Source organism: Salvelinus alpinus, chromosome 27 (assembly GCF_045679555.1).
Source record: "Salvelinus alpinus chromosome 27, SLU_Salpinus.1, whole genome shotgun sequence".
Lineage (NCBI taxonomy): Eukaryota > Metazoa > Chordata > Actinopteri > Salmoniformes > Salmonidae > Salvelinus > Salvelinus alpinus.
The window spans coordinates 8,291,114-8,435,292 of record NC_092112.1 but is presented as its reverse complement, the minus strand read 5'-3'; the positions used below and the strand labels follow the sequence as shown (position 1 = coordinate 8,435,292).

General features: G+C 44.6%; 2 protein-coding genes across 3 annotated transcripts; both read right to left on the bottom strand.

Annotated features, from left to right (window-relative positions):
* Positions 1–32,341: 32,341 nt before the first annotated feature.
* LOC139556681 (L-threonine 3-dehydrogenase, mitochondrial-like) lies at positions 32,342–52,230 on the bottom strand. The gene is made up of 9 exons (XM_071370921.1): positions 52,086–52,230; positions 43,559–43,755; positions 42,626–42,668; positions 42,269–42,339; positions 37,463–37,612; positions 37,170–37,342; positions 36,833–36,923; positions 35,059–35,328; positions 32,342–34,253 (listed from the first exon to the last, which is right to left on the bottom strand). Exons 2-9 carry the CDS (start codon positions 43,740–43,742, stop codon positions 34,114–34,116), a joined length of 1,122 nt encoding a protein of 373 aa, XP_071227022.1. The 5' UTR covers positions 43,743–43,755; positions 52,086–52,230; the 3' UTR covers positions 32,342–34,113.
* A 25,001-nt stretch (positions 52,231–77,231) lies between these two features.
* mtmr9 (myotubularin related protein 9) lies at positions 77,232–131,272 on the bottom strand. Of its 2 annotated transcripts, none has more exons than XM_071369332.1 (11): positions 131,136–131,272; positions 129,574–129,780; positions 129,084–129,192; positions 128,150–128,275; positions 124,708–124,881; positions 120,153–120,370; positions 114,107–114,268; positions 113,863–114,004; positions 106,944–107,164; positions 97,323–97,474; positions 77,232–82,150 (listed from the first exon to the last, which is right to left on the bottom strand). In XM_071369332.1, exons 2-11 carry the CDS (start codon positions 129,753–129,755, stop codon positions 81,987–81,989), a joined length of 1,650 nt encoding a protein of 549 aa, XP_071225433.1. In that variant the 5' UTR covers positions 129,756–129,780; positions 131,136–131,272; the 3' UTR covers positions 77,232–81,986. The 2 variants fall into 2 exon arrangements, with proteins under 2 accessions (XP_071225433.1, XP_071225434.1); XM_071369333.1 differs by having other exon boundaries at positions 129,574–129,758; positions 131,136–131,270.
* Between the last annotated feature and the right edge of the window lie 12,907 nt (positions 131,273–144,179).

The following is a 144,179-nucleotide window of genomic DNA, read 5'->3' as shown; positions in this document are numbered from 1 at the left end:
AGCTCACCAACCATTCCACACCACTTTAATACAGGGACTAGACCTGGTAGGAGTGACCCCAGCTCACCAACCATTCCACACCACTTTAATACAGGACCCCAGCTCACCAACCATTCCACAAACCTGATCCTTGATTATTGACATCAGAGGAGAAACTACTATAACCATCGATTTAGCTAGCTTAGCAGGTAGTTCAGGAGGTAGTTTAGGGACGGACTATAAAACATTCAGGGACGTGAGGCTGTGAAGTTCAAAGCACACTATTTTGAACATTGTTTTGTGAAACCAAACTTTCTGCACTGTTGTTCAAATAATTGGTTATATTTAGTGTAGTATGAGCTTCTGTCTTGTATTCTAAATAATACCATAGATTCCATTATTATTTTTATTTTAAATAGTAAACTAGAAGGCATAAAAGTGAAGCATGATGCAAGATGCGAACCTGGGTGGTATTACAACTGATTAATGGCTCAAATTGCTCCTTTTGTAATGACCACCCAGAAACAGTGTTGCATCTTTTGTTGGCATTGTATTCATGTAAGGAAACTGTTGCAAGACATCAGTAGATTTATAATGGAACACATTTATGAAGATTTGACACTATTGTGGAGAGATGTACTGCTTGGATTCTTTACCTACGATAGAAATAAGTTGAAACAATTGTTACTAATTAATTTCATTATTCTTTTGTCCAAATTTCATATTCACAAATGTAAATTTACAAACAAAACACCACATTTTCTTACCTTACAAAAAGAAATGGAACTATATTTTAAGACAATTAAATACTCTAACAAAAATCTGTTAGAATTATAAATGTCTAGTTCCCTTCAGGGCCTTGTGTAATGTGATACTGTAGCCCCTAGCCCCGCCCCTAGCCCAATTGTCCTTTGTATATTATTTAGATATACTTGCGCTCCCCCATGTACTTTCTCTATTGGTTTGTTTTTAACAAAAACATGTTTTAAAAAAAAAGATGAATGGCTACTTAAGCCAACGATTTACCGCTACGCTACGAAATGTTAATGAAAACAGCGGAGAAAAAAAAGTCTCCGTGATAATGACAGGGTGCTATTTCTTCTTCTCTAGTTCAGATATGATTAATGTGCGCTGTGAACATATAAAGAAGATCCAATTAACCCTTTTTCCCCCGGTACAATTTGGTGAAAACGCCGAAGCCTGCACTAGAGCCCGTTTTAAAGAAACCCGTTGCACTACATCGACGTTGACTTGTTCAGACAGCACGACATAACACACACCATTATTTGCGTAATGTACGAACCACAAAATATTACTAAAAACATTCAAAGAAGCCCTCCCTTTCTGCAAGAACGGACATCCTTTGGTCTTTAAATACGTTGACGGAAGCCCGTGTGTGTGCCCTAAAAAGTGCCTGTATAAAATGTGACTTACGTTTCGTCAATTTCGCTAACTAGATGCACAAACCCTTGATTCCTTTCATTTTAATGTCATTGAGTTATCTATATAGCTAAAATCGATTATTATTCTCTCTTCTACTGACATATTTCTATGTTTCCTACCCGAGTGAGGTGTAGGTTATGTTTTTCAACACGAGGGGGAGACAATTCACCGTCAGACAAATAAAGATAGACGTCAAGTTTGTCAAGACAGTCATAAGGCGCTTGAGACTGGCATCGTTTTCTGTCTAAAATGTAACATAGACGACGGCAGCGAAAGCTACGGACAAGCGCACAATATATACATCACATTATACAAAATGTTCAGTGTCAGTATTGAACAACTGCCACATGTACCGTGAATCATTCAAGTCTCTGAAGTTTAAAGTACTGCTGCAAACGTTGTAGGTTATGAGGCCACATTCAAAATGGCTTCAACGGGTTGATTCAACCCACAACAATAGTTTACAGTGACTGGTTATAGGCTACTGCAATGTACGGGCTGCAGGATTGAGCGTTTAGCTCAGCGTGCCTTATGGGAAGCGACTATTGGCTACCATGTGAATGAATATGAATGTTATGTTAAGTGTGCCAGCAGATGTCATCAATCTACTATCGCATTTACCGCCAGTGCCCTTGAAGGCAGCTCAGCCAGGGGTGGGGAGTAATAGAATACATTGTAATCTCATTACAAAATAACTGTAATCACTTACATTACCAGCAAAAAATAGATATTGTAATCAGATTACTTTCAGTTACTTTTAGATTACTATCCCTATCTAAGAAGACAAAATGGAACCGTCAAAGGCATTTGGTGATTTAGTGGTCTCTGACATCATAGTGGTCTCTGACATCATAGCGGCCCTAGTTTGTAGTGTACAGCCCTAGTCTGTAGTATACAGCCCTAGTTTGTAGTGTGCAGCCCTAGTCTGTAGTGTGCAGCCCTAGTTTGTAGTGTACAGCCCTAGTCTGTAGTGTGCAGCCCTAGTCTGTAGTGTACAGCCCTAGTCTGTAGTGTGCAGCCCTAGTCTGTAGTGTGCAGCCCTAGTGTGTAGTGTACAGTTCCTCTCCGTCTATGGTCCAGCAGGAGAGAGTGTATTGAAGTTTCCCATAAGCCTTTTCCAGTGGTGAGTGATGGGGAAAGTTAGTGTGGAGGAAAGCTGGCAGGCAGCCTACGTGCTGGTTGATGCTCAGAACGCTGAACACTGAACAGTTGACCTTGGGCCAGGTATGGTCTTAATGCTGAACAATGAACAGTTGACCTTGGGCCAGGTATAGTCTTACGCAAGCTTTAGGAAAAGGAAAATGTGCCTGTAAACGAGATATCTGTATCGAAACAAAATGTGCCTGTAAACAGATATGATCTGTACCGTATTAAAACAAGGTGCCCTCTGTGCAGAGAAGGGACTGAACGTCTCTGTCTACTTCCGGCGCCGAAAAGAGATGGCTGCCTCGCTTCGTGTTCCTTGGAAAATATGCAGTATTTTGTTTTTTTACGTGTTATTTCTTACATCGGTACCCCGGGTAATCTTAGGTTTCATTACATACAGTCGGGAGGAACTACTGAACATACGATTAACGTCAACTCATCATCGTTCCTACCAGGAATATGACTTTCCCGAAACGGATCCAGTGTTTTGCCTTCCACACAATACAATGGATCTGATCCCAGCCGGCGACCCTGTGCGACGCCGAAAAAGGGGAAAACGTGGCGGTCTCGTGGTCAGGCTTCGGAGACGGGCACATCGCGCTCCACTCCCTAGCATACTACTCGCCAATGTCCAGTCTCTTGACAATAAGGTTGATGAAATCCGAGCACGGGTAGCATTCCAGAGAGACATCAGGGATTGCAACGTGCTCTGCTTCACGGAAACATGGCTAACTCAAGGGACGCTAACGGAGTCGGTGCAGCCAGCTGGTTTCTTCATGCATCGCGCCGACAGAAACAAACATCTTTCCGGTAAGAAGAGGGGCGGGGGGGTATGCCTTATGATTAACGAGAAGTGGTGTGATCATCATAACAACACACAAGAACTCAAGTCGTTCTGTTCACCTGATCTAGAACTCCTCACAATCAAATGTCGACCGCATTATCTACCAAGGGAATTCTCGTCAATCATAATCACAGCCGTATACATTCCCCCCCAAGCAGACACATCGATGGCCCTGAACGAACTTTATCTGACTCTTTGTAAACTGGAAACCACACACCCTGAGGCTGCATTCATCGTAGCTGGGGATTTTAACAAGGCTAATCTAAAAACAAAACTCCCTAAATTCTATCAGCATATCGATTGTGCTACCAGGGCTGGAAAAACACTAGACCATTGTTATACTAATTTCCGCGACGCTTATAAGGCCCTCCCCCGCCCCCCTTTCGGAAAAGCTGACCACGACTCCATTTTGTTGATTCCAGCCTACAAACAAAAACTCAAACAACAAGCTCCCGCGCTCAGGTCTGTTCAACGCTGGTCCGACCAATCTGAATCCACGCTTCAAGACTGCTTCGATCACGCGGATTGGAATATGTTCCGCATCGCGTCCAACAACAATGTTGACGAATATGCTGATTCGGTGAGCGAGTTCATTAGGAAGTGCATTGACGATGTCGTACCCACAGCAACGATAAAAACATTCCCAAACCAGAAACCGTGGATTGACGGCAGCATTCGCGTGAAACTGAAAGCGCGAACCACTGCTTTTAACCAGGGCAAGGTGACCGGAAGCATGACCGAATACAAACAGTGTAGCTATTCTCTCCGCAAGGCAATCAAACAGGCTAAGTCCCAGTACAGAGACAAAATCGAGTCGCAATTCAACAGCTCAGACACAAGAGGTATGTGGCAGGGTCTACAGTCAATCACGGATTACAAAAAGAAAACCAGCCCCGTCGAGGACCAGGATGTCTTGCTCCCAGACAGGCTAAACAACTTTTTTGCCCGCTTTGAGGACAATACAGTGCCACTGACACGGCCCCCTACCAAAACCTGCGGGCTCTCCTTCACTGCAGCCGAGGTGAGTAAAACATTTAAACGTGTTAACCCTCGCAAGGCTGCAGGCCCAGACGGCATTCCCAGCCGCGTCCTCAGAGCATGCGCAGACCAGCTGGCTGGTGTGTTTACGGACATATTCAATCAATCCTTATCCCAGTCTGCTGTTCCCACATGCTTCAAGAGGGCCACCATTGTTCCTGTTCCCAAGAAAGCTAAGGTAACTGAGCTAAACGACTACCGCCCCGTAGCACTCACTTCCGTCATCATGAAGTGCTTTGAGAGACTAGTCAAGGACCATATCACCTCCACCCTACCGGACACCCTAGACCCACTCCAATTTGCTTACCGACCCAATAGGTCCACAGACGACGCAATCGCAACCACACTGCACACTGCCCTAACCCATCTGGACAAGAGGAATACCCATGTGAGAATGCTGTTCATCGATTACAGCTCAGCATTTAACACCATAGTACCCTCCAAACTCGTCATCAAGCTCGAGACCCTGGGTCTCGACCCCGCCCTGTGCAACTGGGTCCTGGACTTCCTGACGGGCCGCCCCCAGGTGGTGAGGGTAGGTAACAACATCTCCACCCCGCTGATCCTCAACACTGGGGCCCCACAAGGGTGCGTTCTGAGCCCTCTCCTGTACTCCCTGTTCACCCACGACTGCGTGGCCATGCACGCCTCCAACTCAATCATCAAGTTTGCGGATGACACTACAGTGGTAGGCTTGATTACCAACAACGACGAGACGGCCTACAGGGAGGAGGTGAGGGCCCTCGGAGTGTGGTGTCAGGAAAATAACCTCATACTCAACGTCAACAAAACAAAGGAGATGATTGTGGACTTCAGGAAACAGCAGAGGGAGCACCCCCCTATCCACATCGACGGGTCAGTAGTGGAGAAGGTGGAAAGTTTTAAGTTCCTCGGTGTACACATCACGGACAAACTGAACTGGTCCACCCACACAGACAGCGTTGTGAAGAAGGCGCAGCAGCGCCTCTTCAACCTCAGGAGGCTGAAGAAATTCGGCTTGTCACCAAAAGCACTCACAAACTTCTACAGATGCACAATCGAGAGCATCCTGTCGGGCTGTAACACCGCCTGGTACGGCAACTGCTCCGCCCACAACCGTAAGGCTCTCCAGAGGGTAGTGAGGTCTGCAGAACGCATCACCAGGGGCAAACTACCTGCCCTCCAGGACACCTACACCACCCGATGTCACAGGAAGGCCATAAAGATCATCAAGGACAACAACCACCCAAGCCACTGCCTGTTCACCCCGCTATCATCCAGAAGGCGAGGTCAGTACAGGTGCATCAAAGCAGGGACCGAGAGACTGAAAAACAGCTTCTATCTCAAGGCCATCAGACTGTTAAACAGCCACCACTAACATTTAGCGGCCGCTGCCAACATACTGACCCAACTCCAGCCACTTTAAAAATGGGAATTGATGGAAATTATGTAAAAATGTACCACTAGCCACTTTAAGCAATGCCACTTAATACAATGTTTACATACCCTACATTACCCATCTCATATGTATATATACTGTACTCTATATCATCTACTGCATCTGCCATCTTTATGCAATACATGTACCACTAGCCACTTTAAACTATGCCACTTATGTTTACATACCCTACAGTACTCATCTCATATGTATATACCGTACTCTATACCATCTACTGCATCTGCCATGCCATTCTGTACCACCACTCATTCATATATCTTTATGTACATATTCTTTATCCCTTTACACTTGTGTGTGTGTGTAAGGTAGTAGTGTGGAATTGTTAGGTTAGATTACTGTTGGTTATTACTGCATTGTCGGAACTAGAAGCACAAGCATTTCGCTACACTCGCATTAACATCTGCTAACCATGTGTATGTGACTAATAAAATTTGATTTGATTTGATTTGATTTTTGTCAGCACACTAAACAGGACGCGGATCATACCTAGCTTTCAGTCACATTGGATGCTTCCGGAATGAATTGGCTCTGGTCCAAACGAGTGCACTATAGAGAGGATACCCACTGGGCACAGACGTCAATTCAACGTCTATTCCACGTTGGTTCAACGTAATTTCCTTGAAATGATGTGGAAACAACATTGAGTCAACCAGTGTGTGCCCAGTGGGCTGGGTTTAAAGGACCTTACCATTTCTATCACAGGGCACATTGTTTTGATACAGTAAGGGACCTTATCTATCTCACACTCACTGTTTACACTTCTCTTTCCGCCATGTGTGTTAAAGGAGTAGGTGTTTGCTTGCCTGGCCTGCCTGATACTAGTTATCTGAAGGCTGGAGCTCTTGAAAGATTGGGTCTTTATAAAACAAATCTGTCCCCTGGTCTGGCATGGCTGGTTAGGTAAGAAAACATGTGCCTCGGTCTCCAAGTTTATTGTGTTTTTAATCTCAGAGAGAGTTGGGATAATCTTCTTGGGAAATACAGTCTGACTCGGAGTAACCTTGACGAGTGCTACGTAACGTACACACTGTGGTTCGCCTTCCAACGTTGACAAATCAAGCTGCCTCTTGGGTTTCTGTGTTAGAGTGAAGGGAAACGTTTGGTGTGTGTCCCAAAGCATCTTGATTCTCTATAGAGTACAATACTTTTGATCCGGGTTCTGGTAGTGCACTATGGGTAATGGGTTTACATTGGACATGTTTCTGTTTCCAGACTCCAGTGAGAGAGGAGATTGAGTACCATGTCAATTCCTGTGTTCAGTAGGACAACAAATGTTGTTCTGAGAAAAGAAGTGACACAAGGACAAGAAACAATTCTTATAGTGGGGAACGGGTAGGGGTCGCAGGGGTCGCAGGGGTCGTAGGGGTAGCCTCGATCAGGGGTCGTAGGGGTAGCCTCGATCAGGGGTCGTAGGGGTAGCCTCGATCAGGGGTCGCAAGCTAGCCTCGATCAGGGGTCGTAGGGCTAGCCTCGATCAGGGGTCGTAGGGGTAGCCTCGATCAGGGGTCGTAGGGGTAGCCTCGTCAGGGGTCGTAGGGGTAGCCTCGATCAGGGGTCGCAAGCTAGCCTCGATCAGGGGTCGTAGGGGTAGCCTCGATCAGGGGTCGTAGGGGTAGCCTCGATCAGGGGTCGCAAGCTAGCCTCGATCAGGGGTCGCAAGCTAGCCTCGATCAGGGGTCGTAGGGCTAGCCTCGATCAGGGGTCGTAGGAGTAGCCTCGATCAGAGGTCGCAAGCTAGCCTCGATCAGGGGTCGCAAGCTAGCCTTGATCAGGGGTCGCAAGATACAGATTTTTTTTAAAGATTTCAAATGGGAACATTCTTCTCTTCTCCTCCACCCTGCAACTCTTTCCCAGGTCCTTAGTGTACAATAGTGGTGTTTTCTGTCAATATATCTGGTCAAATAATGGTTAATAAACACCTCGTAGAATCATTTTTTGTATTTTCCCGGAATTCTTTTTTCTCTGTTTTTTTTCTCCAGTTTTTTCTATAGTTCTTAAATGATTTACTATAATTTACTATTTACTATAATAATTCCATGTCCATTACTCCATGTCAATGGTTAAGTCACATCAGAAGACCATTTAATTCCAGTTGAATTCCCAATTTATAGAGAGAGGAATGTATCAGTCTAGTGACGTTTCTGTCAGGCCTACTGCTGCAGTACATTATTGGTTTATTCGGATCCCCCATTAGCTCTTGCCGAAGCAACATCTCTTCTTCCTGGGATCCACACAAAATTATAAAACACGACAATTAACCAAACACTGATACACAAGAACAGTCACACAAATAAAAACTACAATGATATACAAACAACACAACTAAAGAATAACGTGTGTGTAGATTGTGTGTGTCATTTTACAGTCCCTATTGTGCCATGAGATGTTGTTTTATCAATTTTTGAAAGTAATTTTGCTGTTTGCTGAGTAATTGGAGATGGAAGGGAATTCCGTGTGATCATGTCTCTGTGTAATACTGTGAAGGTAGTTCCATGTGATCATGGCTCTGTATAATACTGTGAAGGTAGTTCCGTGAGATCATGGCTCTGTATAATACTGTGAAGGTAGTTCCGTGTGATCATGGCTCTGTATAATACTGTGAAGGTAGTTCCGTGTGATCATGGCTCTGTATAATACTGTGAAGGTAGTTCCGTGTGATCATGGCTCTGTATAATACTGTGAAGGTAGTTCCGTGTGATCATGGCTCTATTTAATACTGTGAAGGTAGTTCCGTGTGATCATGGCTCTGTATAATACTGTGAAGGTAGTTCCGTGTGATCATGGCTCTATTTAATACTGTGAAGGTAGTTCTGTGTGATCATGGCTCTGTATAATACTGTGAAGGTAGTTCCATGTGATCATGGCTCTGTATAATACCGTGAAGGTAGTTCCGTGTGATCATGGCTCTGTATAATACTGTGAAGGTAGTTCCATGTGATCATGGCTCTGTATAATACTGTGAAGGTAGTTCCGTGTGGTCATGGCTCTGTATAATACTGTGAAGGTAGTTCCGTGTGATCATGGCTCTGTATAATACTGTGAAGGGAATTCCATGTGATCATGGCTCTGTAGAATACTGTCCACTGCCGTGAATTAGTTTTGGACTGTGAAGAGACCCCCGGTGACATGTCTTGTGGGGTATGTGTGGGTGTCTGAAGAGACCCCTGGTGACATGTCTTGTGGGGTATGTGTGGGTGTCTGAAGAGACCCCCAGTTACATATCTTGTGGGGTATGTGTGGGTATCTGAAGAGACCCCCGGTGACATGTCTTGTGGGTGTCTGAGATGTATGAATTTTTGTCACAATAATACTTCTCATAAAAACTAAAAGGCAAGCAGTTAATCTGTCGTCAACCCTCAACTAGGAAACACCATCATGCATGTTGATGTTAGTTATGTATGTGCAGTGAAGGGCAAGGCATGCTGCTCTGTGTTTGGGCCAGCTGCAGATTTGCTAGGTCTTTCTTTGCTGCACTTGACCATATTACTGGACAGTAATCAAGATGGGACAAGATCAGAGCCTGAACAACTAGTACAGTTGATCTTTGTGCCAAAAACACAGAAAACATTTTTTAAACAGACATACAGTGCCTTCGAAAGGTTTTCTGGCCCCTTGACTTTTTCCACATTTTGTTACTTGACAGCCTTATTCTAAAATGGATTAAATACGTGTTTGTTCTCAGCAATCTACACCCAATACCCCATAATGACATCACAATACCCCATAATGACATCACAATACCCCATATTGACATCACAATACCCCATAATGACAAAGCGAAAACAGATTTTTATTATTTTTTGCAAATGTATTAAATGTATTAAAATGTAAAACAGAAATACCTTATTTACATAAGTATTCAAACTATTTGTTATGAGACTCGAAATTGAGCTCAGGGGCATCCTGTTTCCATTGATCATCCTTGATGTTTCTACAACTTGATTGGAGTACACCTGTGGTAAATTAAATTGATTGGACATGATTTGGAAAGGCACACACCTGTCTATACAAGGTCCCACCGTTGACAGTGCATGTCAGAGCAAAAACTAAACCATGAGGTGAAAGGAATTGTCCGGAGAGCTCAGAGACAGGATTGTGTCGAGGCACAGATCTGGGGAAGGGTACCAAAATATTTCTCCCGCATTGAAGGTCCCCAAGAACACAGTAGCTTCCATTCTTAAATGGAAGAAGTTTGGAACCACCAAGACTTTTCCTAGAACTGGCCGCCCGGCCAAACCGAGCAATTGGGGGAGAAGGGTCTTGGTCAGGTAGGTGACCAAGAACCTGATGGTCACTCTGACAGAGCTCCGGAGTTCCTCTGTGGAGATGGGAGAACCTTCCAGAAGGACAACTATCTCTGCAGCACTCCACCAATCACGCCATTATGGTAGAGTGGCCAGACAGAAGCCACTCCTCAGTAAAAGGCACATGACAGGCCGCTTGGAGTTTGACAAAAAGCACCTAAAGGACTCTCAGGCCATGAGACACAAGATTCTCTGGTCTGATGAAACCAAGATTGAACTCTTTGGCCTGAATGCCAAGCGTCACGTCTGGAGGACACCTGGCACCATCCTTACAGTGAAGCATGGTGGTGACAGCATCATTCTGTGGGGATTCTTTTCAGCAGCAGGGACTGGGAGCCATGATTGAGGCAAAGATGAACAAAGCAAAGTGAAGAGAGCTCCTTGATGAAAACCTGTTCCAGAGCGCTCAGGACCTCAGACTGGGGTGAAGGTTCACCTTCCAACAGGACAATGACTCTAAGCACACACCCAAGACAGCGCAGGAGTGGCTTTCGGGACAAGTCTCTGAATGTCCTTGAGTGGCCCAGCCAGAGCCCGGACTTGAACCTGATAGAACATCTCTGGACAGCCCTGAAAATAGCTGTGCAACGACAATCCCCGATCCAACCTGACAGAGCTTGAGAGGATCTGCAGAGAAGAATGGGAGATACTCCCCAAATACAGGTGTGCCAAACTTATAGCATCATTCTCAAGAAGACTCGAGGCTGTAATCACTGCCAAAGGTACTTGAACAAAGTACTGAGTTAAGGGTCTGAATACTTATGTAAATGTGATATTTCATATTTTTTTATTTTATACATTTGCAAAAATGTCTAAACCTGTTTTTGCTTTGTCATTATGGGCTATTGTGTGTAGATTTATGAGGGGGGAAAAACGATTTAATACATTTTAGAATAAGGCTGTAACGTAACAAAATGTGGAAAATATCAAAGGGTCTGAATACTTTCTGAATGCACCGTTTCTCTCCCCATAAACAACTTTGTCAATGTGAATTTACCGTAACTGACCAGCCAATGTTATACCTGGGAGTTTAGCTTCATCAACATTCTCAATGGTCACACCCTTTATACACAACTCCAGCTGAGGTTGACGTCTTAGAGAACGTTTTGAACTAAAAATATGTTTTTAGATTTAGATGTATTTCAGACCAGTTTATGAATCACCTGTTCAGGTACTGATTGGAACTCGCTATTTAGAATTTCCGTGAGCTCACTGGCAGTAGTGTGTAATGATGTATAGGTCTAATTGCCTTGTTTAGAGTTTGTAGCTTTTCATGGTTCTATTTCCATATATCTCTTTCTTCCTAGAAAACACACATCCTGTTTTCTAGGTACCCAAAGTGAACCGGAGTGCGTTGCTGCGACAACAAAACCTCTTTTGCCCTGTTATCTTTTGGCTCTGTTCTTGCCAGACATCCCTGTGGTCCTTCACCCATCTCTGAGTCAGTACAAAGCCTTGATGACAGCTTTGAACACTCTTGGCATTCTCTCAACCAGCTTCATGAGGTAGTCACCTAGAATGCATTTCAATGAGCAGGTATGCCATGTTAAAAGTTAATTTGTGGAATTTTCTTTCCTAAAAATGTTTTATTAAATATAAACACAACATGTAAAGTGTTTCATGAGCTGAAATGAAATATCCCAGAAATGTCCATATGCACAAAAAGCTTATTTCTCTCAAATGTTGTGCACAAATTTGTTTACATCCCTGTTAGTGAGCATTTCTCTTTTGCCAAGATAATCCATCCACCTGGCAGGTGTGGCATATCAAGAAGCTGATTAAACAACATGATCATTACACAGGAGCACCTTGTGCTGGGGACAATAAAAGGCTACACTAAAATGTGCAGTTTTGTCACACAACACAATGCCACAGATGTCGCAAGTTCTCAGGTAACATGCAGAGAATGGAATGTTCGTTTCTCTACCATAAGTCGCCTTCAACGTAGTTTTAGAGAATTTGGCAGTACGTCCAACCGGCCTCACAACTGTAGACCAAGTGTAACCATACCAGTACAGGACCTCCACATCCGGCTTCTTCACCTGCGGGATCGTCTGAGGGGGGGCTCTTTTGTGGGGAAAAAAATATTTCTGATTGGCTGGGCCTGGCTCCGCAATGTGTGGACCTGACTCCCAAGTGGGTGGGCCTATGCCCTCCCAGGCCCACCCATGGCTGCGCCCCTGCCCAGTCCATAGTGAAATCCTAATTTATGTATTTCTATTGACTGATTTCCATATATGAACTGTAACTCAGTAAAATCTTAGATATTGTTGCATGTTGCGTTTATATTTTTGTTTAGTGTATATTTATGTATATATATTTGTTTAGTGTATATTTATGTATATATATTTGTATATATAGTGTATATTTCGATGATTTCAATAGGTTTCCTATGGAGGATTGACAGCGTCATTTAAAACAACAGATTTTCCCATTCAAGTCAACATTCTCAGATATAAGGACCTCCAACCATCTTTGTGGTACCATTTCAAAGTAGAAATTTCTATTTTATTCCCATTTTAGTCCATTTATCAGCCAAAACATGACACCCACCTTGTATTAAATAGTTTATGGGTTTTTAGATCATTGACAACCAAAACAATACATACAGTATATTAAATTGTTTGTAAGCTTTTAAATTATATCAAGCTCAACCGTTTATATTTTTCCAGTGATGAAGACATGGATATCTCATGGTATGGTGGGGTATGTTGACAATATGGGTCAACTCTGAGCACCTTTATCTCCTGAAATGTTTTGGCATTCAGATCCAAAAAGTCACTTTCTGACCACTTCATCCATGGGAAAACATCAAATCAAAAGGAGTGAGGTCAAAAAGTGATTAAAAAAATCATTCCATTCAAATGAAATGACCCTCAAGTAAGTCTGTATAAGTCTGAACTGGAGAACTGGGCCAGAAGAAAACGGGACAGTCACGAGGCAATGAGCTGGAGGACTGTGCCAGAGGAAAACGGGACAGTCACAAGGCAATGAGCTGGAGAACTGTGCCAGAGGAAAACGGGACAGTCACAAGGCAATGAGCTGGAGAACTGGGCCAGAGGAAAACGGGACAGTCACAAGGCAATGAGCTGGAGAACTGTGCCAGAGGAAAACGGGACAGTCACAAGGCAATGAGCTGGAGAACTGGGCCAGAGGAAAACGGGACAGTCACAAGGCAATGAGCTGGAGAACTGGGCCAGAGGAAAACGGGACAGTCACAAGGCAATGAGCTGGAGAACTGGGCCAGAAGAAAACGGGACAGTCACAAGGCAATGAGCTGGAGAACTGGGCCAGAAGAAAACGGGACAGTCACAAGGCAATGAGCTGGAGAACTGGGCCAGAAGAAAACGGGACAGTCACAAGGCAATGAGCTGGAGAACTGGGCCAGAGGAAAACGGGACAGTCACAAGGCAATGAGCTGGAGAACTGGGCCAGGTTCTAGATGGCATCTTTTTTTCTAAGAGTAGCCCCTCCTCTGTAGCCCCTCCTCTCTACCTAGCCCCTCCTCTGTAGCCCCTCCTCTCTACCTAGCCCCTCCTCTCTACCTAGCCACTCCTCTGTAGCCCCTCCTCTCTACCTAGCCCCTCCTCTGTAGCCCCTCCTCTCTACCTAGCCCCTCCTCTCTACCTAGCCACTCCTCTGTAGCCCCTCCTCTCTACCTAGCCCCTCCTCTGTAGCCCCTCTTCTCTACCTAGCCCCTCCTCTCTACCTAGCCACTCCTCTCTACCTAGCCACTCCTCTCTACCTAGCCCCTCCTCTGTAGCCCCTCCACTCTACCTAGCCCCTCCTCTGTAGCCCCTCCTCTCTACCTAGCCCCTCCGCTGTAGCCCCTCCTCTCTTCCTAGCCCCTCCTCTGTAGCCCCTCCTCTCTACCTAGCCCCTCCTCTGTAGCCCCTCCACTCTACCTAGCCCCTCCTCTCTACCTAGCCCCTCCTCTGTAGCCCCTCCTCTCTACCTAGCCCCTCCTCTGAAGCTCCTCCTCTCTACCTAGCCCCTCCTCTGTAGCCCCTCCACTCTACCTAGCCCCTCCTCTCTACCTAGCCCCTCCTCTGTAGCCCCTCCTCTCTACCTAGCCCCTCCTCTCTACCTAGCCCCTCCTCTGTAGCCCCTCCTCTGTATCCCCTCCTCTCTACCTAGCCCCTCCTCTTTACATAGCCCCTCCTCTCTACCTAGCCCCTCCACTCTACCTAGCCCCTCCTCTCTACCTAGCCCCTCCTCTTTACATAGCCCCTCCTCTCTAACTAGCCCCTCCTCTGTAGCCCCTCCTCTCTACCTAGCCCCTCCTCTGTAGCCCCTCCTCTCTACCTAGCCCCTCCTCTGTAGCCCCTCCTCTCTACCTAGCCCCTCCTCTGTAGCCCCTCATCTCTACCTAGCCCCTCCTCTGTAGCCCCTCCTCTCTACCTAGCCACTCCTCTCTACCTAGCCCCTCCTCTGTAGCCCCTCCTCTCTACCTAGCCCCTCCTCTGTAGCTCCTCATCTCTACCTAGCCCCTCCTCTGTAGCCCCTCCTCTCTACCTAGCCCCTCCTCTCTACCTAGCCCCTCCTCTGTAGCCCCTCCTCTCTACCTAGCCACTCCTCTCTACCTAGCCCCTCCTCTGTAGCCCCTCCTCTCTACCTAGCCCCTCCTCTGTAGCTCCTCATCTCTACCTAGCCCCTCCTCTGTAGCCCCTCCTCTCTACCTAGCCCCTCCTCTGTAGCCCTCTGCCTCCCTCTCCCTCTGCCCCCTTCTCCCTCTGCACCCCTCTCCCCCTGCCCCCTCTCCCTCTGCCCCCTCTCCCCCAGCCCCCCTCTGCCCCTGCCCCCCTCTCCCTCTGTCCCCCTCTCCCCTGCCTCCCTCTCCCGCTGTCCCCCTCTCCCTCTGTCCCCCTCTCCCCTGCCTCCCTCTCCCGCTGTCCCCCTCTCCCTCTGCCCCCCTCTCCCTCTGTCCCCCTCTCCCCTGCCTCCCTCTCCCCTGCCCCCCTCTCCCTCTGTCCCCCTCTCCCCTGCCTCCCTCTCCCGCTGTCCCCCTCTCCCTCTGTCCCCCTCTCCCGCTGTCCCCCTCTCCCTCTGCCCCCCTCTCCCTCTGTCCCCCTCTCCCCTGCCACCCTCTCCCCTGCCCCCCTCTCCCTCTGTCCCCCTCTCCCCTGCCTCCCTCTCCCGCTGTCCCCCTCTCCCTCTGTCCCCCTCTCCCCTGCCCCCTCTCCCTCTGTCCCCCTCTCCCCTGACCCCCTCTCCCTCTGTCCCCCTCTCCCCCTCTCCCCTGCCCCCCTCTCTCCTCTGCCCCCTCTGCCCCTGCCCCCCTCTCCCTCTGTCCCCCTCTCCCCTGACCCCCTCTCCCTCTGTCCCCCTCTCCCCTGCCTCCCCTGCCCCCCTCTCCCCTGCCCCCCTTCTCCCTCTGTCCCCCTCTCCCCTGCCCCCCTCTCTCCTCTGCCCCCTCTCCCCTGCCCCCCTCTCCCTCTGTCCCCCTCTCCCCCAGCCCCCCTCTGCCCCCCTCTGGCGTCACCACAAACGACTTCAACAATGGCCGTCTCACACTGAAGTACGTAGCGAACGAAAGAGCAGTGGAAGAATTCAGTTTGAGTCGGCAGGCAACGCCCTCATACCCCCTCCTTGACATCCATCTTGTTACCGGAAGAGAAGAAGGAACAAAAACAAGTTCCGGGGCTCTCAGGCCCTCCCATTGGTTCAGGCCCTCCCATTGGTTCAGGCCCTCCCATTGGTTCAGGCCCTCCCATTGGTTCAGGCCCTCCCATTGGTGCAGCCCAGTGCGCATGTGCATGTGAACGTGCACACTGAGAGACATTACAAAACCAAGCTCTGCTATCCAGGAAGACAAACACAGAGACATTACACAAAACCACCCCCCTCTACCCCAACCACCAACCCCCATCCCCCCTCTACCCCAACCACCAACCCCCATACTCCTCTACCCTCAACTCCCCAACCCTCACCCCCCTCTTTCAAGGCTTTGGCTCTAAGAAAAGAGCACCGACCGGCTCTCATGTCTACGCTACGGTGACACCAGCCACACACAGACGTGACAGTAATTTGACCCCCCCCCCCCCCGGATTCTTAGAACCAGTAGAGGTGTTCTAAGAATGGAGTGGAACCTGCTTGTATCTGCCTCTAGATGTAATCAGCACACATTTAGCTGACAGTGTGTTGGTCTAACATCACAAGGTATGTAGATTCTTCCCTTGGGGTTATGCGGAGGCATTTGGAACACGTTGTTTTAATAAGGTTCTCATTTGTTATGGACGTGTTAAAAATAGGCTGCATGTGTTGAATCTTTACGTGACGTGTGAGTGATGTTGACTATTCCACCGTTCTGTGTATTCCGCTTCCATCCTCAGATGTACAGCAACAGTGTTCAGCAGCAGTGTTCAGCAGCAGTGTTCAGAGACAGTGTTCAGCAGCAGTGTTCAGCAGCAGTGTTCAGCAACAGTGTTCAGAGACAGTGTTCAGCAACAGTGTTCAGCAGCAGTGTTCAGCAACAGTGTTCAGCAGCAGTGTTCTGCAGCAGTGTTCAGCAGCAGTGTTCAGCAGCAGTGTTCAGCAGCAGTGTTCAGCAACAGTGTTCAGCAGCAGTGTTCAGCAGCAGTGTTCAGCAGCAGTGTTCAGCAACAGTGTTCAGCAACAGTGTTCAGCAGCAGTGTTCAGCAACAGTGTTCAGAGACAGTGTTCAGCAACAGTGTTCAGCAGCAGTGTTCAGCAACAGTGTTCAGCAGCAGTGTTCAGCAGCAGTGTTCAGCAGCAGTGTTCAGCAGCAGTGTTCAGCAGCAGTGTTCAGCAGCAGTGTTCTGCAGCAGTGTTCAGCAGCAGTGTTCAGCAGCAGTGTACAGCAACAGTGTTCAGCAGCAGTGTTCAGCAACAGTGTTCAGCAGCAGTGTTCAGCAGCAGTGTTCAGCAGCAGTGTTCAGCAGCAGTGTTCAGCAGCAGTTATACGTTGTTGGTTGGTGAAATCTAACATAAAAACACTCATTTAAATCAGTTACCTGAAAAGGAGTACATCGCACCTTTATGACTTGAAGCTGGTAACCTCACTAAAAGTTAGAGACTGCAAGGAATGCAGAGGAGCTTCTTCAATCCGTGTATCGTAAAAAAAACTTCCTCCTTACAGGTGTCAAACATTTCAATAAGATGCAATCTTGTCGTTTTAGAAAGGACAAGCGAGGGAATATCTGTGTGAACTGAAACCGCTGCAGAGAGGAGAGAGAGAGAGGAGAGAGAGAGGAGAGAGAGGAGAGCGAGAGGAGAGAGAGACAGGAGAGAGAAAGGAGAGAGAGAGGAGAGAGATGAGAGAGAGGAGAGAGAGAGGAGAGAGACAGGAGAGAGACAGGAGAGAGAGAGAGAGAGAGAGAGGAGAGAGAGAGGAGAGCGAGAGGAGAGAGAGACATGAGAGAGAAAGGAGAGAGAAAGGAGAGAGAGAGGAGAGAGAGAGAGAGAGAGAGGAGAGAGAGAGGAGAGAGACAGGAGAGAAACAGGAGAGAGACAGGAGAGAGAGGAGAGAGAGAGGGGAGAGAGAGAGGAGAGAAACAGGAGAGATACAGGAGAGAGAGGAGAGAGAGAGGAGAGAGAGAGAGGAGAGAAACAGGAGAGAGACAGGAGAGACAGGAGAGAGACCGGAGAGAAACAGGAGAGAAACAGGAGAGAGACAGGAGAGAGACAGGAGAGAGACAGGAGAGAGGAGAGAGAGAGAAGAGAGAGAGAGCAGAGAGAGAGGAGAGAGACAGGAGAGAGAGAGCAGAGAGAGAGGAGAGAGAGAGGAGAGAGAGAGAGAGGAGAGAGAGAGGAGAGAGACAGAAGAGAGACAGGAGAGAAACAGGAGAGAGACAGGAGAGAGACAGGAGGGAGACAGGAGAGAGAGAGAAGAGAGAGAGCAGAAAGAGAGCAGAGAGACAGAGAGAAGAGAGAGAGAGAGAGAGAGAGAGAGAGAGAGAGAGAGACAGAGACAGAGACAGAGACAGAGATAGAGATAGAGATAGAGATAGAGATAGGCTCCCTGCCTCCCCTGTCCTCCCCCTCCGTCCCTCCCTCCCCCTCTGTCTAGCTCCTCTCACCCACTCCCGGTCCTCCCCCTCTCCATCCTTGACCTCTCCCTCCCTCCCCCCCTGTCTCCCGCCTCTCTCCCACCCCCTCTCTCCCGGTGTGCTTTAACCATTTGTACATTGTTACAACACTGTATATACAGTGGGGAGAACAAGTATTTGATACACTGTCAATTTTGCAGGTTTTCCTACTTACAAAGCATGTAGAGGTCTGTACTTTTTATCATAGGTACACTTCAACTGTGAGAGATGGAATCTAAAACAAAAATCCAGAAAATCACATTGTATGATTTTTAAGTAATTAATTTGCATTTTATTGCATGACATAAGTATTTGATCACCTACCAACCAGTAAGAATTCCGGCTCTCACAGACCTGTTAGTTTTTCTTTGAGAAGCCCTCCTGTTCTCCACTCATTACCTGTATTAACTCCACCTGTTTGAACTCGTTACCTGTATAAAAGACACCTGTCCACACACTCAATCAAACAGACTCCAACCTCTCCACAATGGCCAAGACCAGAGAGCTGTGTAAGGACATCAGGGATAAAATTGTAGACCTGCACAAGGCTGGGATGGGCTACAGGACAATAGAAAAACAGCTTGGTGAGAAGGCAACAACTGTTGGCGCAATTATTAGAAAATGGAAGACGTTCAAGATGACGGTCAATCACCCTCGGTCTGGGGCTCCATGCAAGATCTCACCTCGTGGGGCATCAATGATCATGAAGAAGGTGAGGGATCAGCCCAGAACTACACGGCAGGACCTGGTCAATGACCTGAAGAGAGCTGGGACCACAATCTCAAAGAAAACCATTAGTAACACACCACGCCGTCATGGATTAAAATCCTGCAGTGCACGCAAGGTCCCCCTGCTCAAGCCAGTGCATGTCCAGGCCCGTCTGAAGTTTAACAATGACCATCTGGATGATCCAGAGGAGGAATGGGAGAAGGTCATGTGGTCTGATGAGACAAAAATAGAGCTTTTTGGTCTAAACTCCACTCGCCGTGTTTGGAGGAAGAAGAAGGATGAGTACAACCCTAAGAACACCATCCCAACCGTGAAGCATGGAGGTGGAAACATCATTCTTTGGGGATGCTTTTCTGCAAAGGGGACAGGACGACTGCACTGTATTGAGGGAAGGATGGATTTGGCCATGTATCGCGAGATCTTGGCCAACAACCTCCTTCCCTCAGTAAGAGCATTGAAGATGGGTCGTGGCTGGGTCTTCCAGCATGACAACGACCCGAAACACACAGCCAGGGCAACTAAGGAGTGGCTCCGTAAGAAGCATTTCAAGGTCCTGGAGTGGCCTAGACAGTCTCCAGACCTGAACCCAATAGAAAATCTTTGGAGGGAGCTGAAAGTCCGTATTGCCCAGCGACAGCCCCGAAACCTGAAGGATCTGGAGAAGGTCTGTATGGAGGAGTGGGCCAAAATCCCTGCTGCAGTGTGTGCAAACCTGGTCAAGAACTACAGGAAACGTATGATCTCTGTAATTGCAAACAAAGGTTTCTGTACCAAATATTAAGTTCGGCTTTTCTGATGTATCAAATACTTATGTCATGCAATAAAATGCAAATTAATTACTTAAAAATCATACAATGTGATTTTCTGGATTTTTGTTTTAGATTCTGTCTCTCACAGTTGAAGTGTACCTATGATAAAAATGACAGACCTCTACATGCTTTGTAAGTAGGAAAACCTGCAAAATCGGCAGTGTATCAAATACTTGTTCTCCCCACTGTATATAATATGACATTTGTAATGTCTTTCTTGTTTTGAAACTTCTGTATGTGTAATGTTTACTGTTAATTTGTATTGTTTATTTCACTTTTGTGTATTATCTACCTCACTTGCTTTGGCAATGTTAACACATGTTTCCCATGCCAATAAAGCCCCTTGAATTGAATTGAATTGATAGGAGAGCTGGTAGTGAACAGTGTGTGATTATGCAGAGCAGGTTTCACTGCTATCACCCAAACAACACTCCCCCTCTCCCTGCCTCAGTCCCCCTCTCCCTGCCTCCCCTGTCCTCCCCCTCCGTCCCTCCCTCCCCCTCTGTCTAGCTCCTCTCACCCACTCCCGGTCCTCCCCCTCTCCATCCTTGACCTCTCCCTCCCTCCCCCCCTGTCTCCCGCCTCTCTCCCACCCCCTCTCTCCCGGTCCTCCCCCTCTCCCTCCCTCCCGGTCCTCCCCCTCTCCCCCCTCCCTCCCGGTCCTCCCCCTCTCCCTCCCTCCCTCCCGGCCCGCCCCCTCTCCATCCCTCCCGGTCCTCCCCCTCTCCCTCCCTCCCCCTCTCCCTCCACCTCACCCCCCTTCCTCCCCTACTCTGTCCTGCTCCTCTTCCTCCTTTGCAGCAGAACAAAACCCTCCAAGGTCACCCAGGCCAGTAGGACCATTATTACTGACGTGCTGAAATTGAAGAAAGGTGCCAGCATGTGGTGACATAACTGCTACTCTCCGGTTGGTTGTACAGTGTCAGTCAATCACTCAGAGAGAGAGAGAGACACACACACACACACAATCACATAAACACACAAACACAGAACCACATACACACACAAAACACAGAACACAGAGCCACAAACACTAGGAGACACAGACTGATAATCTTCCCATTATTTGCTCTATATTTTTGTTGCATCCTATTCTTCCCCTGAGCTAACAGTAGAATGCTATTGGTTTCTATTCATCCCCTGAGCTAACAGTAGAATGCTATTGGTTTCTATTCATCCCCTGAGCTAACAGTAGAATGCTATTGGTTTCTATTCATCCCCTGAGCTAACAGCAGAATGCTATTGGTTTCTATTCACCCCCTGAGCTAACAGTAGAATGCTATTGGTTTCTATTCATCCCCTGAGCTAACAGTAGAATGCTATTGGTTTCCTATTCTCCCCTGAGCTAACAGTAGAATGCTATTGGTTTCTATTCATCCCCTGAGCTAACAGCAGAATGCTATTGGTTTCTATTCACCCCCTGAGCTAACAGTAGAATGCTATTGGTTTCTATTCATCCCCTGAGCTAACAGTAGAATGCTATTGGTTTCTATTCATCCCCTGAGCTAACAGTAGAATGCTATTGGTTTCTATTCTCCCCCTGAGCTAACAGCAGAATGCTATTGGTTTCCTATTCACCCCCTGAGCTAACAGTAGAATGCTATTGGTTTACTATTCTCCCCCTGAGCTAACAGCAGAATGCTATTGGTTTCTATTCATCCCCTGAGCTAACAGCAGAATGCTATTGGTTTCTATTCATCCCCTGAGCTAACAGTAGAATGCTATTGGTTTACTATTCTCCCCCTGAGCTAACAGCAGAATGCTATTGGTTTCCTATTCACCCCCTGAGCTAACAGTAGAATGCTATTGGTTTCTATTCATCCCCTGAGCTAACAGTAGAATGCTATTGGTTTCCTATTCACCCCCTGAGCTAACAGCAGAATGCTATTGGTTTCTATTCATCCCCTGAGCTAACAGCAGAATGCTATTGGTTTCTATTCATCCCCTGAGCTAACAGTAGAATGCTATTGGTTTACTATTCTCCCCCTGAGCTAACAGCAGAATGCTATTGGTTTCCTATTCACCCCCTGAGCTAACAGCAGAATGCTATTGGTTTCTATTCATCCCCTGAGCTAACAGTAGAATGCTATTGGTTTCTATTCTCCCCTGAGCTAACAGCAGAATGCTATTGGTTTCCTATTCACCCCCTGAGCTAACAGTAGAATGCTATTGGTTTACTATTCATCCCCTGAGCTAACAGTAGAATGCTATTGGTTTCTATTCATCCCCTGAGCTAACAGCAGAATGCTATTGGTTTCTATTCATCCCCTGAGCTAACAGTAGAATGCTATTGGTTTACTATTCTCCCCCTGAGCTAACAGCAGAATGCTATTGGTTTCTATTCATCCCCTGAGCTAACAGTAGAATGCTATTGGTTTACTATTCTCCCCCTGAGCTAACAGCAGAATGCTATTGGTTTCCTATTCACCCCCTGAGCTAACAGTAGAATGCTATTGGTTTCTATTCATCCCCTGAGCTAACAGTAGAATGCTATTGGTTTACTATTCTCCCCCTGAGCTAACAGCAGAATGCTATTGGTTTCCTATTCACCCCCTGAGCTAACAGCAGAATGCTATTGGTTTCTATTCATCCCCTGAGCTAACAGTAGAATGCTATTGGTTTCTATTCTCCCCTGAGCTAACAGCAGAATGCTATTGGTTTCTATTCATCCCCTGAGCTAACAGTAGAATGCTATTGGTTTCTATTCTCCCCTGAGCTAACAGTAGAATGCTATTGGTTTACTATTCTCCCCCTGAGCTAACAGCAGAATGCTATTGGTTTTCTATTCACCCCCTGAGCTAACAGTAGAATGCTATTGGTTTACTATTCTCCCCCTGAGCTAACAGCAGAATGCTATTGGTTTCTATTCATCCCCTGAGCTAACAGTAGAATGCTATTGGTTTACTATTCACCCCCTGAGCTAACAGCAGAATGCTATTGGTTTCCTATTCTTCCCCTGAGCTAACAGCAGAATGCTATTGGTTTCTATTCATCCCCTGAGCTAACAGCAGAATGCTATTGGTTTCTATTCATCCCCTGAGCTAACAGTAGAATGCTATTGGTTTACTATTCTCCCCCTGAGCTAACAGCAGAATGCTATTGGTTTCCTATTCACCCCCTGAGCTAACAGTAGAATGCTATTGGTTTCTATTCATCCCCTGAGCTAACAGTAGAATGCTATTGGTTTCCTATTCACCCCCTGAGCTAACAGCAGAATGCTATTGGTTTCTATTCATCCCCTGAGCTAACAGCAGAATGCTATTGGTTTCTATTCATCCCCTGAGCTAACAGTAGAATGCTATTGGTTTACTATTCTCCCCCTGAGCTAACAGCAGAATGCTATTGGTTTCCTATTCACCCCCTGAGCTAACAGCAGAATGCTATTGGTTTCTATTCATCCCCTGAGCTAACAGTAGAATGCTATTGGTTTCTATTCTCCCCTGAGCTAACAGCAGAATGCTATTGGTTTCCTATTCACCCCCTGAGCTAACAGTAGAATGCTATTGGTTTACTATTCATCCCCTGAGCTAACAGTAGAATGCTATTGGTTTCTATTCATCCCCTGAGCTAACAGCAGAATGCTATTGGTTTCTATTCATCCCCTGAGCTAACAGTAGAATGCTATTGGTTTACTATTCTCCCCCTGAGCTAACAGCAGAATGCTATTGGTTTCTATTCATCCCCTGAGCTAACAGTAGAATGCTATTGGTTTACTATTCTCCCCCTGAGCTAACAGCAGAATGCTATTGGTTTCCTATTCACCCCCTGAGCTAACAGTAGAATGCTATTGGTTTCTATTCATCCCCTGAGCTAACAGTAGAATGCTATTGGTTTACTATTCTCCCCCTGAGCTAACAGCAGAATGCTATTGGTTTCCTATTCACCCCCTGAGCTAACAGCAGAATGCTATTGGTTTCTATTCATCCCCTGAGCTAACAGTAGAATGCTATTGGTTTCTATTCTCCCCTGAGCTAACAGCAGAATGCTATTGGTTTCTATTCCTCCCCTGAGCTCACAGTAGAATGCTATTGGTTTCTATTCTCCCCTGAGCTAACAGTAGAATGCTATTGGTTTACTATTCTCCCCCTGAGCTAACAGCAGAATGCTATTGGTTTTCTATTCACCCCCTGAGCTAACAGTAGAATGCTATTGGTTTACTATTCTCCCCCTGAGCTAACAGCAGAATGCTATTGGTTTCTATTCATCCCCTGAGCTAACAGTAGAATGCTATTGGTTTACTATTCACCCCCTGAGCTAACAGCAGAATGCTATTGGTTTCCTATTCTTCCCCTGAGCTAACAGTAGAATGCTATTGGTTTCTATTCACCCCCTGAGCTAACAGTAGAATGCTATTGGTTTCTATTCATCCCCTGAGCTAACAGCAGAATGCTATTGGTTTCTATTCATCCCCTGAGCTAACAGTAGAATGCTATTGGTTTCTATTCTCCCCTGAGCTAACAGCAGAATGCTATTGGTTTCCTATTCACCCCCTGAGCTAACAGTAGAATGCTATTGGTTTACTATTCTCCCCCTGAGCTAACAGCAGAATGCTATTGGTTTCCTATTCACCCCCTGAGCTAACAGTAGAATGCTATTGGTTTACTATTCTCCCCCTGAGCTAACAGCAGAATGCTATTGGTTTCCTATTCTCCCCTGAGCTAACAGTAGAATGCTATTGGTTTCCTATTCATCCCCTGAGCTAACAGTAGAATGCTATTGGTTTCCTATTCACCCCCTGAGCTAACAGTAGAATGCTATTGGTTTCCTATTCTTCCCCTGAGCTAACAGTAGAATGCTATTGGTTTACTATTCTCCCCCTGAGCTAACAGTAGAATGCTATTGGTTTTCTATTCATCCCCTGAGCTAACAGTAGAATGCTATTGGTTTCCTATTCACCCCCTGAGCTAACAGTAGAATGCTATTGGTTTACTATTCTCCCCCTGAGCTAACAGTAGAATGCTATTGGTTTCCTATTCACCCCCTGAGCTAACAGTAGAATGCTATTGGTTTACTATTCTCCCCCTGAGCTAACAGTAGAATGCTATTGGTTTCCTATTCATCCCCTGAGCTAACAGTAGAATGCTATTGGTTTCCTATTCACCCCCTGAGCTAACAGTAGAATGCTATTGGTTTCCTATTCATCCCCTGAGCTAACAGCAGAATGCTATTGGCCAAGACATGCATGTCACACTGAAATGGCACCCTATTCCCTGTTGGACCCTGGTCAAAACAAGTGGACTATATAGGGACTAGGTTTCCATTTGGGATGCCGCCGAGCAGCTGTCTGGGTCCGCCATGTAAAAGGTTGTGGCAGGTTGCGTTTGGCACAGCGGACCAATCAGCCATAGTTTCATGTAACTCCACATACCTCTCCGGAAGGTTATATGAGGTGGCTGATATTACTCTGGCTCTGAGAATTGAGACCTTCATACTGTAAGAACATATAGTATTAATGGTATCTTAACTTCTTGGCCAGTGTGTTCGTGTAGCTGTTTGCTTTAGTTCACACAAGACATCCAGACAGCCTCAACATGCCATGTGATGTTTGTGCTATGGTTCACTGATAGGCTGATAGAGACTGATGTTTGTGCTATGGTTCACTGATAGGCTGATAGAGACTGATGTTTGTGCTATGGGTTCACTGATAGGCTGATAGAGACTGATGTTTGTGCTATGGTTCACTGATAGGCTGATAGAGACTGATGTTTGTGCTATGGGTTCACTGATAGGCTGATAGAGATTGATGTTTGTGCTATGGTTCACTGATAGGCTGATAGAGACTGATGTTTGTGCTATGGGTTCACTGATAGGCTGATAGAGATTGATGTTTGTGCTATGGTTCACTGATAGGCTGATAGAGACTGATGTTTGTGCTATGGTTCACTAATAGGCTGATAGAGACTGTGTCCCAAATAGCAACATATTCCCATAGGCCCCTGGTAAAAAGTAGAGCACTATGTGAAGGTTAGTGTGTTTTGTCATGAATCATATCCTGGAGGCAGAGTGGTCACTTGCTGGCACTAGCCAAAAAGACAGAAAATCTGGTTATAACCTTAACCCAAACCTTAACCCAAACCTTAACCCAAACCTTAACCCAAACCTTAACCCTAACCTTAACCCAAACCTTAACCCTAACCTTAACCCAAACCTTAACCCTAACCTTAACCCAAACCTTAACCCAAACCTTAACCCAAACCTTAACCCTAACCTTAACCCTAACCTTAACCCTAACCTTAACCCAAACCTTAACCCTAACCTTAACCCAAACCTTAACCCTAACCTTAACCCAAACCTTAACCCTAACCTTAACCCTAACCTTAACCCTAACCTTAACCCAAACCTTAACCCAAACCTTAACCCTAACCTTAACCCTAACCTTAACCCAAACCTTAACCCTAACCTTAACCCTAACCTTAACCCTAACCTTAACCCTAACCTTAACCCAAACATTAACCCAAACCTTAACCCTAATCTTAACCCAAACCTTAACCCTAACCTTAACCCAAACCCTAACCTTAACCCTAACCTTAACCCTAACCTTAACCCTAACCTTAACCCAAACCTTAACCCAAACCTTAACCCAAACCTTAACCCAAACCTTAACCCTAACCTTAACCCTAACCTTAACCCAAACCTTAACCCTAACCTTAACCCTAACCTTAACCCTAACCTTAACCCTAACCTTAACCCAAACCTTAACCCAAACCTTAACCCTAATCTTAACCCAAACCTTAACCCTAACCTTAACCCTAACCTTAACCCTAACCTTAACCCTAACCTTAACCCAAACCTTAACCCTAACCTTAACCCTAACCTTAACCCTAACCTTAACCCTAACCTTAACCCTAACCTTAACCTTAACCTTAACCCAAACCTTAACCCAAACCTTAACCTTAACCTTAACCCAAACCTTAACCCAAACCTTAACCCAAACCTTAACCCAAACCTTAACCCTAACCTTAACCCAAACCTTAACCCTAACCTTAACCCTAACCTTAACCCTAACCTTAACCCTAACCTTAACCCAAACCTTAACCCTAACCTTAACCCTAACCTTAACCCTAACCTTAACCCTAACCTTAACCCTAACCTTAACCCTAACCTTCACCCCACTGCTAACCGTAAGCGATTTGTTTTACACTATAGCCAATTTTGACTTTGCGGCTGGTCTATCTAAGGGAAAATCTCTCAGTTCTGCCTCCATGACAAGTAACCATGACAATAAACATCAACCTGCTCAATATGTAGGGCATACAGGGGATCCAATTGAAGACTGGCTGATTTGGTTCTGGGTTTCGAGATTTGTAGGTGATAGTACTTTGAAATGCACACGACCAGTAAACAAACTATCACACCCTGACCTGTTTCACCTGTCCTTGTGCTTGTCTCCATCCCTCCAGGTCTTCCCCATTATCCCCTAGCTATTTAAACCTGTGTTTCCTGTCTCTCTGTGCCAGTTCGTCTTGTATGTTCCAAGTCAACCAGCGTGTTTTTCCCGTTCTCCTGCCTTTTCTATTCTCTTTTTTCTAGTCCTCCTGGTTTTGACCCTTGCCTGTTTTCTGGACTCTGTACCCGCCTGTCTGACCATTCTGCCTGCCTTGACCACGAGCCTGTCTGCCACTCTGTACCTCCTGGACTCTGATCTGGTTTTGACCTTTTTACCTGTCCACGACCATTCTCTTGCCTTCCCCTTTTGGATTATTAATAAATATCAGAGACTCAAACCATCTGCCTCCCGTGTCTGCATCTGGGTCTCGCCTTGTGCCGGTATACAAACTATATAGGGCTTGGCCTATATGGTCATTGGCAGGTGGGATTCAACCAAATATTTACGGTAGAGGTGTGGTTTAAACATCTGGGATGCACTCTTTTAATGCTATACGTGAGGTCAACTGCCAATGATCATAGAATTATAGTTTACCTAAAATATGATCAAATCATTATAAATACAGTTGATAAGGGTTTTATACACATTTTCTGTATAAATATCCTCTAAAATATATGTAAACAGACCATAAATGTCTCAGATCTTGTAGTCTTGGAAAGATGTGATTTGCTATTGTACGATACGATATCAGTACTTGTTGCACTTTCAACTTGTCGTATCGTCACTGATTTCCGCATGGCTGTGGATTGACTGCATTGTTTCAATGGAATGTTGACATACCCGTAGTTCGTTTGAAAAATGGATTCCTCTAAAACTGTCTGACTAAACAGCTAACAAATATACAGTGCAGATAAATTCTTCACATTCATTGTTTAACACTATCTTACAGGGGTGCAACTTTGTTTTTGATGTGGGACACACACACATATATATATATATATATATATACACTACCGGTCAAAAGTTTTAGGACACCTACTCATTCAAGGATTTTTTTACTATTTTCTACATTGTAGAATAATAGTGAAGACATCAAAATTATAAAATAACACATATGGATTCATGTAGTAACCAAAAAAGTGTTAAACAAATCAAAATATATTTGAGATTCTTCAAATAGCCACCCTTTGCATTGATGACAGCTTTGCACACTTGGCATTTTCTCAACCAGCTTCACCTGGAATGCTTTTACTAACAGTCTTGAAAAGAGTTGTTGGCTGCTTTTCCTTTACTCTGCGGTTCAACTCATGCCAAACCATCTCAATTGGGTTGAGTTCGGGTGAATGTGGAGGCCAGGTAATCTGATACAGCACTCCATCACTCTCCTTCTTGGTCAAATGGCCCTTACACAGTCTGGAGGTGTGTTTTGGGTCATTGTCCTGTTGTAAAACAAATGATAGTCGCACTATTCGCAAACCAGATTGGATGGCGTATCGCTGCAGAATGCTGTGGTAGCCATGCTGGTTAAGTGTGCCTTGAATTCTAAATAAATCACAGGCAGTGTCACCAGCAAAGCACCCCCACACCATTACACCTCCTCCTCCATGATTCACGGTGGGAACCACACATTCGGAGATCATCCATTCACCTACTCTGCATCTAATGGCAGTTGGAACAAAAAATCTCAAATTTGGACTTATCAGACCAAAGGACAGATTTCCACCGGTCTAATGTCTGTTGTTTCTTGGCCCAAGCAAGTCTCTTCTTATTATTGGTATCCTTTAGTAGTGGTTTCTTTGCAGCAATTGGCCTTGAAGGGCTGATTCACACAGTCTCCTCTGAACAGTTGATGTTGAGATGTCTGTTACTTGAACTCTGTGAAGCATTTATTTGAGCTGCAATCTGAGGTGCAGTTAACTCTAATGAACGTATCCTCTGCAGCAGAGGTAACTCTGGGTCTTCCTTTCCTGTGGCGGTCCTAATGAGAGCCAGTTTCATCATAGTGCTTGATGGTTTTTGCGACTGCACTTGAAGAAACTTTCAAAGTCCTTGACAATTTCCGGATTGACTGACCTTCATGTCTAAAAGTAATGATGGACTGTCACTCCTCTTTGCTTATTTGAGCTGATCTGTATCTTGCCATAATATGGACATGGTCTTTTAACAAGTAGGGGTATCTTCTGTATACCACCCCTACAACTGATTGGCTCAAACGCATTAAGAAGAAAATTCATTCCACAAATGAACTTTTAACAAGTCACAACTATTAATTGAAATGCATTCCAGGTGACTACCTCATGAATCTGGTTGAGGGAATGCCAAGAGTTTGCAAAGCTGTCATCAAGGCAAAGGATGGCTAGTTTGAATAATCTCAAATATATTTTGATTTGTTTAACACTTTTTGGTTACTACATGATTCCATATGTGTTGGTGGTTGAAAATATCCCTCTAGTGGTGTGGGGGCTGTGCTTTGGCAAAGTGGGTGGGGTTATATCCTTCCTGTTTGGCCCTGTCCGGGGGTATCATCGGATGGGGCCACAGTTTCTCCTGACCCCTCCTGTCTCAGCCTCCAGTGTTTATGCTGCAGTAGTTTATGTGTCGGGGGGGGCTAGGGTCAGTTTGTTATATCTGGAGTACTTCTCCTGTCTTATCCGGTGTCCTGTGTGAATTTAAGTATGCTCTCTCTAATTCTCTCTTTCTCTCTTTCTTTCTCTCTTTCGGAGGACCTGAGCCCTAGGACCATGCCTCAGGACTACCTGGCATGATGACTCCTTGCTGTCCCCAGTCCACCTGGCCGTGCTGCTGCTCCAGTTTCAACTGTTCTGCCTGCGGCTATGGAACCCTGACCTGTTCACCGGACGTGCTACCTGTCCCAGACCTGCTGTTTTCAACTCTCTAGAGACTGCAGGAGCGGTAGAGATACTCTTAATGATCGGCTATGAAAAGCCAACTGACATTTACTCCTGAGGTGCTGACTTGCTGCACCCTCGACAACTACTATGATTATATTTATTTGACCATGCATTTATGAACATTTGAACATCTTGGCCATGTTCTGTTATAATCTCCACCCAGCACAGCCAGAAGAGGACTGGCCACCCCTCATAGCCTGGTTCCTCTCTAGGTTTCTTCCTAGGTTTTGGCCTTTCTAGGGAGTTTTTCCTAGCCACCGTGCTTCTACACCTGCATTGCTTGCTGTTTGGGGTTTTAGGCTGGGTTTCTGTACAGCACTTTGAGATATCAGCTAATGTAAGAAGGGCTATATAAATACTTTTGATTTGATTGATTTGATGATCATTACACACCTTGTGCTGGGGACAATAAAAGGCCACTCTAAAATATGCAGTTTTGTCACACAACACAATGCCACAGATGTCTCAAGTTTATGACTGCATGAATGTTAATTTCTCTACCATAAGCAGCCTCCAACGTTGTTTTAGACAATTAGACTGTATGTCCAATCGGCCTCACACTGCAGACAACGTGTATGGCATTGTGTGGGCGAGAGGTTTGCCGATGTCAATGTTGTGAACAGAGTACCCCATAGTGGTGGTGTGGTTATGGTATGGACCACGAACAACGAACACGAACAATTGCCATTTCATCAATGGCAATTTGAATGCACAGAGACACCATGACGAGATCCATTGTCGTGCCATTCGTTCGCTGCCATCACCTCATCTTTCAGCATGATAATGCACAGCACCATGTTGCAAAGATCTGTACGCAATTTCTAGACGGTGAAAATGTCCCAGTTCTTCCATGGCCTGCACACTAACCAGACATGTCACCCATTGAGCATGTTTGGAATGCTCTGGATTGACATGTACGACAGTGTGTTCCAGTTCCCGCCAATATCCAGTAACTTCCAGTAACTTTTTCTTTAACCTTTATTTAACTAGGCAAGTCAGTTAAGAACAAATTCGTATTATCAATGACACCCTAGGAACAGTGCCTTGTTCAGGGGCAGAACGACAGATTTTCACATTTTCATCTTGGGGATTCGATGTTGCAACCTTTCGGTTACTAGTCCAACGCTCTAACCACTAGGCTACCTGCCGCCCCAACTGAAGAGGAGTGAGACAACATTCCACAGGCCACAATCAACAGCCTGATCAACTCTATGTGAAGGAGATGTGTGGCTCTGCATGAGGCAAATGGTGGGCACACCAGATACTGACTGGTTTTCTGACTAGGGCTTAATGAATGTATTTCAATTGACTGATTTCCTTATATGAACTGTAACTCAGTAAAATCTTTTAAATTGTTGCATGTTGCATTTATGTTTTTGTTCAGTGTAAGTTCTGTTAAGGTGTTCTAGAATGCATTCCATTCCATCTGAGGCAGTGTATTGTCAGTGTAGTGGTATAGTGCAGTAAAAGTCAGTCACGTGTCATTTTGCGTGTTTTGATTACAGGATGTTCCTACCTTATAGTATTTTACAGGACACCATTAACACCTTGGAACGGCTTATCATTCCTTGGCTCAGGCAGGAGCTGTCATGACTGTTACATTTACATTTAAATCATTTAGCAGACGCTCTTATCCAGAGCGACTTACAAATTGGAAAGTTCATACATATTCATCCTGGTCCCCCCGTGGGGAATGAACCCACAACCCTGGCGTTGCAAGCGCCATGCTCTACCAACTGAGCCACACGGCCAGAGTACAGGACTCAATGTATCTCACAGAGTATCACTGGTTCAACCCAACCCCTCCTTAAGCTTCAGGTTCACCGCAGTAACTACCCAGTCAGTGTTTTTTTCTCTCCAAATTGTCATTCAAATGTTAATCAAATAAATGCCTAGTGATGCAGTGAAGTAATGAATTCACAGACATTTTAATATGCATCAAACCTCAAGGCCAGAGGTGCGGCGGTCAAGAGGACATTTTGTACTGAACGCTTTATAACTTTTAAATATCCCACTAGTATTGTAAGACAAGTTGGCCTTCTTTTCCTATGGCTTTACTAGTACGGCCTAATACACAACAGTGAGGAGGAAAATTTAAGAAACCGTTTACATTGTAACAGCGAGGAGGAAAATTAAAGGAAGAGCCTGTTTACATTGTAACAGCGAGGAGGAAAACAGTGCTTTATACTGTAGGATTGTATGGATATTTTAATGTTGACTGTTTTCTGCCCAGAGACTACAGATGAAAATTAACTATCTATATAAAGATGGTGCAATGACATGTTGCACACGGTCCCTGACAAATACACGTCCTATTAAAAACATACAGAAAGAGATACTTTAATGACAAAGCAGATCGGTGATTGAAAGAACACACATTTCTTTCCCAGACTTACACACAGAAAGAATTAATTTACAACAAAAGCATCTGAAAAGAAAAAACATACAACTACCACAAAACTATTTCCCTTTTTTAATTAATAACAACCACATGGACCCCTTTGACGAACAGACGGAGTGAAAACGGACATCCCTGACAGGTCACTTACGAACTAACGGAAACTATGGTCCCTAGTTGACCAGTCAAAGGATGCATCTCAAATGGCACCCTATTCCCTTTTATAGTGTATAGGGAATATTTAAGGAATAGGGTGACACTATCTAGGGAATAGCATGCCATTTGAGACGCAGCCAAACGTTCCAGTGGAACATTTACACTTTACATACAAGCAATGCAAGAAGCACATCGAGTCAACATGATTCCCAGTCAATTATCACCAGCAGACAGAATACATAGAAGAATGAAATCAGTGGGGGAAAAAAAAACCAGCTGAAATAACATAAAATAATAGAAAAATGTGAGTTGGTACTCGATGTGTGCCTCCACACGTCGATATTAAAACACACACACGCAGAGTTACAACTGTTCAATGATTTTTTTAAAACATTTTAAAGAGTTGAAATCGTTCTCTCCTACTCTAAAATGCATCAAATTACAATGCTTATATATTAGTAAAACTCATAATCTAAAAACTTTAACTTAATGTGATTATGGCCGTACATTTAGGCCCTTTGATACCTGAATTCTCAGCTCTTAGCAAAAACAATTATACAATCGTTAACCCCTTTACAATAACCTTACATAGAGGTAACCCTTGAACATCAGCTCACCAAAGAGAGAAGAAGAGTTCAAGCACTTAAGATTGACCAATGCTACATTCTTTGTTTGTTTGCCTTGAAAATGTCACAATGGTACACAATGAAGTGAACAATTCATAGCCATGCAAGGCAACCTCTCTGAGATGTTTCATCTAAACATGTTCTCACAGACCCTGTGTTCTAACCCCTTTCCGGGAGGAGGGGAGTCAAACCGCTATTTCTCGCGCGACCAACCTTCACATTGTAGTAGCTTGTTTTGCCACACAGATGGAGACAGACGGAGAAATACAGAGACAGACAAAGACAAACAAAGACAAACAGACAGCCCTTCCAAATGACAAAGTGAGGAGAGAGAGAAAACAATGACTATTTCCAGACCACGTGTCTCCCTCCTCTCTAACAACAGTCTTCATAGACCACGTGTCTCCCTCCTCTCTAACAACAGTCTTCATAGACCCCGTGTCTCCCTCCTCTCTAACAACAGTCTTCATAGACCACGTGTCTGTCTCCTCTCTAACAACAGTCTTCATAGACCACGTGTCTCCCTCCTCTCTAACAACAGTCTTCATAGACCACGTGTCTCCCTCCTCTCTAACAACAGTCTTCATAGACCACGTGTCTCCCTCCTCTCTAACAACAGTCTTCATAGACAAGTGTCTGTCTCCTCTATAACAACAGTCTTCATAGACCACGTGTCTCCCTACTCTCTAACAACAGTTTTTACAGTATGTACAAAGAAACAACACTGCTCCAGCACGTCATCCAGCAGCACGCCACCCAGCAGCACGCCACCCAGCAGCACGTCACCCAGCAGCACGCCACCCAGCAGAACGCCACCCAGCAGAACGCCACCCAGCAGCACGCCACCCAGCAGCACGCCACCCAGCAGCACGCCACCCAGCAGCACGCCACCCAGCAGCACGCCACCGCTGGCCTCTCAGTTGGCCTGTGCGATGCGCGAGTCTGAGCCGATGTAGTTGAGCATGGTCTGGACGAGCTCCGGGAGGTCGTAGTCGTGTTTCCAGCCCCAGTCATTGCGCGCGTTAGAGTCGTCAAAATTCATTGGCCAGCTGTCAGCTGTAAAGGGAGAGAAGAGAAGAGGATCCGTTTTGTTGGGGGCGTGTTCATAATGTCGGGGGCGTGTCCATAATGTCGGGGGCGTGTCCATAATGTCGGGGGCGTGTTCATAATGTGAATCTCTATTACTGACACTGACTTCACTGACAGCTAGTTAATGAGGAAACGTTTGCTTTCTATATGTGGTTGTCCGTCTCACTTAGCTCCTTAAGAATACACTGACTGCTAGTCTCTCTGCATCAGAGCGTCTGCTAAATGACTCACTGACTGTAAGACTCTCTGGATAACAGGGTCTGCTAAATGACTCATTGACTAAGTCTCTCTGGGTAACAACGTCTGCTAGTCTCTCTGGGTAAGAGCGTCTGCTAGTCTCTCTGGGTAAGAGCGTCTGCTAGTCTCTCTGGGTAAGACCTTCTGCTAGTCTCTCTGGGTAAGAGCGTATGCTAATATAATGTCTTCTTAATCTAAAGGCTGTAAAAGAGTTAGTCAAATTGTCACATGAGACTTTTGTTGTTAGTTTCTACATTCAACTCAAATATTAATGCTTGGAAGTTTAAGAGAATCTCGAAAAGACCCTTCAGTGGTGCATTTAGACAGGTCTCCCTCGTTCATCCATCTTTGATCTCAATGGTATCACCCACCAGTATTTGGGTAACTTTTCCCAAACTTCCCAGAAATCCCAGTTGGATGATTGCCAGAATCAGGAGGGAATCCTTCAACTGGGTTTTCAGGAAAACCTAGGAATTTTGCAACCCACCCAACCAACCAGTCTGAATAAAGGATCAACTAAATGTTTTGATCTTACCGATGGCCTGTCTGACTTGATCGATGTCGTAGGTGACCTCTAGGTCCGGCAGCTGTTTCTGGACCTCCTGAGCCAGCTCTTCAGGGGTGAAGCTCATGGCGTTGATGTTATAGGTCCTCATGGACAGGGTGTCTGTGGGCGCTTCCATCATCTCCACGGTGGCACGGAGACAGTCGTCGATGTACATCATGGGGAGCCTCGTGTCTGGCTTCAGGTTACACTCAAACTTCCCCGTCTTTACGGCATCGTGAAAGATGGCTACCGCGTAGTCTGGAGAAAGGGAGGAGGGGAGGAGAGGTTTAGATAGGTTTGGTATGATCATAGTAATTGATGACTTTCAATCTATTTAGAGTATACACACTAAGGATAGGGCTGTTGCAGTGACCACATTACCACCACACCGACAATCACGAGTCAAATTCCACGTGACCGTTGAGTCACGGTAACTAGGTGTCTCCAAAACTGCCTGGTACTCAGGGCTCTATTGTCCCTCCATCAGATCCTAATGGCCTGGTACTCAGGGCTCTATTGTCCCTCCATCAGGTCCTAATGGTCTGGTACTCAGGGCTCTATTGTCTCTCCATCAGGTCCTAATGGTCTGGTACTCAGGGCTCTATTGTCTCTCCATCAGGTCCTAATGGTCTGGTACTCAGGGCTCTATTGTCCCTCCATCAGGTCCTAATGGTCTGGTACTCAGGGCTCTATTGTCCCTCCATCAGGTCCTAATGGCCTGGTACTCAGGGCTCTATTGTCCCTCCATCAGGTCCTAATGGTCTGGTACTCAGGGCTCTATTGTCCCTCCATCAGGGCCTAATGACCTGGTACTCGGGGCTCTATTGTCCCTCCATCAGGTCCTAATGGCCTGGTACTCAGGGCTCTATTGTCCCTCCATTAGGTCCTAATGACCTGGTACTCAGGGCTCTATTGTCCCTCCATCAGTTCCTAATAGTCTAGTCTATAGATCTATATGTTTTGATAAGGTTGGTATCACAGCATCATGTAGTCTAGTCCATAGAAGTCAGGAGGAAGATGTTCGTGAACATGTCCCTGTTAGATAACCCTCAACGACACGTTGAAGTCAGGAAGCAGACGTTCTAGAACATGTCCCTGTTAGATAACCCTGAACGACACGTTGAAGTCAGGAAGCAGACGTTCTAGAACATGTCCCTGTTAGATAACCCTGAACGACACGTTGAAGTCAGGAAGCAGACGTTCTAGAACATGTCCCTGTTAGATAACCCCCAACGACACGTTGAAGTCAGGAGGCAGACGTTCTATAACATGTCCCCGTTAGATAACCCTGAACGACACGTTGAAGTCAGGAGGCAGACGTTCTAGAACATGTTCCTGTTAGATAACCCCCAACGACACGTTGAAGTCAGGAGGCAGACGTTCTATAACATGTCCCCGTTAGATAACCCCCAACGACACGTTGAAGTCAGGAGGCAGACGTTCTATAACATGTCCCCGTTAGATAACCCCCAACGACACGTTGAAGTCAGGAGGCAGACGTTCTAGAACATGTCTCCGTTAGATAACCCCCAACGACACGTTGAAGTCAGGAGGGTGGACTCAAATAGAGTTATGACAGTCAGGAGCCTGGTGTTCCGCTTTGGTGTGTATGTGGGGAGGGGGTGTGTGTTTGGGGAGGGGGGGTGTGTGTGGGGAGGGGTTATGTGTTTGGGGAGGGGGGGTGTGTGTGGGGAGGGGGTGTGTGTGTGGGGAGGGGGTGTGTGTTTGGGGAGGGGGGGGGGGGGGGGTGTCTCTAACTCACCTGTCGTTCCTCCTCCAGGCTGTGAGTCAGCAGAGATGATTCCTGGGTAGCGCAGACAGCGGAAGTCAAGGCCATAGCGGTGGTGGTAGTACTGTTGGAGGGAAGACGGGCAATAAGGGTTAGGATGTTTCACTTATAGCAACGTTACAGACCAATGATTTCAGGTGATTGAAGGGGTCAAATTCACCAGATCTGATTTACAAGGTCAAATTCAACAGGTCAAATTCCTGGTACATGTAAATGGGGAATAAAGAGGATTCTGGTTCTGGGCTGAGGCTGAATGCTGATTGGTCATTTCTTCTGTATTCTGTATTGCTAGCATGTGTCTTTATCTCACCTCTCCCATGAGCTCTGCGTGGACCTTGGACACTCCATAGATGGTCCTGGGTCTCTGGACACAGAGGTCAGGGGTCGGGTTCCGGGGCGAGGTGGGCCCGAAGGCTCCGATGGTGCTGGGGACGAACAGACGCAGGCCGTGCTCCGCTGCAATGTCCAGGATGTTGTGGAGCCCTGAGGAACAGGAAGTTCACAGTTACTCTCTCTGGGCACCTCCCAGGCCAGGTTAAAAGGAAGCTTTGGTGTGGCAAGGATCTAGGCTGAGCCAAGATGACGAGTTTCTCCATTGCTCACCAGTGATGTTGACGTCGCGAGCCAGCGATACGTTGGCCTCTCCCACGGCGCTGAGCAGGGCGCTGTAATGGACCAACCACGTGATGCGGTTATTCACCACAATCTCACGCAGGTTCTTATAGTCCAGGATGTCAGAGTAGATGAAGGGGCCTGAGGAGAAACAGGAAGCACCATAGAAACAACAAGCATCAATATAAAAAAGTGGTCTCACTAAAAGCCCCAAGTATAATTGTAATGTCTTCTAGATTTTGGATGAGAATTACTAATAGTACTCTTGATAACGATTGGTTGAACAGTGCCCTGGACAATTCCTATAGACTTACTTAGTATTAGCTGGCCCTGCATCAGTCATTGTAGCAGACAGTTCATTACAGGTTATTGACTAACCAATCACCATTCATCAAGCATTGTAGTAGACAGTTTTGACCAGCCAATCATCATTCATCAGGCATTGTAGTTGACAGTTTTGATCAGCCAATCACCATTCATCGGGCATTGTAGCAGACAGTTTTGATCAGCCAATCACCATTCATCAGGCATTGTAGTTGACAGTTTTGACCAGCCAATCATCATTCATGAACTGTTCAAAATACATTCACTTCCTGGTGATGTTCTGTACCATAAGCTTTTCACAAGGATCAATATCACAACTAACCAAATCATTCGCTGTTTTAACTATGGACCCTCCAGATGTCTTTTCTATTAACGTTTCAGACATTTTAAAGCAAACTATGGACAAGTTTACATTCTCCTGAACTAACTGAATTAATAAATGTAACGTTAGCCAAACGGGAATCAGGATAATGCTTCCTTCCTGGTTGTAACGACAAAGGCTGTGGTGGTCACAAAGTCAGTCGGTGATTGTCAAGCAAATAACTGGTCGGTCTCACGGTAATTAACCGTTCATTAACATAAACACAGTTAGCATCTCCTGGCTTCCACACAGACTACAAGCCACTGATGAAGACCTCTGGAACATCTACATGTTTAAAAAGTCTAATAAATCCACGTGATACAGCCTCCACCTCCACAATAAATACATTATTTATTTTAGACAGGTCTAAAGAAGCATGATGTAACGTGTACGCTAATAAACGGGAAGCAAGTACAGGGAGTGAATTTAGTAAATAAATGAACACGGAACAAAATAAGAAACATAAGTAGCAGACATGAAACATATAACCAAAAACAATAACGCCTGAGGAAAGAACCAAAGGGAGTGACCGACATAGGGGAGGAAGTCAAGGAGGTGATGGAGTCCAGGTGAGTCTCGTGAGGTGCAGGTGCATGTAACGATGGTGATAGGTGTGCGTAATAATGAAAAACTGCCGACAAGGAGCGCCGGAGAGGGAGTAGACGTGACAGTACCCCCTCCCTGACACGCGGTTCCAGCCGCAGGACACCAACCAGAGGGACGGTCCCGAGGACCAGGAGCGGAAGTAGACTTGACAGCACCACTACCCTGGCGCGCGGTTCCAGCCGCAGGACACCGACCAGAGGGTTGGTCCCGGGGACCAGGAGCAGGCTGGTCGTCTCTGCTGAGGCGCGGGAACCAGTAGATCCAGCTGAGGCGCGGGAACCAGTAGATCCAGCTGAGGCGCGGGAACCAGTAGATCCAGCTGAGGCGTGGGAACCAGTAGATCCAGCTGAGGCGCGGGAACCAGTAGATCCAGCTGAGGCGTGGGAACCAGTAGATCCAGCTGAGGCGTGGGAACCAGTAGATCCAGCTGAGGCGTGGGAACCAGTAGATCCAGCTGAGGCGCGGGAACCAGTAGATCCAGCTGAGGCGTGGGAACCAGTAGATCCAGCTGAGGCGCGGGAACCAGTAGATCCAGCTGAGGCGTGGGAACCAGTAGATCCAGCTGAGGCGTGGGAACCAGTCATGCTGAATGAGGCTTGAGAACCTGATGAACCTGTTGAGGCTTGGAAGCCTGACGAGCCAACCAAGGCTTGTGAACCTATCAAGCCAGCTGAGGCATGGAAGCCTGACGAGCCAGCTGAGGCATGGCAGCCTGACGAGCCAGCTGAGGCATGGCAGCCTGACGAGCCAGCTGAGGCATGGCAGCCTGACGAGCCAGCTGAGGCATGGAAGCCTGACGAGCCAGCTGAGGCATGGAAGCCTGACGAGCCAGCTGAGGCATGGCAGCCTGACGAGCCAGCTGAGGCATGGCAGCCTGACGAGCCAGCTGAGGCATGGCAGCCTGACGAGCCAGCTGAGGCATGGCAGCCTGACGAGCCAGCTGAGACATGGAAGCCTGACGAGCCAGCTGAGGCATGGCAGCCTGACGAGCCAGCTGAGGCATGGAAGCCTGACGAGCCAGCTGAGGCATGGAAGCCTGACGAGCCAGCTGAGGCATGGAAGCCTGACGAGCCAGCTGAGGCATGGAAGCCTGACGAGCCAGCTGAGGCATCCCCGGTTGCTTCGGCAGCGGCCCATGGACCCGATGTCACCAGTAAAAAAAATAAAAAAACCTGTTGCTTCCCTTTGGTGAGGCGTAATTCGGTAACGTGCTAATCAACAGGAAGCAAGTACAGGGAGTGAATTTAGTAAATAAACAAACACGGAACTAAACAAGATATATAAGTAGCGTACAGACAAAACAATTAAAAAAATTACGCAATGTGGCTGACGCAACAGATCAGAATGTTTAGCTTAAAATGTTGATCAACTATTAGGCTACTTCTTCACATTATAAGTGCCGCAATGCTCACATAGCAGTATGTAGAAGTAGGTACAAATCTTATTAAAACATATAGGCCTATGGGCTAGGCTACATGAGGTGTGCAACGATGATTCGAAAAAGTCGCAAAAAAAAGGCATTATTTCTTATTCTGGGTATCATTCACACGTGATAATATATAATATATAGGCTAATATTGTCACCCATCAGACTATTCTTGATCTTAATCTTGTCTTCACATATAATAATATATGTGTGAAATTTGTTTTTATTTAGAATGGACCATTATCATGCACCTGTAACGAAACAGGGGCAGTGGGAAAAAATAATATTTTTTCCCCCGTGATTTATTTTCATGCCAGCCAGGTAGGCTATACACCTGTTGTAAACATAAGCAATGTGCTTAATATTAGGAAAAGCTGATGGGATCCTCCTCTTTTTAATAGAGGCCATCGCACTGTTTTATAGCGCAATTGCATAGCCTATTGACGTGATCTTCCGGTCTGGGTTGGCGCCCTCCCTTGGGTTGTGCCGTGGTGGAGATCTTTGTGGGCTATACTCGGCCTTGTCTCAGGATGCTAAGTTGGAGGTTGAAGGTATCCCTCTAGTGGTGTGGGGGCTGTGCTTTGGCAAAGTGGGTGGGGTTATATCCTGCTTGTTTGGCCCTGTCCAGGGGTATCATCGTATGGGGCCACAGTGTCTCCTGACCCCTCCTGTCTCAGCCTCCAGTATTTATGCTGCAGTAGTTTATGTGTCGGGGGGCTAGGGTCAGTCTGTTATATCTGGAGTACTTCTACTGTCTTATCCGGTGTCCTGTGTGAATTTAAGTATGCTCTCTCTAATTCTCTCTTTCTTTCTTTCTTTCTCTCTCTCTCTCGGAGGACCTGAGCCCTAGGACCATGCCTCAGGACTAACAGGCATGATGACTCCTTGCTGTCCCCAGTCCACCTGGCCATGCTGCTGCTCCAGTTTCAACTGTTCTGCCTGCGGCTATGGAACCCTGACCTGTTCACCGGACGTGCTACCTGTCCCAGACCTGCTGTTTTAGACTCTCTAGAGACAGCAGGAGCGGTAGAGATACTCTTAATGATCGGTTATGAAAAGCCAACTGACATTTACTCCTGAGGTGCTGACCTGTTGCACCCTCGACAACCACTGTGATTATTATTATCTGACCCTGCTGGTCATCTATGAACATTTACACATCTTGGCCATGTTCTGTTATAATCTCCACCCTGCACAGCCAGAAGAGGACTGGCCACCGCTCCTAGCCTGGTTCCTCTCTAGGTGTCTTCCTAGGTTTTGACCTTTCTAGGGTGTTTTTCCTAGCCACCGTGCTTCTACACCTGCATTTCTTGCTGTTTGGGGTTTTAGGCTGGGTTTCTGTACAGCACTTTGAGATATCAGCTGACGTAAGAAGGGCTTTATAAATACATTTGATATTGAAATGTTATGCAACATGAGCTCATGGGCTCTCATGAAGTGTTTAAATTAGATTTTCAAATACATTTGCATTGATGTCAGAGTGATTAGAGGGACAGTAGAGTGCTGAGTACCAGGCAATTAGCAAGTTTGGTAGGCTACTAATGACCATCAGCAGTATCAGAGCTCGGAGAAGCCTAGTTATTGAATAAACGGTCACGTGGAATTTGACTGCCTTCATGACTCGTGACCTGGAAATACGGTCACCGAAACAGCCCTAGTAACGACGTAATTTAGCCCGTTAGCTTTGTGAGCTGATCAGACGCAAACAGAATATTTACATAGTCTGGTGAATGAACAACCTAGTCCGACGTCAACCCAGTGTGATGCAAATACAGCCAGATGGGTAGACAGATAAGACCAGTCGACTTCAGTAGCACAGTAAAACCAAGGTGGCTCCACCAGCCTACTTCATGCCATTGTGTGCCTGTAGTCTCACCTCACAGACGTCACGCCGTATTCACAACAGACCAACGGAGTAATACTCTAAGTGTCTCAGAGTAGGAGTGCTGATCTAGGATCAGGTCTCCTCTGTCCATGACATCTTGGTTATTCACTGTGATCTAAAGGGCAAAACTGATCCTAGATCAGCAGATGCTTGAAACTGTGTATAACACGTGTTGCCATGTTGTGTATCACTCACCGCTGTGGAAAACGTGGCTCGGAGGCTTCCTGATATCTGACAGGATTACATTGTTGTTTCCAAACCGCTTCCTGTGAAACAGGAAGTTACATTTAAAAACACAAGAAGAAGAAGAAGAAGAAGAAGAGGAAGCTTGACTAAAACATTCCCTCCTAAAGGCTACGTTCACTGGGTTATCAAAGTGCTATGAAGGCTTTATGAGTTGTAGTTTGTTTTAAGTGGGACCTAGATTAAGTACTAATAATAAGCATCCAAATATGATCCTAAATGAATGTATACCATATGTATATACTGTTAAACAGCAACACTTGTAGAAAGGCAAGCATACGCTATTACAGAACACTGTAATGGTCTTACCTCAACCTTTTAGCCAGCCCTACCCCCAACTGTCCAAGGCCGCCTGAGAGAGGGAGAGAGAGAGAGAGAGAGAGAGAGAGAGAGAGAGAAAGAGAGAGAGAGAGAGAGAGAGAGAGAGAGAGAGAGAGAGAGAGAGAGAGAGAGAGAGAGAGAGAGAGAGAGAGAGAGAGAGAGAGAGAAAGCGAGAGAGAGAGAGAGAGAGAGAGAGAGAGAGAGAGAGAGAGAGAGAGAGAGAGAGAGAGAGAGAGAGAGAGAGAAAGCGAGAGAGAGAGAGAAAGAGAGAGAGACAGAGAGACAGAGAGAGACAGAGAGAGAGAGACAAAACATATTATTATTAGAGGACATTAGAGACGTTATCGGTACAGATCAGCAACATGACGACAGGGTTGCCATGGAGATCAGGAAATGTCAGGTTAAGTCAGGTTACGTCAGGCGTAGGGAAGCTATATCGGAGAAGGAGAGGCCCTAGCTTCACACCTACAGCTGTTCTGTTCTCTCCTCCTGGTCCTGCTTTGAACACTGTGATGTTCCCTTCACACAACAAACCAACCTCTTCATCAATACAGCTATGTGTTGCTTGGGAGTCTCGTTTAGGTGAAGTTAGACAAACGCTTCTTTACTTAGATAAACCATAGATAGAGGTCCTATTGTGTTAGGTTGTGAGGTTGTGTAATTAAGGTTCGCTTCCCACAACTAGAGCTATGCCCTGTCTGTTGCTTGAGAATGTTAATGTTCAGTTAGACAAAGCTCATCTTCTCCACAGAGAGATTGTGTTATTGAGGTTCGTCCCAACAGACTACAGCTAGCTTGAGAGTCGTTAGAGAAAGATGCTTATTCTAATCATTAATAAGAGATTCTAATGTGTTATGTTTCTTCCTCTAGGTGATCTCTCGGGGGGGGGTCTTAACTGAGTGATTCATTGATTGGTCTTACCTGTGATGAGCACCTTGGGGTGGTCTGTCTCGGAGAAGGACACGGAGTGGAAGCTGGCGTCCGAGGTGACCTGGCGGGGCGAGAAGCTGATGGTCCGTACGGCCACTGTGATTGGCTGACAGCCACATCCTGGGTTCAGCAGGGCTTGCTTAGCCACCTTGCTGAGAGTTCTAATAACAGGCATCTTGACAAGTCACCTAAAGGAGGAGGATGGGGGGGGGGGCATTGTAAGGACCCCACTCACCTGAATACTTTACAACTAAGTAGTATGCTTCAGTTGTCAAGGACTCAAACTCAAGGTTCAGAATACATTACCTATAATATATGTGTTTATTTGCTAGCAACAGATACAATTAAAACATATTGGATCATCAATCAGATGCATTGATGCACCATCAATGCATAAATAAGGTATTGGGTTGAATAAATAAGGTATTGGGTTGAATAAATAAGGTATTGGGTTGAATAAATAAAGTATTGGGTTGAATAAATAAGGTATTGGGCTGAATAAATAAAGTATTGGGCTGAATAAATAAGGTATTGGGCTGAATAAATAAGGTATTGGGTTGAATAAATAAGGTATTGGGCTGAATAAATAAAGTATTGGGCTGAATAAATAAAGTATTGGGCTGAATAAATAAAGTATTGGGCTGAATAAATAAAGTATTGGGCTGAATAAATAAATTATTGGGCTGAATAAATAAAAGGTAAATAAAAATATGTCAACAGAAGGGGGGGGGGCAGGAAGGACACAAGAAATCAGAATACTTTACACTAGAGGAATGTCTGTCATAAAAATCCTTTAACAATTTGAGAACCTCCATTTCATTTTGTTCACTACAAGGTTGGTCCTGCCAGATTGACTATGTCTAGGTACAGGACATGTTGTCATACTTGGAGGGCCAAATGCCAGTTAGTCAGCAGAAGTGCCGCAGTCTCACGACAGAGACAAACTGTACTAAGCAACGTGAGTTTGCTGTGCCAAAACCAACACTGGACATGCCCGGGGACGCACACAAAACCGTGAAAGAGATATGTGGAAAGAAATGGACCTCTACCAGGACTGGAAGGAGAAAGCGTGCACTGTGCTCAGCAGTCGTGGCATAATTTAGTTTAGCCACAGTCTTTGTCCCAAATGGCACCCTGCTATTCCCTATGTAGTGCACTACTTTAGACCAGAACCCTATTCCCTATGTAGTGCACTACTTTAGACCAGAACCCTATTCCCTATGTAGTGCACTACTTTAGACCAGAACCCTATTCCCTATATAGTGCCCTACTTTAGACCAGAGCCCTATTCCCTATGTAGTGCACTACTTTTGACCAGAGCACTATTCCCTCTATAGTGTACTACTATAGACCAGAGCCCTATTCCCTATATAGTGCACTACTTTAGACCAGAGCCCCATTCCCTCTATAGTGCACTACTTTAGACCAGAGCCCTATTCCCTCTATAGTGCACTACTTTAGACCAGAGCCCTATTCCCTCTATAGTGCACTACTTTAGACCAGAGCCCCATTCCCTATGTAGTGCAATACTTTTGACCAGAGCCCTATTCCCTCTATAGTGCACTACTTTAGACCAGAGCCCTATTCCCTATATAGTGCACTACTTTAGACCAGAGCCCTATTCCCTATATAGTGCACTACTTTAGACCAGAGCCCTATTCCCTATATAGTGCACTACTTTAGACCAGAGCCCTATTCCCTCTGTAGTGCACTACTTTAGACCAGAGCCCTATTCCCTCTATAGTGCACTACTTTAGACCAGAGCCCTATTCCCTATATAGTGCACTACTTGTGAGAAGGCACAATTTCGGCATGTCTCATGGTCTGACTAACATCGCTCTGGCTCTGTCACAGCAGACGCGGAAGTGCGACATCGGCGAATGAGGTGGATTGTGATGCATCCAATGCAAAAAAAAACAGATATCTCTAGCTTAAACTGACGGATTTTGCTGGGGATTTTTTAAAATGTTATTTAGATTTCCGCGGGGGGTGCAGACATCGACCTTAGGGGGGTTAACTTATTGTCCTGCTGAAAGGTGAATTCATCTCCCAGTGTCTAGTGGAAAGCAGACTGAACCAGGTTTTCCTCTAGGATTTTTCATGTTTCTGTTTCTTTTTTATCCTGAAAAACTCCCCAGTCCTTAACAATTACAAGCATACCGATAACATGATGCAGCCACCACAGTGCTTGAAAATATGGAGAGTGCTACTCAGTAATGTGTTTTATTGGATTTGACCCAAACATAACACTTTGTATTCAGGACAAAAAGTGAATTGCTTCACCATATTTTTTGCAAATCGGATGCATTTTCTGTACAGGCTTCAATTAGAGTACTGTAACTACAATATTGTTGATCCGTCCTCAGTTTTCTCCTATCAGCTTCAGATTGTTTAATAGTCATATGTACAGGGTTGCAGGAGATATTACAGGGTACAGTGAAATCTCAGGCTTCCCCACTCCAACATGCAGGATTAGTGAAATAATACAATGGTATTAAAAGAAGAGGAATAGAATCACAACCATTAAACTCTGTAACTGTTTTAGTCACCATTGGCAACATGGGAAAATCCCTGAGTGGTTTCCTTCCTCTCCGGCAACTGGGTTAGGAAGGACGCCTGTATCTTTGTAGTGTCTGGGTGTATTGATACACCATCCAATTATGTAGGCTACCATGACGGTCCCACTTGGCCGATAACATATTGCAGCCTGAATGTAAATATGTTTAGTTAATGTCTCAAATGATGATTATCACTGACCATTCAATAGCTTTTTTCCAGGTTCAGTGTTTTCACATGCCTCCAAATCATAAGGGCAAATAATAGTAGCAAGCACGCAAAACCACTCAAAGTGCAAATATGGTGCAGCTATGATGCACTCTCCTCCCGCTATGACGAGCTATCCTCCCGCTATGACGAGCTCTCCTCCCGCTATGACGCGTTCTCGTCCCGCTATGACGCGTTCTCATCCCGCTATGACGAGCTCTCGTCCCGCTATGATGCACTCTCCTCCCGCCATAACGCACTCTCCTCCCGCTATGACGAGCTCTCGTCCCGCTATGATGCACTCTCATCCCGCAATGATGAGCTCTCGTCCCGCTATTACGAGCTCTCGTCCCGCTATGACGAGCTCTCGTCCCGCTATGACGAGCTCTCGTCCCGCTATGATGCACTCTCATCCCGCTATGACGAGCTCTCGTCCCGCTATGATGCACTCTCATCCCGCGATGACGAGCTCTCGTCCAGCTATGATGCACTCTCATCCCGCGATGACGAGCTCTCGTCCCGCTATGATGCACTCTCATCCCTCTATGACGCGCTCTCATCCCGCTATGATGCACTCTCATCCCGCTATGACGAGCTCTCGTCCCGCTATGATGCACTCTCATCCCTATCAGCTTCAGATTGTTTAATAGTTATATGTACAGGGTTGCAGGAGATATTACAGGGTACAGTGAAATCTCAGGCTTCCCCACTCCAACATGCAGGATTAGTGAAATAATACAATGGTATTAAAAGAAGAGGAATAGAATCACAACCATTAAACTCTGTAACTGTTTTAGTCACCATTGGCAACATGGGAAAATCCCTGAGTGGTTTCCTTCCTCTCCGGCAACTGGGTTAGGAAGGACGCCTGTATCTTTGTAGTGTCTGGGTGTATTGATACACCATCCAATTATGTAGGCTACCATGACGGTCCCACTTGGCCGATAACATATTGCAGCCTGAATGTAAATATGTTTAGTTAATTACATGTCTCAAATGATGATTATCACTGACCATTCAATAGCTTTTTTCCAGGTTCAGTGTTTTCACATGCCTCCAAATCATAAGGGCAAATAATAGTAGCAAGCACGCAAAACCACTCAAAGTGCAAATATGGTGCAGCTATGATGCACTCTCCTCCCGCTATGACGAGCTATCCTCCCGCTATGACGAGCTCTCCTCCCGCTATGACGCGTTCTCGTCCCGCTATGACGAGCTATCCTCCCGCTATGACGAGCTCTCCTCCCGCTATGACACGTTCTCATCCCGCTATGACGAGCTCTCCTCCCGCTATGACGAGCTCTCCTCCCGCTATGACGAGCTCTCATCCCGCTATGACGAGCTCTCATCCCGCTATGACGAGCTCTCCTCCCGCTATGACGAGCTCTCCTCCCGCTATGACGAGCTCTCCTCCCGCTATGACGAGCTCTCCTCCCGCTATGACGAGCTCTCCTCCCGCTATGACGAGCTCTCATCCCGCTATGACGAGCTCTCCTCCCGCTATGACGAGCTCTCATCCCGCTATGACGAGCTCTCCTCCCGCTATGACGAGCTCTCATCCCGCTATGACGAGCTCTCCTCCCGCTATGACGAGCTCTCCTCCCGCTATGACGAGCTCTCATCCCGCTATGACGAGCTCTCCTCCCGCTATGACGAGCTCTCCTCCCGCTATGACGAGCTCTCATCCCGCTATGACGAGCTCTCCTCCCGCTATGACGAGCTCTCATCCCGCTATGACGAGCTCTCGTCCCGCTATGATGCGTTCTCATCCCGCTATGACGAGCTCTCGTCCCGCTATGACGCGTTCTCATCCCGCTATGACGCGTTTTCAGATATTACACGTTTCTAATTTTGTCAGAAAGCCATTTTCATTTCAAGTTAAAGTGTACTGTTAGCTAGCTAGCTAACGTTAGCGTTAGCTGGCTGTCTAGCTAGCTAACATTACGTGTATGATCTGTGTAGTAATATTATTTGTATCGCAGAGCCACTTGCATTGCTAGTTATAGCCTAATGTTAGCTAGCTAACAATGAACATGGTTGGTTAGCTACCTGCAGATTCATGCAGGGTGGTAACGTTATGAGTTGGGATTATGGTTCATTGTTTAGCTAGCTAGCTACATGTCTAAACAAAAGACTCCACTATGCAAATTACTAACGTGAAATCAACAAAACATGTCACCATGTAACTGGATTTAGGTTACAAAAAAAACAAGACATTCCCCTCCAATTAATTTTCAAGATTGATTCAACGATTCAATAGATTGTTGTTGTTGAAAAGACATTGCAAAGTTGATTAAAGCAGATTTTCCCAGTGGGTTAAGAGACAGGAAAACGAGGAAACGGTTTAGGGCACTAGGTTTTTCTGTTCCCCTCTCAGACCTGACTTGAAATGTAAAATAATCCAGATGTAACTTTTTTTTTATAGATAGGACTATGCTTGTAGTCTGATGTACAGTTGGCACTGTAACAGCCCTGAAATAACACTGTATTACACATAGGCCTAACTCAGTCAGATAGACCCACGGCAGATCCAATAATAACTGCCATTTGCTTTGTAATGTATCTAACTCTATCCAAGTAGCCCTAGTCTAATTCAATAAACACTGTTCATTTGGTCTGCGTCTGCCAAGAACATTCAAACATATAGCCATGTAGTGATTGGTCTCATTTCCCCTACAGTTGCAAGTGCAACATAATAAATTGTCCTTGATACTCATTTTACTCACTGAACGAAATACCTCTTTCAGGTAAATTAGCGCCCTCATCCATCTCCGTCTGTTGAGCCAAGCATAACACATTGAGACAATGAGAACATCTAGCAACCCAAAAGGGTTGTGTGTTCAAATCTCATCACGGAGCATTGTAGCTATTTAACTACTTACCATGTTGGCTTCCCCCTAACCTAAACCCTAACATGAACCCCTAGTGCTAGCTAACGTTAGCTTAAGCCATCTATCTAACATTAGCCACAACAAATCGGAATTCATAACATATTAAACGTTTTGCAAATTCGTACCATTTGTACATTTAGAAAATTCGTAAATATACGGTACAAATTGCAATTTGTAACATATCATACAGCTTGTAATTCGTAATATATCATACGGAAAGAATGACAGACATTTACAAATTAATACATAGTCCTACCATACAAAATGTAATGTAAACTAAAGATTTACATACAGAATAATACGAAATGCCCTGAGAACATGTTGAGCCAAGGACTGGCTACATAAACAAAGCATTCCTATAGGCTAAGGCCCAACCCAGCCAAGAACTGGCTATGTAAACACAGCATTCTTATAGCCGAAGGCTCAGCCCAGCCAAGGACTGGCTACAGTTGAAGTCGGAAGTTTACATACACTTAGGTCGGAGTCATTAAAACTCGTTTTTCAACCACTCTACAAATTTCTTGTTAACAATCTATAGTTTTGGCAAGTCGGTTAGGACATCTACTTTGTATATGACACAAGTAATTTTTCCAACAATTGTTTACAGACAGATTATTTCACTTATAATTCACTGTATCACAATTCCAGTGGGTCAGAAGTTTACATACACTAAGTTGACTGTGCCTTTAAACAGCTTGGAAAATTCCAGAAAATGATGTCATGGATTTAGAAGCTTCTGATAGGCTAATTGACATTATTTGAGTCAATTGGAGGTGTACCTGTGGATGTATTTCAAGGCCTACCTTCAAATTCAGTGCCTGTTTCCTTGACCACATGGGAAAATCAAAAGAAATCAGCCAAGACCTCAGAAACAATGTGTAGACCTCCACAAGTCTGGTTCATCCTTGGGAGCAATTTCCAAATGCCTGAAGGTACCACGTTCATCTGTACAAACAATAGTACACAAGTATAAACACCATGGGACCACGCAGCCGTCACACCGCTCAGGAAGGAGATGCATTCTGTCTCCTAGAGATGAACCTACTTTGGTACGAAAAGTGCAAATCAATCCCAGAACAACAGAAAAGGACCTTGTGAAGATGCTGGAGGAAACAGGTATAAAAGTATCTATATCCACAGTAAAACGAGTCCTATATCGACATAACCTGAAAGGCCGCTCAGCAAGGAAGAAGCCACTGCACCAAAACCACCATAAAAAAGCCAGACTACAGTTTGCAACTGCACATGGGGACAAAGATCGTACTTTTTGGAGAAATGTCCTCTTGTCTGATGAAACAAAAATAGAACTGTTTGGCCATAATGGCCATTGTATGTTTGGAGGAAAAATGGGGAGGCTTGCAAGCCGATGAACACCATCCCAACCGTGAAGCACGGGGGTGGCAGTATCATGTTGTGGGGGTGCTTTGCTGCAGAAGGGACTGGTGCACATCACAAAATAGATGCCATCATGAGGCAGGAAAATTATGTGGATATATTGAAGCAACATCTCAAGACATTAGTCAGGAAGTTAAAGCTTGGTCGCAAATGGGTCTTTCAAATGGACAATGACCCCAAGCATACTTCCAAAGTTGTGGCAAAATGGCTTCAGGACAACAAAGTCAAGGTCTCAATCCTATAGAAAATATGTGGGCAGAACTGAAAAAGCGTGTGCGATCAAGGAGGCCTACAAAGCTGACTCAGTTACACCAGCTCTGTCAGGAGGAATGGGCCAAAATTCACCCAACTTATTGTGGGAAGCTTGTGGAAGGCTACCCGAAACGTTTGACCCAAGTTAAACAATGCAGAGAAAGAAAATAGAGAAATAAAATAGAGAAATAATATAAAAGTAACAACACGTAATAATACAAGTAATAATAGATACACAATGAGTAATGATAACTTGGCTATAGACACGTGGTAGCGGTACCAAGTCGATGTGTAGGAGTACGAGGTAGTTGAGGTCGATATGTACACGTACACATATTATTATGCAATATTGAGACGTTTCATCTCACTGTCCAAAGGGAATGAATGCGGGCTGCAAATGAGTCAATTTCCTCCTTAACTCTATTTAATAGAGAGAAGGCAACAACAACAAAGAAAACATAAAACAGGGAAAATGTGTACTTTGTTCATGAAACACCGTTTACCATCGCCATGCTAGAGTAGGTAATGCTGGTCCTGGTTGTTGCCATGTCACTTTCAGCCAATCAGTTATTTTTCCCGTCTTCTCGCCATTAAATCGGGTTGAGGAAATTGATGCCTTTGCAGTTGAATGGAGACTGTTTTATGTAAGGAATTGGTCCATGGGGGATAAACGTATAGCCGGCTGCATGCATTCCCTTCGGACGGTAAGATGAAACTACTCAATATCGCCATCTGCCGGGCTTTGGTCCAACTCCTCACCCTGGTTCATATGAACGGTGTCCTAGGACTGATTGGAAAATTCTATAGCGAACAAAGACCGGGTAGAGGCCACGTAACGGAAAGGCTATAGACCACATTGGCAGGGTTTAATTTCAAGCAGTAGGGTTATATCTTCTTCTCTATGTTGTGTTATTTGATTAGGATACTTTTTTTGCGCGAAGGTTAGGTGTGCCAACAGTTGAATCGATCGAGTTGTTTTAATTCTACTAGATTGCTGATTTCGAGAAATAATAACAATAAGCGACAGTCTCTATAATATAGTTATTTATATTAAGTCCTTAAAATAAAAGTCCTAATTTGCATCAGTATAAAAAAAACTCAATGTTATCCCATATAATTGTACATTTTGCTTCAAGAAATTTGAGGAAAAAAATATCAATTCAGTTTACACAACATATCCGCTTTAACTTAATACATTAAAATGAATAATTACTCACCAAATAAATAGTCTGGATCTTTATACAATTCGAAGTGTCCCTTGTTTCTTTGCGCCTTGGTTAGGTATGCTTCTCCTCAAGTTCGGCTGCTCCGTCCTATTCGCTGTCAGCTAGACAAAGCTATACGACGCTGGTACGTTTTCATAAATTATCTCTCAGCCCCGGGCGTTATATATCAGCCGAAGCCATCTGGGTTCAAGAGAAGCCGGTTTCCTCTCGGATTGGCGGAGCCTCGGAGGTGCGGTCCCACGCCCGCGCTGAGACCACACCCACATGACGTCAGTGACTGGCGTGTTCTGTCAGGATATTGACTGAGGCAGCACGCCGACTCAACGACTCTATGTGAAAATCTGAGGCCCCACTCAAACCTAACCCGTAAATATAGAAAATTCACTATAGGCTACAGTCAAAGACGGCACAAGGATTTTTTTTTGACAGGGGACGCAGGATTTTTCTGTTGTTGCCTGATTTAGTTTCTGATGATAATTTCCGACATTTACAAAAGGCTTTTTTGTTAGTCAACTTGTCTATAATTAGATACATACAGCTTCTCCTTTGTCATTATATGTTGCCCTAAATCAACCCTTGCCCAACAGAATAATGTAATAGATCGATAGAATAAATGCTTAAATCTAGTTGACATCGGTAAAGTTCTCGGTGATCTTTCACGGTGCAAAGACGTTTAGGGGAGGAAAATACAATAACGCAACAACAAAAAAACGGGAAAAATGTTTGTGCAAAATGTTCAAATGACATCAGTTTGACCGGTTGTAAAGGCAAAAGAAAGCTGTCAAACGACACAACGTGTTTCTGATATGATTTCAGTTCGGCTTTGATGCATATTTTATGTGGTTGAAATACTATCTGCTTTTATGATGCTTTTATGATGAAGACAGCACCTCTACAGATTGTATCTAACGCTTTGAACACACCGACTGCGTTTTGCGTTTCGATACACCAGAAGTACATTCATTTCCAATGGAACGCTGCATTTGCCTTGCAGCATTGCGTTGCAGAGGCAGTTGCAGTGCGTTCTGTGTGGTGCATACGTTCGATTTCAAATTGTATGAGTGGACTTGACAGAAAGTAGCAAAATATGAATGTAGATTTTTATTTTGCACACACATTCAGTAAAAATTTGTGATTACATAAAAACAGTTTGATTGCATATTTTCTTTACATTTTTTATAAATTTATTTGCCAAGTATATTATTTATTCGATGACATCCTCAAATTAATTGTGAGAGCCTATAATATAATTTCCCTCCAAAATGCAGTTTTGGAGCGAAATGCAATAATAAATAGTAAAGATAGGCAGAGTAGGCTCTTTCAACAATGAGACCAACGACCACCTCATTGGCTAGGTTAGCAAGCTAGGTTAGCTAGCTAGCTAACGCTAACTAGCCACATCTAGCACAAGCTCACTACTAAACTGACCTGGCAATCCTACTATCGTGGACACTTGTCTCCAATCAGCATTTTTTTGTGTTTATGTCCCTGTAGCTGTCAGCAGTTGTGTCAAAAAGACACGGTTTTGAGGATACTGCGAAAATTATTCTCTCTTCCATGTGTCCAACCGCATGCGACCATTTGCAAAAGGTACCTGCATCAGTATAGTTGCCTAGCTGCGCAAAATGTTATGCAGCAGTGATGCAATATGCATTAGTGATGCAAAACGCAGCCGGTGTGTTCGAAGCGTAACTGACTCTTGCGTTCTCTCACGATGCATAAATAAATAAATCATATTTCTCCGCTCCTGTTCCCCGGTCCAAATTTAGCCTACATTTGGTGTATCATTTTACTGCAAACAATGCTTAATTCTGCAGGAGTTATTAAGGTAATGTGAGAAGTTATAGACCTACAGTCAGTGTCCAGATTTCAGTTTCCATTTAACCCATCTAAACAGCAGGCTACAGTTCCCTTGACGTGTCATAGGCCTATCTGAAGTCCCATCTTGTGACTGTTGAATTTGTATAGCGCCTCACAATCACCACACATCACAGCCGGCACTGCTGTGTAACAATCACCACAACACAGCCGGCACTGCTGCGTCACAATCACCACACATCACAGCCGGCACTGCTGCGTCACAATCACCACACATCACAGCCGGCACTGCTGCGTCACAATCACCACAACACAGACTGCACTGCTGCGTCACAATCACCACACATCACAGCCGGCACTGCTGATCCCAAAAGCATCACTTGGCAATTGGCTGTGTTGGCTATTTGGCGCGAGTTCAGTTAAACCCTAACGTTTAGGTTTATGCACTTAAACCAGATAGCCTCAAATAATGAAAGGAAAGACCTCAATGTAGCCTATAGATATACATTGCACAATAATTATACATTTATAATATTTTTAAGGTATTGTTTCTCTTTATTCAACCCGCCCGCCCTTCAGCCACACAATATCGAATGACCCTAAACCCGTCTGGACTGCGGTTTGAGTCAAGCCGCTCATCACTATTGTGTATGAAGGGACATGAGGGAGAGGTGACAAAACTGAAAAAATGCAGAAACTCCTTCTCTAATGTCTGGAAGCCAAATTGCTTGTACAGTCTATTTACAACAACAACAAAAAATGATACTGAGTCAACCAGTGATTTCCGTAATTGGGGTAAGAAACGTTATTCCGGTATACTGTGTAATGTATGACCTCACAGCTGGTATTTGGCAACTGACCTCAAGTGGGAGTATGGAGCAGCATCATGATAAGATACGGAATATAACGCTAGGTGTAGTAAACTGTTACCAGAGAAATGTTCTGACAAGTATCTTAAATTATATACTTTTTTGTTGTTGAAAATCCCATAACATTGTAATAAAGAAACAGTTCACTGAAAATACATTTTGTGTTGCTGTCAATTGGTACAAAATACAGGCGAAACATATATATATATATATTTCAATGTTTATTATGATTTAGTAAATGATACATAGGAAATGTCCCACGGGGGGAGAACTGACTTAGACACATGTACTGCTGTATAGAAAATAGACTCTGTACATTACACACTCGGCATTAATACATACAATACTTATTACTTATTATCATACACGTCTCATATAGCCACATACACAATACTTACGGAGAACACCATCGTATTCGTGACGCTACAGACGTTTTCTTGGTGAGAAGACCGATTTTGGGGATGTCACCTGGTCTGACAAACACCACTGTAGCTCTACCCCTTTTCCACCACAGACGAGGGGCTGCATTCCAAACACGTCAAAGAGACACATGCTTGTCCACTTACCCTCACCATATGCCCTCGGGGGAATCCCAGCGGCCATCTTTGCTGTCGATCCAAACAATTAGCCAAGCAAGGAAAGTTGGCAACCTAAGTCCCTCAGCCTTCGTTTGTGATCCGAGTGTTTTAGTGATCGAATTCTGTTCACGCCAGGGCCTGAAACACCCCATAATTCAATTCGGGATGATTGTACATCACAAAGAAAAATTTTACCAAAACTTAAAACTAACATCAATGTGGAGTCAACTTACAAGTATAAGTAAAAAATGAATGTAAATAAGTTAGAAATTGTGCTACTAATGCACATGATGGCACAAACACCTCTCTTAATAAAAGTAATTCATGTTTTTTTTGTTTAATTCACTTTTGGAACGGATAGCTATCTAGTGCATAACTTTCTCTGACATCACACTTATACGTTATAATTTTCAATTTACCTGATGTCATCAGATGGCTAGTATTCGATGTCTGCGGATGCATTGTCTTTCGGCCAAGATATTAAAATACAATCATAATTGGCTGTAGCGCATATAAAGCACACACAACAGCTACCGGTGGTTCCATGATGACTGAGGGACAAACAAATGACGAATTTCCATGCAAAGGCGGTTCGTTTAAAACTCATTCATTCCTCCCTCGCCCTGCAAGTGTTAACTCATGATAGAGCATCAGAAGTGTCCACTTAATTTGAGGGCTGAGGGGAGAGAGTGACTTTTACGTGTATGGAATGCAGCCATAGGCAGATGCGGTGGATTGAGACGCAGCCCATACAATTTTTTTTGATTTTTTAAGTTTAAACAGACAGATTCTGATGGGGATTTTAATGTTAATACTCTAGGGGATTAGGTCTACAGATCATGTGACTAGGTCTACAGATCATGTGACTAGGTGTACAGATCATGTGACTAGGTCTACAGATCATGTGATTAAGGCCTACAGATCATGTGACTAGGTCTACAGATCATGTGACTAGATCTACAGATCATGTGACTAGGCCTACAGATCATGTGATTAAGGTCTACAGATCATGTGACTAGGCCTACAGATCATGTGATTAAGGTCTACAGATCATGTGACTAGGCCTACAGATCATGTGATTTTTTATTTATTTTTATTTCACCTTTATTTAACCAGGTAGGCTAGTTGAGAACAAGTTCTCATTTGCAACTGCGACCTGGCCAAGATAAAGCATAGCAGTGTGAACAGACAACACAGAGTTACACATGGAGTAAACAATAAACAAGTCAATAACATGGTAGAAAAAAAGAGAATCTATATACAATGTGTGCAAAAGGCATGAGGTAGGCAATAAATCGAATAATTACAATTTAGCAGATTAACACTGGAGTGATAAATCATCAGATGATCATGTGCAAGAAGAGATACTGGTGTGCAAAAGAGCAGAAATTAAGGCCTACAGATCATGTGATTAAGGCCTTCAGATCATGTGATTAAGGCCTACAGATCATGTGATTAAGGCCTTCAGATCATGTGATTAAGGTCTACAGATCATGTGATTAAGGTCTACAGATCATTTGACCAGGCCTACAGATCATGTGATTAAGGCCTACAGATCATGTGATTAAGGCCTACATATCATGTGATTAAGGCCTACAGATCATGTGATTAAGGCCTACAGATGATGTGATTAAGGCCTTCAGATGATGTGATTAAGGCCTTCAGATCATGTGATTAAGGCCTTCAGATCATGTGATTAAGGCCTACAGATCATGTGATTAAGGCCTACAGATCATTTGACCAGGCCTACAGATCCTTTGACCAGGCCTACAGATCATGTGATTAAGGCCTACAGATCATGTGATTAAGGCCTACAGATCATGTGACTCGACTTACAATGTTGAACATGTTGGTTTTTCCACACCCTTCGTTTGACTTTGAGGTTTGTTTGTATCTGAGGAGAGGCAGGGTAGGGCCGACCACGGAGTGACCCGAGTAACCAGAGTGCAGGCTCATAACTCAGCTGACCTGTGATTGGTCGATAGGTGCACACCCCCTTTTCCGTCATCAGGGGTATGGGAATTAGGAAACAAGACACTAAGTGCGTCTCAAATAGCCCCCTGATTCCTATATAGTGCACTACTTTAGACCAGAGTTCAGTCTTTCAAGAGCTCCACCCTGTAGATAAGAGGTACCAGCTAGGCAGGCAAGCACCTGCTCCTTCTACACAGAGGAAGAGTGGGCGACAAGAGAACTGTAAACACTCCGTGTGCGCCCAAACGGCACCCTATTCCCTACATAGTGCACTACTTTAGACCAAAACCCTATGGCACAATATTCCCTACATAGTGCACTACTTTAGACCAGAGCCCTATGGCACCCTATTCCCTACATAGTGCACTACTTTAGACCAAAACCCTATGGCACCCTATTCCCTACATAGTGCACTACCTTAGGCCCCTCACTCCAAAGCAACAGGTTAATCAGTGATTTATAACGACACACTTTTTACAGTAAACAAAGTGCAGTGACCTCAACGAGGTTACTCTGGGTTAGGTCCCAAATCGAGCCCCCTGGACCCTGATACCTGGAATTGAACAGGTATGTTTGATGATAAACTAGTTGGAATAAGCTGTATTAAACTAGTTGGATGGTTGAATAAACTGTATTAAACTAGTTGGATGGTTGAATAAGCTGTATTAAACTAGTTGGATGTCTGAGTAATCTGTATTAAACTAGTTGGATGGTTGAATAAGCTGTATTAAACTAGTTGAATAAGCTGTATTAAACTAGTCGGATGGTTGAATAAGCTGTATTAAACTAGTTGGATGGTTGAATAAGCTGTATTAAACTAGTTGGATGGTTGAATAAGATGTATTAAACTAGTTGGATGGTTGAATAAGCTGTATTAAACTAGTTGGATGTCTGAGTAATCTGTATTAAACTAGTTGGATGGTTGAATAAGCTGTATTAAACTAGTTGAATAAGCTGTATTAAACTAGTCGGATGGTTGAATAAGCTGTATTAAACTAGTTGGATGGTTGAATAAGCTGTATTAAACTAGTTGGATGGTTGAATAAGCTGTATTAACTAGTTGGATGGTTGAATAAGATGTATTAAACTAGTCGGATGGTTGAATAAGCTGTATTAAACTAGTTGGATGGTTGAATAAGATGTATTAAACTAGTCGGATGGTTGAATAAGCTGTATTAAACTAGTTGGATGGTTGAATAAGCTGTATTAAACTAGTTGGATGGTTGAATAAGCTGTATTAAACTAGTTGGATGGTTGAATAAGCCTTATTAAACTAGTTGGATGGTTGAATAAGCTGTATTAAACTAGTTGGATGGTTGAATAAGCTGTATTAAACTAGTCGGATGGTTGAATAAGCTGTATTAAACTAGTTGGATGGTTGAATAAGCTGTATTAAACTAGTTGGATGGTTGAATAAGCCTTATTAAACTAGTTGGATGGTTGAATAAGCCTTATTAAACTAGTTGGATGGTTGAATAAGCTGTATTAAACTAGTTGGATGGTTGAATAAGCTGTATTAAACTAGTTGGATGGTTGAATAAGCTGTATTAAACTAGTTGGATGGTTGAATAAGCTGTATTAAACTAGTTGGATAAGCTGTTTTAAACTAGTCGGATGGTTGAATAAGCTGTATTAAACTAGTTGGATGGTTGAATAAGCTGTATTAAACTAGTTGGATGGTTGAATAAGCTGTATTAAACTAGTTGGATGGTTGAATAAGCTGTATTAAACTAGTTGGATGGTTGAATAAGATGTATTAAACTAGTTGGATAGTTGAATAAGCTGTATTAAACTAGTTGGATGGTTGAATAAGCTGTATTAAACTAGTTGGATAGTTGAATAAGCTGTATTAACTAGTTGGATGGTTGAATAAGCTGTATTAAACTAGCTGGATGGTTGAATAAGCTGTATTAAACTAGTTGGATGGTTGAATAAGCTGTATTAAACTAGTTGGATGGTTGAATAAGCTGTATTAAACTAGTTGGATGGTTGAATAAGCTGTATTAAACTAGTTGGATGGTTGAATAAGCTGTATTAAACTAGTTGGATGGTTGAATAAGCTGTATTAAACTAGTTGGATGGTTGAATAAGCTGTATTAAACTAGTTGAATAAGCTGTTTTAAACTAGTCGGATGGTTGAATAAGCTGTATTAAACTAGTTGGATAAGCTGTATTAAACTAGTTGGATGGTTGAATAAGCTGTATTAAACTAGTTGGATAGTTGAATAAGCTGTATTAACTAGTTGGATGGTTGAATAAGCTGTATTAAACTAGCTGGATGGTTGAATAAACTGTATTAAACTAGTTGGATGGTTGAATAAGCTGTATTAAACTAGCTGGATGGTTGAATAAGCTGTATTAAACTAGCTGGATGGTTGAATAAGCTGTATTAAACTAGTTGGATGGTTGAATAAGCTGTATTAAACTAGTCGGATGGTTGAATAAGCTGTATTAAACTAGTTGGATGGTTGAATAAGCTGTATTAAACTAGTCGGATGGTTGAATAAGCTGTATTAAACTAGTCGGATGGTTGAATAAGCTGTATTAAACTAGTCGGATGGTTGAATAAGCTGTATTAAACTAGTTGGATGGTTGAATAAGCTGTATTAAACTAGTTGGATGGTTGAATAAGCTGTATTAAACTAGTTGGATGTTTGAGTAAGCTGTATTAAACCAGTCGGATGGTTGAATAAGCTGTATTGATTTGAGGGCATCCATTAGATTCCCTAGATTCTATGGTGAAGGGGAGATTCCCCAGGACCAGGACTAAGACATGCAGCTATATCCTCCTTCCATTGTTTTAATAGAATGGCCAGTGCTGTGGTTTCATCTGAGGTCAGAATCAAACTAGGAGAATCATTCAAATTCTATGGTTCCAAGTTGGAACGTTTGGAGGGAGAAAGTGAGATAAGGAGCCCCAGATCGTCAGCTAGGACTACAGCCAGGTTTCCACACAACATGGCTTCTAAAGAGGGCTAGGACTACAGCCAGGATTCCACACAGCAGGGCTTCTAAAGAGGGCTAGGACTACAGCCAGGTTTCCACACAGCAGGGCTTCTAAAGAGGGCTAGGACTACAGCCAGGTTTCCACACAGCAGGGCTTCTAAAGAGGGCTAGGACTACAGCCAGGTTTCCACACAGCAGAGCTTCTAAAGAGGGCTAGGACTACAGCCAGGTTTCCACACAGCAGGGCTTCTAAAGAGGGCTAGGACTACAGCCAGGATTCCACACAGCAGGGCTTCTAAAGAAGGCTAGGACTACAGCCAGGTTTCCACACAGCAGAGCTTCTAAAGAGGGCTAGGACTACAGCCAGGATTCCACACAGCAGGGCTTCTAAAGAGGGCTAGGACTACAGCCAGGTTTCCACACAGCAGGGCTTCTAAAGAGGGCTAGGACTACAGCCAGGTTTCCACACAGCAGGGCTTCTAAAGAGGGCTAGGACTACAGCCAGGTTTCCACACAGCAGGGCTTCTAAAGAGGGCTAGGACTACAGCCAGGTTTCCACACAGCAGGGCTTCTAAAGAGGGCTAGGACTACAGCCAGGTTTCCACACAGCAGGGCTTCAAAAGAGGGCTAGGACTACAGCCAGGTTTCCACACAGCAGGGCTTCTAAAGAGGGCTAGGATTACAGCCAGGATTCCAAACAGCAGGGCTTCTAAAGAGGGCTAGGACTACAGCCAGGTTTCCACACAGCAGGGCTTCTAAAGAGGGCTAGGACTACAGCCAGGATACCACACAGCAAGGCTTCTAAAGAGGGCTAGGACTACAGCCAGGTTTCCACACAGAAGAGCTTCTAAAGAGGGCTAGGACTACAGCCAGGTTTCCACACAGCAGGGCTTCTAAAGAGGGCTAGGACTACAGCCAGGTTTCCACACAGCAGGGCTTCTAAAGAGGGCTAGGACTACAGCCAGGTTTCCATACAGCAGGGCATCTAAAGAGGGCTAGGACTACAGCCAGGTTTCCACACAGCAGGGCTTCTAAAGAGGGCTAGGACTACAGCCAGGTTACCACGCAGCAGGGCTTCTAAAGAGGGCTAGGACTACAGCCAGGTTTCCACACAGCAGGGCTTCTAAAGAGGGCTAGGACTACAGCCAGGTTTCCACACAGCAGGGCTTCTAAAGAGGGCTAGGACTACAGCCAGGTTTCCACACAGCAGGGCTTCTAAAGAGGGCTAGGACTACAGCCAGGTTTCCACACAGCAGGGCTTCTAAAGAGGGCTAGGACTACAGCCAGGTTTCCAAACAGCAGTGCTTCTAAAGAGGGCTAGGACTACAGCCAGGTTTCCAAACAGCAGGGCTTCTAAAGAGGGCTAGGACTACAGCCAGGTTTCCACACAGCAGGGCTTCTAAAGAGGGCTAGGACTACAGCCAGGATTCCACACAGCAGGGCTTCTAAAGAGGGCTAGGACTACAGCCAGGTTACCACACAGCAGGGCTTCTAAAGCATGCAGGGCACCTGCTGTGTACTGCTAAGGGACATGGTGTATCAGAGAAAGACACAGAGAGAGAGAGAGAAGGACCTCAACATGACAGCAGGACATATGCCCATGCCGTGAGAAGAGCAACAGGCCCAACCACCACTATTACACCCGGCCAAGCCCCATCCTGCAACAGGCCCAACCCCCCCTATTACACCCGGCCAAGCCCCATCCTGCGACCTACGAGGTATTTATCAGATGTGCAACATGCTCTGCTCACACCTACTGTGATGGTCCGGGCCTAAACCACACAAAAAAACAACACTTGACACTATGGAACACAAAGCTTTTACTATCTCATCCCTGAATATACAAGGTCTGAGGTCATCTGCCTTTGGCCTAAAGAGCAGGAACCCAGACTTCATCAAAGAAATTGGAAATACAGACATTGTCATCCTACAAGAAACATGGTATAAAGGAGACGGACCAACTGGTTGCCCTTTAGGTTACAGAGAGCTGGTAGTCCCATCGACCAAACTACCAGGTGTGAAACAGGGAAGAGACTCAGGGGGTATGCTAATTTGGTATAGAGCAGACCTAACCCACTCTATTAAATTAGTTTTAAACATAAACATTTTATATCTGGCTAGAAATTGATAAGGAAATTATCTCAACAGAGAAAAATGTCTTCCTGTGTGCTACCTACAGTGGGGCAAAAAGGTATTTAGTCAGCCACTAATTGTGCAAGTTCTCACACTTAAAAAGATGAGAGAGGCCTGTAATTTTCATCATAGGTACACTTCAACTATGACAGACAAAATGAGAAAAAAAAAAATCTAGAAAATCACATTAGGATTTTTAATGAATTTATTTGCAAATTATGGTGGAAAATAAGTATTTGGTCAATAACAAAAGTTTATCTCAATACTTTGTTATATACCCTTTGTTGGCAATGACAGAGGTCAAACATTTTCTATAAGTCTTCACAAGGTTTTCACACACTGTTGCTGGTATTTTGGCCCACTCCTCCATGCAGATCTCCTCTAGAGCAGTGATGTTTTGGGGCTGTTGCTGGGCAACACGGACTTTCAACTCCCTCCAAAGATTTTCTATGGGGTTGAGATCTGGAGACTGGCTAGGCCACTCCAGGACCTTGAAATGCTTCTTACGAAGCCACTCCTTCGTTGCCCGGGCGGTGTGTTTGGGATCATTGTCATGCTGAAAGACCCAACCACGTTTCATCTTCAATGCCCTTGCTGATGGAAGGAGGTTTTCACTCAAAATCTCACGATACATGGCCCCATTCATTCTTTCCTTTACACGGATCAGTCGTCCTGGTCCCTTTGCAGAAAAACAGCCCCAAAGCATGATGTTTCCACCCCCATGCTTCACAGTAGGTATGGTGTTCTTTGGATGCAACTCAGCATTCTTTGTCCTCCAAACACGACGAGTTGAGTTTTTACCAAAAAGTTATATTTTGGTTTCATCTGACCATATGACATTCTCCCAATCTTCTTCTGGATCATCCAAATGCTCTCTAGCAAACTTCAGACGGGCCTGGACATGTACTGGCTTAAGCAGGGGGACACGTCTGGCACTGCAGGATTTTAGTCCCTGGCGGCGTAGTGTGTTACTGATGGTAGGCTTTGTTACTTTGGTCCCAGCTCTCTGCAGGTCATTCACTAGGTCCCCCCGTGTGGTTCTGGGATTTTTGCTCACCGTTCTTGTGATCATTTTGACCCCACGAGGTGAGATCTTGCGTGGAGCCCCAGATCGAGGGAGATTATCAGTGGTCTTGTATGTCTTCCATTTCCTAATAATTGCTCCCACAGTTGATTTCTTCAAACCAAGCTGCTTACCTATTGCAGATTCAGTCTTCCCAGCCTGGTGCAGGTCTACAATTTTGTTTCTGGTGTCCTTTGACAGCTCTTTGGTCTTGGCCATAGTGGAGTTTGGAGTGTGACTGTTTGAGGTTGTGGACAGGTGTCTTTTATACTGATAACAAGTTCAAACAGGTGCCATTAATATAGGTAACGAGTGGAGGACAGAGGAGCCTTTTAAAGAAGAAGTTACAGGTCTGTGAGAGCCAGAAATCTTGCTTGTTTGTAGGTGACCAAATACTTATTTTCCACCATAATTTGCAAATAAATTCATTAAAAATCCTACAATGTGATTTTCTGTAAGTAAGCATTTCACTGTAAGGTCTACACCTGTTGTATTCAGCATTTCACTGTGAGGTCTACACCTGTTGTATTCAGCATTTCACTGTGAGGTCTACTACACCTGTTGTATTCAGCATTTCACTGTAATGTCTACTACACCTGTTGTATTCAGCATTTCACTGTGAGGTCTACTACACCTGTTGTATTCAGCATTTCACTGTAAGGTCTACACCTGTTGTATTCAGCATTTCACTGTAAGGTCTACACCTGTTGTATTCAGCATTTCACTGTAATGTCTACTACACCTGTTGTATTCAGCATTTCACTGTGAGGTCTAATACACCTGTTGTATTCAGCATTTCACTGTGAGGTCTACTACACCTGTTGTATTCAGCATTTCACTGTGAGGTCTACACCTGTTGTATTCGGCATTTCACTGTAAGGTCTACTACACCTGTTGTATTCAGCATTTCACTGTAAGGTCTACACCTGTTGTATTCAGCATTTCACTGTGAGGTCTACACCTGTTGTATTCGGCATTTCACTGTAAGGTCTACACCTGTTGTATTCAGCATTTCACTGTAAGGTCTACCACACCTGTTGTATTCAGCATTTCACTGTAAGGTTTACTACACCTGTTGTATTCAGCATTTCACTGTAAGGTCTACTACACCTGTTGTATTCAGCATTTCACTGTAAGGTCTACTACACCTGTTGTATTCAGCATTTCACTGTAAGGTCTACTACACCTGTTGTATTCAGCATTTCACTGTGAGGTCTACTACACCTGTTGTATTTAGCATTTCACTGTGAGGTCTACTACACCTGTTGTATTCAGCATTTCACTGTAAGGTCTACTACACCTGTTGTATTCGGCATTTCACTGTAAGGTCTACACCTGTTGTATTCAGCATTTCACTGTAAGGTCTACTACACCTGTTGTATTCAGCATTTCACTGTAAGGTCTACACCTGTTGTATTCAGCATTTCACTGTAAGGTCTACTACACCTGTTGTATTCAGCATTTCACTGTAAGGTCTACTACACCTGTTGATTTCAGCATTTCACTGTAAAGTCTACTACACCTGTTGTATTCAGCATTTCACTGTAAGGTCTACACCTGTTGTATTCAGCATTTCACTGTAAGGTCTACTACACCTGTTGTATTCAGCATTTCACTGTAAGGCCTACTACACCTGTTGTATTCAGCATTTCACTGTAAGGTCTACTACACCTGTTGTATTCAGCATTTCACTGTAAGGTCTACCACACCTGTTGTATTCAGCATTTCACTGTAAGGTCTACACCTGTTGTATTCAGCATTTCACTGTAAGGTCTACTACACCTGTTGTATTCAGCATTTCACTGTAAGGTCTACACCTGTATTCAGCATTTCACTGTAAGGTCTACACCTGTTGTATTCAGCATTTCACTGTAAGGTCTACACCTGTATTCAGCATTTCACTGTAAGGTCTACCACACCTGTTGTATTCAGCATTTCACTGTAAGGTCTACACCTGTTGTATTCAGCATTTCACTGTAAGGTCTACTACACCTGTTGTATTCAGCATTTCACTGTGAGGTCTACACCTGTTGTATTCAGCATTTCACTGTAAGGTCTACTACACCTGTTGTATTCAGCATTTCACTGTAGATTCTACACCTGTTGTATTCAGCATTTCACTGTAAGGTCTACTACACCTGTTGTATTCAGCATTTCACTGTAAGGTCTACACCTGTTGTATTCAGCATTTCACTGTGAGGTCTACACCTGTTGTATTCGGCATTTCACTGTAAGGTCTACCACACCAGTTGTATTCAGCATTTCACTGTAAGGTTTACTACACCTGTTGTATTCAGCATTTCACTGTCTACTACACCTGTTGTATTCAGCATTTCACTGTAAGGTCTAATACACCTGTTGTATTCAGCATTTCACTGTAAGGTCTACTACACCTGTTGTATTCAGCATTTCACTGTAAGGTCTACTACACCTGTTGTATTCAGCATTTCACTGTAAGGTCTACTACACCTGTTGTATTCAGCATTTCACTGAAAGGTCTACTACACCTGTTGTATTCGGCATTTCACTGTAAGGTCTACACCTGTTGTATTTAGCATTTCACTGTGAGGTCTACTACACCTGTTGTATTCAGCATTTCACTGTAAGGTCTACTACACCTGTTGTATTCAGCATTTCACTGTAAGGTCTACTACACCTGTTGTATTCGGCATTTCACTGTAAGGTCTACTACACCTGTTGTATTCAGCATTTCACTGTAAGGTCTACTACACCTGTTGTATTCAGCATTTCACTGTAAGGCCTACTACACCTGTTGTATTCAGCATTTCACTGTAAGGTCTACTACACCTGTTGTATTCAGCATTTCACTGTAAGGTCTACTACACCTGTTGTATTCAGCATTTCACTGTAAGGTCTACTACACCTGTTGTATTCAGCATTTCACTGTAAGGTCTACCACACCTGTTGTATTCAGCATTTCACTGTAAGGTCTACTACACCTGTTGTATTCAGCATTTCACTGTAAGGTCTACTACACCTGTTGTATTCAGCATTTCACTGTAAGGTCTACACCTGTTGTATTCAGCATTTCACTGTAAGGTCTACTACACCTGTTGTATTCAGCATTTCACTGTGAGGTCTACACACCTGTTGTATTCAGCATTTCACTGTAAGGTCTACTACACCTGTTGTATTCAGCATTTCACTGTGAGGTCTACTACACCTGTTGTATTCAGCATTTCACTGTAAGGTCTACTACACCTGTTGTATTCAGCATTTCACTGTAAGGTCTACACCTGTTGTATTCAGCATTTCACTGTGAGGTCTACACCTGTTGTATTCGGCATTTCACTGTAAGGTCTACCACACCAGTTGTATTCAGCATTTCACTGTAAGGTCTACCACACCTGTTGTATTCAGCATTTCACTGTAAGGTCTACACCTGTTGTATTCAGCATTTCACTGTAAGGTCTACTACACCTGTTGTATTCAGCATTTCACTGTGAGGTCTACACCTGTTGTATTCAGCATTTCACTGTAAGGTCTACTACACCTGTTGTATTCAGCATTTCACTGTAGATTCTACACCTGTTGTATTCAGCATTTCACTGTAAGGTCTACTACACCTGTTGTATTCAGCATTTCACTGTAAGGTCTACACCTGTTGTATTCAGCATTTCACTGTGAGGTCTACACCTGTTGTATTCGGCATTTCACTGTAAGGTCTACCACACCAGTTGTATTCAGCATTTCACTGTAAGGTTTACTACACCTGTTGTATTCAGCATTTCACTGTCTACTACACCTGTTGTATTCAGCATTTCACTGTAAGGTCTACTACACCTGTTGTATTCAGCATTTCACTGTAAGGTCTACTACACCTGTTGTATTCAGCATTTCACTGTAAGGTCTACTACACCTGTTGTATTCAGCATTTCACTGTAAGGTCTACTACACCTGTTGTATTCAGCATTTCACTGTGAGGTCTATTACACCTGTTGTATTTAGCATTTCACTGTGAGGTCTACTACACCTGTTGTATTCAGCATTTCACTGTAAGGTCTACTACACCTGTTGTATTCAGCATTTCACTGTAAGGTCTACTACACCTGTTGTATTCGGCATTTCACTGTAAGGTCTACACCTGTTGTATTCAGCATTTCACTGTAAGGTCTACTACACCTGTTGTATTCAGCATTTCACTGTAAGGTCTACTACACCTGTTGTATTTCAGCATTTCACTGTAAGGTCTACTACACCTGTTGTATTCAGCATTTCACTGTAAGGTCTACACCTGTTGTATTCAGCATTTCACTGTAAGGTCTACTACACCTGTTGTATTCAGCATTTCACTGTAAGGCCTACTACACCTGTTGTATTCAGCATTTCACTGTAAGGTCTACACCTGTTGTATTCAGCATTTCACTGTAAGGTCTACCACACCTGTTGTATTCAGCATTTCACTGTAAGGTCTACTACACCTGTTGTATTCAGCATTTCACTGTAAGGTCTACTACACCTGTTGTATTCAGCATTTCACTGTAAGGTCTACAACACCTGTTGTATTCAGCATTTCACTGTAAGGTCTACTACACCTGTTGTATTCAGCATTTCACTGTAAGGTCTACCACACCTGTTGTATTCAGCATTTCACTGTGAGGTCTACTACACCTGTTGTATTCAGCATTTCACTGTAAGGTCTACTACACCTGTTGTATTCAGCATTTCACTGTAAGGTCTACACCTGTTGTATTCAGCATTTCACTGTAAGGTCTACACCTGTATTCAGCATTTCACTGTAAGGTCTACCACACCTGTTGTATTCAGCATTTCACTGTAAGGTCTACACCTGTTGTATTCAGCATTTCACTGTAAGGTCTACTACACCTGTTGTATTCAGCATTTCACTGTGAGGTCTACACCTGTTGTATTCAGCATTTCACTGTAAGGTCTACTACACCTGTTGTATTCAGCATTTCACTGTAGATTCTACACCTGTTGTATTCAGCATTTCACTGTAAGGTCTACTACACCTGTTGTATTCAGCATTTCACTGTAAGGTCTACACCTGTTGTATTCAGCATTTCACTGTGAGGTCTACACCTGTTGTATTCGGCATTTCACTGTAAGGTCTACCACACCAGTTGTATTCAGCATTTCACTGTAAGGTTTACTACACCTGTTGTATTCAGCATTTCACTGTCTACTACACCTGTTGTATTCAGCATTTCACTGTAAGGTCTACTACACCTGTTGTATTCAGCATTTCACTGTAAGGTCTACTACACCTGTTGTATTCAGCATTTCACTGTAAGGTCTACTACACCTGTTGTATTCAGCATTTCACTGTAAGGTCTACTACACCTGTTGTATTCAGCATTTCACTGTGAGGTCTATTACACCTGTTGTATTTAGCATTTCACTGTGAGGTCTACTACACCTGTTGTATTCAGCATTTCACTGTAAGGTCTACTACACCTGTTGTATTCAGCATTTCACTGTAAGGTCTACTACACCTGTTGTATTCGGCATTTCACTGTAAGGTCTACACCTGTTGTATTCAGCATTTCACTGTAAGGTCTACTACACCTGTTGTATTCAGCATTTCACTGTAAGGTCTACTACACCTGTTGATTTCAGCATTTCACTGTAAGGTCTACTACACCTGTTGTATTCAGCATTTCACTGTAAGGTCTACACCTGTTGTATTCAGCATTTCACTGTAAGGTCTACTACACCTGTTGTATTCAGCATTTCACTGTAAGGCCTACTACACCTGTTGTATTCAGCATTTCACTGTAAGGTCTACACCTGTTGTATTCACCATTTCACTGTAAGGTCTACCACACCTGTTGTATTCAGCATTTCACTGTAAGGTCTACTACACCTGTTGTATTCAGCATTTCACTGTAAGGTCTACCACACCTGTTGTATTCAGCATTTCACTGTAAGGTCTACTACACCTGTTGTATTCAGCATTTCACTGTAAGGTCTACTACACCTGTTGTATTCAGCATTTCACTGTAAGGTCTACACCTGTTGTATTCAGCATTTCACTGTAAGGTCTACTACACCTGTTGTATTCAGCATTTCACTGTAAGGTCTACTACACCTGTTGTATTCAGCATTTCACTGTAAGGTCTACCACACCTGTTGTATTCAGCATTTCACTGTAAGGTCTACACCTGTTGTATTCAGCATTTCACTGTAAGGTCTACTACACCTGTTGTATTCAGCATTTCACTGTAAGGTCTACACCTGTTGTATTCAGCATTTCACTGTAAGGTCTACTACACCTGTTGTATTCAGCATTTCACTGTAAGGTCTACACCTGTATTCAGCATTTCACTGTAAGGTCTACCACACCTGTTGTATTCAGCATTTCACTGTAAGGTCTACACCTGTTGTATTCAGCATTTCACTGTAAGGTCTACTACACCTGTTGTATTCAGCATTTCACTGTGAGGTCTACACCTGTTGTATTCAGCATTTCACTGTAAGGTCTACTACACCTGTTGTATTCAGCATTTCACTGTAAGGTCTACACCTGTTGTATTCAGCATTTCACTGTAAGGTCTACTACACCTGTTGTATTCAGCATTTCACTGTAAGGTCTACCACACCTGTTGTATTCAGCATTTCACTGTAAGGTCTACTACACCTGTTGTATTCAGCATTTCACTGTGAGGTCTACACCTGTTGTATTCAGCATTTCACTGTAAGGTCTACTACACCTGTTGTATTCAGCATTTCACTGTAGATTCTACACCTGTTGTATTCAGCATTTCACTGTGAGGTCTACACCTGTTGTATTCGGCATTTCACTGTAAGGTCTACCACACCAGTTGTATTCAGCATTTCACTGTAAGGTTTACTACACCTGTTGTATTCAGCATTTCACTGTCTACTACACCTGTTGTATTCAGCATTTCACTGTAAGGTCTACTACACCTGTTGTATTCAGCATTTCACTGTAAGGTCTACTACACCTGTTGTATTCAGCATTTCACTGTAAGGTCTACTACACCTGTTGTATTCAGCATTTCACTGTAAGGTCTACTACACCTGTTGTATTCAGCATTTCACTGAAAGGTCTACTACACCTGTTGTATTCGGCATTTCACTGTAAGGTCTACACCTGTTGTATTTAGCATTTCACTGTGAGGTCTACTACACCTGTTGTATTCAGCATTTCACTGTAAGGTCTACTACACCTGTTGTATTCAGCATTTCACTGTAAGGTCTACTACACCTGTTGTATTCGGCATTTCACTGTAAGGTCTACACCTGTTGTATTCAGCATTTCACTGTAAGGTCTACTACACCTGTTGTATTCAGCATTTCACTGTAAGGTCTACTACACCTGTTGATTTCAGCATTTCACTGTAAGGCCTACTACACCTGTTGTATTCAGCATTTCACTGTAAGGTCTACACCTGTTGTATTCACCATTTCACTGTAAGGTCTACCACACCTGTTGTATTCAGCATTTCACTGTAAGGTCTACTACACCTGTTGTATTCAGCATTTCACTGTAAGGTCTACCACACCTGTTGTATTCAGCATTTCACTGTAAGGTCTACACCTGTTGTATTCAGCATTTCACTGTAAGGTCTACTACACCTGTTGTATTCAGCATTTCACTCTAAGGTCTACACCTGTATTCAGCATTTCACTGTAAGGTCTACTACACCTGTTGTATTCAGCATTTCACTGTAAGGTCTACCACACCTGTTGTATTCAGCATTTCACTGTAAGGTCTACTACACCTGTTGTATTCAGCATTTCACTGTGAGGTCTACACCTGTTGTATTCAGCATTTCACTGTAAGGTCTACTACACCTGTTGTATTCAGCATTTCACTGTAGATTCTACACCTGTTGTATTCAGCATTTCACTGTAAGGTCTACTACACCTGTTGTATTCAGCATTTCACTGTAAGGTCTACACCTGTTGTATTCAGCATTTCACTGTGAGGTCTACACCTGTTGTATTCGGCATTTCACTGTAAGGTCTACCACACCAGTTGTATTCAGCATTTCACTGTAAGGTTTACTACACCTGTTGTATTCAGCATTTCACTGTCTACTACACCTGTTGTATTCAGCATTTCACTGTAAGGTCTACTACACCTGTTGTATTCAGCATTTCACTGTAAGGTCTACTACACCTGTTGTATTCAGCATTTCACTGTAAGGTCTACTACACCTGTTGTATTCAGCATTTCACTGTAAGGTCTACTACACCTGTTGTATTCAGCATTTCACTGTGAGGTCTATTACACCTGTTGTATTTAGCATTTCACTGTGAGGTCTACTACACCTGTTGTATTCAGCATTTCACTGTAAGGTCTACTACACCTGTTGTATTCAGCATTTCACTGTAAGGTCTACTACACCTGTTGTATTCGGCATTTCACTGTAAGGTCTACACCTGTTGTATTCAGCATTTCACTGTAAGGTCTACTACACCTGTTGTATTCAGCATTTCACTGTAAGGTCTACTACACCTGTTGATTTCAGCATTTCACTGTAAGGTCTACTACACCTGTTGTATTCAGCATTTCACTGTAAGGTCTACACCTGTTGTATTCAGCATTTCACTGTAAGGTCTACTACACCTGTTGTATTCAGCATTTCACTGTAAGGCCTACTACACCTGTTGTATTCAGCATTTCACTGTAAGGTCTACACCTGTTGTATTCACCATTTCACTGTAAGGTCTACCACACCTGTTGTATTCAGCATTTCACTGTAAGGTCTACTACACCTGTTGTATTCAGCATTTCACTGTAAGGTCTACCACACCTGTTGTATTCAGCATTTCACTGTAAGGTCTACACCTGTTGTATTCAGCATTTCACTGTAAGGTCTACTACACCTGTTGTATTCAGCATTTCACTGTAAGGTCTACACCTGTATTCAGCATTTCACTGTAAGGTCTACACCTGTTGTATTCAGCATTTCACTGTAAGGTCTACACCTGTTGTATTCAGCATTTCACTGTAAGGTCTACTACACCTGTTGTATTCAGCATTTCACTGTAAGGTCTACACCTGTTGTATTCACCATTTCACTGTAAGGTCTACCACACCTGTTGTATTCAGCATTTCACTGTAAGGTCTACTACACCTGTTGTATTCAGCATTTCACTGTAAGGTCTACCACACCTGTTGTATTCAGCATTTCACTGTAAGGTCTACACCTGTTGTATTCAGCATTTCACTGTAAGGTCTACTACACCTGTTGTATTCAGCATTTCACTGTACGGTCTACACCTGTATTCAGCATTTCACTGTAAGGTCTACACCTGTTGTATTCAGCATTTCACTGTAAGGTCTACACCTGTATTCAGCATTTCACTGTAAGGTCTACCACACCTGTTGTATTCAGCATTTCACTGTAAGGTCTACACCTGTTGTATTCAGCATTTCACTGTAAGGTCTACTACACCTGTTGTATTCAGCATTTCACTGTGAGGTCTACACCTGTTGTATTCAGCATTTCACTGTAAGGTCTACTACACCTGTTGTATTCAGCATTTCACTGTAGATTCTACACCTGTTGTATTCAGCATTTCACTGTAAGGTCTACTACACCTGTTGTATTCAGCATTTTACTGTAAGGTCTACCACACCAGTTGTATTCAGCATTTCACTGTAAGGTTTACTACACCTGTTGTATTCAGCATTTCACTGTGAGGTCTACACCTGTTGTATTCAGCATTTCACTGTAAGGTCTACTACACCTGTTGTATTCAGCATTTCACTGTAAGGTCTACTACACCTGTTGTATTCAGCATTTCACTGTGAGGGCTACTACACCTGTTGTATTCAGCATTTCACTGTAAGGTCTACTACACCTGTTGTATTCAGCATTTCACTGTAAGGTCTACTACACCTGTTGTATTCAGCATTTCACTGTCTACTACACCTGTTGTATTCAGCATTTCACTGTAAGGTCTACTACACCTGTTGTATTCAGCATTTCACTGTGAGGTCTACTACACCTGTTGTATTCAGCATTTCACTGTAAGGTCTACTACACCTGTTGTATTCAGCATTTCACTGTAAGGTCTACTACACCTGTTGTATTCAGCATTTCACTGTGAGGTCTACTACACCTGTTGTATTTAGCATTTCACTGTGAGGTCTACTACACCTGTTGTATTCAGCATTTCACTGTAAGGTCTACTACACCTGTTGTATTCAGCATTTCACTGTAAGGTCTACTACACCTGTTGTATTCGGCATTTCACTGTAAGGTCTACACCTGTTGTATTCAGCATTTCACTGTGAGGTCTACTACACCTGTTGTATTCAGCATTTCACTGTAAGGTCTACTACACCTGTTGTATTCAGCATTTCACTGTAAGGTCTACTACACCTGTTGTATTCAGCATTTCACTGTAAGGTCTACCACACCTGTTGTATTCAGCATTTCACTGTAAGGTCTACTACACCTGTTGTATTCAGCATTTCACTGTAAGGTCTACTACACCTGTTGTATTCAGCATTTCACTGTAAGGTCTACACCTGTTGTATTCAGCATTTCACTGTAAGGTCTACTACACCTGTTGTATTCAGCATTTCACTGTAAGGTCTACTACACCTGTTGATTCAGCATTTCACTGTAAGGTCTACACCTGTTGTATTCAGCATTTCACTGTAAGGTCTACACCTGTTGTATTCAGCATTTCACTGTAAGGCTACTACACCTGTTGATTCAGCATTTCACTGTAAGGTCTACCACACCTGTTGTATTCAGCATTTCACTGTAAGGTCTACACCTGTTGTATTCAGCATTTCACTGTAAGGTCTACTACACCTGTTGTATTCAGCATTTCACTGTGAGGTCTACCTACCTGTTGTATTCAGCATTTCACTGTAAGGTCTACTACACCTGTTGTATTCAGCATTTCACTGTAGGGTATACTACACCTGTTGTATTCAGCATTTCACTGTAAGGTCTACTACACCTGTTGTATTCAGCATTTCACTGTAAGGTCTACACCTGTTGTATTCAGCATTTCACTGTGAGGTCTACACCTGTTGTATTCGGCATTTCACTGTAAGGTCTACCACACCAGTTGTATTCAGCATTTCACTGTAAGGTTTACTACACCTGTTGTATTCAGCATTTCACTGTCTACTACACCTGTTGTATTCAGCATTTCACTGTAAGGTCTACTACACCTGTTGTATTCAGCATTTCACTGTAAGGTCTACTACACCTGTTGTATTCAGCATTTCACTGTAAGGTCTACTACACCTGTTGTATTCAGCATTTCACTGTAAGGTCTACTACACCTGTTGTATTCAGCATTTCACTGTGAGGTCTACTACACCTGTTGTATTCAGCATTTCACTGTCTACTACACCTGTTGTATTCAGCATTTCACTGTGAGGTCTACTACACCTGTTGTATTTAGCATTTCACTGTGAGGTCTACTACACCTGTTGTATTCAGCATTTCACTGTAAGGTCTACTACACCTGTTGTATTCAGCATTTCACTGTAAGGTCTACTACACCTGTTGTATTCGGCATTTCACTGTAAGGTCTATACCTGTTGTATTCAGCATTTCACTGTAAGGTCTACTACACCTGTTGTATTCAGCATTTCACTGTAAGGTCTACTACACCTGTTGATTTCAGCATTTCACTGTAAGGTCTACTACACCTGTTGTATTCAGCATTTCACTGTAAGGTCTACACCTGTTGTATTCAGCATTTCACTGTAAGGTCTACTACACCTGTTGTATTCAGCATTTCACTGTGAGGTCTACTACACCTGTTGTATTTAGCATTTCACTGTGAGGTCTACTACACCTGTTGTATTCAGCATTTCACTGTAAGGTCTACACCTGTTGTATTCAGCATTTCACTGTAAGGTCTACTACACCTGTTGTATTCAGCATTTCACTGTAAGGCCTACTACACCTGTTGTATTCAGCATTTCACTGTAAGGTCTACCACACCTGTTGTATTCAGCATTTCACTGTAAGGTCTACTACACCTGTTGTATTCAGCATTTCACTGTAAGGTCTACCACACCTGTTGTATTCAGCATTTCACTGTAAGGTCTACACCTGTTGTATTCAGCATTTCACTGTAAGGTCTACTACACCTGTTGTATTCAGCATTTCACTGTGAGGTCTACACCTGTTGTATTCAGCATTTCACTGTAAGGTCTACTACACCTGTTGTATTCAGCATTTCACTGTAGATTCTACACCTGTTGTATTCAGCATTTCACTGTAAGGTCTACACCTGTTGTATTCAGCATTTCACTGTAAGGTCTACTACACCTGTTGTATTCAGCATTTCACTGTGAGGTCTACGACACCTGTTGTATTCAGCATTTCACTGTGAGGTCTACTACACCTGTTGTATTCAGCACATGTGACAAATACAATTTGATGTTATCCCTGACCTCAACCCCATAAAAACATGAACTGGAACACCGACTGCGAGCCAGGTCTAATCGCCCAACATCAGTGCCCGACCTCACTAATGCTCTTGTGGCTGAATGAGAGCAAGCAATGTTCCAACATCTAGTGGAAAGCCTTCCCAGAAGAGTGGAGGCTGTTATAGCAGCAATGTTCCAACATCTAGTGGAAAGCCTTCCCAGAAGAGTGGAGGCTGTTATAGCAGCAATGTTCCAACATCTAGTGGAAAGCCTTCCCAGAAGAGTGGAGGCTGTTATAGCAGCAATGTTCCAACATCTAGTGGAAAGCCTTCCCAGAAGAGTGGAAGCTGTTATAGCAGCAATGTTCCAACATCTAGTGGAAAGCCTTCCCAGAAGAGTGGAGGCTGTTATAGCAGCAATGTTCCAACATCTAGTGGAAAGCCTTCCCAGAAGAGTGGAGGCTGTTATAGCAGCAATGTTCCAACATCTAGTGGAAAGCCTTCCCAGAAGAGTGGAGGCTGTTATAGCAGCAATGTTCCAACATCTAGTGGAAAGCCTTCCCAGAAGAGTGGAGGCTGTTATAGCAGTAATGTTCCAACATCTAGTGGAAAGCCTTCCCAGAAGATTGGAGGCTGTTATAGCAGCAATGTTCCATCATCTAGTGGAAAGCCTTCCCAGAAGAGTGGAGGCTGTTATAGCAGCAATGTTCCAACATCTAGTGGAAAGCCTTCCCAGAAGAGTGGAGGCTGTTATAGCATCAACGGGGGGGACCAAACTCCATATTAAAGCCTTCCCAGAAGAGTGGAGGCTGTTATAGCAGCAATGTTCCAACATCTAGTGGAAAGCCTTCCCAGAAGAGTGGAGGCTGTTATAGCAGCAATGTTCCAACATCTAGTGGAAAGCCTTCCCAGAAGAGTGGAGGCTGTTATAGCAGCAATGTTCCAACATCTAGTGGAAAGCCTTCCCAGAAGAGTGGAGGCTGTTATAGCAGTAATGTTCCAACATCTAGTGGAAAGCCTTCCCAGAAGATTGGAGGCTGTTATAGCAGCAATGTTCCATCATCTAGTGGAAAGCCTTCCCAGAAGAGTGGAGGCTGTTATAGCAGCAATGTTCCAACATCTAGTGGAAAGCCTTCCCAGAAGAGTGGAGGCTGTTATAGCATCAACGGGGGGGACCAAACTCCATATTAAAGCCTTCCCAGAAGAGTGGAGGCTGTTATAGCATCAACGGGGGGGACCAAACTCCATATTAATGCCCATGATTTTAGAATGAGATGTTGGATGAGCAGGTCATGTGGTGTATGCCTGTCCGGTGTGAAGCTGAAATACAAACTGGTCTGAAATAAGTCCTGAGACAGGGACACAGGCACAATAAAACACACATCAATACCTTTAGCACAATCATATTTTAATGCCCTAGAAAACATATTTAATTTAAATCACTCAATAAAAAGGTTCATTTCAAAAAAGAAATCAAAACGGAGACGATAGAAAAACGAAAATATTTAACTTAGATTAAACAGAATATTCCCCCCCCCCCCCCCATAAGGAATTGCACTGATCAGAGGAGTGAATGTCAATCAGAGCGTGAGAAGGCCGAACAGTACAACAACTTGTGTCAGTGATAACAGCAATGCATTAGTATAGCATGAGCCTAACAATAACCCACGTGATAACAGTGGACACAGATATAAAGGCTATATATGTACAGCTCTTTCCTATGTCATTCTGAAGCCGTAACTAGTTTGACATCTAAAAGTCATTCATACATGCAAATCATTATATGGTTTACAAAGATAATTATAGGTATATTAAATGGGCATACATCGAACACGAAAACCCTTTTCAGAAACTCTTTCAATATACAGATCCAAATAACCGTCTCGGTCTCTTAAGTCGCTCAGCTTTTTACCCAAATGACAGTGTAATTTTCAGAGGCCAACTCTTGTAAAGAGGGTTGGCTACCCAACCCTGCAACAACATGACTTAGCAGAGAGCTAAGCAGCCAGTCAGTCCCATTATTAAGACAGTGTTCATAGATTTAAAGACTTCCTGTGTTCATAGATTTAAAGACTTCCTGTGTTCTAAATAGTCCACTACTTTGACCTCTACATTAGGCTAGGGGGACTAGGTATCGCCCTTTGACCTCTACATTAGGCTAGGGGGACTAGGTATCGCCCTTTGACCTCTACATTAGGCTAGGGGGACTAGGTATCGCCCTTTCCCTTTCAGGATGCAGGCGTGCGCTTGGAAGGTTGCTATAGGCAACGCCGCCATCACATTACACTCGATAGAATCACGTACGACACAGGACACGAGAGTCATAAAAGAGGGTTTTACGAATGTTTATACCGCTTTGTGTCACGTCATAAGGTGACTGATCGCTCAACCTCAGCGTCAGTAGTTTTTTTTACCGTGTGTGTCTTCTTCTAACTGAAACAGGAAGATGAACCTGTAAAAGCAGCAGGACAGTCGCGCCGTGGTGTCAACGACTGGCGGTGACTCAACGCGTAAAATCATCAGGAAACTAACAGAAAATGATGGTCGATGTTCTGGTCTGAGGCGAGAAGACGGGGCCCACCAAGGTTTTTGGGGTCAATTTCCATTCCAATTCTCTGCAACGTATTTTAAACTAGGAACATTTTGGAATTTGGTTTTCTGAATTGGAATGAACCCCAATCCTGATGAACACCCTATACTGTTATCTTAAGACATTTTGACCAATGAAGACAGCAAGTCAATGAAACGTACAAAACAGGTTCATCATAGTGTTAAACATACAACATAATCAAACTTCCATCTACTGTAGTTAGCTAGTATAATAACAATAGTACACATGAAATACCTCTCCCAAAAAGCTATTTTAAAGCAGAACAGCAATGGCAGTAGTAACGTCTGCCAAGACTACGGTTAAATGGTCGTTTCCCCCCCCATTTGTTTAAGTTTTCATTTTGGATATATAGGTTTTTATTTCGACAGCGACGATATTGTTTTATTTTTTCAACATTTATTTTTGAAATCGTCCTGATCTTTTGGGGTCTGTGTGTCCTATAGTAGTCAGTGTGTGTATGAGGGTCTGTGTGTCCTATAGTAGTCAGTGTGTATGAGGGTCTGTGTGTCCTATAGTAGTCAGTGTGTGTGGGTCTGTGTGTCCTATAGTAGTCAGTGTGTGTATGAGGGTCTGTGTGTCCTATAGTAGTCAGTGTGTATGAGGGTCTGTGTGTCCTATAGTAGTCAGTGTGTATGAGGGTCTGTGTGTCCTATAGTAGTCAGTGTGTGTGTGGGTCTGTGTGTCCTATAGTAGTCAGTGTGTGTATGAGGGTCTGTGTGTCCTATAGTAGTCAGTGTGTGTATGTGGGTCTGTGGGTCCTATAGTAGTCAGCGTGTGTATGAGGGTCTGTGTGTCCTATAGTAGTCAGTGTGTGTATGTGGGTCTGTGGGTCCTATAGTAGTCAGTGTGTGTATGTGGGTCTGTGTGTCCTATAGTAGTCAGTGTGTCCTATAGGGTCTGTGTGTCCTATAGTAGTCAGTGTGTCCTATAGTAGTCAGTGTGTGTATGAGGGTCTGTGTGTCCTATAGTAGTCAGTGTGTGTGTATGAGGGTCAGTGTGTCCTATAGTAGTCAGTGTGTCCTATAGTAGTCAGTGTGTGTATATGAGGGTCTGTGTGTCCTATAGTAGTCAGTGTGTGTATGTGGGTCTGTGTGTCCTATAGTAGTCAGTGTGTGTATGTGGGTCTGTGTGTCCTATAGTAGTCAGTGTGTCCTATAGTAGTCAGTGTGTGTATATGGGTCTGTGTGTCCTATAGTAGTCAGTGTGTGTATGTGGGTCTGTGTGTCCTATAGTAGTCAGTGTGTCCTATAGTAGTCAGTGTGTGTATGTGGGTCTGTGTGTCCTATAGTAGTCAGTGTGTGTATGTGGGTCTGTGTGTCCTATAGTAGTCAGTGTGTCCTATAGTAGTCAGTGTGTGTATGTGGGTCTGTGTGTCCTATAGTAGTCAGTGTGTGTATGAGGGTCAGTGTGTCCTATAGTAGTCAGTGTGTATGTGGGTCTGTGTGTCCTATAGTAGTCAGTGTGTATGAGGGTCTGTGTGTCCTATAGTAGTCAGTGTGTATGAGGGTCTGTGTGTCCTATAGTAGTCAGTGTGTGTGAGGGTCTGTGTGTCCTATAGTAGTCAGTGTGTCCTATAGTAGTCAGTGTGTATGAGGGTCTGTGTGTCCTATAGTAGTCAGTGTGTGTGAGGGTCTGTGTGTCCTATAGTAGTCAGTGTGTATGTGGGTCTGTGTGTCCTATAGTAGTCAGTGTGTATGTGGGTCTGTGTGTCCTATAGTAGTCAGTGTGTATGAGGGTCTGTGTGTCCTATAGTAGTCAGTGTGTGTGAGGGTCTGTGTGTCCTATAGTAGTCAGTGTGTGTGAGGGTCTGTGTGTCCTATAGTAGTCAGTGTGTGTGAGGGTCTGTGTGTCCTATAGTAGTCAGTGTGTATGTGGGTCTGTGTGTCCTATAGTAGTCAGTGTGTATGAGGGTCTGTGTGTCCTATAGTAGTCAGTGTGTGTGAGGGTCTGTGTGTCCTATAGTAGTCAGTGTGTATGAGGGTCTGTGTGTCCTATAGTAGTCAGTGTGTGTGTATGTGGGTCTGTGTGTCCTATAGTAGTCAGTGTGTGTGTGTGGGTCTGTGTGTCCTATAGTAGTCAGTGTGTCCTATAGTAGTCAGTGTGTGAGGGTCTGTGTGTCCTATAGTAGTCAGTGTGTGTGTGTGGGTCTGTGTGTCCTATAGTAGTCAGTGTGTGTGTGTGGGTCTGTGTGTCCTATAGTAGTCAGTGTGTCCTATAGTAGTCAGTGTGTGTGTGAGGGTCTGTGTGTCCTATAGTAGTCAGTGTGTGTGAGGTTCTGTGTGTCCTATAGTAGTCTGTGTGTCCTATAGTAGTCAGTGTGTGAGGGTCTGTGTGTCCTATAGTAGTCAGTGTGTGTGTGTGGGTCTGTGTGTCCTATAGTAGTCAGTGTGTGTGTGTGGGTCTGTGTGTCCTATAGTAGTCAGTGTGTCCTATAGTAGTCAGTGTGTGTGAGGTTCTGTGTGTCCTATAGTAGTCTGTGTGTGAGGGTCTGTGTGTCCTATAGTAGTCAGTGTGTATGAGGGTCTGTGTGTCCTATAGTAGTCAGTGTGTGTGTGAGGGTCTGTGTGTCCTATAGTAGTCAGTGTGTGAGGGTCTGTGTGTCCTATAGTAGTCAGTGTGTATGAGGGTCTGTGTGTCCTATAGTAGTCAGTGTGTGTGAGGGTCTGTGTGTCCTATAGTAGTCAGTGTGTCCTGTAGTAGTCAGTGTGTGTGTGAGGGTCTGTGTGTCCTATAGTAGTCAGTGTGTGTGTGAGGGTCTGTGTGTCCTATAGTAGTCAGCGTGTGTATGAGGGTCTGTGTGTCCTATAGTAGTCAGCGTGTGTGTACACAGTGCAGCTACTGACACGTGTTGCCATGGTTACTCAGAGTAGTACTACAAAGTCTCCTCATATCCAGCAATAAGAGCCCCTTTCATAATCTGCATGAGGTGCCTGTGTGTGTGTGGATCTATTTGTGTAGAACGTGAGCTGCTGCTGGGGGGGGGGGGTTACTAAAGTTGGGGGCAGCTGCTGGCTGGTGACCAGGGGTAGCATGAGGAACATATCTGTACATGTCTGTGATATAGATAGTTATACTTGGCTTTAGTGCCGCGAACTCTCTCACCCTTTCAGCAGTCACTGAGCTAACACCAGCGGATTGGTGTAAAGCAAGGAATCTACCGCATTACTTAAAGACGAGGAAGCATTTTTTTTTTTAAGTACTCAAAAATCTCTCTACCCCGACCCCGTCCCAGTTCATATCGTGTTCTCTTCTTCTGGGACCGTACGCGTCAAGCAGTTCAGAGTAGGAGCATCAATAAGGCCTTTTATATAATAAATGAATAAGATTAGATAGAGTAGGAGTGCTGATCTAGGATCAGGTCCATCCTGTTCAAGATGTTTAATACATAAAGCCTCAGGTCTCTTGCGTTGTAACCTATAGTGTTGTTACCTCTACTTTAATCTTCCTCCTCTCCTCCTCCTCCTCTCCTTCTCCCACTCTTCTTCTCCACCACCTCTCCTCCACTCTCCCTCCCTCTCCTTCACCTCTCCTCTACGGTGTTTGCAGCAGAGGCTCCTCAGTCTCCAGTTGGGCCAGCTGTCTCCTGAGGTTGTTGACTTTATTCTGCAGCTCTTTGTTGTAATGTATGATATGAACCATCTCGTCGTAGGCCTCATCCAGACACCTGGAACTGCGCTTCCAACGCAGGAACACACCTTGGGGGGGGGGGGAGAAAGAGAGAGAGAAAATGAGTGAGAGAGAGACAGAGAGAGAGAGAGAGAGAGAGAGAGAGAGAGAGAGAGAGAGAGAGAGAGAGAGAGAGAGAGAGAGACAGAGAGAGAGAGAGAGAGAGAGAGAGAGAGAGAGAGAGAGAGAAAATGAGTGAGAGAGAGAGACAGAGAGAAAGAGAGAGAGAAAATGAGTGAGAGAGAGAGCCAGAGAGAGAGAGAGAGAGAGAGAGAGAGAGAGAGAGTGAGAGAGAGAGAGAGAGAGAGAGAGAGAGAAAATGAGTGAGAGAGAGAGACAGAGAGAAAGAGAGAGAGAAAATGAGTGAGAGAGAGAGCCAGAGAGAGAGACAGAGAGAAAGAGAGAGAGAGAAAATGAGTGAGAGAGAGAGCCAGAGAGAGGGAGAGAGAGAGAGAGAGAGAGAGAGAGAGAGAGAGAGAGAGAGAGAGAGAGAGAGAGAGAGAGAGAGAAAATGAGTGAGAGAGAGAGCCAGAGAGAGGGAGAGAGAGAAAATGAGTGAGAGAGAGCCAGAGAGAGAGAGAGAGAAAGAGAGAAAATGAGTGAGAGAGAGAGAGAGAGAGAGAGAGAGAGAGAGAGAGAGAGAGAGAGAGAGAGAGAAAATGAGTGAGAGAGAGCCAGAGAGAGAGAGAGAGAAAGAGAGAAAATGAGTGAGAGAGAGAGAGAGACAGAGACAGTTGAACAGTAATAATCAGAGAGGCCAGAGAGAGACAGTCAGTGGGCGCATCCCCAAATGGAACCCTATTCCCTATATAGTGCCCTACTTTACACTACAGCCCTATTCCCTATATAGTGCCCTACTTTACACTACAGCCCTATTCCCTATATAGTGCACTACTTTACACTACAGCCCTATTCCCTATATAGTGCACTACAGCCCTATTCCCTATATAGTGCCCTACTTTACACTACAGCCCTATTCCCTATATAGTGCACTACTTTACACTACAGCCCTATTCCCTATATAGTGCCCTACTTTACACTACAGCTGTATTCCCTATATAGTGCACTACTTTTGACCAGGTCCCATAGGAGGGCTTGGTGGACTGAAAAAGTCTCCGTAGCAGCATAACATCTTGGCCTATAGGGCTATGCTTATGGCCTGCAGGGGATTCTTTAAGCACCAGTTCAGCATGTATATTTGAGCCATAAAGTTTTTAAATACAGGTTGAAACCAAGTCAATCCTCAGGCCTCGTGCCCCAGGCCTCTATGTTCAGCTGATGCAAGACCAAGCAAAACTTAGTCAGGACTATTATTTTGCCATTGATTAAGCAAGTAAGTAATTGAGAAACATTCTCAATGACCAGATCAAGAAGGAGAAATGAAGGAAAACGGACAACGATTAGAAAGGCTATGGGCTCTGAACATTTTAAACAGCTGCTGTCTTCCTGTACATATCTACCTCAAATACCTTATCTATCCTGATGCCTTGTCGCTTTACCCTGCCTTCATGTACATATCTACCTCAAATACCTTATCTATCCTGATGCCTTGTCGCTTTACCCTGCCTTCATGTACATATCTACCTCAAATACCTTATCTATCCTGATGCCTTGTCGCTTTACCCTGCCTTCATGTACATATCTACCTCAAATACCTTATCTATCCTGATGCCTTGTCGCTTTACCCTGCCTTCATGTACATATCTACCTCAAATACCTTATCTATCCTGATGCCTTGTCGCTTTACCCTGCCTTCATGTACATATCTACCTCAAATACCTTATCTATCCTGATGCCTTGTCGCTTTACCCTGCCTTAAATTTCTATTAAAAAAGCTGTTATTTTTGAGAGTGAAAACCAGAAGGAAAAAAATGGGAAAACCATAAACCTAGAAAAACAAAATAAAGAAAATGGAATTTGGGGAAAAACAAAACCTCTGGTACTTGATCTGGTACTTCCTGTATATAGCTCCACATTGATCTGGTACTGGTACTCCCTGTATATAGCTCCACATTGATCTGGTACTCCCTGTATATAGCTCCACATTGATCTGGTACTGGTACTCCCTGTATATAGCTCCACATTGATCTGGTACTTCCTGTATATAGCTCCACATTGATCTGGTACTGGTACTCCCTGTATATAGCTCCGCATTGATCTGGTACTGGTACTTCCTGTATATAGCTCCACATTGATCTGGTACTTCCTGTATATAGCTCCACATTGATCTGGTACTGGTACTTCCTGTATATAGCTCCACATTGATCTGGTACTGGTACTTCCTGTATATAGCTCCGCATTGATCTGGTACTGGTACTTCCTGTATATAGCTCCACATTGATCTGGTACTGGTACTCCCTGTATATAGCTCCACATTGATCTGGTACTCCCTGTACATAGCTCCACATTGATCTGGTACTTCCTGTATATAGCTCCACATTGATCTGGTACTGGTACTTCCTGTATATAGCTCCACATTGATCTGGTACTCCCTGTATATAGCTCCACATTGATCTGGTACTGGTACTTACTGTAAATAGCTCCACATTGATCTTGTACTCCCTGTATATAGCTCCACATTGATCTGGTACTGGTACTTCCTGTATATAGCTCCATATTGATCTGGTACTGGTACTCCCTGTATATAGCTCCACATTGATCTGGTACTTCCTGTATATAGCTCCACATTGATCTGGTACTGGTACTTCCTGTATATAGCTCCACATTGATCTGGTACTGGTACTTCCTGTATATAGCTCCACATTGATCTGGTACTGGTACTTCCTGTATATAGCTCCACATTGATCTGGCACTGGTACTGCCTGTATATAGCTCCACATTGATCTGGTACTCCCTATATATAGCTCCACATTGATCTGGTACTGGTACTCCCTGTATATAGCTCCACATTGATCTGGTACTTCCTGTATATAGCTCCACATTGATCTGGTACTGGTACTTCCTGTATATAGCTCCACATTGATCTGGTACTCCCTGTATATAGCTCCACATTGATCTGGTACTGGTACTTCCTGTAAATAGCTCCACATTGATCTTGTACTCCCTGTATATAGCTCCACATTGATCTGGTACTGGTACTTCCTGTATATAGCTTCATATTGATCTGGTACTGGTACTCTCTGTATATAGCTCCACATTGATCTGGTACTTCCTGTATATAGCTCCACATTGATCTGGTACTGGTACTTCCTGTATATAGCTCCACATTGATCTGGTACTTCCTGTATATAGTTCCACATTGATTTGGTACTTCCTGTATATAGCTCCACATTGATCTGGTACTCCCTGTATATAGCTCCACATTGATCTGGTACTCCCTGTATATAGCTCCACATTGATCTGGTACTTCCTGTATATAGCTCCACATTGATCTGGTACTTCCTGTATATAGCTCCATATTGATCTGGTACTTCCTGTATATAGCTCCACATTGATCTGGTACTTCCTGTATATAGCTCCACATTGATCTGGTACTGGTACTCCCTGTATATAGCTCCACATTGATCTGGTACTCCCTGTATATAGCTCCATATTGATCTGGTACTTCCTGTATATAGCTCCACATTGATCTGGTACTGGTACTCCCTGTATATAGCTCCACATTGATCTGGTACTCCCTGTATATAGCTCCACATTGATCTGGTACTCCCTGTATATAGCTCCACATTGATCTGGTACTTCCTGTATATAGCTCCACATTGATCTGGTACTTCCTGTATATAGCTCCACATTGATCTGGTTTTCCCTGTATATAGCTCCACATTGATCTGGTACTTCCTGTATATAGCTCCACATTGATCTGGTACTGGTACTTCCTGTATATAGCTCCACATTGATCTGGTACTTCCTGTATATAGCTCCACATTGATCTGGTACTGGTACTTCCTGTATATAGCTCCACATTGATCTGGTACTGGTACTTCCTGTATATAGCTCCACATGTTTTACTCTGCATCGTTGGGAAAGGCTCGTGGAAAGCATTTCACTGTATTCGGCGATTGTGACATTTTATTCTCTCTGAACTGCCAGAGTGAATTTATGAACACACCCACTTAGTCATGCATAGGAGTCAATGGGAGTGAAGGTGGTGTAAACTGGGAAAAAGTTATGATTCAACCTTTAGGGTTAGGAGTTCAGGGAACTTTAAGTGTCATCTGACCACCGTCTTGTATGAATCTAAAACGGCATCAGAATAACTCGGGACGGACGCCTGGTGGCCACCAGATTGCGTCAAACTCCAGAGGAAGTCATTGATTGAGCAGTCCAGGACCAATACATTGGGGATTTCCACACTAGTCTGCGGTGCTTTCGCATATGCATCTGGTGGACATCGGGCGATTAGCGTCTGCTCACGGCTGGCTTGTCCATCGATGTCAATGACTAGTAATTAGCACGCGAGCCTCCCGTCCGGCCTTTGACCTTCTGTGGAGGCGTCACGGCTACTCAAGTGACAGTGAGCGAGGACACCCTAAAATCAGTAAGGACGTCCTATAATAAGCAAACCACGCAGGGCACTTTGGGAGGGGGCAGAGAGAGAGAGTCAGTCAACGTGTCACAGATAGCAAACCATTCCCAGCTATGGAGAGAATTCAGTGACGTCTGGTAACTCAAATAAAGCTATGTAAGACAGTCAGTCATATGATCATGTGAGCTTCGTAAGCCAGTCATGTGAGCTTCGTAAGCCAGTCATATGAGCTTCGTAAGCCTGTCCAGGGATTGACATTAAAGTCTGAAAGGCACTTGCCCATTAGGCAAGTTAGGTGTATTTTTGGGTTGCCTGGAAAACTTAAATGAGCCTAGCTATTTACATACGGAGGTGGCATATACTGCCTGTTACTCACCTACACAGTGGAGAGCTATGTACATACGGAGGTGGCATATACTGCCTGCATTCACCTACACAGTGGAGAGCTACAGTGGGGCAAAAAAGTATTTAGTCAGCCACCAATTGTGCAAGTTCTCCCACTTAAAAAGATGAGAGAGGCCTGTAATTTTCATCATAGGTACACTTCAACTATGACAGACAAAATGAGAAGAAAAAAAATCCAGAAAATCACATTGTAGGATTTTTAATGAATTTATTTGCAAATTATGGTGGAAAATAAGTATTTGGTCAATAACAAAAGTTTATCTCAATACTTTGTTATATACCCTTTGTTGGCAATGACAGAGGTCAAACGTTTTCTGTAAGTCTTAACAAGGTGGTTTTCACACACTGTTGCTGGTATTTTGGCCCATTCCTCCATGCAGATCTCCTCTAGAGCAGTGATGTTTTGGGGCTGTTGCTGGGCAACACGGACTTTCAACTCCCTCCAAAGATTTTCTATGGGGTTGAGATCTGGAGACTGGCTAGGCCACTCCAGGACCTTGAAATGCTTCTTACTTCTCACTCCTTCGTTGCCTGGGCGGTGTGTTTGGGATCATTGTCATGCTGAAAGACCCAGCCACATTTCATCTTCAATGCCCTTGCTGATGGAAGGAGGTTTTCACTCAAAATCTCACGATACATGGCCCCATTCATTCTTTCCTTTACACGGATCAGTCGTCCTGGTCCCTTTGCAGAAAAACAGCCCCAAAGCATGATGTTTCCACCCCCATGCTTCACAGTAGGTATGGTGTTCTTTGGATGCAACTCAGCATTCTTTGTCCTCCAAACACGACGAGTTGAGTTTTTACCAAAAAGTTATATTTTGGTTTCATCTGACCATATGACATTCTCCCAATCTTCTTCTGGATCATCCAAATGCTCTCTAGCAAACTTCAGATGGGCCTGGACATGTACTGGCTTAAGCAGGGGGACACGTCTGGCACTGCAGGATTTGAGTCCCTGGCGGCGTAGTGTGTTACTGATGGTAGGCTTTGTTACTTTGGTCCCAGCTCTCTGCAGGTCATTCACTAGGTCCCCCCGTGTGGTTCTGGGATTTTTGCTCACCGTTCTTGTGATCATTTTGACCCCACGGGGTGAGATCTTGCGTGGAGCCCCAGATCGAGGGAGATTATCAGTGGTCTTGTATGTCTTCCATTTCCTAATAATTGCTCCCACAGTTGATTTTTTCAAACCAAGCTGCTTACCTATTGCAGATTCAGTCTTCCCAGCCTGGTGCAGGTCTACAATTTTGTTTCTGGTGTCCTTTGACAGCTCTTTGGTCTTGGCCATAGTGGAGTTTGGAGTGTGACTGTTTGAGGTTGTGGACAGGTGTCTTTTATACTGATAACAAGTTCAAACAGGTGCCATTAATACAGGTAACGAGTGGAGGACAGAGGAGCCTCTTAAAGAAGAAGTTACAGGTCTGTGAGAGCCAGAAATCTTGCTTGTTTGTAGGTGACTAAATACTTATTTTCCACCATAATTTGCAAATAAATTCATTAAAAATCCTACAATGTGATTTTCTGGATTTTTTTTCTCATTTTGTCTGTCATAGTTGAAGTGTACCTATGATGAAAATTACAGGCCTCTCTCATCTTTTTAAGTGGGAGAACTTGCACAATTGGTGGCTGACTAAATACTTTTTTGCCCCACTGTATGTACATACAGAGGTGGCATATACTGCCTGCATTCACCTACACAGTGGAGAGCTATTTACATACGGAGGTGGCATATACTGCCTGTTACTCACCTACACAGTGGAGGAACTAGAAAGATTAGTACTGGAATTCTTTGTATTTTGGTTGATATCAGTACAAAAATGATCTTGCCTGACTGCCTGGTAGATTTCCATCTATCCAAACACAGTTAGACTGTCATTACCATTCCTAATGGCTAAACAAAGTGGTAGATATACCAGGCAGGTCACCTGTGATACAAGTCAGTATTCGACGTCCATCCATGTCTGAGGACGTACAAGTAGCCTATACAGAGTTCATACAGACATTGGCAAGTTAAATTCAAGGACTTTATCCGAGCACTTAGTAATACTTTAAGTACCTACATTCTATATTTATTGTAATAGTCTACAGGGAAGAAAAAAAACTCCGCACAAAATGTAGCGAAAAAAGTATTCATTACCACTTTAAGAATAATGCTTGCTTTTTTTATAGGCCTACACAATGGCATTATCATTCACATTACTGTTACATTCTAAACTGTCAGAATAATCTGGGCCTTGCCTGACTAGACAGCATGGTCCCCACACAAACACACTAATGAAGTCTGTGTCAGACTGACTAGCTACACGGAGAGACTTCATTAGTGTGTTTGTGTCTGACTGTCCACGCGGCGGCTAGTTAGTCAGTCTGTCTGTCCACGCGGGAGCTAGTCAGTCATCCAGTCTGTCCACGCGGGGGCTAGTCAGTCAGTCTGTCTGTCCACGCGGCGGCTAGTCAGTCAGTCAGCCTGTCCACGCGGCGGCTAGTCAGTCAGTCAGCCTGTCCACGCGGCGGCTAGTCAGTCAGTCAGCCTGTCCACGCGGGGGCTAGTCAGTCAGTCAGCCTGTCCACGCGGGGGCTAGTCAGTCAGTCTGTCTGTCCACGCGGCGGCTAGTCAGTCAGTCAGCCTGTCCACGCGACGGCTAGTCAGTCAGTCAGCCTGTCCACGCGACGGCTAGTCAGTCAGTCAGTCTGTCCACGCGGGAGCTAATCAGTCAGTCTGTCCACGCGACGGCTAGTCAGTCAGTCAGCCTGTCCACGAGACGGCTAGTCAGTCAGTCAGTCTGTCCACGCGGCGGCTAGTCAGTCAGTCAGCCTGTCCACGCGACGGCTAGTCAGTCAGTCAGCCTGTCCACGCGATGGCTAGTCAGTCAGTCAGCCTGTCCACGCGACGGCTAGTCAGTCAGTCAGTCAGCCTGTCCACGCGGGAGCTAGTTAGTCAGTCTGCCTGTCCACGCGACGGCTAGTCAGTCAGTCAGCCTGTCCATGCGACGGCTAGTCAGTCAGTCAGTCTGTCCACGCGGGAGCTAATCAGTCAGTCTGTCTGTCCACGCGGGGGCTAGTCAGTCAGTCAGTCAGTCTGTCCACGCGACGGCTAGTCAGTCAGTCAGCCTGTCCACGAGACGGCTAGTCAGTCAGTCAGCCTGTCCACGCGGCGGCCGGTCAGCCTGTCCACGCGGCGGCCGGTCAGCCTGTCCACGCGGCGGCCGGTCAGTCTGTCCACGCGGCGGCCGGTCAGCCTGTCCACGCGGCGGCCGGTCAGCCTGTCCACGCGGCGGCCGGTCAGCCTGTCCATAGCAGTAAAACTTCTAAATCGGCTAAGAACTTCAATGACTTTTCAAGGACCAAATAGCCTAGAGGATTTTCAAGGTAGGCTATCGCATGATGACCGAATTAAATTCAAATAAATAAAATACCTTGTTTGCATACCCATTCTTGCCTTTACTGGTAGATATAACTTGGATCATATTTCGTACCCCTACCGGTCTTTGCTCCATGCAACAACCATCTGTTTGAGAGCTATACGCTCTGCCCAACAGATTGTCTAAAGATTATGTTTTTTTATCAATTATATGGCGTAGATCAAAAATATAATAATGATGATTTTTTTTCTCTCACACAGACAATAATATTACTGACAGGGAATATCGACTGGCCTGGAGGGTTTCCAAAACCTCCCCTGTATGTCGAGCCCTGACACACACATTCCTGTGTCAATGTTGACACTTCAGTTGGTTTATTTATGGTTTGGTTCAGTGGTGTTAAAACACCAAGCAGCATACTGCCCCCTCCTGGTTCAGTGGTGTTAAAACACCAAGCAGCATACTGCCCCCTCCTGGTGAGTATATGTAGGAAGAGAGCGACTGAAAGAGGGAGGAGGATGAAGAGAGAACACACCGACACACAAGATAACATACGCACTATACACAGACATACAGTGGGGAGAACAAGTATTTGATACACTGCCGATTTTGCAGGTTTTCCTACTTACAAAGCATGTAGAGGTCTGTAATTTTTATCATAGGTACACTTCAACTATGAGAGACGGAATCTAAAACAAAAATCCAGAAAATCACATTGTATGATTTTTAAGTAATTAATTTGCATTTTATTGCATGACATAAGTATTTGATACATCAGAAAAGCAGATCTTAATATTTGGTACAGAAACCTTTGTTTGCAATTACAGAGATCATACGTTTCCTGTAGTTCTTGACTAGGTTTGCACACACTGCAGCAGGGATTTTGGCCCACTCCTCCCTACAGATCTTCTCCAGATCCTTCAGGTTTCGGGGCTGTCGCTGGGCAATACGGAGTTTCAGCTCCCTCCAAAGATTTTCTATTGGGTTCAGGTCTGGAGACTGGCTAGGCCACTCCAGGACCTTGAGATGCTTCTTACGGAGCCACTCCTTAGTTGCCATGGCTGTGTGCTTCGTGTCGTTGTCATGCTGGAAGACCCAGCCACGACCCATCTTCAATGCTCTTACTGAGGGAAGGAGGTTGTTGGCCAAGATCTCGCGATACATGGCCCCATCCATCCTCCCCTCAATACGGTGCAGTCGTCCTGTCCCCTTTGCAGAAAAGCATCCCCAAAGAATGATGTTTCCACCTCCATGCTTCACGGTTGGGATGGTGTTCTTGGGGTTGTACTCATCCTTCTATTCCTCCAAACACGGCGAGTGGAGTTTAGAGCAAAAAGCTCTATTTTTGTCTCATCAGACCACATGACCTTCTCCCATTCTTCCTCTGGATCATCCAGATGGTCATTGGCAAACTTCAGACGGGCCTGGACATGCGCTGGCTTGAGCAGGGGGACCTTGCGTGCGCTGCAGGATTTTAATCCATGACGGCGTAGTGTGTTACTAATGGTTTTCTTTGAGACTGTGGTCCCAGCTCTCTTCAGGTCATTGACCAGGTCCTGCCGTGTAGTTCTGGGCTGATCCCTCACATTCCTCATTGATGCCCCACGAGGTGAGATCTTGCATGGAGCCCCAGACCGAGGGTGATTGACCGTCATCTTGAACTTCTTCCATTTCCTAATAATTGTGCCAACAGTTGTTGCCTTCTCATCAAGCTGCTTGCCTATTGTCCTGTAGCCCATCCCAGCCTTGTACAGGTCTACAATTTTATCCCTGATGTCCTTACACAGCTCTCTGGTCTTGGCCATTGTGGAGAGGTTGGAGTCTGTTTGACTGAGTGTGTGGACAGGTGTCTTTTATACAGGTAACGAGTTCAAACAGGTGCAGTTAATACAGGTAATGAGTGGAGAACAGGAGGGCTTCTTAAAGAAAAACTAACAGGTCTGTGAGAGCCGGAATTCTTACTGGTTGGTAGGTGATCAAATACTTATGTCATGCAATAAAATGCAAATTAATTACTTAAAAATCATACAATGTGATTTTCTGGACTTTTGTTTTAGATTCCGTCTCTCACAGTTGAAGTGTACCTATGATAAAAATGACAGACCTCTACATGCTTTGTAAGTAGGAAAACCTGCAAAATCGGCAGTGTATCAAATACTTGTTCTCCCCACTGTATAAAATGGGGTGTTTCTCAAAATGCATTCCACCGCGCTACGAGCACGGAAATTGGAGAACGGGAGTGTCGGAGTAACGGGAGAACGGGAGTGTCGGAGTAACGGGAGAACGGGAGTGTCGGAGTAACGGGAGAACGGGAGTGTCGGAGTAACGGGAGAACGGGAGTGTCGGAGTAACGGGAGAACGGGAGTGTCGGAGTAACGGGAGAACGGGAGTGTCGGAGTAACGGGAGAACGGGAGTGTCGGAGTATGAGTCCAAATCAAAGTATACAAATCAATGTGTACTCCGTTTGTAAATATTTTGAAGCATTGATGCAAGCATCAACAGAAAGTACGCAAAGAAATAGGACGCAACGACGTTAAAAAGACGCACAATTTATTTAAATTAGCGGTGGACAAAAATGAGAGAAAGTCGGAGAGAGAGAAAATACACTATTCATATCTCATATGTTGCCCGACTAGAATATTTGATTTTTGATACGTTAATAAATACATGCTATGTTAATTTTATCATGTTTACCTGCCTACGTACCTTTAGATCACAAACCCGTAACAAGTCAATAGGCCTAACTGGCTAGCTACTACTGCTAGCTAGCCACGAAGAACTGACATCTATCTTGAATAACAGTTTTAGGTAATTTTAGCCTGTTAAACTATCTGGATAGCTACATTATTACGATTCACGTATCTAGCTGATAATTATGATGTAAAACGTTTACTTTGTGTACATCTTGTTTCGTCTATATTGTTGTTATTGTCATGACTGGAATAAGGGTCAGTGAAATGGGAGGTGCAGCGTGAGGTAATACAGTAGGGGGAGTGCTGCTCAGCGTGAGGTAATACAGTAGGGGGGAGTGCTGCCCAGCGTGAGGTAATACAGTAGGGGGAGTGCTGCTCAGCGTGAGGTAATACAGTAGGGGGGAGTGCTGCCCAGCGTGAGGTAATACAGTAGGGGGGAGTGCTGCTCAGCGTGAGGTAATACAGTAGGGGGGAGTGCTGCTCAGCGTGAGGTAATACAGTAGGGGGGAGTGCTGCTCAGCGTGAGGTAATACAGTAGGGGGAGTGCTGGGGTAATACAGTAGGGGGAGTGCTGCTCAGCGTGAGGTAATACAGTAGGGGGAGTGCTGCTCAGCGTGAGGTAATACAGTAGGGGGAGTGCTGCTCAGCGTGAGGTAATACAGTAGGGGGGAGTGCTGCTCAGCGTGAGGTAATACAGTAGGGGGAGTGCTGCCCAGCGTGAGGTAATACAGTAGGGGGAGTGCTGCTCAGCGTGAGGTAATACAGTAGGGGGAGTGGTGCTCAGCGTGAGGTAATACAGTAGGGGGGAGTGCTGCTCAGCGTGAGGTAATACAGTAGGGGGAGTGCTGGGGTAATACAGTAGGGGGAGTGCTGCTCAGCGTGAGGTAATACAGTAGGGGGGAGTGCTGCTCAGCGTGATGTAATACAGTAGGGGGAGTGCTGCTCAGCGTGAGGTAATACAGTAGGGGGAGTGCTGCTCAGCGTGAGGTAATACAGTAGGGGGAGTGCTGCTCAGCGTGAGGTAATACAGTAGGGGGAGTGCTGCTCAGCGTGAGGTAATACAGTAGGGGGAGTGGTGCTCAGCGTGAGGTAATACAGTAGGGGGAGTGCTGCTCAGCGTGAGGTAATACAGTAGAGGGAGTGCTGCTCAGCGTGAGGTAATACAGTAGGGGGAGTGCTGCTCAGCGTGAGGTAATACAGTAGGGGGAGTGCTGCTCAGCGTGAGGTAATACAGTAGGGGGAGTGCTGCTCAGCGTGAGGTAATACAGTAGAGGGAGTGCTGCTCAGCGTGAGGTAATACAGTAGGGGGAGTGCTGCTCAGCGTGAGGTAATACAGTAGGGGGAGTGCTGCTCAGCGTGAGGTAATACAGTAGGGGGAGTGCTGCTCAGCGTGAGGTAATACAGTAGGGAGAGTGCTGCTCAGCGTGAGGTAATACAGTAGGGGGAGTGCTGCTCAGCGTGAGGTAATACAGTAGGGGGAGTGCTGCTCAGCGTGAGGTAATACAGTAGGGGAAGTGCTGCTCAGCGTGAGGTAATACAGTAGGGGGGAGTGCTGCTCAGCGTGAGGTAATACAGTAGGGGGGGTGCTGCTCGGCGTGAGGTAATACAGTAGGGGGAGTGCTGCTCAGCGTGAGGTAATACAGTAGGGGGAGTGCTGCTCAGCGTGAGGTAATACAGTAGGGGGAGTGTTGCTCAGCGTGAGGTAATACAGTAGGGGGAGGGCTGCTCAGCGTGAGGTAATACAGCAGGGGGAGGGCTGCTCAGCGTGAGGTAATACAGTAGGGGGAGTGCTGCTCAGCGTGAGGTAATACAGTAGGGGGGAGTGCTGGGAGTGCTGCTCAGCGTGAGGTAATACAATAGGGGGAGTGCTGCTCAGCGTGAGGTAATACAGTAGGGGGAGGGCTGCTCAGCGTGAGGTAATACAGTAGAGGGAGTGCTGCTCAGTGTGAGGTAATACAGTAGGGGGAGTGTTGCTCAGTGTGAGGTAATACAGTAGGGGGAGCGCTGCTCAGCGTGAGGTAATACAGTAGGGGGAGTGCTGCTCAGCGTGAGGTAATACAGTAGGGGGAGTGCTGCTCAGCGTGAGGTAATACAGTAGAGGGAGTGCTGCTCAGGGTGAGGTAATACAGTAGGGGGAGTGCTGCTCAGGGTGAGGTAATACAGTAGAGGGAGTGCTGCTCAGCATGAAGTAATACAGTAGGGGGAGTGCTGCTCAGCGTGAGGTAATACAGTAGGGGGAGTGCTGCTCAGCGTGAGGTAATACAGTAGGGGGAGTGCTGCTCAGCGTGAGGTAATACAGTAGAGGGAGTGCTGCTCGGCGTGAGGTAATACAGTAGGGGGAGTGCTGCTCAGTGTGAGGTAATACAGTAGGGGGTAGTGCTGCTCAGCGTGAGGTAATACAGTAGAGGGAGTGCTGCTCAGCGTGAGGTAATACAGTAGGGGGGAGTGCTGCTCAGCGTGAGGTAATACAGTAGGGGGAGTGCTGCTCGGCGTGAGGTAATACAGTAGGGAGAGTGCTGCTCAGCGTGAGGTAATACAGTAGGGGGGAGTGCTGCTCAGCGTGAGGTAATACAGTAGGGGGAGTGCTGCTCGGCGTGAGGTAATACAGTAGGGGGAGTGCTGCTCAGCGTGAGGTAATACAGTAGGGGGAGTGCTGCTCGGCGTGAGGTAATACAGTAGGGGGAGTGCTGCTCAGCGTGAGGTAATACAGTAGGGGGAGTGATGAGGTAATACAGTAGGAGGAGTGCTGCTCAGAGTGAGGTAATACAGTAGGGGGAGTGCTGCTCAGCGTGAGGTAATACAGTATGGGGGAGTGATGAGGTAATACAGTAGGAGGAGTGCTGCTCAGAGTGAGGTAATACAGTAGGGGGGAGTTCTTCTCAAATGGAATGTTCTATGTATTCTCCACACTCTCGTCTTCACAAGAACGTATTCGAGAGAACGTTGTCGGAGAATGCACTCGGAGCATGAGACTGTGGAGCACGGTAGCATGCATATTGAGAAACACCCATGGATTTGTGTGTTGTAGATATGTGGTGGTAGAGTAGTGTCCTGAGGGAACGGTAGGTAGCCTAGTGGTCAGAGCATTGGGCCAGTAAACGAAAGGTTGCAAGATCGAATCCCCGAGCTGGCAAGGTAAAAATCTGTCATCCTACCCATGAACAAGGCAGTTAACCCACTGTTCCCCGGTAGGCCGTCATTGTAAATGAGAATTTGTTCTTAACTGACTTGCCTAGTTAAATAAAAGGTTTAATAATGTGAAATGTAATAATAAACCCCAGGAAGAGTAGCTGCTGCCTTGGCAGGAACTAAATGGGGATCCATAATAAACCCCAGGAAGAGTAGCTGCTGCCTTGGCAGGAACTAAATGGGGATCCATAATAAACCCCAGGAAGAGTAGCTGCTGACTTGGCAGGAACTAATGGGGATCCATAATAAACCCCAGGAAGAGTAGCTGCTGCCTTGGCAGGAACTAAATGGGGATCCATAATAAACCCCAGGAAGAGGAGCTGCTGCCTTGGCAGGAACTAATGGGGATCCATAATAAACCCCAGGGAGAGTAGCTGCTGTCTTGGCAGGAACTGATGGGGATCCATAATAAACCCCAGGAAGAGTAGCTGCTGCCTTGGCAGGAACTAATGGGGATCCATAATAAACCCCAGGAAGAGTAGCTGCTGCCTTGGCAGGAACTAATGGGGATCCATAATAAACCCCAGGAAGAGTAGCTGCTGTCTTGGCAGGAACTAATGGGGATCCATAATAAACCCCAGGGAGAGTAGCTGCTGTCTTGGCAGGAACTAATGGGGATCCATAATAAACCCCAGGAAGAGTAGCTGCTGCCTTAATAGGAACTAATGGGGATCCATAATAAACCCCAGGAAGAGTAACTGCTGCCTTGGCAGGAACTAATGGGGATCTATAATAAATACAAATACTAAGAGAGAGGAAGAGCAGAAGAGAGAGGAAGTTGAAGAGGTCATACTGAGAGGTGAACGAGAAACTAAGAAAAGGGAGGGAAGAATAAACAGACACTTTTTGTTTTGAAAGCCCTTCTGGTCACAATGTTGCACAACAAGAGATATTTTGAGAAATTGTAACACAAAAATGTGGTTTGGAATTTTAGATGTTGCTAGTCGTGCGTCAGAATGAGTGTCGAGCTCCCCCTAAACCCATTCTACTCGTGAAACACCCAAAACAGACCGCCGACCTGGGAGTAGGCAGAAGATTTGGGGTCAGGGGTCAGGAGCCAGGTTCTTACCTTCCCATAGTAGCAGGCTCTGAGGGGCTACGGAGGGCCATATAACCAGACAGTTGGCCTCGTAGAGCGGGTTAGACAGCCTCTCCACCTCCTGGGGCCGGTTCACCCACGACCACAGAGAGACTGTCTTCTGAGACAGGTTCAACTTAGACCTGGGGAGGGGAGAGATTCAAAAGAAAATTATCTCAACAGAGAAAAATGCCCTCCTGTGTGCTACCTATATCCCATCACTAGAATCCCCATACTTTAATGAAAACAGCTTCCCCATCCTGGAGGGAAACATTTATAATTTCCATGGGTCAAAGACATATACTAGCCTGTGGCGACCTAAATGCCGGAACTGGACAAGAACCTGACACCCTCAGCACACAGGGGGACAAACACCTACCTGGAGGTGACAGCATCCCCCCCATATGCCCCCCTAGGCACAACTATGACAACATAACCAACAAAAACAGGTCACAACTCCTGCAGCTGTCGCATGCTCAGCATGTTCATAGTCAATGGTAGGCTTCAAGGGGACTCCTATGGTAGGTACACCTATAGCTCATCTCTTGGCAGTAGCACTGTAGACTACTTTATCACTGACCTCAACCCAGAGTCTCTCAGAGCGTTCACAGTCAGCCCACTGACACCCCTATCAGATCACAGCAAACTCACAGTCTACTTGAACAGAGATCTACTCAATCATGAGGCATCAATGCCAAAGGAACTGAAAAATATTAAGAAACACTATAGATGGAAGGAAAGTAGTGTGGAATCTTCCTGGACAAAATGTTTCACTGTAACAGCGAAGGTGTAAACTTGACAATAGAAAATCTAAACCTAAATGATATTTGAACGCTCAGCTTCCCTCCATCAAATCTAAAAATTTCAAGCAGACAAAGAAAATGAACAACAATGACAAATTGTTTGATGAAGAACGCAAGAACCTAAGAAAGAAATGGAGAAACTCACTATGGTGAATCACTAAAACAATACAGAAATACACTACGGAGAAAGAAGGGGCAGCACACCAGAAAACAGATAACAGAATTGAAGAATCCACAGACTAACAATTTGGAAAATTGGAAAACTCTAAACAAACAACTTGAAGAGTTATCTAATGGAGATGTACGGGTATTATTGGCTCTATAACAAAGAACAGCAAAAACATAAACATGATCAAATACAAAATCTTAGAGTCAACTATTAAAGACTACCAGAACGCACTGGATTCTCCAACTACATTGAATAAACTGCAGGACAAAATACAAACCCTCCAACCCAAAAAGGACTGTGGTGTTGATGGTATGCAAAATTATAAAATATATAAAATACAAATTCCAATTGGCTATACTTAAACTCTGACATCATCCTTATGTCTGGTATTTTCCTGAATATTTGGAACCAAGGACTGATCACTCCAATCCACAAAAGACAAAACAAATTTGACCCCAATAATGACTGTGGGATATGCGTCAACAGCAACCTTGGGAAAATCCTCTGCACTATCATTAACTGCAGACTCGTACATTTCCTCAGTGAAATGTACTGAGCAAATGTCAAATTGGCGTCATACCAAATTACCGTTAGACAGACCACATATTCACCCTGCACACTCTAATTGACAAACAAACCAAAAGGCCAAGTCTTCTCATGTCTTGTTGATTTCAAAAAAACCTTTGACTTTGGCATGAGGGTCTGTTATACAAATTGATGGAAAGTGGTGTTGGGGGAAAAACATACAACATTATAAAATCCATGTACACAAACATACATTTCTTTCCACAGGGTCGTGGGGTAAGACAGGGATGCAGCTTAAGCCTCACCCTCTTCAACATATATATATATCAACGAATTGGCGAGGGCACTAGAACAGTCTGCAGCACCCGGCCTTCACCCTACTAATGTTTTCTGATGATCTGGTGCTTCTGTTCCAAACCAAGGACAGCCTAAAGCAGCACCTAGATCTTCTGCACAGATTCTGTCAGACCTGGGCCCTGACAGTAAATATCAATAAGACCAAAATAATGGTGTTCCAAAAAAGGTCCAGTCACCGGGACCACAAATACAAATTCCATCTAGACACCGTTGCCCTGGAGCACACAAAAAACTATACCATCCTCGCCCTAAACATCAACACCACAGGTAACTTCCACGAAGCTGTGAACTATCTGAGAGACAAGGCAAGAAGGGCCTTCTATGCCATCAAAAGGAACATAAAATTTGACATAAAAATTAGGATCTGGCTTAAAATACAAAAATACTTGAATCAGTTGTAGAACCCATTGCCCTTTATGGTTGTGAGGTCTGGGGTCCGCTCACCAACCAATAATTCACAAAATGGGACAAACACCAAATTGAAACTCTGCACAAATATACTCTGTGTACAATGCAAAACAACAAATAATACATCCGGATACCTGCTAATTATCAAAATACAGAAAGGAGACGTTAAATTCTACAAAGCAACATAACAAAGCCAACACCTACAGAGAGATGAACCTGGAGAAGAGTCCCCTAAGCAAGCTGGTCCTGGGGCTCTGTTCACAAACACAAACAGACCCCACAGAGCCCCAGGACAGCAACACAATTCAAGCAAACCAAATCATGAGAAAACAAAAATATAATTACAGAGCAAACTAGAATGCTATTTGGCCGTAAACCGAGAGTACACTGTGACTGACCCAAACTTAAGGAAAGCTTCGACTATGTAAGCAGACTCAGTGAGCATAGCCTTGCTATTGAGAAAGGCCGCCGTAGGCAGACCTGGCTCTCAAGAGAAGAAAGGCTATGTGCACACTGCCCACAAAATGAGGTGGAAACTGAGCTGAAACCCATATTTATGTTTATTTAAACTTCCCTTTTGTACTTTTAACTATTTGCACATCATTACAACACTGTATACAGACATATGACATTTTGCGAGTGTAATGTTTACTGTACATTTTGTTGTGTTCATTTTACTATTGTTTATCTATTTCACTTGCTTTGGCAATGTTAACACATGTTTCCCATGCCAATAAAGCTGTGCTTGATCAGCCGAACCACTTCCTCCCGCTCACGCCGAGGCTAGACCCCAGCACCTCTGCAAAACACATGTAACCACCCACTTAGCCAACTAGGTTACCAAAAACCTAGGTATTTCAATAGTACGGGTGGAGACTTTTCAAGCTGGGAAGTGAGGTCACGAATCTGACTCTGTTACATTAGCAAACCCAGACTTCAGCTAATGCTCATTTCCAGATTTCTCACATGCGTGAAAATCTGTATTTATTATGGAGCTACTCTTCCTGGGGTTTATTATGGATCCCCATTAATTCCTGCCAAGCCAGCAGATACTCTTCCTGGGGTTTATTATGGATCCCCATTAGTTCCTGCCAAGGCAGCATCTACTCTTCCTGGGGTTTATTATGGATCCCCATTAGTTCCTGCCAAGGCAGCAGCTACTCTTCCTGGGGTTTATTATGGATCCCCATTAATTCCTGCCAAGGCAGCAGCTACTCTTCCTGGGTTTATTATGGATCCCCATTAATTCCTGCCAAGGCAGCATCTACTCTTCCTGGGGTTTATTATGGATCCCCATTAGTTCCTGCCAAGGCAGCAGCTACTCTTCCTGGGGTTTATTATGGATCCCCATTAATTCCTGCCAAGGCAGCAGCTACTCTTCCTGGGGTTTATTATGGATCCCCATTAATTCCTGCCAAGGCAGCAGCTACTCTTCCTGGGGTTTATTATGGATCCCCATTAGTTCCTGCCAAGGCAGCAGCTACTCTTCCTGGGGTTTATTATGGATCCCCATTAATTCCTGCCAAGGCAGCAGCTACTCTTCCTGGGGTTTATTATGGATCCCCATTAATTCCTGCCAAGGCAGCAGCTACTCTTCCTGGGGTTTATTATGGATCCCCATTAGTTCCTGCCAAGGCAGCAGCTACTCTTCCTGGGGTTTATTATGGATCCCCATTAATTCCTGCCAAGGCAGCAGCTACTCTTCCTGGGGTTTATTATGGATCCCCATTAGTTCCTGCCAAGGCAGCAGCTACTCTTCCTGGGGTTTGTTATGGATCCTCTTGTATTCCTGCCAAGGCAGCAGCTACTCTTCCTGGGGTTTATTATGGATCCCCATTAGTTCCTGCCAAGGCAGCAGCTACTCTTCCTGGGGTTTATTATGAATCCCCATTAATTCCTGCCAAGGCAGCAGCTACTCTTCCTGGGGTTTATTATGGATCCCCATTAATTCCTGCCAAGGCAGCAGCTACTCCTCCTGGGGTTTATTATGGATCCCCATTCATTCCTGCCAAGGCAGCAACTACTCTTCCTGGGGTTTATTATGGATCCCCATTAGTTCCTGCCAAGGCAGCAGCTACTCTTCCTGGGGTCCAGCAAAATTAAGGCAGTTTATATACTTTTTTTTAACATTACAATACATTCACAACACACTGTGTGCCCTCAGGCCCCTACTCCACCACTACCACATATCTACAGTACTAAATCCATGTGTATGTATAGTGCGTATGTTATCGTATGTGCATGTGCCTATGTTTGTGTTCCTTCACAGTCCCCGCTGTTCCATAAGGTGTATTTTTATCTGTTTTATAAATCTGATTCTGCTGCTGCATCAGTTACCTGATGTGGAATAGAGTTCCATGTAGTCATGGCTCTATGTAGTACTGTGTACCTCCCATAGTCTGTTCTGGACTTGGGGACTGTGAAGAGACCTCTTGTGGCATGTCTTGTGGGGTATGCATGGGTGTCTGAGCTGTGTGTCAGTAGTTTTGACAGACAGCTCGGTGTATTCAACATGTCAATACCTCTCATAAATAAAAGTAGTGATGAAGTCAATCTCTCTTCCACTTTGAGCCATGAGAGATTGACATGGATATTATTAATATTAGCTCTCTGTGTACATCCAAGGGACCGCAGTGATGCCCTGTTCTGAGCCAATTGCAATTTTTCCTGAGTCCTTTTTTGTGGCACCTGACCACACGACCACACGACTGAACAGTAGTCCAGGCGCGACAAAACTAGGGCCTGTAGGACCTGCCTTGTTGATAGTGTTGTTAAGAAGGTAGAAACTAGGGCCTGTAGGACCTGCCTTGTTGATAGTGTTGTTAAGAAGGTAGAAACTAGGGCCTGTAGGACCTGCCTTGTTGATAGTGTTGTTAAGAAGGTAGAAACTAGGGCCTGTAGGACCTGCCTTGTTGATAGTGTTGTTAAGAAGGTAGAAACTAGGGCCTGTAGGACCTGCCTTGTTGATAGTGTTGTTTAGAAGGTAGAAACTAGGGCCTGTAGGACCTGCCTTGTTGATAGTGTTGTTAAGAAGGTAGAAACTAGGGCCTGTAGGACCTGCCTTGTTGATAGTGCTGTTAAGAAGGTAGAAACTAGGGCCTGTAGGACCTGCCTTGTTGATAGTGTTGTTAAGAAGGTAGAAACTAGGGCCTGTAGGACCACCCTTGTTGATAGTGTTGTTAAGAAGGTAGAAACTAGGGCCTGTAGGACCTGCCTTGTTGATAGTGTTGTTAAGAAGGTAGAAACTAGGGCCTGTAGGACCTGCCTTGTTGATAGTGTTGTTAAGAAGGTAGAAACTAGGGCCTGTAGGACCTGCCTTGTTGATAGTGTTGTTAAGAAGGTAGAGCAGGGCTTTATCATGGACAGACTTCTCCCCATCTTAGCTACTGTTGTATCAATATGTTTTGACCATGACAGTTTACATTCCAGGGTTACTCCAAGCTGTTAGTCACCTCAACTTGCTCAATTTCCACATGATTCATTATGAGTTTTAGTTGAGACTTAAAATAAGACCCGCTAGGAGCTATCTGTTCCAAATGTAACCCTTCCAGTCTTTCAAAAGTACACACACACACACACACACACACACATATATATATAAGAACCAAGTAACTAAGAGGGGTAAGTGGGCCTTGTCTGCTGGAGCAGCCCTGAGTGACAAGTCTACGTCCCAAATGGCACCCTATTCCCTACCTAGTGCACTACTTTAGACCAGGACCCATAACCACCCTATTCCCTATATAGTGCACTACTTTAGACCAGGGCCCATAACCACCCTATTCCCTATATAGTGCACTACTTTAGACCAGGACCCATAACTACCCTATTCCCTACCTAGTGCACTACTTTAGACCAGGGCCCATAACCACTCTATTCCCTACCTAGTGCACTACTTTAGACCAGGGCCCATAACCACCCTATTCCCTACCTAGTGCACTACTTTAGACCAGGGCCCATAACCACCCTATTCCCTACATAGTGCACTACTTTAGACCAGGGCCCATAACCACCCTATTCCCTACATAGTGCACTACTTTAGACCAGGACCCATAACCACCCTATTCCTCTACATAGTGCACTACTTTAGACCAGGGCCCATAACCACCCTATTCCCTACCTAGTGCACTACTTTAGACCAGGACCCATAACCATCCTATTCCCTACCTAGCGCACTACTTTAGACCAGGACCCATAACCACCCTATTCCCTACATAGTGCACTACTTTAGACCAGGGCCCAAAACCACCCTATTCCCTATATAGTGCACTACTTTAGACCAGGACCCATAACCACCCTATTCCCTATATAGTGTACTACTGTAGACCAGGACCCATAACCACCCTATTCCCTACCTAGCGCACTACTTTAGACCAGGGCCCAAAACCACCCTATTCCCTACATAGTGCACTACTTTAGACCAGGACCCATAACCACCCTATTCCCTACCTAGTGCACTACTTTAGACCAGGACCCATAACCACCCTATTCCCTACCTAGTGCACTACTTTAGACCAGGACCCATAACCACCCTATTCCCTACATAGTGCACTACTTTAGACCAGGACCCATAACCACCCTATTCCCTACCTAGTGCACTACTTTAGACCAGGACCCATAACCACCCGATTCCCTACATAGTGCACTACTTTAGACCAGAACCCTATGGGACCCTATTCCCTACATAGTGCACTACTTTAGACCAGAACCCTATGGGACCCTATTCCCTACATCGTGCCCTGGTCAAAAGTAGGGCATTTGCACTATAAAGGGAATAGGGTTCCATTTAGGATTCACTATGAGGGACTGCACCCTACCTTAGAGGGACTGCACCCTACCTTAGAGGGACTGCACCCTACCTTAGAGGGACTGCACCCTACCTTAGAGGGACTGCACCCTACCTTAGAGGGACTGCACCCTACCTTAGAGGGACTGCACCCTACCTTAGAGGGACTGCCTTTAAAAAGCAACAAACCTTTGAAAATTGCCTATGTGGCAATGATATGAGTCAGGAAAGTTATTCTAAAGTGTAAATAGAATACATTTTGTTTTTGATTTGACGATGTACATTTGCTGCAACAAAACACCTTAGTATGATGTTTTAGTTGGGCAATTTTACATATTCGGGGAAAGAAAATACCAAAATTAATTATCTTAGTTATCTTAGATTCATTCTGGGGATTTTGAGGAAGTGAAATAGGCAGTGTTTCATGGGGGACAAACATCATTAACCGGAATCGGTCAGGATACACACCTACAACACTGAAATCTAGTTGTTTTTTAATGAGCAACGTCCTAAATCGTGTGACTGGCTGACCTGCGTGTGACTGGCTGACCTTGTGACTGGCTGTCACTAGGTCACAGGTTAAAAAAATTCAAGGGAAACAGCAGAACTGGCCACGTACTGTACAGGCCCTGGTCAAAAGTACAGCACTATAAAGGGAATATCATGGACGACATGTAGATAGATATACAGGGCCTTCAGAAAGTATTCACACCCCTTGACTTCTTCTACATTTTGTTGTGTTACAGCCTGAATTTAAAATGGATTAAATGTAGATTTTTTTTTGTGTCACTGGCCTACACACACACACACAATACCCTATAATGTCAAAGTGGAATGATGTTTTTTTTTTAGAAAAATTCATAAAAAATTATAACCTGAAATGTCTTGAGTCAATAAGAATTCAACCACTTTGTTATGGCAAACGTAAATACGTTCAGGAGTAAACATTTGCTTAACAAGTCACATAAGTTGCATGGACTCACTCTGTGTGCAATAATAGTGTTTAACATCATTTTTGAATGACTAATCTCATGTCTGTACCCCACAAATAGCTGCGTGGGAGGCACAGGGGTGGCAGCTAGCTTAGTGGTTAGAGCTTTGGACTAGTAACCGAAAGGTCGCAAGATCGAATCCCCGAGCTGACAAGGTACACATCTGTCGTTCTGCCCCTGAACAAGGCAGGTAACCCACTTGTTCCTAGGCCGTCATTGAAAATAAGAATAAGTTCTTAACTGACTTGCCTAGTTAAATAAAGGTAAAATAAAACATACAACATACAATTATCTGTAAGGTCCCTCAGGCGAGCAGTGAATTTCAAACACAGATTCAACCACAAAGACCAGGGAGGTTTTCCAATGCCTCTCAAAGGGCACCTATTGGTAGATGGGTACACATAAGAAGCAGACATTGAATATCCCTTTGTGAAGTTATTAATTTCACTTTAGATGGTGTATCAATACACCCAGTCACTACAAAGATAAAGGCGTCCTTCCTAACTCAGTTGCCGGAGAGGAAGGAAACCCCTCAGGGCCAGTAGTGACTTTAAAACAGTTCCAGAGTTTAATGGCTGTGATAGGAGAAAACTGAGGCTGGCTCAACAACACTGTAGTTACTCCACAATACTAACCTAAATGACAGAGTGAAAGAAGGAAGCCTGTACAGAATACAAATATTCTAAAACATACATCCTGTTTGCAACAAGGTACTAAAGTAAATCTGCAAAAAATGCAACTTTATGTCCTGAATACAAAGTGATATATTTGGGGCAAATCCAACACATCACTGAGTATCACTCATCATATTTTCAAGCATGGTGGTGGCTACATCATGTTATGGATATGCTTGTCAAAGAAACGGAATAGAGCTAAGCACAGGCAAAATCCTAGAGGAAAAGTTGGTTCAGTTTGCTTTCCAACAGACACTAGGAGACAAATTCACCTTTCAGCAGGACAAAAACCTTAAACACACGGCCAAATCTACACTGGAGCTGCTTACAAAGACAACACTGAACGTTCCTGAGTTGCCTAGTTACAGTTTTGACTTAAATTGGCTTGAAAATCTATGGCCAGACTTGAAAATGGTTGTCCAGCAACGATCAACAACCAACTTGATAGAGCTTGAAGAATTCTTTAAAAGAATAATGTGTAAATATTGTACAACCCAGGTGTGCAAAATTCTTAGAGACTTACCCAGAAAGACTCAAAGCTGTAATATCGGCTAATGGTGATTCTAACATGTATTGACTCAGGGGTGTGAATACTTATGTAAATTAGATATTTCTGTATTTAATTTAATACATTTGCTAACATTTCTAAAAACATGTTTTCACTTTGTCATTATGGGACATTGTCATGTCATTATGGGGTATTGTGATGTCATTGTGGGGTATTGTGATGTCATTATGGGGTATTGTGTGTTGATGGGTGAGAAACAAAATATATTTAATGAATTGTTGAATTCAGGCTGTAACACAACAAAATGTGGAATAAGTCAATACTTTCTGAAGGCATCGTAAATCCATAACTAAACATAACGTATGACTCTCGGGATGTAATTCTCTGACAGACCTCTCGGAGGCGCTGTTGCCCACGAAGGTCCCGAACTGCGAGGCGTAGGCGTGTTCGAAGAGCAGAACCAGGAAGTGTTGCGAGAACTGGAAGGAGCAGGGGAACTGGCGGAGGATCTGCCACACACAGTCTAGGAAGAGCAGGAACACCGGAGCTTCACAACGAGGCTTACTGTTACTGTAGGCTGACTGGGAACAACGCTGCTGGAACGGATGGCCCGCCTAGAGGGAGGAGGGAGATATAACAAAGAAACACATTACTAAACTTAGAATCAGCTATTAGAGAGTACCAGAACCCACTGGATTCTCTAAATCAGCTATTAGAGACCACCAGAACCCACTGGATTCTCTAAATCAGCTATTAGAGACCACCAGAACCCACTGGATTCTCTAAATCAGCTATTAGAGACCACCAGAACCCACTGGATTCTCTAAATCAGCTATTAGAGAGTACCAGAACCCACTGGATTCTCTAAATCGGCTATTAGAGACCACCAGAACCTACTTGATTCTCTAATTACATTGGATGAGCTAGACAAAATACAAACCCTCAAACCCAAAAAGGCCTGTGGTGTTGATGGTATACTAAACTAAATAATTAAATATACAGCCCAAAAATTAAAATAGGCTATTCTTAAACTCAGACTTATTCTAAAATAGATTCAATTGTTTTTTGTCCTCAATCGACAAACAATACCCCATAATGACAAAGCAAAAACAGGTTTTTATAAATGTATTAAACATTTTAAACTGAAATATCACATTTAAATAAGTATTCAGACCCTTTACTCAGTACTTTGTTGAAGCACATTTGGCAGTGATTACAGCCTCGAGTCTTCTTGGGTATGACACTACAAGTTCGGCACACCTGTATTTGGGGAGTTTCTCCGATTCTTCTCTGCAGATCCTCTAAAGCTATGTCAGGTTGGATGGGGAGAGTTGTTGCGCAGCTATTTTCAGGTCTCTCCAGAGATGTCAAATCAAATCAAATCAAATTTTATTAGTCACATACACATGGTTAGCAGATGTTAATGCGAGTGTAGCGAAATGCTTGTGCTTCTAGTTCCGACAATGCAGTAATAACCAACAGTAATCTAACCTAACAATTCCACAACTACTACCTTACACACACACACAAGTGTAAAGGGATAAAGAATATGTACATAAAGATATATGAATGAGTGATGGTACAGACGGCATAGGCAAGATGCAGTAGATGGTATAGAGTGCGGTATATACATATGAGATGAGTACTGTAGGGTATGTAAACATAAAGTGGCATAGTTTAAAGTGGCTAGTGGTACATGTATTACATAAAGATGGCAAGATGCAGTAGATGATATAGAGTACAGTATATACATATGAGATGGGTAATGTAGGGTATGTAAACATTGTATTAAGTGGCATTGTTTAAAGTGGCTAGTGGTACATTTTTACATAATTTCCATCAATTCCCATTTTTAAAGTGGCTGGAGTTGAGTCAGTGTGTTGGCAGCGGCCGCTAAATGTTAGTGGTGGCTGTTTAACAGTCTGATGGCCTTGAGATAGAAGCTGTTTTTCAGTCTCTCGGTCCCTGCTTTGATGCACCTGTACTGACCTCGCCTTCTGGATGATAGCGGGGTGAACAGGCAGTGGCTTGGGTGGTTGTTGTCCTTGATGATCTTTATGGCCTTCCTGTGACATCGGGTGGTGTAGGTGTCCTGGAGGGCAGGTAGTTTGCCCCTGGTGATGCGTTCTGCAGACCTCACTACCCTCTGGAGAGCCTTACGGTTGTGGGCGGAGCAGTTGCCGTACCAGGCGGTGATACAGCCCGACAGGATGCTCTCGATTGTGCATCTGTAGAAGTTTGTGAGTGCTTTTGGTGACAAGCCGAATTTCTTCAGCCTCCTGAGGTTGAAGAGGCGCTGCTGCGCCTTCTTCACAACGCTGTCTGTGTGGGTGGACCAATTCAGTTTGTCCGTGATGTGTACACCGAGGAACTTAAAACTTTCCACCTTCTCCACTACTGACCCGTCGATGTGGATAGGGGGGTGCTCCCTCTGCTGTTTCCTGAAGTCCACAATCATCTCCTTTGTTTTGTTGACGTTGAGTGTGAGGTTATTTTCCTGACACCACACTCCGAGGGCCCTCACCTCCTCGGTGTTCGATTGGGTTCAAGTCCAGGCTCTGGCCGGGACACTCAAGAACATTCAGAGACTTGTCCCGAAGCCACTCCTGCGTTGTCTTGGCTGTGTGCTTAGTGTCTTTGACCTGTTGGAAGGTGAACCTTCGCTCCAGTCTGAGGACCTGAGCGCTCTGCAGAAGGTTGTCATCAAGAATCTCTCTGTACTCTATCCAGAATTCGGGCTAGTCTCGCAGTCCCTGTCGCTGAAAAACATCCCCACAGCATGATGCTGCCACCACCATGCTTCACAGTAGGGATGGTTCCAGGTTTCGTCCAGACGTGACAATTGGCATTCAGGCCAAAGAGTTCAATCTTGGTTTCATCAGACCAGAGAAACTTGTTTCTCGTGGTCTGAGAGTCCTTTAGGTGCCTTTTGGCAAACTCCAAGCAGGCTGTCATGTGCCTTTTACTGAGAAGTGGCTTCCGCCTGGCTACTCTACCATAAAAGCCTGATTGGTGGAGTGCTGCAGAGATGGTTGTCCTTCTGGAAGGTTCTTCCATCTCCACAGAGGAACTCTGGAGCTCTGTCAGAGTGACCATCGATTTCTTAGTCACCTCCCTGACCAAGGCCCTTCTCCCCCGATTGCTCAGTTTGGCCAGGCGGCCAGCTCTAGGAAGAGTCTTTGTTGTTCAAAACTTCGTCCATTTAAGAATGATGGAGGCCACTGTGTTCTTGGGGACCTTCAATGCGGCAGAAATGTTTTGGTACCCTTCCCCAGATCTGTGCCTCAACACATTCCTGTCTCGGAGCTTTACGGACAATTCCTCATGGCTTGGTTTTTGCTCTGACATGCACTGTCAACTGTGGGACCTTATATAGAGAGGTGTGTACCTTTCCAAATCATGTCCAATCAACTGAATTTACCACAAGTGGACTCCAATCAAGTTGTAGAAACATCTCTAGGATGATCAATGGAAACAGGATGCACCTGAGCTCAATTTCGAGGGTCATAGCAAAGGGTCTGAATACTTACATAAATAAGGTATTTAAAAAAAAAAATTTATATATAAATTTGCCAGAAGTTCTAAAAACCTGTTTTTGCTTTGTCCTTATGGGGGTTTGTGTGTATTGATTGATGAGGATTGTTTTTCTTCATCCATTTAAGAATAAGGCAGAATTAATGAATTGGCGAAGGCACTAGAACAGTCTGCAGCACCCGGCCTCACCCTACTAATGTTTGCTGATGATCTGGTGCTTCTGTCCCCAACCAAAGAGGGCCTACAGCAGCACCTAGATCTTCTGCACAGATTCTGTCAGACCTGGGCCCTGACAGTAAATCTCAGTAAGACAAAAATAATGGTGTTCAAAAAAAAGGTCCAGTTGCCAGGACAACACATACACATTCTATTGAGACACCGTTGCCATAGAGCACACAAACAACTATATCTACCTCGGCCTAAACATCAACACCACATGTAACTTCCACAAGGCTGTGAACAATCTAAGAGACAAGGCAAGGGCCTTCTATGGCATCAAAAGGAACATAAAAGTCGCCATCCTAATTGATCTGGCTAAAAATACTTGAATCAGTTATCGAACCCATTGCCCTCTATGGTTGTGAGGTCTGGGGTCCACTCACCAACCAATAATTCACAAAATGGGACAAACATTCAATTGAGACTCCGCATGCAGAATTCTGCAAAAAATATACTTGTGTACAACGCAAAAACCCAAATAATGCAGAGCAGAATTAGGACTATACCCACTAGTTATGAACATCCAGAAAATAGCTGTTAAATTCCACAACCACCTAAAAGGAAGCGATGCCCACAACTTCCACAACAAAGCCATCACCTACAGAGAGATTAACCTAGAGAAGAGTCCCCTCAGCAAGCTGGTTCTAGGGCTCTGTTGACAAACACAAACCCACCCCACAGAGCCCCAGGACAGAAACACATTTTGACCCAACCAAATCATGAGAAAGCAGAAATAGAATTAATTGACACACTGGAAGGAATCAACCCCCAAAAAACAGAGCAAACTGGAATGCTGTCTGGCCCTAAACAGAGAGTACACACTGGCAGAATACCTGACCACCGTGACTGACCCAACATTAAGAAAATCCTTGACTTTGTACAGACTCAAGTGAGGATAGCCTTGCTATTGAGAGAAGCCGCCATAGGCAGACGTGGCTCTCGAGGGAAAACAATATTTGTGCACACTGCCCACCAAATGAGGTGGAAACCAGGGGTTGGAACCAAAATGATTTTCCAATTATTTAATTCTGAACAGAACCACTATTTTTCCATTGTTCCAACCAGCAAAATAAAGTACCTGAAAATCTTTTACCGATTCATAGTTTTTTCCTGTTCCCTAAAAAAAAAAAATGATCTATGAAATCAACAGTCAACATTTTTTTTTTTTTACATTTAGCTCATTACAATTACTTCACCAATCACAGTGGATAGAGAAACGTGAAAATTTGGCCTATAGTATCCATAATTAGCATAGGAAAAAATAAAAAGAATTCTCCCCATCTTCTGAATTATGCTTAACACTTCAGTACAGTACCCAATGCTTTGGAGGGGGGAGGGACAGGTAGCCTAAACACACATTGGCAAAGATTTTCAGCTGGCATGGAGACACTGGAATAAGTTCTGAGTGACAGAGTGAGGGCTTTGCATAGGTGCTTTGTTGCATTTTTGGGGGGGACAACAACAACAAAAATGCCTGGAACTTAAAATGTTATTAACTGGTTCCCTTGCTTTTAAAATAACGGTTCTGTTCCGGAACAGTGTGGATCACTTTCGTTCTCGGTTCTGTTTCTGTTCCTTGACCCACAAAGAATTTGAAAAAAAATCATACAGTGGGGAGAACAAGTATTTGATACACTGCCGATTTTGCAGGTTTTCCTACTTACAAAGCATGTAGAGGTCTGTAATTTTTATCATAGGTACACTTCAACTATGAGAGACGGAATCTAAAACAAAAATCCAGAAAATCACATTGTATGATTTTTAAGTAATTAATTTGCATTTTATTGCATGACATAAGTATTTGATACATCAGAAAAGCAGAACTTAATATTTGGTACAGAAACCTTTGTTTGCAATTACAGAGATCATACGTTTCCTGTAGTTCTTGACTAGGTTTGCACACACTGCAGCAGGGATTTTGGCCCACTCCTCCCTACAGATCTTCTCCAGATCCTTCAGGTTTCGGGGCTGTCGCTGGGCAATACGGACTTTCAGCTCCCTCCAAAGATTTTCTATTGGGTTCAGGTCTGGAGACTGGCTAGGCCACTCCAGGACCTTGAGATGCTTCTTACGGAGCCACTCCTTAGTTGCCATGGCTGTGTGTTTCGTGTCGTTGTCATGCTGGAAGACCCAGCCACGACCCATCTTCAATGCTCTTACTGAGGGAAGGAGGTTGTTGGCCAAGATCTCGCGATACATGGCCCCATCCATCCTCCCCTCAATACGGTGCAGTCGTCCTGTCCCCTTTGCAGAAAAGCATCCCCAAAGAATGATGTTTCCACCTCCATGCTTCACGGTTGGGATGGTGTTCTTGGGGTTGTACTCATACTTCTTCTTCCTCCAAACACGGCGAGTGGAGTTAGACCAAAAAGCTCTATTTTTGTCTCATCAGACCACATGACCTTCTCCCATTCCTCCTCTGGATCATCCAGATGGTCATTGGCAAACTTCAGACAGGCCTGGACATGCACTGGCTTAAGCAGGGGGACCTTGCGTGCGCTGCAGGATTTTAATCCATGACGGCGTAGTGTGTTACTAATGGTTTTCTTTGAGACTGTGGTCCCAGCTCTCTTCAGGTCATTGACCAGGTCCTGCCGTGTAGTTCTGGGCTGATCCCTCACCTTCCTCATGATCATTGATGCCCCACGAGGTGAAATCTTGCATGGAGCCCCAGACCGAGGGTGATTGACCGTCATCTTGAACTTCTTCCATTTTCTAATAATTGCGCCAACAGTTGTTTCCTTCTCACCAAGCTGCTTGCCTATTGTCCTGTAGCCCATCCCAGCCTTGTGCAGGTCTACAATTTTATCCCTGATGTCCTTACACAGCTCTCTGGTCTTGGCCATTGTGGAGAGGTTGGAATCTGTTTGATTGAGTGTGTGGACAGGTGTCTTTTATACAGGTAACGAGTTCAAACAGGTGCAGTTAATACAGGTAATGAGTGGAGAACAGGAGGGCTTCTTAAAGAAAAACTAACAGGTCTGTGAGAGCCGGAATTCTTACTGGTTGGTAGGTGATCAAATACTTATGTCACGCAATAAAATGCAAATTAATTATTTAAAAATCATACAATGTGATTTTCTGGATTTTTGTTTTAGATTCCGTCTCTCACAGTTGAAGTGTACCTATGATAAAAATGACAGACCTCTACATGCTTTGTAAGTAGGAAAACCTGCAAAATCGGCAGTGTATCAAATACTTGTTCTCCCCACTGTATATTGATAAACTCCCATTCTATTAGGCGAAATACTGCAACGTGCAATCTCAGCAGCAAGATGTGTGGCAGGATGCCATGAGAAAAGGGAAACCAGTGTAACACTAACAACACTGTAAATACAACCAATATTTATTTTGTTTGTTTGTGTTTGTTTATCTTCCCCTATTATTCATACTACAACTACTTGCACATTACTAAAACACGATACATAGCTGATAATTTTACACTTGAAACGTCTATTGTTTTTGAAACCTTTATGAGCGCAAGGTTTACTGTTCATTTCAACAACAAAAAATTGTTAATGTTGTTTTTGTTTATTTCACTGGTTTGGCAATGTGTTACCTGCAGCCACTCTCTCTCCACTAAAGTTTGGAATCCCTGGATGGTCCTGCAGGCTGGGTCCAGGATGATCTGAGCCAGAGACGTCACCTGTAGGGTCGAGTCTGTCCCCTCTGTCCCGTGCACAAGTACTGACGCACCCTCCCTGAGACAGACAGACAGACGCGAGAGGGATAAAAGTTGATTGAGTTTAACTTCAAAGAGAGACAGAGATAGATAGAGAGATACCCTATAGTAGGTTATCTACCTGTCGATGCACTGAGCAGCCAGACAGGCAGTAGTGAGGATCTCCTTGACGTGAGTCTGCCAGTTAGAAGCCTCTAGTTTACTGAGCCAGCGGTCCATACTGTGGCTCTGGTCATTACAGGCTTCTACCAGCTTTATCAGGCTCTCCTGGAGAATACTGGACCTGGGGGGGAGAGGAGAGGTTATAACAGACTTCTACCAGCTTTATCAGGCTCTCCTGGAGAATACTGGGCCTGGGGGGGGGGAGAGGTTATAACAGACTTCTACCAGCTTTATCAGGCTCTCCTGGAGAATACTGGACCTGGGGGGGGGGGGGGGGGGGGGGAGGTTATGACAGGCTTCTACCAGCTTAATCAGGCTCTCCTGGAGAATACTGGACCTGGGGGGGGGGGGGGGGGAGAGGTTATAACAGACTTCTACCAGCTTTATCAGGCTCTCCTGGTGAATACTGGACCTGGGGGGGGGGAGAGGTTATAACAGACTTCTACCAGCTTTATCAGGCTCTCCTGGAGAATACTGGACCTGGGGGGAGAGGAGAGGTTATAACAGGCTTCTACCAGCTTTATCAGGCTCTCCTGGAGAATACTGGACCTGGGGGGGGGGGGGGAGGAGAGGTTATAACAGGCTTCTACCAGCTTTATCAGGCTCTCCACTTTACATCATTTAAAATTACAATTCTTGTCTTTCATAATTTAGTCAGATATACTTGGATGTGTAGTGTCAGCGTTTGTTGCTGGCGTGTCATGCCTACATTTGATAATCTTGCCAATGAAAAAAATGATTAGGGTAGTTTGTAATATCAGTGGGCTTTGTGATGAATGAGCCATCTGATTCAATGATTGATGGAGCTGAGTTTGCCTTTTTGCCCAAAATGTAATTTAAGGTGCTGCAAAGCTTTTTTACTGTCGTTCTTCTTTGTTTCATAGTGTAGTTTCTTCTTCTTCCTTGTATTCAGTTTAGTCACATGATTTATCAATTTGCAGTACGTTTGCCAATCGGTTGTGCTGCCAGACTTATTTGCTTACTATATAAACGTATTATTTTGCCTCGTCCCTCTCAACCGTAACAATTTTTAAATTCCTCATCAATCCCTGATACCCTGAGCCCATCATACGTTATCTAACGGAGTTCCAGAGACAGCCGGAATATGAATGTCATCTGTTACTAGCAAATTATTGATTTCATGAATTCTTGTTTCTTAAACTACATATGTTAACGTGGGCTGTTTTTAACACTTTTCAGGGATGCTTGATGGTTTTCATTGCTTTACTGGGAAGCTTAGCAGAAGTAGACATGCTCATGTTCTTTGTGTTAGCGCAGGGTGAGCTGCACACAGTGGACTGTCTACTAGGGCACACCGCCTCAGTGCTGACAGTATCACTCTGGTTCATTAGGTACATGATTACTGCTGTGGGATCAGCAGAGACATTCAGGGCAGTTAGAGGGACATAAATTAGGTTACTTACATTGTGTCTTCCAATGCCCCTGGTATATTGTACATTTGCTGAAGCATTATGACAACTCAGCGACACAATCGTAGGGATTAACTAAGCTGGGTTTGGGTCGTTGATAAGTCATTGTCTCAACGCAGCCTTATAATGCTGTGAAAGGATCCAGGAACACAAATGATTTGGGTGGATCCCATCCTCATAAAACTAGCTTTTTTTCCAGAAAGTATAAACATTGTCAATAAATGTTACACCCACAGAGCTGCAATAGTCTCGTAGCCAGTTATGTCGGGCTAAAAGTCTGTTATGGCGGGCTAAGTCACGACTTAGGGAGGGCAAAGGGCCAGATATTATGGGGCATTTGTTGGTATCAAGCAGAGACCCAATCAGTTATTTTAAATCCATCTTCAGATGTTCTGAGCTGCCCTTCATAATGTCATTGAGTGGGGAAACGTCCATCAGCCCCCGAGTGGCGTCCAGCCATAGGAGCTGAGAACCAGATAGTTCCCATTTGCATTCTCCCTATAAGTTCGAGCAAAATTGACATTTTCTTGCTAAGGATAGCCAACTCATTCCTGTAATCCTTCGCTAGCAAACAATTGCCACATTGGTAGTCCGCATTGTCAATATTGTCCCGGACAAGAGCGTAATAAACATAGCTTCTACAGCGCTGGAAATGTTAAGTTAGCTATTCCAGGCGAAGCGAGCTCCATTGCAACCTAGCTAGCTAGCTGGTAGCAAGTGTTGACACGAACACTTAAATAAAAATAAAAGTAAAGTAAAACTTGGGAAACAGCAGGCTGAAGCAACAGGAGGTATCAGAGTTCCTGACTTGTCTCTCAAATACATTGTTAGTTATTAGATAGCTAGCTTTTTTTTTTTTGTCTATTAGCATTGACATGACTGGAGTCAAAACAAGACAGGGTATCAATAACAAGATAAAACGAGCCACCTACGATTCCCCACTTGGCATCCTCGTGTCATTGTTGCTAGCTATCTGCCCGTTCAGAAACCATAAACCACACGGCCTTCTGCCCCATTGATGCGTGCACATCATTCTTTTGTGACGTTGTCAGCTCTATATCGTTTCCATTAGGCTGTCTGGGCGCGCGCGGGCAGTGCCAGGGAGGCAATTTCCATTTTGAAGTAGTCAGTTGTTTGAAGAGGTATAAAGACAAGGTTGGTCATTTACTGCATTAACCTGCAGTTATGGAATGTTTGTTCACGAGTGTAATTCATTGGCTGATCCCTCCTGATGACCTTGATGGAATTATGTGATCCTTCCTTAACCCATAGGAAGTCCCAATCAGTTGACTTCTTCAAAATGGTGAAATTCCTCAATGGTGCTGCCCTTGCTAATACAGGCTTTTGGCCAGTAGAGGCCTTTATCATTCTCTACTAGAACACTTATTGTATACCTCTTCCTCTCCCTCACCATCCCCCTCACCATCAGGGTGGTGCGGTCTGCCCAACGCATCACCGGGGGCAAACTACCTGCCCTCCAGGACACCTCACCACCCGATGTCACAGGAAGGCCACAAAGATCATCAAGGACAACAACCACCCAAGCCACTGCCTGTTCACCCCGCTATCATCCAGAAGGCGAGGTCAGTACAGGTGCATCGAAACAGGGACCGAGAGACTGAAAAACAGCTTCTATCTCAAGGCCATCAGACTGTTAAACAGCCATCACCAACATATGTAGGCAGCAGCCTCTCTACAGAGTTGAAATCATTGGCCACTTTAATAATGTTTACATAACTTGCATACCCTCTTCTCATATGTATATACTGTATTCTATACCATCTATTGTATCTTGCCTATGCCACTCGGCCATCGCTCATCCATATATTTATATGTACATATTCTCATTCATCCCTTTAGATTTGTGTGTATAAGGTAGTTGTTGTGGAATTGTTAGATTACCTGTTAGATATTGCTGCATTGTCGGAACTAGAAGCACAAGCATTTCGCTACACTCGCATTAGCATCTGCTAACCATGTGCAAAATTTGATTTGATTTGATCACTATCACCCTCCCATCACCTCTCCCTCCCACCACCTCTCCCTCCCACCACCTTTCCCTCCCACCACCTCTCCCTCCCACCACCTTTCCCTCCCATCACCTCACCTATCCCTCCCACCACCTCTCCCTCCCATCACCTCACCTATCCCTCCCATCACCTCTCCCTCCCATCACCTCACCTATCCCTCCCATCACCTCTCCCTCCACCACCTCTCCCTCCCACCACCTTTCCCTCCATCACCTCTCCCTCCCATCACCTCTCCCATCACCTCACCTCTCCTCCACCACCTCTCCCTCCACCACCCCACCTCTCCCTCCACCACCTCTCCCTCCCTCCATCACCTCACCTCTCCCTCCCATCACCTCACCCTCCCACCACCTCTCCCTCCCACCACCTCTCCCTCCCACCACCTTTCCCTCCCATCACCTCACCTATCCCTCCCACCACCTCTCCCTCCCATCACCTCTCCCTCCCATCACCTCTCCCTCCCATCACCTCACCTATCCCTCCCATCACCTCTCCCTCCCATCACCTCACCTATCCCTCCCATCACCTCTCCCTCCCACCACCTCTCCCTCCCACCACCTTTCCCTCCCATCACCTCTCCCTCCCATCACCTCTCCCATCACCTCACCTCTCCCTCCCACCACCTCTCCCTCCCACCACCCCACCTCTCCCTCCCACCACCTCTCCCTCCCTCCCATCACCTCACCTCACCCTCCCATCACCTCATCCCTCCCACCACCTCCCCCTCCCATCACCTATCCCTCCCATCACCTCTCCCTCCCATCACCTCTCCCTCCCATCACCTCACCTCACCCTCCCACCACCTCCCTCCCATCACCTCTCCCTCCAATCACCTCACCTCACCCTCCCATCACCTATCCCTCCCATCACCTCCCCCTCCCATCACCTATCCCTCCCATCACCTCTCCCTCCCATCACCTCTCCCTCCCATCACCTCCCATCACCTCCCCCTCCCATCACATCTCCCTCCAATCACCTCACCTCTCCCTCCCATCACCTCTCCCTCCCACCACCTCTCCCTCCCATCACCTCACCTCTCCCTCCCATCACCTTTCCCTCCCACCACCTTTCCCTCCCATCACCTTTCCCTCCCATCACCTCACCTATCCCTCCCACCACCTCTCCCTCCCATCACCTCTCCTCTCCCATCACACTCACCTCTCCCTCCCATCACCTCACCTCACCTCACCCATCACCATCACCTATCCCTCCCACCACCTCTCCCTCCCACCACCTTTACCTCCCATCACCTCTCCCTCCCATCACCTCTCCCTCCCTCCCATCACCTCTCCTCATCACCTCACCATCACCTCTCCCATCACCATCACCTCTCCCTCCCACCACCTCTCCCTCCCATCACCCCACCTCTCCCTCCCATCACCTCTCCCTCCCATCACCTCTCCCTCCCTCCCATCACCTCACCTCTCCCTCCCATCACCTCACCCTCCCACCACCTCTCCCTCCCACCACCTCTCCCTCCCATCACCTCTCCCTCCCATCACCTCACCTCACCCTCCCACCACCTCCCTCCCACCAACTCTCCCTCCCATCACCTCTCCCTCCCATCACCTCACCTCACCCTCCCATCACCTATCCCTCCCATCACCTCCCCCTCCCATCACCTCTCCCTCCCATCACCTCTCCCTCCCATCACCTCCCCCTCCCATCACCTCTCCCTCCCATCACCTCTCCCTCCAATCACATCTCACCTCTCCCTCACCATCACCTCTCCCTCCCACCACCTCTCCCTCCCACCACCTCTCCCTCCCACCACCTCACCCTCCCATCACCTCATCCTCTCCCTCCCATCACCTCTCCCTCCCTCCCATCACCTCCCCCTCCCATCACCTCCCCCTCCCATCACCTCTCCCTCCCATCACCTCACCTATCCCATCACCATCACCTCTCCCTCCCATCACCTCTCCCTCCCATCACCTCACCCTCCCACCACCTCTCCCTCCCACCACCTCACCTCTCCCTCCCACCAACTCTCCCTCCCATCACCTCACCTCACCCTCCCATCACCTATCCCTCCCATCACCTCACCTCTCCCTCCCACCACCTCACCCTCCCATCACCTCTCCCTCCCATCACCTCTCCCTCCCATCACCTCTCCCTCCCATCACCTCTCCCTCCCATCACCTCACCTCTCCCTCCCACCCACCACCTCTCCCTCCCATCACCTCACCTCTCCCTCCCACCAGCTCTCCCTCCCATCACCTCTCCCTCCCATCACCTCTCCCTCCCATCACCTCACCCTCCCCTCACCTCCCCCTCCCATCACCTCTCCCTCCCATCACCTCTCCCTCCCATCACCTCTCCCTCCCATCACCTCTCCCTCCCATCACCTCCCCCTCCCATCACCTCCCCCTCCCATCATCTCTCCCTCCCATCACCTCACCTATCCCTCCCATCACCTCTCCCTCCCATCACCTCACCTATCCCTCCCATCACCTCACCTCTCCCTCCCATCACCTCTCTCTCCCACCACCTCACCTCTCCCACCACCTCACCTCTCCCTCCCACCACCTCTCCCTCCCATCACCTCTCTATTGCCTTGTGAATCCTCCTCCACTGTGGGTAGTTTGCCTCTGATTCGAACCCTCCTCCCCGTGCCTTGGCCTGCTGTGCTACGCTGACGGTACGCGTGTCGATGATGTAGCCGCGTTTCCCCGCCCGCAACGTGGCGTTGATCAGCTTCTCGTCTTCCTTACAGCGACGCCCGTTGGTGCCGGTCAGCGGCTGGCCTGAACGCATCATCACCTGGGGACAGAGAGCGGTCGGGGATTAGAGGTCAGGGGTCAAGAAGTAGACACCACAGAGGAAGACAGAAATTGAGCATTTTGATTGGTTAAATTAGGTTGTTATATTTCACTCTTGCTACGGTTCTATCTGACCAAGTCACTGAATAAAAATGCCTGCTAAGTGACTAAAATGTAAATGTATTTATGTCACACGTGCCACTGTCCATAAAGAAAGATTAGACTTTTACTACCTTTACAGGCTTGAAGGAAAACGGCAGCCAAAAACCATCATACTGGCTGTGATATTTATATATACAGTGGGGAGAACAAGTATTTGATACACTGACAATTTTGCAGGTTTTCCTACTTACAAAGCATGTAGAGGTCTGTAATGTTTATCATACGTACACTTCAACTGTGAGAGAAGGAATCTAAAACAAAAATCCAGAAAATCACATTGTATGATTTTTAATTAATTAATTTGCATTTTATTGCATGACATAAGTATTTGATACATCAGAAAAGCAGAACTGAATATTTGGTACAGAAACCTTAGTTTGCAATTACAGAGATCATACGTTTCCTGTAGTTCTTGACCAGGTTTGCACACACTGCAGCAGGGATTTAGGCCCACTCCTCCATACAGACCTTCTCCAGATCCTTCAGGTTTCGGGGCTGTCGCTGGGCAATACGGACTTTCGGCTCCCTCCAAAGATTTTCTATTGGGTTCAGGTCTGGAGACTGGCTAGGCCACTCCAGGACCTTGAGATGCTTCTTACGGAGCCACTCCTTAGTTGCCCTGGCTGTATGTTTCGGGTCGTTGTCATGCTGGAAGACCCAGCCACGACCCATCTTCAATGCTCTTACTGAGGGAAGGAGGTTGTTGGTCAAGATCTCGCGATACATGGCCCCATCCATCCTCCCTTCAATACGGTGCAGTCGTCCTGTCCCCTTTGCAGAAAAGCATCCCCAAAGAATGATGTTTCCACCTCCATGCTTCACGGTTGGGATGGTGTTCTTGGGGTTGTACTCATCCTTCTATTCCTCCAAACACGGCGAGTGGAGTTTAGAGCAAAAAGCTCTATTTTTGTCTCATCAGACCACATGACCTTCTCCCATTCCTCCTCTGGATCATCCAGATGGTCATTGGCAAACTTCAGACGGGCCTGGACATGCGCTGGCTTGAGCAGGGGGACCTTGCGTGCGCTGCAGGATTTTAATCCATGACGGCGTAGTGTGTTACTAATGGTTTTCTTTGAGACTGTGGTCCCAGCTCTCTTCAGGTCATTGACCAGGTCCTGCCGTGTAGTTCTGGGCTGATCCCTCACATTCCTCATGATCATTGATGCCCCACGAGGTGAGATCTTGCATGGAGCCCCAGACCGAGGGTGATTGACCGTCATCTTGAACTTCTTCCATTTTCTAATAATTGTGCCAACAGTTGTTGCCTTCTCACCAAGCTGCTTGGCTATTGTCCTGTAGCCCATCCCAGCCTTGTACAGGTCTACAATTTATCCCTGATGTCCTTACACAGCTCTCTGGTCTTGGCCATTGTGGAGAGGTTGGAGTCTGTTTGATTGAGTGTGTGGACAGGTGTCTTTTATACAGGTAACGAGTTCAAACAGGTGCAGTTAATACAGGTAATGAGTGGAGAACAGGAGGGCTTCTTAAAGAAAAACTAACAGGTCAGTGAGAGCCGGAATTCTTACTGGTTGGTAGGTGATCAAATACTTATGTCATGCAATAAAATGCAAATTAATTACTTAAAAATCATACAATGTGATTTTCTGGATTTTTGTTTTAGATTCCGTCTCTCACAGTTGAAGTGTACCTATGATAAAAATGACAGACCTCTACATGCTTTGTAAGTAGGAAAACCTGCAAAATCGGCAGTGTATCAAATACTTGTTCTCCCCACTGTATATATAGTTGGAATCGACTAAACTTTGAACATTGAGATATTAAATAAATGATAAGGAAGAAGCCTTGAATAGGAAGAGTGAAAAAGACGGGGTTGTGTGTCAGAAGGTAACGGTTCTCTGTGGGAAGACGGATAGCTTTGGAATGTGTTGGGTGGAAGGGAGTAGAGCAACGGGTTGAGATAGGGGAGACAGACAGACATCTGTGGACTAGGGGAAGGAGGGGTTGAGATAGGGGAGACAGACGGACAACTGTGGACTAGAGGAAGGAGGGGTTGAGATAGGGGAGACAGATGGACATCTGTGGACTAGAGGAAGGAGGGGTTGAGATAGGGGAGACAGACGGACATCTGTGGACTAGAGGAAGGAGGGGGTTGAGATAGGGGAGACAGACGGACATCTGTGGACTAGAGGAAGGAGGGGGTTGAGATAGGGGAGACAGACGGACATCTGTGGACTAGAGGAAGGAGGGGTTGAGATAGGGGAGACAGACGGACATCTGTGGACTAGAGGAAGGAGGGGTTGAGATAGGGGAGACAGACGGACATCTGTGGACTATAGGAAGGAGGGGTTGAGATAGGGGAGACAGACGGACATCTGTGGACTAGAGGAAGGAGGGGTTGAGATAGGGGAGACAGACGGACATCTGTGGACTAGAGGAAGGAGGGGTTGAGATAGGGGAGACAGACGGACATCTGTGGACTAGAGGAAGGAGGGGTTGAGATAGGGGAGACAGACGGACATCTGTGGACTAGGGGAAGGAGGGGTTGAGATAGGGGAGACAGACGGACATCTGTGGACTAGAGGAAGGAGGGGTTGAGATAGGGGAGACAGACGGACATCTGTGGACTAGAGGAAGGAGGGGTTGAGATAGGGGAGACAGACGGACATCTGTGGACTAGAGGAAGGAGGGGTTGAGATAGGGGAGACAGACGGACATCTGTGGACTAGAGGAAGGAGGGGTTGAGATAGGGGAGACAGACGGACATCTGTGGACTAGAGGAAGGAGGGGTTGGCAGGGAGTCAGGGGAGACAGACGGACATCTGTGGACTAGAGGAAGGAGGGGTTGAGATAGGGGAGACAGACGGACATCTGTGGACTAGGGGAAGGAGGGGTTGAGATAGGGGAGACAGACGGACATCTGTGGACTAGAGGAAGGAGGGGTTGACATAGGGGAGACAGACGGACAACTGTGGACTAGAGGAAGGAGGGGTTGAGATAGGGGAGACAGACGGACATCTGTGGACTAGAGGAAGGAGGGGTTGAGATAGGGGAGACAGACGGACATCTGTGGACTAGGGGAAGGAGGGGTTGAGATAGGGGAGACAGACGGACATCTGTCACTAGAGGAAGGAGGGGTTGAGATAGGGGAGACAGACGACATCTGTGGACTAGAGGAAGGAGGGGTTGAGATAGGGGAGACAGACGGACATCTGTGGACTAGAGGAAGGAGGGGTTGAGATAGGGGAGACAGACGGACATCTGTGGACTAGAGGAAGGAGGGGGTTGAGATAGGGGAGACAGACGGACATCTGTGGACTAGGGGAAGGAGGGGTTGAGATAGGGGAGACAGACGGACATCTGTGGACTAGAGGAAGGAGGAGGTTGAGATAGGGGAGACAGACGGACATCTGTGGACTAGAGGAAGGAGGGGTTGAGATAGGGGAGACAGACGACATCTGTGGACTAGAGGAAGGAGGGGTTGAGATAGGGGAGACAGACGACATCTGTGGACTAGGGGAAGGAGGGGTTGAGGTCAGGAGGTGAGGTCAGTTCCCCTGAAGGGAGTAATCAGGGTTTAGTATCTGGTTACCTTCTTCCTGTTAAACTATAAGATGAAGGATTGGAGAGAGAGAAGGAGGAGTGTCCTAAAGTGGGATGTATATAACTGTGATGGTGAGAAATGTTTTGCAGTCTGAATTACAGCTGTAACGACCCTTTGGGAAGAATTAACCTTGGGTAAGCTTCTCTAGTGTCCGTGAGTCATTTACTCAGAAAAATAACAACCTAACAAATATATATATATATATATCACCATCATCTCTCCCTCCCCATCTCATTCACCTCTCCCTCCCCATCACCTCGCCATCACCTCACCCTTGTTTCATTAGTCCATTGTTGCAAAATATTTTGCATGTCAGCAAATAAAATTTCAACATATATATACACACACATGTTGAAATCTTATTTGCTGACATGCAAAATATTTTGCAACAATGGGACTAATGAAACAAATACCAAAATGTAGTTTTTGGGTGGAGTTTCCCTTTAAGATCAGACTCAAATAGACCAATTCAGTTGGGGATTAATACCTTGAAAAGGACCTCAAGTCCTTCTGCCACCTAAATTATGAACATGGTAGACGAGAACAGTTCTCCATGGTGCACTACATTGACTATAAACTACATTTCCCATGGTGCCGTGCACTCCTCTCACCATGCCGTTCTTCTTGTGATAGTAGCTGAGTACGGGGAAGCGTCCCCCGTGGCGGAAGGCGGCAGCTTTCCTTAGGGTGTCGTCGTCCACATCTTTAGGTACGGCCACCAGAGGAGGGTAGGAGGAACACACACTGTAGTCCTTATTCACATCACTCAGACGCCACTCTTCAGTCTGGGAGAGATGGATGGATGGAGAGGAGGGGTGGATGGAGGGAGAGGAGGGAGGAGGGGATGGATGGAGAGGAGGGGATGGATGGAGGGAGAGGAGGGAGGAGGAAGACCGGGGGATAGGAGGGAGGGGGGGTAGCGAGGGAGGGAGGGTAGCGAGGGAGGGAGGGTTGCGAGAGACGGGGGGTAGCGAGGGAGGGAGGGTAGCGAGGGAGGGAGGGTTGCGAGGGAGGGAGGGTAGCGAGGGAGGGAGGGTAGCGAGGGAGGGAGGGTAGCGAGGGAGAGAGGGTAGCGAGGGAGGGAGGGTTTTGATCATTATAATAGTTAAGGAAAGCTGGGTTTTTATATACCACTTTGTGACATCTGCTGATGTAAAAAGGGCTTTAAAAAACATTTGATTTGATTTGACAGAACATTATTGAAAATTAACATAACGAAAGAGCTGTTTTCCTCATTTGACAAATAAACCTGGAAACATCCAGATCTAAAAGAAACAGCCATACAACACGTAGCGGTAATTAGAAACAGCCATACAACACGCAGAGGTAATTAGAAACAGCCATACAACACGCAGAGGTAATTAGAAACAGCCATACAACACGCAGAGGTAATTAGAAACAGCCATACAACACGCAGAGGTAATTAGAAACAGCCATACAACACGCAGAGGTAATTAGAAACAGCCATACAACACGCAGAGGTAATTAGAAACAGCCATACAACACGCAGAGGTAATTAGAAACAGCCATACAACACGCAGAGGTAATTAGAAACAGCCATACAACACGCAGAGGTAATTAGAAACAGCCATACAACACGCAGAGGTAATTAGAAACAGCCATACAACACGCAGAGGTAATTAGAAACAGCCATACAACACGCAGAGGTAATTAGAAACAGCCATACAACACGCAGAGGTAATTAGAAAAAGCCATACAACACGCAGAGGTAATTATAAACAGCCATACAACACGCAGCGGTAATTATAAACAGCCATACAACACGCAGAGGTAATTAGAAACAGCCATACAACACGCAGAGGTAATTATAAACAGCCATACAACACGCAGCGGTAATTAGAAACAGCCATACAACACGCAGAGGTAATTAGAAACAGCCATACAACACGCAGAGGTAATTAGAAACAGCCATACAACACGCAGAGGTAATTAGAAACAGCCATACAACACGCAGAGGTAATTAGAAACAGCCATACAACACGCAGAGGTAATTAGAAAAAGCCATACAACACGCAGAGGTAATTATAAACAGCCATACAACACGCAGCGGTAATTATAAACAGCCATACAACACGCAGAGGTAATTATAAACAGCCATACAACACGCAGAGGTAATTATAAACAGCCATACAACACGCAGCGGTAATTAGAAACAGCCATACAACACGCAGAGGTAATTAGAAACAGCCATACAACACGCAGCGGTAATTAGAAACAGCCATACAACACGAAGAGGTAATTAGAAACAGCCATACAACACGCAGAGGTAATTAGAAACAGCCATACAACACGCAGAGGTAATTAGAAACAGCCATACAACACGCAGGGGTAATTAGAAACAGCCATACAACACACAGGGGTAATTAGAAACAGCCATACAACACGCAGAGGTAATTAGAAACAGCCATACAACACGCAGAGGTAATTAGAAACAGCCATACAACACGCAGAGGTAATTAGAAACAGCCATACAACACGCAGAGGTAATTAGAAACAGCCATACAACACGCAGAGGTAATTAGAAACAGCCATACAACACGCAGAGGTAATTAGAAACAGCCATACAACACACAGAGGTAATTAGAAACAGAGGTAATTAGAAACAGCCATACAACACGCAGAGGTAATTAGAAACAGCCATACAACACGCAGAGGTAATTAGAAACAGCCATACAACACGCAGAGGTAATTAGAAACAGCCATACAACACACAGAGGTAATTAGAAACAGCCATACAACACGCAGAGGTAATTAGAAACAGCCATACAACACACAGAGGTAATTAGAAACAGAGGTAATTAGAAACAGCCATACAACACACAGGGGTAATTAGAAACAGCCATACAACACGCAGAGGTAATTAGAAACAGCCATACAACACGCAGAGGTAATTAGAAACAGCCATACAACACGCAGAGGTAATTAGAAACAGCCATACAACACGCAGAGGTAATTAGAAACAGCCATACAACACACAGCGGTAATTATAAACAGCCATACAACATGCAGAGGTAATTAGAAACAGCCATACAACACACAGGGGTAATTAGAAACAGCCATACAACACGCAGAGGTAATTAGAAACAGCCATACAACACGCAGAGGTAATTAGAAACAGCCATACAACACACAGCGGTAATTATAAACAGCCATACAACATGCAGAGGTAATTAGAAACAGCCATACAACACGCAGAGGTAATTAGAAACAGCCATACAACACACAGAGGTAATTAGAAACAGAGGTAATTAGAAACAGCCATACAACACACAGAGGTAATTAGAAACAGCCATACAACACACAGAGGTAATTAGAAACAGCCATACAACACACAGAGGTAATTAGAAACAGAGGTAATTAGAAACAGCCATACAACACACAGAGGTAATTAGAAACAGCCATACAACACGCAGAGGTAATTAGAAACAGCCATACAACACGCAGAGGTAATTAACTCAATATACACTGAGTGCACATAACATTAGGAACACATGCTCTTTCCATGATACAGACTGACCAGGTGAATCCAGGTGAAAGATATGATCCCTTATTGATGTCACTTGTTAAATCCAATTCAAATCAGTGTAGATGAAGGGGAGGAGACAGGTTGAAGAAGGATTTTTAAGTCTTGAGACATGGATTGTGTATGTCTGCCATTCAGAGGGTGAATGGGCAAGACAAAATATTTAAGTGCCTTTGAATGGGGGTATGGTGGTAGTAACCAGGCGTACCGGTTTGTGTCAAACTGTAACACTGCTGGCTTTCTCCACACTCAACAGTTTCCTGTGTGTATCAAGAATGGTCCACCACCCAAAGGACATCCAGCAAACTTGACATCCGTGGGAATCAACATGGGCCAGCATCCCTGTGGAACGCTTTCGACACCTTGTAGAGTCCGTGACCTAGATAACTGAGGCTGTTCTGAGGGCGAAAGGGGATGCAACTCAATATTAGGAAGGTGTTCTTAATGTTTTGTCCACTCAGCGTATTATCTAAGCCGGGTTCCAGAGTGAGCAGAGCAGCCTTACATACCATGGACTCTAGGTCCTTGAAAGCATCCTCTGGAAGGAAAGACTTCCATCCATCCTCGAGGACCTGAAACATGGGCCGGTAGAAGAACGGGTACATCAACGAGACAGAGTCCAGAGTGGACAGAACCTAGAGGAAGAGAGGAGATATTGCGTTGATTGTGCACTCTATAGTGAACGAGTGCACACTTCATAGAGAATGTGACCACAAGCCTGAGAACCATAGCTGGTAACCTCACTCCCCCAGGTTATTGCACACAGCACATACAAGCCTGGGATATCAACCACTCAAGAGTTGACCTTAGTGGGAGTGACCATAGAATTCTATGGGCCCTACTGACTAAAGTATTTGTCATCATTTAATTTTAGCGAATCACATGACTGACGTGTGGCTCTGTGCTTTGCTAGTGTACAGGGGAGAGTTAGGGAGAAGGTGTTGTCGGAGAGGATTGGTGGATAGATTAAGACAATTTATTTGGCGCCGGGGGGTTCTTTCGGCTGTCTGTGTCGGCTAACGAATGCCAAGTTTGACTCGTTGGTCCACCAGACTCTTCACGCATTTAGGTGGAAGTGTCTGGGAATGAGATAAGAGCCACAGAAAAACTCCTCTAGAGGTCTATCTCCAGGTTGGGATTAATACCAGTTTATCTCCAGGTTGGGATTAATACCAGAGTTTATCTCCAGGTTGGGATTGATACCAGAGTTTATCTCCAGGTTGGGATTAATACCAGAGTTTATCTCCAGGTTGGGATTAATACCAGAGTTTATCTCCAGGTTGGGATTAATACCAGAGTTCATCTCCAGGTTGGGATTAATACCAGAGTTAATCTCCAGGTTGGGATTGATACCAGAGACTAGTTTACTGGTCATCCTGCATTGTTCCTATTCATTCCATTGCTGTTCCAATATGAAACATGGAGACTAAAGTCCCTCCTCACCTCGATAGAGCTGGCGATGTTGAGGCACTCCTCCATGCCAGGGATATCCAGCTGAATCACCCTGAGGTCTTTACACTTGACTATGATGGTGCCCAGAGACCCCACAAACCTGCAGACAGGGGGAGGAGAAGGTTAACACTGACCCTAAGCCTGACCATGACCCCTCACCCTGACCTCTCCTTACCCTCACCCTGATCCCAACCCCTCACCCCCCCCTCACCCTGACCTCTCCTTACCCTGACCCTGACGTCACCCCCCACCCCCCCACCCTGACCTCTCCTTACCCTGACCCCTCACCCTAACATTGACACCTCACCCCCCCTCACCCTGACCTCTCCTTACCCTCACCCTGATCCCAACCCCTCACATTGACACCTCACCCCTTCCTTACCCTGACACTCAGGTCTTTATACCTACTAGCAAGTCCCTAACCCCAAATATCCCCCTACAACCCCATTGTGTTGTCCTGTGCGCACACACACCCACCCACCTCTTCTCTATGGCATCGATGTTAGCATGCAGCAGCCAGAGTTCCTCTGTGTTGTCCTGTCTGGAGCTCAGTATGAGGTGATGTCCTGTCAGACAGAGAGTTCCCTCCACCGTGGGCAGGAAGGGCCTCCTCAACACCACCCCATCCACTCTGGGGGTCTTAATCAGCTCAGCAAACTCCATTTCCTAACACAGAGACACAGACAGCCTACCATGAGGCGATAGTGTGAGTTAGCTAGCCTTTTGTATTTGTTAATTTACCAGGATAGTCCACTCACTTCCCCGGAGTAAAGCAGCCTGTATTTTTATTTATTTTTTCAACCAAGAGGTGCAGTTTCTTTTTCACAAGAACATATAATTTAATGTTTGATAGACATCAGGTGCTTGCAATACTAGCTTTGGTCACCTAGTTAGCTACATGCTCCTGGTGCAAACTTACTGGCAATCAAATTGTGCTTTCAAGACAACTGGGAACTCTGGGGGGGGGGACAGCTCCAACTGAGCAAAATAGTTACGTGTCTGTCAAACCATCACTGACGTCATGATTTGACCTTTTTTTTTTATCCCGAGTTGAAAACAAATCATGACGTCAGTGACCTTCAGGTCGGAGCTTTATAAAGAATCCCGGGTTCCCGAGTTGGATGACCATTCAAATCGATTTTTCAACAGTCGGAGCTCGTTTTTTCCCCCTCGAGTTGCCAGGTAGATTGAACGTTCAGAAGCGGGCGATTTCCGAGTAAACAGTCGTATTGAACGCGGCATTAGTTGTATTGATAGCACCATAAACTAAGATAGCTAACCAACTCTGAGGTAGGAGTGACAGCGCTAATGCCGCGTTCAAAACAACTGCAAACTCGGAAAAATACGAGGTCAAATCAAAGACATCAGTGATCTTCGGGTCGGGAGTTCAAGAAAGAGGCCCGAGTTCCCTAGTTGGTTGACTGTTCAAATCGACTGGGAACAGTTGGAGATATGTTTTTCCCGACATCCCAGTTAGTTTGAACGCACTGAAGTCAGAGATATGCATAATGACATCTGTAATGTATTTTATTTTGGAACTTCTGTGAGTGTAATATTTACTGTTCATTTTTGTTTATTTCACTTCTGTATATTTAACATATGCCAATAAAGCCAATAATTGAATTGATTTCCGAGTACCCAGTTGTTTAGAACGCCGCATAAGCCACATCTCTTAGCTAGCTCCCCTAACGTTAGCCAGCTAGATGCCTAGCTGGTAGCTAACTAACGACGTTTGCTAGCTAGTAGACTTATGTTAGATCATTTAAACTCATACAAGCATGTATTTTGGTTCCTGACAGACGGCTTTACAGATAATAGAATAAAGTAGCGTGCGGTGGACCATAGTTGAGTTTTATCAAAAAATGACAGATATAGCTAGCGAGCTAACTTCCTATCTAACGTTAACTAGCTAGCTGCGTAGACACTGCAGCAGAAAGTGTAGCCAAGCTGATGACATCTTTGTCCGATACATTGGTTAACCAACACGTCCCACAATACCAATTTAGACTTTAAATGTAACTGGTGTAAACACTAGCATCCTACCTGGCGCCTCTACTGATGTTTGACAAAATGTACTGGTTGAGCGAGAATGAAGTGCGAATACAAAAACATGCCGACTGGAACAAGAGGACATCTGACATTAAGGTTCCCGAACAATTTGTGTCCGATATCTGTAGAAATTGCCAATCAATGGAAAACTATTTCACAACGACACTATAGATGCTACATATACAGTACCAGTCGACAGTTTGGACAAACCTACTCATTCAAGGGTTTTTCGTTATTTTTACTATTTTCTACATTGTAGAATAATAGTGAAGACATCAACACTATCAAATAACAGATATGGAATCATGTAGTAACCAAAAAAAGAGTATCAAAATATATTTTAGATTCTTCAAAGTAGCCACCCTTTGCCTTGATGACAGCTTTGCACACTCTTGGTATTCTCTCAACCAGCTTCATGAGGAATGCTTTTCCAACAGTCTTAAAGGAGTTCCCACATATGCTGAGCACTTGTTGGCTGCTTTTCCTTCACTCTGTGGTCCAACTCATCCCAAACCATCTCAATTGGGATGAGGTCGGGTGATTGTGGTGGCCAGGTCATCTGATGCAGCACTCCATCACTCTTCTTATTGGTCAAATATCCCTTACACAGCCTGGAGGTGTGTTGGGTCATTGTCCTGTTGAAAAACAAATTATATTCCCACTAAGTGCAAACCAGATGGGATGGCGTATCGCTGCAGAATGCTGTGGTAGCCCTGCTGGTTAAGTGTGCCTTGAATTCTAAATAAATCACTGATAGTGTCACCAGCATCCCCACACCATCACACCTCCTCCTCCATGCTTCACGGTGGAAACCACACATGCGGAGATCATCCATTCACCTACTCTGCGTCTCACAAAGACACGGTGATTGGAACCAAAAATCTCAAATTTAGACTCATCAGACCAAAGGACAGATTTCCACTGGTCTAATGTCCAATGCTCGTGTTTCCTGGCCCAATCATGTCTCTTCTTCTAATTGGTGTCCTTTAGTAGTGTTTTTTTTGTAGAAATTCAACCATGGAGGCCTGACTTACACAGTTTCCTCTGAACAGTTGATGTGTCTGTTACTTGAACGCTGTGAAGCATTTATTTGGGCTGCAATCTGAGGTGCAGTTAACTCTGATGAACATATTGTAATGAAACAGGCAGGGAGCAGGCCTCGAAACCTCAACCTTCTAGCCCGAAGTCCAGTGCGCTATCGACTGTGCCCCAACAGCATGCTCGAGCGGCAGAGTTGATATCCGCGCTTATAAACCCAGGGTCATTACAGTATCATCTGCAGCAGAGGTAACTCTGGGACATGATATCCTGTGGCGGTCCTCATGAAAGACAGTTTCATCATCGCGCTTGATGGTTTTTGCAACTGCAATTGAAGAAACTTTCAAAGTTATTTTCCGGATTGACTGACCTTCACATCTTCAAGGGATGATGGACTGTCTTTTCTCTTTGCTTATTTGAGCTGTTCTTGCCTTAATATGGACTTGGTCTTTTACCAGATAGGGCTATCTTCTGTATTCTACCTTGTCACAACACAACTGAAATGCCACATAATAACTTTGAACAAGGCACACCTGTTAATTGAAATGCATTCCAGGTGACTACCTCGTGAAGCTGGTTGAGAGAATGCCAAGAGTGTGCAAAGCTGTCATCAAGGCAAATGGTGACTACTTGGAAGAATCTCAAATATATCTTGATTTAATTAACACTTTTTTGGTTACTACATGATTCCATATGTGTTATTTGATAGTTCTGATGTCTTCACTTGTCACGTTCATCGTAACATTTAAGTGAGGAAGACCAAGACACAGCGTGATAACAATACATTCTTCTTTAATGAAAACTATACAAACTAATCAAAACAACAAACGTGAAGCTATACAAACAATAAGTGCAGACACTGGCAACTTACACATAGACAATCACCCACAACCTACCTAATGACTATGGCTGCCTAAATATGGCTCCCAATCAGAGACAACGATAGACAGCTGTCTCTAATTGAGAACCAATCTAGGCAACCATAGACTTACATAAACGTCTACAATGAACACAACCCCATGAACTCTACAAACACCCCCTAGACAATACAAACACCCTCGACGAGACAAAAACACACAAACATCCCCCATGTCACACCCTGACCTAACTAAAATAATAAAGAAAACAAAAGATAACTAAGGCCAGGGCGTGACATCACTATTATTCTACAATGTATAAAATAGTAAAAAAAAAAAAAAAAAAAACTTTGAATGAGTATGTGTGTCCAAACATTTGCCTGGTACTGTGTGTATCTAATCTAACTAATTGAATAAAAATCAGCGGTGGCGCTTTCATCCCCTGAAACTGAAGTTTGAGCAGCCAGCAGGTGGTGCCAGTGAGACTTCGCCATGGTGGTCGGTGCAGCACTGAACAAAAATAAAAAACACAACATGCAACAATTTCAACGATTTTACTGAGTTACAGTTCGTAAGGAAATCAGTCAATTGAAATTGAATTCATTCGTTTCTAATCTATGGATTTCACATGACTGGCAAGGGGCGCAGCCATGGGTGGGACTGGGAGGGCATAGTCCCACCCACTTGGGAGCCAGGCCCAGCCAATCAGAATGAGTTTTTCCCCCACAAAAGGGCTTTATCATAGACAGAAATACTCCTCAGTTTCATCAGCTGTCCGGGTGGCTGGTCTCAGACCATCCCGAAAGTGAAGAAGACGGATGTTGAGGTCCTTTGCAGACGTGGCTTCATGTGGTCTACGGTCGAGAGGCTGGTTGGGTGTACTGCCAGATTCTCCAAAAGGACGTTGGAGCCGACTTATGGGAAATTAACATTTAATCGGACATTCCTGCTGTCATCATGCCAATTGCACGTTCTCGCAAAACTTGAGACATCTTTGGCATTGTGTTGTTTTGGACAAAACTGCACATTTTAGAGTGGCCTTTTATTGTCCCCAGCACAAAGTGCACCTGTGTAATGATCATGCTGTTTATTCAGCTTCTTGATATGCCACACCTGTCAGGTGGATGGATTATCTTTGTAATGGAGAAATGCTCACTAACAGGGATGTAAACACATTTGAGAGAAATATGCTTTTTGGTGCTTATGGAACATTTCAGGGATCTTTTTATTTCAGCTCATGAAATATGGGACCAACACTTTACATGTTGCGTTTAAAAATCTAATTCGAACAATAACAAATCCCAATCAGAATCTGTCTATTTAAGCTAGAGACGGGGACTTCGGTGATTTGGAGGCCTCAGGCAGAGGCCCATGCCCTCCCCCTGCTGGTTTTAATGGGTTTGACAGTAAAGACGTAATTTAACTGTAAAAAAGGTATTACCTTTTAATGTGCCATGAACACAATGATGTTTTTCATCTGATTGTCAAACCACCTTCACACGTCCGTTAAAAATAAATTCCAGCATCCAAACTGTGCACACACCAGCTGTCCTTCAATTCTCAATAAGTGGCTGAAACGACTTTTCTCACTGAATAAAGTATCCTAATGCCATATATCCACCAGATGCGAATGCGTTTTGCCATATTTTGTTATGGTCAGATGTCTAGTCGAACCTTTTCCCTGTACTTGACACCCCATGTGCTTCGGCAAGGCTGCAGCGTGGAGGAGACGGTCATTTACCCTGTCTCTAGGTCCCCTCCCATGTTTGTGCTTGTAGGTCAGTACCTGTCTAGCCTGCCAGACGTTTGAGAGGGTGAAGACTGGTGCTGGAGTTGAAGCCCATCGGTTGTTTTCGGTAAAATTGTCACAATTCATATTTTGCCCTGATAAGTTGCTTTATTTGACCACAGCAGAGTTCAACATTATTGAATGTGTCTGTATGTGTGTCAGTATCCTTACAAATAATAAAATCTGTATACTCTTCTGCCCAGATAGAGTCATATTCTAATCTCACTTTAAATGTTAGTGGTGGAACTCATCGGACTCTTCACTACATCCAGGAATGGCAACAGCTGGTGTCTCGATGGAGACCGATTACTTTATCAAGTGGGTGAAGGCTATACCCATTAAGGTCAGTAAAGGAAGAGAATGTGCTTAACTCTAAATCCCCTTGTGTAACCCATTAAGAAAGGTGTTTGGAACCAAACATGTATTTTTTATTTTGTATGATACCCATCAAGGACAAGACTGGCAAGGCAATAATAGACATCTTCAATACCCACGTTTCTCCTGAGGTCATTTTGAGTGACCGAGGTCATGAACTTTGGAACAAGATAAGGATATTATAGGTTATATTCTGTCACCAACGGTTCGTTTAAAAAAAAAAGAAAATGGACAATTTGTTTTTTTATTGTTTTTCTATGGTACAAAATCAGACATATTTCAATATCTTCCATTGTCAATAGATATCCCTTTCCTACCCCCTCCTCCAGGTTTGGATGAACGAATCAACCAGAACCTCAAGACTGCCTCTCGATTGGTACAAGGAATGGTGGGAGAACAACCTCCAGTTGAACGGTTGACCACCGAAAGCTCTGACGCCCAACACTTGGATGAAGCTCAATAGACAAAGTATGTGAAGCTTTGGTTGACATTTGAGAAAACAAGAAATGGTTATTATGCTGAGCTTATAAAAATATAACTCTCCAAGTGATCTTTTGGACCATTGACTGTCCCAGGAGGTATCCCATCCACCAGAACCAGTGAGTTTGGATCAGTCTGAGGGGAACCAGCTTGAGGTGAGGCTATAGCTTCCGAAACTGTTGAAAAGTAATTATGTCCCATTTATAACACTGTCACGCCCTGACCTTAGAGAGCCTTTTTATGTCTCTATTTGGTTTGGTCAGGGTGTGATTTGGGGTGGGCATTCTATGCTTTGTTTTTTATGTTTCTTTATTTCTATGTTTTGGCCGGGTGCGGTTCTCAATCAGGGACAGCTGTCTATCGTTGTCTCTGATTGGGAATCATACTTAGGTATCCATTTTTCCCTCCTTTCAGTGTGGGTAGTTGTCTTTGTTTGGGGTACTATAGCCCTTGTAAGCTTCACGGTCGTTTCTTGTTTTGTTGTTTTGTTGACGACATTTATTCAAATAAACGAAAATGTACGCTAACCACGCTGCACCTTGGTCTTCCTTTAACGACGGCCGTGACAAACACTGCACTAATCCATCACATTTTCTCACAGTACAGTGTAACGTGTGTTTGCTTGTTTACGTCTCTGTCTCCTACCCTGTTCCCTTTAACTCCTGTTCTCCAGGACCTAGGGGTTTCTACCCAACACCCAGACCCACCTGATATCCTCCATTACCTGTTCTCCAGGACCTAGGGGTTCTGCCCAACACCCAGACCCAGACCCACCTGTTGTCCTCCATTACCTGTTCTCCAGGACCTAGGGGTTCTACCCAACACCCAGACCCACCTGTTGTCCTCCATTACCTGTTCTCCAGGACCTAGGGGTTCTGCCCAACACCCAGACCTGGACCCACCTGATATCCTCTATTACCTGTTCTCCAGGACCTAGGGGGTTCTGCCCAACACCCAGACCTGGACCCACCTGATATCCTCTATTACCTGTTCTCCAGGACCTAGGGGTTCTACCCAACACCCAGACCCACCTGATATCCTCTATTACCTGTTCTCCAGGACCTAGGGGTTCTACCCAGCACCCAGACCCACCTGATATCCTCCATTACCTGTTCTCCAGGACCTAGGGGTTCTGCCCAACACCCAGACCCACCTGTTGTCCTCCACTACCTGTTCTCCAGGACCTAGGGGTTCTGCCCAACACCCAGACCCACCTGTTGTCCTCCACTACCTGTTCTCCAGGACCTCGGGGTTCTGCCCAACACCCAGACCCACCTGTTGTCCTCCACTACCTGTTCTCCAGGACCTAGGGGTTCTGCCCAACACCCAGACCCACCTGTTGTCCTCCACTACCTGTTCTCCAGGACCTCGGGGTTCTGCCCAACACCCAGACCCACCTGATGTCCTCCATTACCAACCACCCTCCAACTTTTCATTACATCGTCAACAGCTACTGTTATTGTCATTATCTGCTAAGAAAGTGGTCTTGCTCTGTCATACCAGGCACATAATATGTGAGATGCACAGATTAACTAAAAACACTATCACTCATAACAAAGAGATCAGCAGTGACTTGGACTTTGCTGTCTCCCTCTTCGAGTCCCCCTTCTGAGACTGCCTGTTGAGAACAAGGGACAGGCAGAACCTCCCACCCACACAGCAACCACCTCTCTATATTCCACACACCAGAATTCAGTATTTTAGTCTATGATTACCATGTAAGTGTAAAAAAAAATGAATCAGTGAAAATGAATTAATGACACAACTGTACCAAAAACATATGAACGTTTATGTATTCAAATCTTAAATATTGTCAGGTTGGTTTTCACAGCTGTTTCACAAGGTGTTCATTATTGTAAGGTATTCCTTGATGCTATTTGTTAGTTCAACATAATTCCTTGTTGTATCTTAGGACCTAGAATAGATAGATACAGTTGAAGTCAGATGTTTACATACACCTTTGCCAAATACATTTTAATCCTAGTAAAAAGTCCCTGTCTTAGGTCAGTTAGGATCACCACTTTATTTTAAGAATGTGAAATGTCAGAATAATAGTAGAGAGAATTATTTATTTCAGCTTTTATTTCTTTCATCACATTCCCAGTGGGTCAGAAGTTTACATACACTCAATTAGTATTTGGTAGCATTGCCTTTAAATTGTTTAACTTGGGTCAAACGTTTCAGGGAGCCTTCCACAAGCTTCCCACAATAAGTTGGGGGAATTTTGGCCCATTCCTCCTGACAGCGCTGGTGTAACTGAGTCAGCTTTGTAGGCCTCCTTGCTCCCACACGCGTTTTCAGTTCTGCCCCAAATTTTCTATAGTGTTGAGGGCTTTGTGATGGCCACTCCAATACCTTGACTTTGTTGTCCTAAAGCCATTTTGCCACAACTTTGGATGCTTGGGGTCATTGTCCATTTGGAAGACCCATTTAACTTCCTGACTGATGTCTTGAGATGTTGCTTCAATATATCCATATAATTTTCTTACCTCATGATGCCATCTATTTTGTGAAGTGCACCAGTCCCTCCTGCAGCAAGGCAACCCTACAACATGATGCTGCCACCCCTGTGCTTCACAGTTGGGATGGTGTTCTTCGGCTTGCAAGCATCCCCCTTTTTCCTCCAAACATAACGACGGCCATTATGGCCAAACAGTTCTATTTTTGTTTCATCAGACCAGAGGACAATTCTCCAAAAGTACGATCTTTGTCCCCATGTGCAGTTGCAAACTGTAGTCTGGCTTTTTTATGGCGGTTTTGGAGCACTGGCTTCTTCCTTGCTGAGCGGCCTTTCAGGTTATGTCAATTTAGGACTCGTTTTACTGTGGATATAGATACTTTTGTACCCGTTTCATCCAGCATCTTCACAAGGTCCTTTGCTGTTGTTCTGGGATTGATTTGCACTTTTCGCACCAAAGTACGTTCATCTCTAAGAGACAGAATGCATCTCCTTCTTGAGCGGTTTGACGGCTGCGTGTTCCCATGGTGTTTATACTTGCGTACTATTGTTTGTACAGATGAACATGGTACCTTCATGCATTTGGAAATTGCTCCCAAGGATGTACCAGACTTGTGGAGGTCTACAATTTTTTTTCTGAGGTCTTGGCTGATTTCTTTAGATTTTTCCATGATGTCAAGCAAAGAGGCACTGAGTTTGAAGGTAGGTCTTGAAATACATCCACAGGTACACCTCCAATTGACTCAAATGATGTCAATTAGCCTATAAAAGCCTCTAATGCCATGACATACTTTTCTGGAATTTTTCAAGCTGTTTAACGGCACAGTCAACTTAGTGTATGTAAACTTCTGACCCACTGGAATTGTGATACAGTGAATTATAAGTGAAATAATCTGTCAAAAATTGTTGGAAAAAGGACTTGTGTCAAGCACAAAGTAGATGTCCTAACAGACTTGCCAGAACTATAGTTTGTTAACAAGAAATTTGTGGAGTGGTTGAAAAATTTGTTTTAATGATTCCAACCTAAGTGTATGTAAACATCCGACTTCAACCAAATATATTCAACCACAAGGGTGTACTAATTCCCTATGTGAGATATATTTCCCAAGTGGCACAGCAGTCTAAGGCACTGCATCTCAGTGACAAGAGGTGTCATTTCAGTCCCTGGTTCGAATCCAGGCTGTGTCACATCTGGTTGTGATTGGGAGTCCCATAGGGCGGAGTGCAATTGGGCCAGCGTCGTCTGGGTTTGGCCGGGGTAGGCTGTCATTGTAAATAAGAATTTGTTCAGACTTGCCTTGTTAAATTTGAAGAAATATATCATTTTAAAAGCATAATAGAGAACTACTGGAAGAAATGTATTATAATGTATTTATTATTTATTTAATTTTTAATTTATTAAAATAGAAACATGCCAGCCAGACAAGCCAGTGTACGAATCAAACGGATTCGCGTATGAATGGAGTTGAAATTAGCCTCATGATCTGTAAGGTAAGTAACTTTAATGTGTCAAGTAGATGACATGTTTGTAGCAATGTTTACGACATGGATTTCATGTTATTTCATGTTAACAAGGTACCCCCAAAGTGTGTGTATGGGGGGGTGGGGGGGCACTATTTGGCTTGACAGGCCCCTTGTTTGATGTAAAGCTTGGCAGTTGCTGCTTCTGCTTAATGTTACATTTCGTCGTTGGCTATATGGGATATCAGTTTCTTGGGCTGCGGCGGTTAGGTGGCAGAGCTACAGCTGTGTTCGTCAGACCAGGAGACATCTCGAAAAATCGATATTCTCATGAAAACATCTGAACGGTTTGACCCACAAGTGTCACGGGACTCTGACGTGAAGAGTGTGATGATGTTTCTTTATAGTTACTCAGCCAAACAACTCTGCCTCCTAATAGACTATTTTTTTGCACGTAAAATAGCTTTCAACTGCCTGTCTGTTTTGCTTGTTTGATATGCTGCATTCATATAGCTTAAAGTCGACGTCGATGCAGTCTAATTAACATAATACAATAAATCTGTCAATTTAAGCTAGAGATATCAGTTTTTTTTTTTGCATTGGATGCGTCTCAATCTGTATCTCGGTCTGTGAGTGTGTGTTTGTGTGTGTGTGTGTGTGTGTGTGTGTGTGTGTGTGTGTGTGTGTGTGTGTGTGTGTGTTAGTGTGTGTGTGTGTGTTAGTGTGTGTTAGTGTGTGTTAGTGTGTGTTAGTGTGTGTGTTACTGTGTGTGTTACTGTGTGTGTTAGTGTGTGTGTTACTGTGTGTGTTACTGTGTGTGTTAGTGTGTGTGTTACTGTGTGTGTTACTGTGTGTGTTAGTGTGTGTGTTACTGTGTGTGTTACTGTGTGTGTTACTGTGTGTGTTACTGTGTGTGTGTTACTGTGTGTGTGTGTGTGTGTGTGTGTCTGTCTGTGTCTGTGTCTGTGTCTGTGTGTGTGTGTGTGTGTGTGTGTGTGTGTGTGTGTGTGTGTGTGTGTGTGTGTGTGTGTGTGTGTGTGAACATGGTATCCCAACTAGCTCTCACAGTCTAATGTCAGATTTAGACGTTCATGACATCCAAGTTTCGAAGTTGTTGCAAATGTCAAATTTTAAAGTGTTTAGGGTTAAATTTAGGAATTAACTTTGACTTTTTTAAAGGTAAGGGTTAAGTTACAGCATTAACTCAGACTTTTTTAAAGGTTAGGGTTAAGTTACAGCATTAACTCAGACTTTTATAAAGGTTAGGGTTAAGTTACAGTATTAACTCTGACTTTTTTAAAGGTTAGGGTTAAGTTTAGGCATTAACTCAGACTTTTTTAAAGGTTAGGGTTAAGTTACAGCATTAACTCAGACTTTTTTAAAGGTTAGGGTTAAGTTTAGGCATTAACTCTGACTTTTTTAAAGGTTAGGGTTAAGTTACAGCATTAACTCTGACTTTTTTAAAGGTTAGGGTTAAGTTACAGCATTAACTCTGACTTTTTTAAAGGTTAGGGATAAGTTTAGGCATTAAATAACTGCATGTTGGCTAACTCCCTGAAAAAAAAGAACATGAAATCTCTAGACTGCCTGTCGTGTCGTACATACAGTTGCTAAGTATTACATTTACAACAGACAAAGACCTGTTTGTCAGTGGTCAGCCACGGAGTGAGTGAGCATTGTGCAGCAGCTGAAAGGCCTTGGACGAGGGGAAGCGGATCCTACACATGCACATAAATCTCCATGTCAATAGCGTTCAAAAATTTGGGTTCCAGAAAATCCCGAAACCTCAGCCACTCCATAATAAGTGTTAGTGAGAGTAATTTAGTAATAACTCTTTAATGAACAGGGGGGAAAAAAACTATCATTACTGTTTTATATCATACATCACACACATGAGTACATATACATGTTTGATCTGTCAAAAGGTGAATACAGTATACAATATCATCTCGTATATATTTGTTTTCACTTTTAAAGACTATATTTATTTTCTCTTCTGGGATGATGAACAGTCTGACATAGCAATCTACAGTAAGGCTTTTGACATGACATTTCTCGGCATAATATTTATTAATAAATAAAATAAATGAATATAATATTTTTTTTATTTAAATTTTTCATCTAAAACCCAGAACACACCAATAGAACTTTAGCACCATGTGTTTTAGAATATTTGTATTACTTCCAAACAATAATATGACCTTAAAGGACGTCAGTTTCTGTTTTATTTTAAAGAAGAACGGCGATTCCAGGAAACTATTTACTTAAACATTTTTTTTTATGTGTAATAAATCATTCTTTGTCTCAGCAGTTGTTTGAGTATTTCATTTTCATAAAAATGCTGCGGCTAACTGACGTTGTGCCAACCTCTATGAATACCCCCAGACAAACTACGTATGAGTTTCCTAATAGAACTGTGAAATACATTAACAATCTAACACAATCTAAAAAAAACAAATGTAATGAATATTTAACCAACCAATATTCCCAAACAGCATCAATAACAATTTTAATCAAATCAGCAGCAATTCATACCTTAATTGATAACCATAGTTGCCTTGATTGGAATATTAAAATCCATCTTTTTAACAAAATATTACAGCCAATTCTACAGTAACAACAGAAATATATACGTACAGGTTTAGGACACAGAGATGACAGGAGTAATACAACACAGCAATCCCGTTCTATATACGTTTATCCACATTCGTTTGATCAGAAGAGCTTTACACCTTTGGCCTGGGTGTGGGCCAAACTTATGAATTTTCTTTCATTTGTTTGTTTATTTTATCCTCTTGAAACAAAAACAAAAACAAAAAAAAGTATCCTAGTGCAGATTGAATCATTTACAATTGAAATGAAAAGCTTAAAACATGATGATAATAAAACATTACGTTAACATAGGACAGCTGTTGTTGTAGTATTTTTGGTGCAGATTCATTGAGAATCCTAAAGTGGTGGTGGCACCTGTTTTTTTTTTTTTAAAGAGTTGTGTTTCGCTGTAAACTGTGAGGGGTTGAGGTGCCTGCTTGCTCTCCCCGAGCATTGAGTGTCTGCAAGTGTTTTTTGTTTTTTTGAGGCAGGCAGGCAGGCAGGTCCCTCAGATGGCAAGGCCATGCTCTGATCGAATGAGAGAGAGAGAGCCCCACGGGCGAGGGGGGGGGGGGGGGGCAGCGAGAGACTCAGCAGTCTCTGTGGTGGTAGCACCCCACGGGCGAGGGGGGGGGGGGGGCAGAGAGAGACTCAGCAGTCTCTGTGGTGGTAGCACCTTAGGATCAGCGTTCAGCACCAGGTTCATTCATTAATGAACAAACTAAAATGCACCTTTTTTTTTTGTCATCCAAGCATTTTGGCTCTAAATCAGAACTAATAAAGGCCATGATACAAAGAACCGAACCAAATACTGCAACGGCCTGCTACGCATCAATGCATTCTAAGAATTCAGAAAAAAGAGAGACAGTAGGACATTGTACAGGAGAGAGAGACAGTAGGACATTGTACAGAAGAGAGGGAGAGACAGTAGGACATTGTACAAAAGAGAGAGAGAGAGAGTAGGACATTGTACAGAAGAGAGAGACAGTAGGACATTGTACAGAAGAGAGAGACAGTAGGACATTGTACAGAAAAAAGAGAGACAGTAGGACATTGTACAGAAGAGAGAGAGACAGTAGGACATTCTACAGAGGAGAGAGAGACAGTAGGACATTGTACAGAAGAGAGAGAGACAGTAGGACATTGTACAGAAGAGAGAGAGACAGTAGGACATTGTACAGAAGAGAGGGAGAGACAGTAAGACATTGTACAGAAGAGAGGGAGAGAGAGAGTAGTACATTGTACAGAAGAGAGAGAGAGAGAGAGAGTAGGACATTGTACAGAAGAGAGAGAGAGAGAGAGTAGGACATTGTACAGAAGAGAGAAGAGAGAGAGACAGTAGGACATTGTACAGAAGAGAGGGAGAGACAGTAAGACATTGTACAGAAGAGAGGGAGAGAGAGAGTAGTACATTGTACAGAAGAGAGAGAGAGAGAGAGAGTAGGACATTGTACAGAAGAGAGAGAGAGAGAGAGTAGGACATTGTACAGAAGAGAGAAGAGAGAGAGACAGTAGGACATTGTACAGAAGAGAGAGAGAGAGAGTAGGACATTGTACAGCGGAGAGAGAGAGAGAGTAGGACATTGTACAGAGGAGAGAGAGAGACAGTAGGACATTGTACAGAAGAGAGAGACAGTAGGACATTGTACAGAAGAGAGAGACAGTAGGACATTGTACAGAGGAGAGAGAGAGACAGTAGGACATTGTACAGAAGAGAGAGAGACAGTAGGACATTGTACAGAGGAGAGAGAGACAGTAGGACATTGTACAGAAGAGAGAGAGAGAGACAGCCCTAACATGCTGTATATCTTTTCGGGCCACCTCACGATGAACTCCAGGCATGCTGTGAAAAAACATGGGAATTAGGTGGGGACAGAGTCTGCGTTTACTCCTTTTCACACAGCTGTTTTGGAATCTCTTATGATGTCATCGTACAATGGTGGAGATATTCAACCCAATCATGAAACACTTTGTCAACATTTACTGTC

Excerpts from the sequence above, each read along its gene's own strand:
- LOC139556681 (XM_071370921.1), bottom strand. The coding sequence starts at position 43,742 with ATGCCTGTTATTAGAACTCTCAGCAAGGTGGCTAAGCAAGCCCTGCTG. Across the intron at positions 36,924-37,169 it reads ACGCAGAGCTCATGGGAGAG|TACTACCACCACCGCTATGG; the intron begins GTGAGATAAAGA and ends TCCCTCCAACAG. Across the intron at positions 35,329-36,832 it reads GCCTGGAGGAGGAACGACAG|ACTACGCGGTAGCCATCTTT; the intron begins GTGAGTTAGAGA and ends CCCTTTCTCCAG.
- mtmr9 (XM_071369332.1), bottom strand. The coding sequence starts at position 129,755 with ATGGAGTTTGCTGAGCTGATTAAGACCCCCAGAGTGGATGGGGTGGTG. Across the intron at positions 120,371-124,707 it reads ATCACAAGAAGAACGGCATG|GTGATGATGCGTTCAGGCCA; the intron begins GTGAGAGGAGTG and ends CTCTGTCCCCAG. Across the intron at positions 107,165-113,862 it reads TGGAGAGAGAGTGGCTGCAG|GCGGGCCATCCGTTCCAGCA; the intron begins GTAACACATTGC and ends TCCTCCCTCTAG.